The following is a 118,415-nucleotide window of genomic DNA, read 5'->3' as shown; positions in this document are numbered from 1 at the left end:
TAACTTTAGTCATTAGCCTGTTAGCGTGCATAAGGAGAGGGAGGGAAAGTGCAGAGGCCTTGACTTAACTGCTACTTCCACTTGATTTAACTACTACTTCCACTGTTAGACTGGACTGTACTTTGCATGAAACACAGCAGGCTTATCTGCTGTCATCTCAGACGAAGGGCTCAGACCTGTGCTAGGGAAGCGATGTGCTTTCCAAACCCAGCTGCATAAAGAAGACATTAAAACTGATGTACTGCATTCTCATTAGTATTTAGAGATGATGTTAGAACAACTTCTCAGTTCTCACTGACAATGATTGCAAACTTTAGCTTCAAAGCTCAAAAAAAAAAAAAAACAACGCAGTTCTGCAGTAGGAATTTACACACAAATAAAAAACACAGAGGTAATTTTGACTAAATATTTGGTTTTACTAAAGCAACCTCTTCATTAATATCTAACTACTCCTTAATGTTGCAGTTTTGTTCAGCTTTTGGAAAGCATATCCATTATTTACAGCCTGTTGGTAGGCTCTCTGAGCATTGATAAGCCCACACGTTCTGCTTAAGGGAATGCCTGGCATTGGACAAATATAGAGATTTAACTGAGGGTTGCATGCTAATGCTTTTCCAGAAAAGAAAGAAACAATATGCATTGCTGTAGCAGTATGTTAGAAAGCTACTCTTTTACACTTCAAGTCTAAAATCCTTGCCTCTGCTTTCACATCTGTGCTTATGGAAGAGGGCAAAGGCAACAAAACCAGCTCTAGAAAGCCCAATTTCAGCTAAGGTAAAATTTTGCTACATACAGCAGCATGCAAAATTGCCGTCAAATACTGGTTTCAATTTCTTTTGGGGCCGCATGCACAAAATACCAAGGTGACAGGTGGAAAGGAAAAAATTCAGATGAGGAAGCAGGGTTGTGATTTTGAACACCCACAGGAAACCAGACTCCGTAGATTGGAAGGACAGGGAAGGGAGAGAAGCCTTTTAAAGCCTCATCTATCCCATCTCTGGGTAAGTTCTTCTTGGCAGGAGACTGCAGAATCCCTTGCAATAACAAGAAAATATTTTGGCCCCATCGTTAAATTTCATATGGAAGGCTCCCTTCCCCTGCCTTTAGGAAGAATGTAAGTAATTGCTTCTTAGAGCAGCCACTCTGAGGCCACGGAAAGGGGCAGTGCCTTCCTCAGTTCTGGCAAAATGCACAAATCCAGCTCAGTCAAATATGTTGTTGGACACAATGGCACTTACTACCACGCAAGAAACTATAGGTTTATACATACAGGTTTATTATTATTATTATTATTATTATTATTTAAATTAATACTTGGATTAAAAATTGGGGGTGAAGGTATAATTTCAGATAAGATGACTGAAAATAAGTGAACTTTCAGCTTTATCATCCAAAGCGAATGCTCACTAAGATGCTGAGATATCACACACCGCCTAAGCTGAGTTAGGTTTGGCAGGAGTTTTATATGCACTTTATATGAAAACATAGAAATGCAAATAAATTTGCTTGAATGTTTGTCAAATTCAGACTTCATGCATCAGGCTACAGTGAATATATTTCATCTGGATGGAAAATCAAAGACAATTAGTTGAGTTTTATAGGTAATAATAGAAATTAGCAATATTATTTAACAAGGGGAGAAAAACCAACTTAGCTCCACTACTAGGGCTCAGCTATTGCAGTAAACAAGCCAGATTTTTTTGCATACAATACTTTCATTAACAATTAATTATTGTATTGTTAAGAACATGATGCAAAGCATAAGAGATAATATTTGTAGGTATGCTGGTATTGCTCCTCAGTTGTATCACTGCACAAGAAGCCTGTATTAGTAGTCTGTATCCATATGTTCTTAGTCAAAGCTGTAAAACTGTTATCCAAGTGAAATAATTATAATAAAACAATTATATTCGGCACAAGCTGTTGGTAGAGTATGCTTCAACCATAATTATTACAATTAAACATTTTTACTATGATAGTTATTGTCAACAGAACAAAATGTTCACCTCTCTAGGCAAGTGAGGAAGAAATGGGGGAAGGTTGTACTCCCTCATTCCTCACATTAAGGTCTGGGTGAAGTCAAACCAAGCATTTGCTTACAGCAACTCCCATCTTTCCAGGGGCCATGCAATGTCAAGCAGGAGAAGAATAGCTGTGTCTATAAGCACCCACACAGTGCAAACTGTGGCAGTAACAGGCTACTATGGCTAACAGTGCTCCACAGCAGACCTCAATGCAGCAAGACCTGTTCCAGTAGCTAAGCTAGTTCTTAGCATCTCTGAAAAAAAAAAAAACAACTACAAGTCTGCAAACAGTCTGTGACTCATCCAGCACAACACTTTTCATCTCTCTTATGTGCACCAATGGAATAAAAACAGGTCTCTTGTGTCCAGATCACTGGGTAAACCTGAAGCTGGAGAGTCTTCATGACTGCACAGTTTTACCAAACCTCAGGTCCGTGAATGGTCAGTTGACACCCATGGCTGCAGAGCCCTGAAGGAAAGGGAGCGTGAAACAAATTGTACTTGTTGCGTACAAGATTTTAATCAAGTTGTAATGCCTTATGGCACACACAGTTTATTACTTCCACATCTATGTTGATGTAAAGATTGACAGACAAGCCAAGCTTTGAAAGAAAAGATAAAATTTTTAATGTTTATTTTTCCATGAAAAAGCTTTACAAGGAGAAATAGGCTTCATAGGGGAGAAAATACATTCTTCAATCACTGTTTATTTGCTGAATTGAAATCTGAAGCTAGCATTTCTTCCACAGCGTATTTATTTGTTCTCATAATATTACAGGACATTTACCTTTTACTTAAAAAGGATCATAACCCATGAATATTGTTAAGAACTCTATTAGGTGATGCTGTGTATGAAGAATCTCCACAATCTACATCAGCTGCAGATGATGTGCTTTCAGTTCTAATTCTTCCCATACTTTGTAGTAACAAATATAAAACATGTCTTTTAAACGTTCAGATATTTGAAAGGCTTTGCATCACATGCAATGGAAAAAAAAAAAAGAGGTTTAGTATCTCAAAGAGCAGACAAAAATATTCCCATGTCCTTAAAGCAACACTGTAGTACTCAAAGAAGAAAAAAAAAAATCCCCATCTTTCCATCTAAACAATACAAGCCATGTACTAAGGTGTTAAATGCTCAACTGTGACTTTCTTCACTAGTGCTATACTGCAGGGATTTTAAAGCATCCCAACAGCAGAACCTAAATGAAGTTATATGGTTTCATCACAGTGAGAACCAGACCCTTCAGAGCTCCCTCTCCACACAGCTCTCTGCCATTTAAATAATATTTGCTCATAGAATAGAAGAAACAAATGAAAACAACAACAACAAAAGCAGACCAACTCCCTGTCCCTCAAATGTCAAGAAGAATCATCCTCGCCCTTCTAAATTAAAGTTTTAACCTCTGTCTCACTTGCATCCCAGCTTCTGCAAGACATTTGAAATCATCCTGCTAGGTTTGTTTTTAAGTGTACATAAGAGGTATGTTTGCAAGACAGAGAAAAAGCCTCTTGAAAGTAAAAGTACTTCACAGGAAGAGTAGCTTGAATAAAAAGCACTTTAATTTCAACTTAATTCTACAACGTAACAGTGAAAAAAACTTTACAGCTTCTGAATTAGTACAGAATTTTAAAAAACACAAAACTCACAAATCATGAAGGTCAAATAAATACCTTATTTCAATCAACACTCCAGCTTTTCTACAAAGACACACTTTCAAGTATTTTTATTCAAGGCACTGATTTCTTCCTTCAGTCATCATGATGTAATGAAAATGCAGAATTTCTGTCGCATTGGACTGAACTACTAAAGATACTTGCTGGTAACCTTGGAGAGCCTGAATGTCACCTAGTTGCAGTTTTTCAATTACCTTATTTTTCCTTATTAATATCTATATACAATCACACAAATCCATCATAATTTAACAGTACAATGATTTACATAAGAGAAAGCTTTAAGTGCACTAATTTTCTTTTAAAAGCAAGACTGGATATTTTTGAAGTTAAATACTGAAGATATAAAACATTTAGCATTTCTGTTACAGAATCACAGAACATCCCAGGTTGGAAGGGACCCACAAGGATCATTGAGTCCAACTCCTGGCTCCACACAGGACTACCACAAAATCAAACCCAATGTCTGAGAGGTTGCCCAAATGCTTCTTGAACTCCGGCAGGCTGTCCCAGAGAACAGAGCTCAGCGCCTGCCCCTCCGCCTCCCTCGTGAGGGAGCTGCAGGCCGCCATGAGGCCTCCCCTCAGCCTGCTCTGCTCTGGGCTGAACAAACCCAGGGACCTCAGCTGCTCCTCACACGTCTTGCTCTCTAGGCCCTTCACCATCTCTGTAACCCTCCTTCGGGCACTCTCTAACAGTTCTATGTCCTTTTTACACTGCTGTGCCCCAAAATGCACATAGTTCTTGAGGCGAGGCTGCTCCAGAGCAGAGCAGCAGGGGACAACGCCTGCCCTTGACCAGCTAGCAGCGTGGTGCTTGATGCCCAGCTGGCTCTTTGGGCTGCCAGGGCACACTCCTATTGACCCATTCAGCTTGCCATCAACCAGAACCCCCAGATCCCTTTCTGCAGGGCTGTTCTCCAGCCTCTCATTCCCCAGTCTGTTCGTATACCCAGGATTGCCCCTTCCCAGCTGCAGAATCCAGCACTTGCTCCTGTTGAACTTCACTCGGTGATTGCCCAGACCTTTAATTTGTTGTGAGCTCTCTCCTTGCAGGCCTCTCTTCCCTTGAGGGAATCGACAACTCCTCCTAACCTGCAAACTTAGTATGCATTTGAGTCCTGCATCCAGATCATTTAAAAAATCAAGAGAACCTGTCCTAAAATTGAGCCCTAGGAAGCCCAACTAGTGACAGGCCACCAGCCATTTACTGTAGTTCAACTTACTAAAACCCTTTGGGCCCGATCTGTCAGCTAATTGTTCACACATCGTGTTGTGTACTTGCCAAGCTGTATGCTGGACATTGGAGAGAAACAATACTGTAAACTTTGCTAAAATCTCCCCAAAATCACACCTACTGGCTTCCATTGGTCAACTAGATGAGTAACTTTGTTATGAAAGGAAATTAAATTAGTTAAGCAGGACTTTCCCCTCATGAACCCATGTTGGCTATGTTCCACCACTTAACTCTCAATTCCAAAAATTTAAAACCTGGAAGTCATCTGAAATAGCCAACTCTCAGCACACATTTCTTGAATGGATGGTTTAAAACCAGGTATTTCAGCTTCATCAAAAGCTTGAAGAACTAGCTCTTATTTACGTATTTATTTTAAACATAAAACCAAATTGGGAATAGTTATCTCACTTACTATGAAGTCTGACAATGTCCAGATGGGTTGAGTTTCTAAATACACCATCAAGAGGGGAAAAATATATTGTGGAATATTACTCTTCTGAGGCATGTTGAGTACAGAGCATTAAGTTAAGGTAGACTTATAAATAGATTTCTACAAGTGCGATTTCTTTAACTCAAAATTATCAACGTTACAAAGGAACTAAGCAAGGCTTGAAAAACACTTGTAATTCTTTTTCTTATCCCTAGAGCCTGCAGTTGGACAAAAAGTCCTCTCGTATACTTTGAAAGCATTGGACCAACAAGGCAGTACACTAAACAACAAGTAACTATAGCTGCACAAACACTCAACGTAAATCCAAGGTTTTAGTCTTTCAGCTGTATCAAAAGTACATTATCCTGTGATAATAATAAAGCACAATCTTCAACAACATAGCAAGCTGGGGTATCTTTCAAATCACCTAATATTCTTAAGTATTTAATCTGCAGTTTCCTGAAGCCAAGAGCCAAGAAAGTCCATGCATAGGCTACTCAAGTTTGAGATGCTTTAGGAGATCTAGAAACAACTTCAGAACTTAATTGAATAGGGCCAGAGATAAAGGTAAAAAAAAAAAAAAATGATAGTAGCTGCATCGTTGTAGAGTTTGATGAAGTTGACTTGAGGACATAATCTTACTTTAATGTTACCTAGAACTGTATGGAAGGGTTTAGACAGGTCCTGGATTTCAGTAACTATTAGCAGGTTATCTTAAAATAAAGAGCACTAAATAATCGATTAAATATTTTTTTCAGTGAGAGTAAGGGCAAAATTCTCACCCTCTGTATGGAGTAAAATTTTACAGGCCATAAAGAGGAGTAGACCTAGGAAGCAGGTAACTCCAGAATGCCAGTACACACTAGGTCTATGCATTCTGAGGATCAGTGCTGTGCAACTCATCTTGAAACCCTCACCTCATTTGCACCCATTTGGAGTGAGCTGCCAGGTAACATTGTCCTTGAATGGAAGAGCCCTATTGCACTTTCTTTTTACACCCCAGCCCTAAAGCAGGGGAGAGGCGAGGGGCTGGTGGAGGAAATTATCCTACTTGGATCCCTCTATGGTAATAAGATACTGGCCATATTTCAGTCCTGGGGAAGCTACAAGAGGAAAAGGTAGACACAGAAACCTGACCAACTCCTCTCCTCACCCTAAACCCCCTCCAATATTATGACAAAAATCAAAATAAACCCAGAAATTCAAGTCATAGTTGTGTTGAATCCTTAATAAGAATGAAAGCTAATCTTTAACAAGAGAAAGTGATTTTACATACAACAGTTCAACATCTACAAAACTATCAGAACAGCCGGGTCTGATGGAAGACAGTAATCAAGCTTGGTTATATGAACACAATAGAATGTAAAATATTATTAGAAATATTTCTGAATTAATGATCTGCTGCAGAATGCAAAGCCAGAAGTGATGGTTCAATTAAAAAACAAAACAAAAAGGTCTCACTTTTGCAGTGACTGTCTGCAACTAACTCTCACTATTCTTATATCTTCCTGACGAGGGACAGAGAAGCTCATGCAACCCCTGACAAACTTTTTTTCAGTGAAAATGATTATAATTAATTTTAAATACTACCTCTTTGCTAACATAAATAGGTTATCTTAGCTGATTATACAAACAACTGAGCTGGCAGATTTGAGTGTGCAGTTACCATCAGGAAGGGTAGGTAATAAACTGCTACCTATGGTAAATTCTTCTGTTAGAAGAAGTACAGCTTGGAGTACACACACACAACCTGTTACAGCACCTCTCACACATCATACAGTGAAGAAAACTTACTTTTGACTTGCAACACAGTTTATGAACACACACTTCTGTGGAAATTTAGCTGCAATATGTCTTTGAGGTAAGTGTTAAGGAGGAACAGTGATTTTCAAAAAATACGTAAATCTTTGCTATTGTCTGCTAAACTGTAAGCCATTTTAAACTAGATATATCATTGATAAACTCTACAAAGTCAAACATTTAAGGCTGTCATGTACATAGCAAACCTTGTTAGGAATCAAAAACTCAAGAGAACTTGAAACTGTGGTCAGTAATGCAACTCTCTTTGCTAGAGTAATTAGTCAATAATTAAAGGAGGAAAAGGACATGCCCCTGTACAAGAAGGGAAGTCACTTCGTTCTGATCATCTCCCTCCTCTAAGCAAGAGATAAGGAACAAGTTTTTCTTGATGCTCTCACAAAAGATACTTTTACTTTGAACTACAAGACTTGCCCATTGGAATAAAAAAGTGCATAAAGAATATATATAATATACTGAAAGCCATATGCATTTTTACTCTGGCTAAATAATTTCAAAAAAAAAAAAGTGCTGTTCCAGGAAAGGAAATACTAGAACTAAAAACTGCAAATGCCTCTGAATTTGTTTCCATTATACAAAGCAAGCATGACCAATATTCTTTAGAGATTTGCTATAGTAATTTATGACTTTATAGGTCTGATGCAAAACCTATTAAAGTCAGTGGGAAAGCATGATTTGAAAAGGCCTTGAATTACATACTGTTACTGTAAGATACAAATCTGGGAATGCTGAGCCATACCAATATGCTGGTAGTGGAATTTTTAGTTGATTTTTTTTTTTTCATATCAAGAAACACTATAAACTACATTACCATACAAATAGATATCAGCCGTCTAATTTATCAGTATTTAGAGACAGAAGTAAAATTTCCCATTTTTCTGAATTGTATTTTGAAGATGGTTTCTGGTAACTTAACTGAAACTTCTGTAGCTCGTAGAAGCCATTGTTTTTGCCTGTCTGGTTACACTTACGGCACTTCTTGCTTTAGTGTAACAGCATCTTCTAAACCCTGGAGAAAGCAATGGAAACAGCATCCCTTTTGTAGAGTAAAAGTAAACATCGTAAGCTTTTGAAAAGCATGTTATTCTAATTATAGAACATTCAAATGTCTGTATGCCACAACTGAAACATAAGGAGGGACTCAGTGATGTGTGTGCTACTCCTTGGACAAAAAAAAAAAAAACAGGCTATGTGATAAACACCAGTCATAGTGAACGCACAGACTGAGGATCAGAAGAACCCCAGTAACGTCATCAGGAAGAACCGGAGCACACTGAGAATCAGCTACATCTAAAAAGATGGAGAATGATTACAGCAGTGTCCTTGCATGAAACCCGCTAGGACAAGTCAGGGAAAGAAGCTCTCCCTTGTAAACTGAAGGGGTTATTGCATAGAATGGTTTAGAACTTACGGGATGCAGGGGGAAAAGCATTCCAGGACATTCACCTTTTTCAGGTCAAGTTTTTGAGATAGTCTCACACTTTCTGTCTCTTTTTTAGGGTAAAGCTAAAGTTCATATTCTAGAAATAGAATCATAGAATCATTTAGGTTGGAAAAGAACTCTAAGATCACCTGCTCCAAATTTTAACTTAGCTCTGCCAAGTTCACCATTAAACCCCCTGGTTAGTATACACCCCTCAGTTTATATAGGATTCAGTCAACTGCTGCAAGACATGGACTTAAGAGAAAGAAAAAAAAAGGTTCAAACACATTTTCCTACTCTCTGCTAGTAAAGCAGAAATTGTTTTCACTACTTAAAATACGGCTACAACTAAATCTTTAAAGGTCCTTTACAGTCTGATCCCAGACTTCAGCTTGATGCTTATGCAACAGTTTTCCTACTATCTACTATCACACCTTCCCAATAAGCTGCAGTAGTTCTGAATGCATTTACACACAGTAACTAGAAGTTGAATCTTGAAAACATAAAGGATATGACCCTTAAACATTTGTTTATATTTTTGATATAAATGTATGTATATGTCTACTACAGTGTATAGTGTTTAAATACAGTGTTGTTAAACAAAGTTAGGAATACATGGCCTTTCCCTACATTAATTAAAGCAATACTTCAATTAAAAAGTGTCATTAAGATAACAGATTTGTTGAGGCTTTTTTCTGTATGCCAAAATACAAGGTAGAATTTGATGGTCTTGTCCAATCAAAACAGACAAATATAATTTTAGTTGGAAATGAGAGGGGGAAAAAAAGACAACAACAACAACAAAAAACCTATCTGCTCAGTTGTATACTCAAGATAACTGTAAGAATTTAATTTGTTATTCTGAACTTCTGAAACTAATGCTTGCTTTTTACAGTAAGCAACAGAAAAATTGTGAGTTAGCTGGAAGCTTATCTAAGGTTTCCTGGCTACCACCCAAAGTTAAATAAACAACAACAAAAACTCTTAAAGATTTGTAATAAAGTGTGAGAAGTGATTAATGCCCTATAATCGGTTTCTTTACCTTCATCCTTTCAACAGCATTTGCAATCTGTGAACAAAGTAGCAAAGCTTTATCCTTCTTCAAAATGGTATGTGAGATTGAGAGGTTTACTCAAAGGAACTGAAACACTGAATTAGAAAAGTTGCTTAAAAAATAAACACAAGAAAATAATAGTTCAGTCCCTGCCTTGCTGACAGGTGAGATAACTACAATTTCTGGTACTGTAGAGAACTCACAGATATGCTGGCATTTCAATAGAAGGAAAAACCACACCAATCCACATGGTTCCCTTAAAACAAAAGCCTCTGGAGTTCATGACCAACATTTCAATCAGTTTTCAATTAGGAATGAGCAACAACAAATCATACCAGGGATTTACTGACAGGTGTCAGGAACAATGGTGACTGCTTTAGAAAACACAACATAACAATTCTTTCACTACTATACATCATACTATATGTAAAAATACCATCTTCAAATTTAAAACAAATTCATCTTCTCAGGACTGATCCTCATAATCAGAGCACCGGACCTAATCCAATTATACTTAAGCACTGTGGAAATCCTTCCAATTCAATAAGAAAATTGCACACCCTCCCGTATTCCTGCTACTTCCTATGGCAAATTCATCAACTTTTACTCACAAAACATTTAACCACCAAAGGCAGAGTTTGGGGAATACAGCTTCAAATCAAAGCACTTTACTCAAAGACTGAATCACCAGTTTTCTAGCAAAAGCTCAGAACCTTTAGACACGAATGCAACCATCCATTATTAAACGTACGGTTCTGATTCAGAGGCCACCATAACAAATGGGTGGACAAACAGCAACTTCAAAAGACTTTGAATCACACATTAGGAGTGTAGCATCATTCTTAATATTGTATGCTTCCAAGACAGAAGTCTTCAGACTGGGTTTTACATAGAAATCATAAAAGTGGAAAAGGAAAGTGATTCACCTGCTTGAAATGGTTGACATTTAATTTTTGCAGTTTAGATAATCAACCATTTTCTACCACTTACATAAAATGTAAATCAGTATATATCAGAAAGATTCCAGCATTTTCTTTTTCTTTACAAATATACACACACACTAGAGAGGCACATTCTTTGTTAGAAATCAGCATGATTTTTTTTTTTTGTAGGAACTCAAACATTTCCTTTCACAGAAATTTTTCCATGAAACCGTGCTCTTCATATAAGGCAGTCGTATCTAGTTAAACAAAACAATCAGTTTGCATAACATTAGAGCTGCACCTAGTTTAAGATGTATTTTCAAAATACATGTGTCATAAGTGCCACTACAGAGAAATAAGCAAGATGCTCCTTTTACAGCCTGGAGAAAAAAACTATTAGGTTTGACATTCTATTAAAATTTAAGGGCACAAAAGGAATCTCTAACTGTTAGTCTGAAATGATCTGATTATTCTAACAGCACATATAGTGCAAAGAATTTCTTACAGTGTAGTCACAAGGCAATACTAACTCTTTCAAAAGGATGTTAAAAATTTTTGCTCATTGCTTAGAATGGCGTATGTCCAACGTATTCACAACTGGCAATGAAGTCTGAAGTATTACAGTATCATTGTTTCTACTGTAATGAAAAGAAATCAGGTTGTGATTATAAATGTTCATGTTAAACTGTAAGGAATTCTATTGCATTTTACCAAGAATATTATTTCTTAGGTTTGTCATAAGCTCCAGGAAGATGGCCAATGGAGAAAAGTTATCTATCCATATTTTCTCCTACAGTGGAAAGCAAAATAAAGCACCACATTCGCTGGCTTTGGGTTAGTTAGTTAAAAATGTGTATGTTAGTTCAACTTGAGTCAAGCTGGCTTGGTTTTCACTTGCTATCTGTAAAGGCTGACTGAATGAGATTCCTTTCATCAAACAGGCACTGCTATCTTTGCTGCAATAGTAGAGGCACGCTTTGATAGCCAGGACAGCTTCAGCTGATAGACAGCTCCTTGGTAACTGAAAGGGAATGACAGTTTGACAGGAAACATCCTTAATTTCTCCAGACAGACTCTGTCCTTGAAGCAACCATGTATTATCTGCAAAAGAACAACAAATTTTATCATTAGGATATTTAATACCATGTCTGAAACCTATAGAAAACACTAATTTTGCTCATATGACAACATGACCTTTTTTCCATATAGAACATAAAGGAAATTTCCCTTCTGATTTTTTCATCATGGGAAAAAAAATTTAAAAATAAAAATAGTTTACAAGTGCTTCTTCAGTAGTCATTTAAAGGTAATCCACAGCTTTGCTTCAGAAGTGTGGGTGTATCTCCACAGTATACCTTAGCTAAATGCAATGAATCTGTAATTTGCCCTATACACACTTTTAAGAGGATATTAAAATTTCTTCTGATACTTAAAACTCCTGAAATTAATTGGTTGTTATATGTTTGTATTAGAGGCCTAATACTCTAGGCAAGACATCTGCCATAAATGCACAGAACTGCAGGTACTTTATCATGTTTCCAAACAGAAATGTTGGCTTTATAAACAGGTTGCTGTAATTTAGCTATGTTCAGTCTGACTATTATAACAAAATTTGAGTTTTACATTTATTTAAATATTTAAGAGTATGTGAACTGCAAAATAAACTGCACAATGTATGTACCTACTTCATTGCATTGCACTCTGTATTTTATTCTAAAATGAGATGGATGATGTGCTCTTTCTGGCATTTTTAAGAAAATACCTTAAATTTGGCTCTAGAAGTTATGAGCTTGAAATGTCTTGTTGAGTTTAAGTTACTTATCTTCTCCAGTTTTGCTAACCCTTGAAGATCTGACATGTATCTTCACCTCAACAATATTTGGAGATTTTTATAGGTCAAAAAGTGTGCTGGAAATAGTCTATTTGTACTCCGAAAGCATAAACTACAATAAGAAACTGCCTTAAATCATGAAGTGTATAACCAGATTGCAGGCCCTGTACAGTATTTGTTGATTGCTTTTAAAAACAACCCATTTAATTAAGCTACCACATGGATATATAGACACTTTGAAAGCTAGCCAAAAAAGTATGAGTCAGAAGATGAGATGTTTAGCTTCAGATCATTTTAACTGCATCTACAAGCAGTAATGACTATTAACATGTATTTATTATTGTAAAAGACAATATGGCATGTAAATTCAGGCTGAGAACAATTACTCAGAATTTTAGAATCCTGCAGCATTTCAAAAAAAATGAATGTTTTCCAATGCAGTATAGTAAATGAGCAGAAGTAATTGAAATAAAAATGTTTCGTCCATTGCTTCTAAAAATCTATTGAATGTCCAAGCGGTGAAATCTCAACATCAAACACATGAAAACAAAACTAAATAAAACTATATTCTAGGTTTTTTTGCTTGTTTGTGTGTTTTTTTGTTTTTTTTTTTTTTTTTGTTTTTTTTGGTGTGTTTGGCAAAGCTTTCCTCTGCTCTATAATTGCTTATTTTATTATTTTATTTGGTTCCTTTAAGAAGTAATAGATAGTTCTCTGTGCATCACCTACTTTTAGGGTGCATAAAGTCTGACAGCAAATGTGTTTACGATGTTCAGAAATTTCTCAGAGTCTGAATGAAAGGCATCCTCCCTTCACCCACAAAAGTCAAGTTCACAGTGACAGTCTTACTTAGGCACACAAGGTGAGGAATAGGATACTTTTTAGAAGCCTTGATTCCAGAGATGAGTAAATTATTCCTATAGCATGAGCATACTAGACTTAAAGCAAATGAGTCATACCTGAGTAACTCAATAACCAGACAAAACTGTTTTGACACAATGTGAAAAAAATAGGGGTTATTATGTATATCAGCTTCCATAGGGTACATCCATACCTAAGCCTCTTCTTTCAAATGGTACTTCCAAGGGCACTGACAGATACTCCCTTCTGAGCACAGCTGGAACACTGGAAAGCACTGTCTCCAAACACTTGCTAATGGTCACCCTGAGCAAGAAGGGGTTTCAGATAACCTTACTATTTTTGTACTGAAAAGAATTTTAAGGAACGCATTCACAGAGTTTATTCTACTGGTCATGCTTCGTGCATAGCAATATCTAGTGTAAGGATGGTAACGATGGCTAGAATTAAAGCACTCCAGTCACATGCTACGTGAACATGTTCCATGTGTTCTTTTAAAATACTTAAGAGTTGAAAGAGATTAATTAAGCCTCACGACGCTGCTCAACCATTAAATATTATTCCCACTTCACAGTAACCAAGGCATGCAGTGACTGTAAGTGTTGCCCAAGGCCAGAAAGGAAGAGCAAAAGTGGCCTGCAATAAATGTCAATTATTTCTGCTGCCTTGACATACCAAAATTTTCCTCCTATATTTGAAAGCATGCCTTGTTATAGAAATATTCAAGTGCAAATATATATATATGTATATATGAATTACAACAAAGTAGGTTCAAAGTGGTTAGCTAGAAATTTACTTCAAATAATTTTTTGAAGAGACAGAAGGAAAAATGGGAATCTTTCTGGAATATGCTTCAGCTTCACAGTGACCTTTCTCCCAGAAGCAGACAGTAGGGCTGGGCTAAGCCTTTCATGGAGACAGCGTGGTGAGAGCAAAAATCTAAGGAGGAAAAAGCTCAACTGCTCTGGGAACAGTTTCTCTGCAAGCCCTCACCGGCAACTTGTTTAAAGGAAGTTTTAAAAAAAAAAAATTAATGCAGCATGCATTAATTCAAGCAAGAAGCTACAATTACCAAGTTCCTTTTTTTTTTTTTTCTTTTTAATTCTTCCCACTCCAGCTGTTCAATGTATCAACACTAAATAACATTTACCACATCACAGTGTCGTACAGGAACAGACTGGGAGGGACATTTTGGTTCATCAGATTGAGATCCCTTGCATGGAAAACACATCCTGATATTATCTACTTTGTTTCTTATCTACTTCTGTTCAACTGATAAAACAACACAAGCACTTTACCTTCTGCTGTGATAAACCAGGCGTTGGGTGCTTCTTCATTCAGTGCTGAATCCGGAGGGAGGGTCAACTTCAATAAAAACTGAATTGTCTGGCCAGGAGCTACAGTCAGTGGATGAAGTTGAATGTTTGGTGCAGATTTAGGCAGTTTTGGAAGGTTTGCTCTTTTGTCCTTTTGCACAGGCAGATGATCTGGAACATCGCACATTTCTGGATTCAGGATAGGCAACTATCAGTAGAAAGCAAAGTATTAATTTTCATTTGTCCTGGTATAGCAAATAGACTTTCACAATACAATCACACTTTGATGGCTGACATGGACAAGGAAAACTAACACGTGACAATATGGTTGCTGTACTGAAACTTTCTGATGGAGAACAATAATACTGCAATGACACGAACACAAAGGAGATGACAAAATAACTTTTAAATGTAAGAGATAAAACTGATTGATACGGATAAAAATATTTACTATTAAAATCATAAAATCTAGAGCTACTTTACAAAATCTACTACTTCAAGTATCCTATAACTTCATTATTTAACATTTGCATTACATTTTTATTTTAAATAAAGTTTATAAGCATTTTCTCCCAATGGGGTGGTAATTGTATCCTTTGGCAATAAAATCCAAGATTCTAACCATGCAGATTATGCAGCAAAGTAAAGGACAATTTCCCAGAAAAGGCTCCAAGATATTACATGGCATGGAAATTTAAATATACATTAAGATTGCATACTATTAAATGCAAGAAGCTTAAAAGAATACAGTAAGATTATTATCTCATATACATACACATGAAAACACCAAGACATGGTATCATTATAAGATAGACAGTACAAATTTGTTTTGCTTTCATGTTTACCAGCAAATTGAGCACTGCTGTATTTGAAAGTGGTTCCAATTTGACAACTTGAATGCCCCAAATAAAGAATATATAAAATTCTGCATGGCACTCATTAAAAGTTAAACACCATTTAAATGGAAATTTTAAAGTTCAGCAAAGAGTTCAGCACCATAACAGTAAAACAAAGACATTGCTGTATCAACATTTTTGTCAAATTTAGAAGAATTTGGATTTAGAAACTTGGGTTTGGAACTATAAAAGAGTGATGACAGCGCTTCTGCTTTCCCCACAGAAGTCATATTAAATAAACTGTTGTTGACTTTTCTCTCTAGATCACTGTTACAAGCTAACTTCGTTGTATTTTATATTCTCAGTATTCTACATGGTTTTGGATATTTTTATGTGAAAAGTTTTACATGCAAAAGTTGCTTTTCCGTGAATAGGGCTATCAACAAGCATGCTAGCAGGCCATGCTTGTTTGCTAGATCATCATAAAACATTAGGCGAATATAACTACTGCCTCCAGAAAGTTTATTAGCTATATGATTTTTCTACCACTTACTGCAATAGTAATTTACAAAGAAACACCACTATCAGCCTGTTTAATAAATATTACTTGCCATGGAAAGAATTTTTGTTTCCAAATCCAGCACTTTAATCTGATGATTATTTGTGTCTGCAACATACATCAGGCGTCCATTCTCTTCAACGCACAAACCTCCTGGTTCATTAAAAGTTGACTGTGTAAAGCTGGAACCAATAACATTGCTTGCTTCCCCTGTGCCTGCCAGGGTAGCGCAGTTCTTCGTTTTGGGATCTACAACCTTAATCTAAAATAAAAACAAACAAACAAACAAACAACCTCTCTGAAAAAACTACCAGAATGTGGAAGTTCTGCGTTATCTTACATCCCGCATTTTCAGAAGCCAACATTAACTTTGATTATCTTAGGTAACAAGCATGTGTCCTGGAAGCTATGTTATCATACTTTATCAAAAGACATCTCCCAGCTTGCTTCCTGGTCTTCATTCAGTGTTGTCCTCCTAAGGCACCTACCTCTTTGGTATAAAAGTATGCTTGCTGATCAGCTTGGCTTTTTTTCCCCCCCCCCCTAATATTTGTTGCCTTCCTGAAAACATTTTCAAAATAGTAAGAGCATAATAAAACTGTCACGGTAACTTTTTTTTTTCCTAAAAATAGATTAATTTTTTCTTAACTTTTTTCTTAAGCTAATAGCAAAAATGTTGATAATGTTTTATACTTTAAACAAAATTTCATATGGACCACAGATTTTAACAAGTATTTAATGATATATATACCTTATTCTGTAAAACAAGACAAACTACTTATTTTTTAATATATTTAATCAACATACAGTTAGGAACCTTATAGACATTAAAGCTTGAGAACAGTAATACAGAACAACCTGTCTCATCTTTGAATTCCATGGGGGTAACCCACAATACTTCTTCTCGAAACACGAGTGTTTTTTTTTGAGGAAAGAACAAGTCCTCTTGCTCTCCTGGTTTTATCAAACCTGCAGTATTCCTGACTAACCATTCCTAGCTGTTTTGCCCCAGACCAGTTTCTTTGGAAAGATATAATAAAAGGGTCTTTAGTTGGATCTGTAAGTTGGTACAAATTCACCTTCCCCAAGGGGCTGTCATATCAACACAGCAGCATACAACACCAAAACAATGGGTAAAGAGAAGGACCCATAAGGGAAGGAAGGAAGGAAAAAGTACTCACAAAAGAATTCTTATCCTTTCTTTCTTCAGCTCAACCAAGTACAATCTTTGTATGCTCTGAAAATAAACTCTCATAGTAGTAAAAATTGTAAAGCCTGCATATGTCAAGCTACTATATATGCTTACCTTATGATTATAGGAATCTGCCACATACAGCAGTTTTCTTTTCTTGTCCCATGTTATTCCTAGGGGATGCTGCAGCTTCGCATTTATGCCTGCTCCATCCACATCACCAAAGGCAAACAAGTTCTGGAAAATAATATTATTAAATTAAAATATTTGATTAGTCAATGTTGACATGAATTTAAATGATTGTTATTAAATGGAAATTCACTGAGAAAAAAAAAAAAAACAAGACAACTTTATAACAAGGATACTGAGAACTAGGAAATACGGATGCTAGTGATGGAAATGGAAATTATCAGTATGAATGCAGCTGGCTTTAATAACACCACAGTATTGTTTCAGTTTGGCTATTTTATAAGTAGGTGAAGTAATTTTTTGTATCTGAGGAGCAACGCTCTGCACTACAACTTGAGCACCACGACTGGTACACATTTGCATTCCAAGCAGTGAAGTTAAGAAACTGATGGCCACGGAAACTAATTTACCCTCTCACCCCAACAGTGGTTCCTCCAGGTCAGGCTTGAGGAATATTAGTAGGGCAGTGTGGGGAAGTTTGAAGTGATTACCAATGGATCTCTCTCTCCTCCTACAAGGTGCTTCACTGCTCCGTCTTTCAGAGAGATTGTTCGCACGGTGCTGCTCTCACTGTCCGCTACAAAAAGGCAGTTCCACGGTTCCTCAGAAGCCAGAGAGAGACCTGAAGGTTGTGCAAAGCCTGCCTTATGAGGGTAGGTGTTGTTTCTGTTCTCTTCATTTCCACTCCCGGCAAATCGAAGACAGGTTCCTTTCTTTAAATCACTAAATGAAAATAATACTCATATTCAAGAACAAGTCTGAAATACTTGTGACATTATGCATGAACAGAAATCACGGGAAAAGCACTCGTGAATTATAAAACCAACTGTATTGCAGCACAAGAAATTATTCCATGCCTTTATGCTAACTTTTTTTCACCTTAGTTTATCATTTATCACTAGGTAATTCAGCAAGTGCAATGAAAAGTACCATTGAATTATATGATTGTACGTTACCAAGTCATAGCTTTATAGCTAAAGCAGAATATTTCATTTCATCTAACAGACGTGGGTAAAAGCAGGCAGGCTTTAAAGGACACAAGCCTTTTAAGTCTGAAGAGAAACAGCAAGCTTCAAGCTAAGTACAGGTTGAGAAAAATTACTTTTAGATTAATTGGATTATCTCTCACTGTGGGGTTTGAAGGCTGTTTATCCAGACAAACAGCAGTTTCACGTGTCTTGTATTAAAACCGCTTACCTTCCCTTTGGCAGTTTTCCACCTTCCAACATCAGTGCCCATATCTGATGCGTGCCTGCCATCGCTATCCATAAAACATCATCTTCTTGGGTCTCTGAAACTTTTAAAGAAATGGATGTATAAGAACAGATGAAAAAACCTCTTTGGGAATGCTTCATAAAACAAGTCAAGAAACCAACCCTGCCATCCCCCTAACTCCGGCTCACCATTTGCCACAGGGAAAAACAAACAAACAAGCCACTGAGCGAGAGAATGTCTTTCATTTCTGAAGAAACCCGTTACCGCTCTTTTATTCTCTTCCTAAGGATATTAAAAACACAATTTTTATATCTTTGCCTGGTAAAGACAATACTTCAAACAGAATTTGATCTTTGCAAGATTTTGCTATTGGCTCCACATTTCACCTGTTATTTTGGCATCATACTGGTCAACAAATATGTACATGTTTTTCCTAAGCTATGTTTTTGGGGTGTTCTTTTAAAAACAAACAAAAAACCACCACACTCTATGCTGGTGATAAAATTAGATGTTCCAAAACGCTAATAAGAACTGTTAACACATTTTAAGACAAATAACAATGGCAGTACCTTCCAGACCATACGCTCATGCTAGTTCCTGGTCATTTATCCTGCATATTCTGATGTTCTTACCATACCACACTAACAGTCCCACTGAAATCAGAGGTACTACTAATGACAGTAAAGAGAACGTATGTGATGTTTTTAAGATAACAGAATTGATGCTTGGGCATCATGGAGATTTACGCTCTGTAGAGCAACAACCACTGTTCAATCAGAGACCTGTGATGTGTGCAGTTACTGATTTTCTTCTGCACTACCTGTCTGGTTTCCAAGTAGTACTCCTTATTCACATGTGCTATCACAAATGAAAGATGCAGGTCCACGGAACAGCGACTTTCTCAAGAAGGTTTCAAGTGTGTATCAAGCATCTAATTTTTTCAACTCGAAGTATAACATCAATATTCACCAATCCAAATCTATAGAATTAAACAAAGCTTTTCTAGGTAACACTTCACAAATACAAATGAAAAGAGAAGAACATAAGTGCTCTACAGCTTAAAATGTAGCATATTACAGCATAAGAATGCATGGAGACAAATTGTGAAAGGATGTTAAAAAAAAAAATTATCCGTTTCTGAAAAAGCTAAGGAACAAGAAAGTTGACATCTAAAAACTTCATTAAAACGTGGCCAGTGTTACCTAACATTTTAGTAGTTCATAAACATTGGATAGCTCTCTCTAATCTGGTTAAAAACAATATTAAAATCTTTTCCTAAATGAATGTATTGGAATAGCTATTAGCTAGTCAACAGAAAAACACTTAAATTGCTCACAGAAGCTTTTTATTCACACGAACTTATAAAAATGTGCATCTCATACTTGTTCCTGCAAACAATCTCACGGTCCAGCCCCTGCCACCCTCCCCGTTCCTTATTGGGGGGTTCAGAATAAAAGCAGTTATATGTAAAATGCTCGCAAACATTTTAAATCTGTGAAGTTAGTGCAAATCAATCTTTCTAAAGTGAAATTGCCACTATCTCCCCAACTGAGATCCTGCCGCTTTTCTTTCAATCCTAAATCTTTCTCACATTACAACTGCAAGCAGAAAAAAAATAGTTTCCTATCTCCAGAATCAATTTCCTCATCCTGTGAGCCCTCCTCAGAGTACCATTGGTATGGTTTTAATGCAGTTTATCTTCTGCCTTTTCTGTTTCTTGGATCGAGATACAAGTTTCCAAGGCTGCGATCAAAGGAACTCGCTGACTCTCTCCTGCACTTCCACATGGCTCCATGTCTTTACACAAACTGGAGTTCCAAGAATAAAAGTCAGACTTCCAAAGCATGGAAAAGCTTTTTGTTGAGAGGGAAGGTTTTCAAAATGAGTTGGAAAACAAATGTTTTAAGTCTCCAGACACGCTTCCAAAGTATTGGTAATACCAAGACACACACCCCACTCACCCTAACAGAACCCCAAAAGACAGAATCCCCTTTGGTTAGAGCTTGTTTCTATAAGATTTAAACCAAGAAAATTGCTTAGGAAAACATTTCACTACTTTCCATACAGCACACAATCCGTTTCCAGGATTTTGCTTCCATACTGCAGAGCTTGCATTTTTCAGATGCTGCTACTCTGAGTACCCCAAAAGATCTACGGTAGAATCCCCGGTAAGCTCAGAAAGGGAGCTCTTCATCGTGCTATGTGGTGCCATCCATTCTGAGGGATGTCAGAAAGAGCTTTGTTGATTATTTAATATTCACTTCATCCAACAATGAAACGAAGGAGTAAGACTAGAGCCGAGCACTTCAGAAAAACCTATTCCATAAAATCCAATTTCTGTAATTCCGCCCACTCGCACTCCCCTGTGACAGCTCCATGGTGAAAACATGAAAAGGTGTCTCACTCTAATCCCGCACACCAAATGCCTCTTCGAATAGGAGGAAAATCTATCAATATTCATTCAAATTTTACAGAATATGCAAGATCAATAGTGACAAGGTCCTTTCTTCAACTAGAGCACACGACGGGAAAAGTAAGTAGGAACTCTGCAATTGCAAATTTTAACACAAATATTTTCTTCTGGCTAGCAATTAGAACAAAGGGAATGGGTAGAGGCATGGGAACAGTATGAGCAGACTGAATTGCGGAAAATATGTCAAGAGCTTTCATCAAAAAAATTATACAAAACCAGAAAAGTAAAAACAATTCATATGGCTGCAGAGATAAGGTATTTTATCACACAATGGTCCTGACACTACAGAATTTAATGTTTTATCTTCTGAAACAAAAGATAGAAAACTTCTTTGAGGATAAAACAATCTGGAGACATGCCACCATTGTCATCCTTGTACTGTGCTTGCAGGAGAAGGGGGACAGGGAGAACCAACATGTTAAAGTTAAGATAATGCCATCATTACCATAACTCCTTATCGTCCCTCAATGGAAAGAAATTATTTTTAAAGAATTTATTATAAAGCAACATAAAAGAACAAAGCATTTCTTTTACATTGATTCAATTAAGCGCCACATTCCAAACTATCTCGAGCTGTTTTAAAAATCCAGTTGAGTTTCTCCTTATTAGGGTATGGACTTTCTTATCTTTAGTGCTGCCTGTATCAAAGCAACGTATGGCTTACAAATACGATATACTTATGTTATAAAGATTCAATACTAATGAACTAGAGCTCTGAACGCTCTTGTGTGATGTAGGATGGTATTTCAGTGCTTTTCAAGTTCCTGAGCCCACCTCTGCTCTATATCCATGTTTTAAGAATTACCAGTCCTGTTTGTACACACACACAATTTTAAGCAGTTCAATAACGACCTTTTTTTATTTCTGAGTAAATCTGAGCACACAAAAAAGACTTTAACAGCGGGCAACAACACCTGTTTGGAGAGACCCCATTCCCAGGACTACTGCACACATCCAGCTCCCCAGTCTGGGGACTGCAGGCTAACTTCCAGACTGAGAATGCAAAGTCTGGGAATTAAAGTCACATTTGGTGGCTGGCACTACTGTTATTTTCTAAATAAACTGAAGTTTGAAAATATTATTCCTGTCTACTGCTTTTACCTTTTAAAGAAAGCAGTAACGAGGAAGAAGCCTGTTGCTACACTCATCCGCTGCAAAAACACAAGCAAAAAGGGCTGCTCAGCAGCCCCTCCTGCTCACAGACACATATGCTGCATACTTACGCATATGAATGCGAGTCTCGTCTTCACTTAAGTCAGTGGAAGTTTAGCAAATTAAATCCAAATCCAACTGACAAAACAACTAAAGAATCACTGGTCTTCAGTGAGACAGACGGCAAATCCCAAAAAGGAATGCTTTAGCACCAAGTCTGGACTGTTACACGTACACGTCATCCTTTTTGAAGGAGTAAAAATTCATTTTCTCCTTCTTCCTTTTTCCCTGTGCTACCCAGCACACTCTTTCACTTACTCTCGTATCATGCAAAAAGCACAACCCTTTACGAAACCAAACGTTTTTAGAATTTTCCTCCTTAGTCCTACAGTCTCATCAAGGGAAATCTCTTGGACGTGGATATCGAGGGGATGTCATACAATGGGAGATAAAAGGGAGCTAAAAATATCTTTCTATCCCAAGTTTTCTCATTCAGGTCTTCCAAATGCAATGGCAATATATGCTTAAATAAATAAATAGAAATCCAAATTGCAAGCAATGGCATTTTTTAACATGAAAGTGCTACTTTAGATTATGCGGTGTTGGGATACATTACTGTAACCAGTCTTCGCTTTCCTGTAGTTAGGTGTGTTATTCATTCCTGTTTCAGAGCAAGCACATACACCTGAGGGTACCTCAGCACTGCACTCCCCCCATCCCCAACAGACCTTGCACATTGGAAAGCACTTTCGGCATCGGATTAGACCAGTTCAGAAGCGTGTCGCATTCTGACCCTAGCACGCCCAACAAAGCCTCTTTAAGACTTGTCAAAGATGTTTATTTTCAGCAGCTCTTTATCTAGAACTTTACATTGAAAACAGTATCTAGTACCTAAAACAACGTTTAGGAATCTGATCAGTAGTTTTAACTCCTGTATCACAAATATATATCTAATTCATGAAACAAAACATTCAGATTGTGGAAAAAAACGAGTAAGAAACCATCATTCCAGGTACAAATCTCGTCGTTCTATACAGAGGGCACATAAAAGGCACAGACTTCCAAATGTTACTGACTTTGACATCTGTTAAGATGCTAACTTTGCTAATCCAAATGTTTCTTTTCCTGCAGAAAGCAATCATCATCATCATCTACTTTGTCAAGCTTTAGAGAAGCCCAATTTACTAGAAAATGAGCCTGTCAAACTAAATTGTGTGGGATTGCTGCTGGAAATTCAGTCAGAGCTCCCATCGCGTTCTTATGCTATGTATATGTCGAAGGCATGCTTATACTAAAATATTAATGCAAATATCTGATTTCTTGACCTACTTCTACAGGGAACATGTAAAAAATTAATAAAGCCTGTTGCTTTACAGCCTACTGCTGTAAATTCAGCAAATACCATCAACCCTTAATCTCTTTAGCTTGGTCTGGAATACAGGAATGGAGCATTCAGGCAACAGTTTAACCGGGTTACTGTACAGAAAGTTTGTTGGGGCGATCATATCAGCAGTTACTAGTTCTCTAAGTTTCTCTCGCCTCAATTCTCCTTCAAATACTTAAAGGTAAAAAAAGAAGAAAAAGGAAAAAGCCACACAAATGCCAGTTTAGGAGCAGGAATGAAAGCTGCTTAGGGATGACAGAAGCTGTGCATAGACTTAGGTGAAGTTTTCACATGTCCTAACTTAATGTATTTGTCCCTCTTTGGGATTCTGCCGGCAGTATGAAGCTGACTGACCCACTCGGACAAGGCATGTAAGAATACAGTGCGCTTCAAAAATCCTCCCCAAACATTCCTCTATAACCTTCTTCTTCTCTGCAGTCCTTTATTGCAACTACTTAATGTCACATTTCTCAAAAGATTTATTCTCCTCAAACAGTCATTACACGGGAATGAAACCCTATAACATCTTCCATTTTACTTTAGCCTTAACTTTAATGAAGCTTCTTTTTCTTTGAAATTTGTCATATTTTATAGAAAAAATAATGACCTTTTGCAAGTAGATTTAGAATCTAGTTCAAGAAGAGAAGACAAACAATGCTTTCTAATGTCAGTGATGTCTCTAACGTGGTTTTCTGTGCCATTAACTTTTATAAGGACAGATTCAGCCCAAAACTGGGCATGGGATCTCTGAGCTTCTACTTTTGCACTGGAAACTGCTGAGGAGATGAGAAAGCCTTTTGCATTTCTAGTTAGTCTACGCTGACACATCATGCAGTCATAGCACATATGCAACATACATTTAGAGCAATTCAAATTTTGAGTTGTCAAGAAAAATGGTTCCTAATTAAACCCTGATGATCTCAAAAGGAGCTCTTTTATTTTCAGCTCTAATCAAGGAAGATTCCTTTCATAAGGCAGTGAAGGCTAGAGCCTCAGAATGAGACCAGCCTAGAAGGGGAAAAAAAGTGACATGTAGAAAGCATGCTTTCAAGATTTAAAAAAAAAAAAAAAAAAAAAAAAATTCAAAAAAAAAAAAGAAAAAAGAAAAAAAAGAAGTATTTCCTCCGGAATGCAGTTGTACTAAACAATCCTCTAGCAGAAACACAAGAAAAAAATGTACGTGCTTTTGCCTTTTAAGGGCTATAAAGATTGCACCAGTGTGATAAGGTACAGTACTTTCATTGCAATAATATCTACGTAAAACCTGTATTGACGTAAACATTTCCAACTAATTTGCTGAACACATGGGCAATACTGTGCTTGGGAGTTTCTATAAATAAAATACAACCATGCAATTTCAGGCTGGATTTTGGAATGTGAACCACAGAGTTATGTCACCAAGCACAGGTCATCGTCCTGTTCCTTCCAGCAAGAATGCAGCTATCAAGAACATTTCACACTCAGATCAACTTTGCATTTAAGTATCACTTGCTTTCAACACCCACTGAGTAAAAATAGAAGAGGACAACATAGAAAGCTAAAAAAGCACACAGTAAGTTAATAATGTATTTTTAAGCTGCTGGCCTCCCCCCTGCATTGTGTATTTCCTACACAATCTATGTCAATGCAAATTTCAGCACCACCTTCAACAGCAGAATTTAATCCATCGAGTTCACTCAAGACTGTTAAAGGGGGAGGGTAAAACACAAGTTCAGTAGCCACAATTAAAGAAATTAAAAAGACGATAAAGGAGAATACTGTCTGCATGAATGCCAGCAGTTTTTTGTCTTAACTCCCCTATCTTAGAGAGACATTTATCAGCTTTCTATTAAATTGTATTTCAGTCATTTAACCTCATGGAAGGTGGCTGGAAGGGGGGCTGGAATTAGATGGTCTTTAAGGTCCCTTCCAACCCAAACCATTCTACGGTTTTATGACCCACTTTGCCTCAAACTTCAGCAAAAATGGGGAAACAGAAGCTTATCATCTTGCAGAAATCCTGTGAGGATGGTTAGAAGTATGACAGCAGTATCTGTTCTAAAGATTAACTTGTCTATGCCTAACTTTTCTCCTCAGTATTTTCATATTTGAAATATACAGAAAGCAAATTCCAATCACACAGAAGCCTCTATCAATGGGGATACAACTGTTCTTGTCAAAGATGGTATCATATCCTTTCAGGTCTTGGTTTTGCTTATCAGATTAAATTAAAACTTTATCTTTACAAATGCTGATTTCCAAAAATGTTTTCCAACGTGATCACAGTAAAAACAGATACCACAGTGCTGAACTGCACTGAAGTTAAGTCTGACTCTTAGCATACTGGAGGCAAACTAACACACACAAAAAAGTCATTCACTATTTCCTGCATTGTCAAGACAGATGTCAGCAACAGATTTGATAACTTCAGTGGGCTTTGAATCAGGCTTGATGTCATCTGGAATCCATGAAATACCAAAATGTTACAACTTAGCTTTGTATTTACTTCACACCTTTGACACCTTCTGCCTCAAAGTGATAATGACTTGTGAATACAGTGCTGGAGGATTACTGAGGGCTTTTCTTGGTTCTGTGAATGGCATCTTTCAGACGACGATTTGAATTAGTTTAACTTCACAATAAACAATACATTAAAAAATACAAGCAAACAATGAAGCCTTTTAACATATATTCCTGGCTCCCTGGGCACAATCTGTTTGGTTTTGTGCTTCATCTCGAGACAGTGTCTCAGTGAGCACCATTCGTTCATCTGCTCAAACCTCCTCTGATTCTTCCAGTTTCCTTGCAAACAGAGACTTAATTGCATCCTGCAGTTTTGGCCCCGTAAAAACACCCTTATTAGATTAGTGTTACTGGGCTCTGGGACATTCTCTTGTTAACATTCTACTCAATATAACCTTCTGTTTTGACATCTCTCTCTGGTCATATTTTTCTAACGAGATCTATGTAGATATTACACTCATTTACATATGGCAGACAACTACCTTACCGTGCCACACAAAACCATATCAAAACTCTAAAAACAAAAAAACAAAACAAAACAAAACAACCTGAAAGCAGCCCCCCATTTTATCTATCTGGCCCTTTACCCTCCCAAATAAGAAAATTAAATTGATTTGATCTCCTCTTAAGTGATGGGTTATAATATATTTTGTACAGATCTGAATAGCCAACTAACTGGTAGGATCTGATTGAGTAAGAAAAAAAAAAAGCATACTGGTCTGAAAACAGTACATCTAGAAAGTTTGATTTTCATATAAATACTGATATAAATTCAGCAATGTTAAATAGCTCAGATGACTAATCCTTCACAGGTGACTAATTCAGTGATTACTATATTCATGTTGATAACAATCATATAATTTAACATTTCATTTAACAATCAGAGCTCTCAAAAATGAAAGTATCAGTGGATACTGACAGAAGTAGAAGAAAGCATCATGAAAATGGTAAGCAAAATTAAAGGACATTTTGAATAGTTCTATTAGCCAGCTTAAATTTCTGATGCACTCGGGCAATACTTTCTGAGTTAGTGCTCCCCTCTGTTACTGATCTGCAAAACAGCTCTGTGACAACATCCCAAACTGGTGTGAAAACTACACCATCAAGTCCCACAGAAGTCTACTGGATCACAGAAGTGAAAACAGATTGGATAAAATTTATTAACAGCAACCTAGATTTGGTGAGATTCTTTTTCAAGTACTCCTATTAAGTAGAATTCCCTATTCCTTGACACCCTTAATTAGTAAGAATCATTGACAACCCTTTCAGTTTAGAGTGTTGTGTGTGTGTGTGTGTTGTCATGTTACTGAAAGTGTGAAATGTGAAATTGATGCCTGTGGCTTACTTTAGTAGCCAAGGCTTTTGGTAGTACACTGCCTAAACTGGCAATGTATTTCTGCCAGAAGACTTCCATACAATCAGCATTCATGAACTGGCTACATGTTTCCTTAAAGTAACTCTGAGTGTTTTTCCTTCCCTGATATAAGGGTTTAAAGCTACACTAAATCATTTTACTGTCGTTAAGAAACTTGCATTTGCAACCTTTAAATCATATTGAGATGGAAACCTAAGAAACATGGCAGTTACGTGATGTAAGTCTCAGGAGTGTGTTAAGTTGATCAGAAAAGAATACCATTTAAATCCTCAGAAGCTGATTCTTACATCCTATTACGCAAAGATTTTATTTTTATGCCCTGATGCTCGAAAGGTGTTTTCTGAGGTGTTCTTCTTCTATCTGTTTGCCCTCTATAACGGTCTTGAGTCTAATGATTTCACATCGTCTAAACAGGAATAAACACAAGTCACCAGATAAAATTATTTTTATTTCCTGAACTCAAATATTTACAAGTGGTAAGACATATCTGTATAGTCAAGGAAAAGAACTTTAGACAATGTTCCCTTCCTGTAAAATGCATCTGCTGCTTAAGCAATCCTGACATAAAGCACTGGCACACTAAAGGTAATCACAATTCCCTTCTGCATTTGGATCTAATAACTACGTATCTTGCTACAAAATAGTCATTCTTCAGGTCAGGTACCAGTTCACATTTTTTCAAGGACTTCAGAAACTTAGATGCAGCTGATAACTGCAGTGCAGTACTTGTACACAAGAAACCACTGTTTTTTAGACCCACTTGTAAAGTAAATATTTACTGAACTTCAAATTGTTACCAGAGCAGGAAAACATTTAACAAACACTTATGATGCATAAATGTGAGATGTTAAAAGTTCAACTGATACTATACCTGAATTACCAAAAACCACATCCCATGGAGAGCTGATAGGCTGCTCTTCTCCTTGTGCTCCACCTTCCTTGTCAACACCTTGTATCCCAATGCCTGCTACAGTAGTCACGATCTCTAAATCCAGGTCAATCTGCAAGAAGCAAAATGACGTACGCTAAATATACAACAGCACCTTGAGTTAATACAGAGGTAATACAGATAATCTGACCTAGCAATGTTTAAAATGGAGGATCTTTGCTTGCAACTAAAAACCAAATCCTAATACTCGTTTATGAAGGAGAATAATTATTTTTACCATAATGTTTGTTGCTGGTGGGGGACAGCAGGAAAAACAAGTGACTGAAATTTTCTTCCAGATGCACCAACAATGAACTGTCAAAATTTGGTCAGCAACTCTGGAAGAAAGTATCAACATTTTCTAGAGAAGTATTCAGATGGACAGTGGATATGGATGTTTCATTTTAGACTTCTTCTAAAGGAATATGCTGTAAAAAAAAATCAGATATTGTAGAAGTATTTCCTATCTCTACATAAAGTCATCTATACAAAAGATTTTTGCAATTAATTTCATGTGTTGGAAAAAAAAAAGTTTAATTTCTGCAGCCTAAATCCATTTATCTTTCCTTCCCCCTTTGTTTATAATCTGAGTTCCAATACTTCTCGTGAATTTATTGTAATGATTATATAAAAAAAGGAGTCTTTCACACGTGTAGCATGAAAACTAACTTTTGGAGCAGTTTGCAAGGCCTGTGTCCTGCACAAACATTTGAAAGGATGTCCTATAGCTGACAGATTATTTTAATTCTTGGATACCATGATGGCAAACTTAAATAAAAGGGAACAGCTACTTATCATGAGAGATGCTGAAGCAATATGACCCAGAACTTCAGCTGTTTCTGCACTCTGTTAACTGTAACACCTAATTATCTCTGGTCAACAGGCTAATATGGTGAGTATTATGAAGATGAAGGCCTTGGACCAACAGGGCCACTTGTTCCTTTCCAGATTAAAAGCGGTAGCCAATGACAACGAATACAGTGCAGAGGGCTTCTAGGCTAGTGATCTGATTGAAACACTGAATGAATGTGAACATACTGAACAGTAAAAAAAAGCTTTTCGAATTGAGTAAGCGTGTGCCTCTTCTGATCATGACTCAGACATCCTACTGGCTAGTAAATATGAGTAAATATCTTCTGAGATGCATAAAAACTTTTATTAATAAGGTAATATGATACTGCTTCAGCAAACTTCAGATTATTCCATATTTTGCCTAACTGGGTTTAAGATTCAACTCCTGTTTATACTGAACAACATTCCTATGCACTAAAAACTTCAAGTATTTAATTAAAAAAAAAAAATCAACACACAAATAATTCTGAAATTAAAGCAGGTATGCTTACAGGACCAAACAACTAGTTAACAAAAATTCAGATATCCACCAAACCATAAGAGTACAATAACCTTAGATAAGGATCTGAACTGTAAGTGAAATAGAAACAGCTTCTACTTCCAATACTAAGAATAGATGTTTCTCATAACAGGAAAGCAAGAGTCACAAGTTAAAAAAAAAAAAAAAAAAAAAAGAAAAAGAAAAAAAACGATCAGTTATGCTAGAACAAGAGGCACATTCTTCATTTCTAGATGATCTTAGAGGTCCTTTCCAACCTGAATGATTCTATGAACCGAAGTACAAAAGCATATGTAGCCCTTTAAAAATGGAAATGCAAAACAATATTTATATTAGTCCAAATTTCCTTCCTGATGTTGAAGATATTTGTAGAATAATTAATTTGGTATAAATTTTCACCTGTTTAAGTAGGGGAAGTACAAGAGGTTGTTTCCTTATGGAAAATTTACCTTTCTAATTAGATGATTTTCTGTATCAGCTACATAAATAACATTATTTTTTATAGCAATGCCTTGTGGTGAGTTAAAAGATGCTTCTGAAAATCTTCCATCTTTTCTTCCACTGTTTGGACCTATAAATGAAACAAAGCAAAACTCAAAACTCATTTCAGAAAAATAAAACTTAAAAAAAAGTGTATGTTTTTAAACCTGTAAGATAATTATATAGTCTAAAAGATGCTTTCATTGCACCTTGTATAGCCTTTTTTTTTTTATTCCTAATTAACAGCCAAACCATTACCAAAAGCAGCCAGCAAAGATTTAAAATTCCAAAACTCAATTACATTTCAATGATTTAGATTTTGCTGTAATTACACTGAAACTAATATTTGATTAGCAGCACTTTCTTATTAATAATACAAGCTGACAAAAAGATGACACGCAACTAATTACACGGAAGAACAGTGAGAATGATGGAGTGACAGCCTTCTGTACAGCACAAAGAGGAAAGAGAGGGAGGAACATGACCTGAATAAAACAGTGTGAAGGTAAGCATCGCATTTATAGGGAGTAACATTTAAAGTGCATTAGCACTGTGTGTCAGCAAAAGACATTTAGATACATGAGTTATTATGTGTGCATCATGATTTGTGATGCAAATATAGTAATTTCAACCTTTGTGCATGCCCACATTTATTACAGTATTATCAACTTCGTTACACTATTTTCTGCCCACAGAATCACTTAACTGAGTCACTGAAACATGCAAACTTTTACAACTTACTCTCAGAAGACAATTTAGACGTTAACAGACATGAAACATTGAGGTGCTGCTGTTTCAGTTTCCGATAATTCCTCTTGGAACTACATCAGGATGCCCATTCATAGGGAACAGCACAGAGTGCCAAAGGAAGCAGGGGTACCCATTCAGAGATAACAAGACTTCCCTCCAAGTTGCTATTTAATGAATATCCCAGAATACTAAAGGGTGTTTTGTTGGCAGAGACTTCATCTCACATACCAAACAGAAAACAAATTGTCTGACTCTTGTCATAAGAAACCTTGTTTGTACTTCCCATAGAAGGGTATTAAGGTCTTTATCAGGTTAGCTTGGATAATTAGCCTGTCTATTCAATGCCCTGTTCCATCAAATAATGAAATATTTCCTTCCTTTCTTAAAACAGTAGTGCCACTGGTATTTTTCTGAAGTTTGTGAATCCTATTGAGGGATGTTCTTCATTTAAAACAAACAAAGAAAAGCTCCCCCAAAACATACCATCAAAACCAAAATTCCATGTTTGTTTTTTCCTCTTGGAAAGGGAAGTATTTTTATCTCTTTTCCCTATCTTGATGCTGGATGTGAATGTATGTCACTGAAATCTAAACACATTTGAAACTCTTTCAGAAGATGGTTGGACCAGATGATCTTGGAGGTCTTTTTCAACCTTAATGATCCTATGACTCTACTCTTTTGTAATTCATATTGGTTATCACATGAAAAGACAAAACTTAGTCAATGAAATAACGACAACAAATAAGGGACACCTCAACCAGTTGCATTAACAGAGCCTCCCACTGATGGTACTACGCTATATTCCCTCACCTCCTGCAAAAGTGATTTTATAAGAAAAAAAATGTTATCAATGCTTATGAACTGCTAGGTCCTAGCAGCACCACCGAATATAGTCTACTCCTAAATAAAACTTATATAATCTTACCTCCAATAGTGTGCAGAATCTGCCCATTTTTCCGAGTAACCAAAATCCTGTGATGTCCAGTGTCTGCAATTACCAGCCTTTCTCCTGAATTATCTACTGTCACTTTGCCAGGAAACAGCAGGGGAGAAGGTGGGAGGGAGTCCCTGTATAGCTTTATTCCAATACTGTTGTCCTTGATTTGTCCTCTCTCCTTGTAGAATTTCAGTGCTACAGAAGTAAACAAAAACAGCTTCTCCTTGTGGCCTTCTCCAACAAGTGAAAAGAGCATGTTTCCACGAGGGCCAAGAATGACCAGAGTTGGCCAGCAGGACACTTCTAGCTCATGCCACAACGTTGCATCTGCATCGTTTACTACAGGGTGGACAATGTTGTATCTCAGAACTGCACTCTTGATGTTATCCAGGACTTTCTCATTCGGGAATTTCGCTGAGTGGACACCAATAATAACAAGGCCATCTGAAAGGAAAAATGAAGTATTGCACTGAAACATACCTGTAGTTCAATTAAAAAAACATGTAAGAAAGAAGCACAGTTATCCCACAACACTGCTAACTGCTTCCCAGAAAAGAGGAAAGGATTTGAACAAATAAAGAGCATAATATGTTATATATTGTTCTTACGCCCTGAATCTCTAAGGTAGAAAATTCTTTCAAAATGAACTGCTACAGCTCAGCCACGTTTAACTGATGCTTTGTTCTTTCAAGTGTTTAGGATACCTCTTTGACTTTTGCTTCCTTTACATAGCTATGTTGTTTACAGAAAACTAATTATTTTCCACTGTAAAGTAGTGATCACGAGTCCAGAGTTATCCTGGCATATCTCACTGTAGATCAAGTTAAAAAAACAAACAAAAAGAGGCACCTAAAATCAAAATAGTATCCTATATTTAAAATTAAAAAAAGAGAATTAATTATCATTTTTTCCCCTCCCCTTACAGTTTTTAACCTAATTTCTATATTTAGTTAATAAAGACAATGAAAAGTTCAGGTTTTCCCACAGAGGTAACTGCGCTTGAAATCCTAGTGTGAAGGTGCTGCACAAGCACCAAGTAATATAATTCAGCTTACATACACAGAATACATCGTATCGAGCCTAAAAATGATGAAAAAAGCACACAATTACCAGAGTCCTTGAATTGCTTTTTTTTCCTCAGTTTCATGAAATTCAAACAGAAACACAAATGTATGGCTCAGACTTCATTTGCTTTTCTCTGCGCGACAAAAAAGAAATATACATCCACCCCCTGCAGACACTTACGTAAGCAGCCCCAAAATTTCCATTCCCCCTACCTACTCAACAGAAAAAGAATGACGAGCCTTCCTTTTAGTTGAGTCACTTTTTGGTACGTCCTAGGAGCAAAAAAAGGACCCCTAACAAACACACACACACCACTACAGCCTTTTTCAGAGCCTTAAATTACGTTTTACCAGCATAACCAAACGCAATGAGCTACGCACATGACATCAACACCGTATTTCGTCTCACTTTGTACCAGAGAACACTTAGCAAAGAGCATGATCTTGTTAGTCAGAATAACTTGTCAGATCTGTGATGATTTGGGTTTGGGAGTATTTTTATTAAACTTCAGAGATCTGAGCAAAATAAACGAGACCGTCTGAACCATGACATTTGATTAAATTTCAGAACATTCCATTTCCAGAGTCTGTTGCTCACTGCCATCACGAGACATTTAGGATTTTTCCTCACTAAAGCAAGGAAGATAACAACAACCATGCAGTTGTAGGAAGATGCGATACAACAATTTTAAACCAGAACTGTTGATCTAATAGAAACCCCTACGTAGTAACCTTCCTATGCATCCACAAATCTTTTTCTTTCTGGATAGAGTGAGCTTTTTGTACCCACAGATAACAACAAGGACCCTTATACTACTTTGTCCAGTTTAAAGATTTGAAGTTTTATCTGATCATTTGTGTTATTTTGAGAAGGGTGAAATTAAGTGGGAAAGAAGAATATCCATAGAGCTGACACCCAGCTTGGTTCAATTCACTCCAGTATTAGAAAATATTTAGACAGCAACAACAAAAAAGTGCTTTCATCCTCCCCTCCAGTCAGGTCTAACCAAATAACAAGTATTTATAACACTTTTATTATTAACATTCAAGTATCTGCAGCATTTCCTTCCCTCCCCTAGTCATCCAATGTCTATAGGTGGATCCCTTGTAGCACCACAATTTTTTCAGTCATGCAAGTAATATGAAAAAGAAAAAAAAAAAAAAGACGACTTGGAGGCCCTACAGGGTGGCACGGAAAAAGAAGAGACATTATCCAACCTAATCCAATTCTCACGATGCTTATACTTTGAAATAAAATCAGTGCAGACCCCCAAAGAGCTTCATGAGGTTCTTAAATTACATTCACTTTGAATTACTGTGTTGTATCTTAAATTCATTTGTGCTCCTTCAAATATTCACTGCAATCAAAAATGTCGTATTGTACCACTACAGACAAAATAGATTTGGTTGAATAGCTATTAAGTTTATAAAAGCAGGATATAATTTGCAGTTTGAAAGGATAAAGGCTGACGTGCAAAGTCACTCAACTTCCGTCATTTGGAGTTGACTTGAATAATACGGTTGTTTTGTCCTAAACAAAATCCAATGGAAATAGCCATCCCCAAAGGTCTCTAATTTGGAAAAGACTAATTTTAGATAAATGTTTTCTCAGCAAAGTTGTAAGATTTCAGAGCACGAACTGTATTAGTTACTTGAAGCAGCAGTTACTTAGTTTTTCGAAGACGATTTTTGCCCTTATTCAAAAACAACCATTTGTTACAAGGGAATGAAGTCTTCATCAGTTTACCACAAATCTAATAGGAACAAAACCTAAATATTTTCAGTAACATTGCTGAAAAAATTATTTCTCATCTTCTAGATTCTCATAGGTTTCAGAACAATGCCTCTTTTCCCTCTCCTGTTTCTCTTTCCCTCTTCCATTTACAACTGCAAATATCAAGATCCAGAATCTTTAAGATGGGAAAAATTACAAAAGCAATAACTTTTGGAGCTTGCACGATAATGCATCTTTCTCCTTAACAAAGACATTCATTTTATTTAACAGCATTCTATCACTTTATTTTTTTAATTCACAGGAAATGTGTATTTTTCCACAATAACTCACACATCACATATTTTATTTACTTTACGATCAACTAATATGCCACAAGTCATTCTGAATTGGAAATGTGCATGTCAGATCATTCCTGTTATTTGGCATTTTCTATCCTATCCATTAAAACACCTCCCTAATAAAACTCTGGGCACGTACACAAAAGCAGAATGCTTTTGTACAGCCGTTCTCTGAAAGCAGTGCAGTTACAGCCAGGGGAGTTCAGCACTGCAAGAAGGGTAACACCAGCCCTCTGAGCAGAAAAGGGCCCAGAAGACACCTGTAAGCAACCACATGCAAGGAGAGAGGTTTGAACGGAAAGCAGTATTTGGTTTTAGGTTTTCCTCCTAGCTTTATGGTAGGGGTGGGGTCTGGCTAGCTGACGTATCTTTCTTCTGCCCCTGCTCTTCCCAGGCAGGAGCCAGAGAGCTCCACCACCATGCCTACACTGGCTGCTCTCAGTTACTTGACCATTTCTTTAAACCACTGTTCAGTTCTGTCATTTAACCAAATTTTGACCAGACTGGGCCTTAGATTTAAGCAAAATTTCAAATCCTGCTTTCAGCACTTAAAATCAGCCAACAGTCCCACATTATGCCAACACTGAATGTGACTAAGACTAAAAGTGAGGTTTTTCTTCTCAAATTCACAGTCCTTGACTTCACTGGCACATGAAGAATGCTTATTTTACACAAACCCATTCGAGTTCAGAAATCTTTGCTTTGCTTCCAGGTAGGGATTATATTCAGGCATTCGCTACGTTTCGCCATTGTTTTTTCCCAACAGCATTCCAAATTCCACAGGGCCTGACTGCCAGCACAGTAATCCATGCTGAATTGGTCTGAATTTAGGATTGCAGCCTCTTTCTTTAGGTTGCTCTTCTTCAGCCTACCTAAACATACAGCTGCAAATCTCTTCTTTCCCTGTTGCTCAGTGGATCTTTTTTTAAATTCAGTTTTTGTAAAAAACAAAAACAAACAAACAACATGAATAATAATGCCAAACCTTCTTCTCACACTCTTGAAGATTTCTACAATTTGGGTGATATTAAACCATGACATTCCCCTAAAGTTTTGCCATATGATCCTATCTAAACTCTCATCCCAACGGTTTCATTTCTAACACCATGTTTTCTACCCAGCCATTATAAACATTTGATGTGATAGGAAGATACGTCCAGCTTGTTCTGTTCTGCAATGCAAAAATCCAGATGCTGGCTTTGGAAAGCATTCCTGTCATGAAGAACTCTACACCAATTTGTTTCTAGTGCCTGCACTGTTTGCTGTTTTTTTGTTTTGTTTTTCATTTTGAAGCTTAAAGCAATATATAACACGGATTATTGAATAACTCTATATTACCACAAATGACTGGGGAAAAAAAAGCTTGTATTTTTTTTTAAAAAAAAAACATATTATAAACGTACAAAGCCAGAGCAGAAATAATCCCTTTCTTGAAAAAGGGAATAAGTGTTTCAGGATGCATTATGGTTGTCTGACACCTGCTGAAGGAAAGAAGTTTTCTACAGTAATGCACGCTGCATTGCTAGCATTTGATGAATTAGCTCTGTAAAAATGGAAGGCTGCCAGAGCAGCTATTGTTTTGGCAGCACAATCCGTATTTAATTTTTATTTCAAGTCAATTATTTTAATGGTTTTGTGGTAGAAATGCAGGAAAGGCAATTAGTTCGTATCTTAAGCAGTTGTATTATTGAGCTCAGAGGAGTTTAACTAATTTAATGTCAGATTGGCTTTTTATTTGGAAATTGAGAACTATTTTTCTATTTTGGCCCTTGTCCCCAACTGTAAAACAGTATTAATGGAGAAGAATAGCATCTGCAGGAATGGTAATATTTCAATATGAGAACATTGAACACAGTAAAATTCCGCACATTAATTGAATAAAAAACAAGTACACAGATAAATTAAAAAAAAAAATCACTGATACTGTCTTTGCCAATCTTTGCCAATCCTGCCTGCACAGTACACTGCTGTAAAACAGCTCAAACTGTAGTATCGTAAACTGTTGAGCTCTGAACAGCAAGTCAAACATTTTAACTACAATAGGATCAGCAGCAGTACATATAATTTGTCCATCAGAAGTATTGCTAGAGCTAGAAGGACAATGCTATACTGGACACCTGTATAGCACATATATGTTATAATATCCTCTCATGAAGAAAACTCGTGTGGAAACTGACAGATGCTACACTGTGATATAAAAACATGCACACCATTTAAAACACTTTATTTGAAGGATTATAGCAGAGCACAACACTGGACTTATGCCAAGCTATTTCTGAATATTAAAAAGTACTCCCTCTTATAGAAGTCATTTCTGGACTGCTGATAACATGAACTGAATACGCACTGGAGTTTAAAATAACTTTCTGAACGCCACTTGAAAAACAGAAATAGCTCCACTGAAGATAGCAATGAGAACGTATCAGATAAAGATGCTAGGCGACATTTAATCCTATGGAAAGCAGTCTTTATTTTGAGACAAATCTCCTTGAGTTCCAGACAATAGAACTGTGTGCGTATATACTAAGTCATTTAATGGCTTAGAAACATCTTAAAACTACAGATTCTCAGGTTCGGACATCTCACGTCTGATGATCACAGTGAAACTTCAGCAACGTATTCCACATACGCCAGTATTTGAACCATGTGAACAAGAAAAGAATAATCAGAATATCAAAAAATATCTACAGAAGGTACAATCAAAACCAGATACTGCTATTAATTATATCAGTATTAAGGTTTGTTCTCAGTTATGCAGAAAGATGGAGGCAACACTCCTTCAGCTGTTCAAACAACAGATTAAGATCCAAATGCACAGTGACATAAATGTTTTGTCAGAGTAAGATGCTTGTTTTCACTCTTACACTGTCTGTTAGATCAGGACCTTCTGTCACTACCACAGCACTGTAAATATGTAGATGAAACGTGTATATAAATGCTATGTTTACAAAGCTGAAGTTTAATAAAGTTACAATTTCACTACATATTTAATCTTTTTTTTTTTTTTTCCCCAGTTATGAGGAAACAGATTGGGGAACCAGCTGAGTGAAAGTGAACCTGCCCCCCATCCCCTGAAGAAAGAAGGAACTTCCATTAACTAAACATAACAGCAAATTAAAATGTAATGAAACTCCAGAATCAGGATGAATATCAAGATACCTGCATTAATATATCTTGATATTCTTACAGTATTTCTGGTACACCTGACATCCTTTCAACTTCAGTCTTATTCTTCCAATTTTTCTCAAATTTATCAAGCCAAACAACTTAACTTTCCAGAGCAGGATAACCATTTAAACCTACAATATATGAGTGAACAACTTAAAGTTGTAATTTCAAAGATGGTAATTTTTCTAGTGGGAGTAGGTAATGCATGAAAATAAATGCTGGCAAAATGAAAATCAAATCAGAAGAGCAAACAGAGAACCAGAAATGTAAACATTATAAGGCAAGGTTATTTTTATTATAGTATTTAATACAGGATTTTAAGGACCAAAAGTTAACACTGTTCATCTCATCATTTAGCCTACCAAAACAGCCAAGATAGCAGCTGATACATTCCTGGGTAAGACCACATCTTCTCTCTGACAAGTCATCAGGATGACAAGAGACTAAATTCTAAATAGCAGTTACCCTGCATTTTCATTCATTCAGAGAGAGATTGAGATTTTATCTCAGAAGTGAAATTAAAGGGATTAATTCCCTCTACAGAACAGAGGATTACTAACCGAAAATAAGGCAATGCAAATACCAAAAAGTAAACATTAAAAAATCCTAAACCATGTTTACGTATTTTGCTATTTCAGTTAGAAAGGGTGGAAAAAGGTCATTAAACTATATCCGTTCTACCATCTGTGTAACATTTTGCTCAGAGCTGGTTACTAAGTAAAAGTGTACATCTATCAACTTTGAGCCCGCATCTTACGTCCTCGCATTTTGCAAACCGCCCTATTCATGAGGATATAGGATTTGGGCTTCAAGCACATATCCCATTTCTTTAATTATAGAGACACAACAGATGCCATATTTAACCCCATCTAGAAATGTGATGAAAGCATAGCCGGTAACCTTTTTTTTTTTTTTTTTTTTCCAATACTTAAAATATTAGAAGACATTTTTAGGCACTCCTGAAATGTTGCCAGCTGTTTAGTAACCAACAAAGTGACTCAGCTACTCCACCTGCAACACTGCCAGGAAATTTTGTTCCAAGCAAGCCAAGGCTCTTTTACCTTTATCAGAGTACTGCTGCTCTAACTCGTGGAGATCAGGCAGCAGGTGCAAGCAATTGATACAGCAGTAAGTAAAGAAATCCAACACCACCACTTTTCCACAAAGGTCTTTGTGAAGAGAAATAGGACCTTCGGTGTTCAACCATTGTAGATCTGCAATTCAGAGAGCAGAGATACCCAGTTAGGGGAATAGTAGGGAAAGACACACCTAATTTGCATGACAACACACATTCCTAGTGTATTTCATTAAAGAAAAGTTACAACATAACTTTCTAGCAAGTACAAAAGCAAAACAGAAGTCTCATATTTATCAAACCCACCCTTGTATTACACAATTCTTCAAAATTAGTAAATGAGAATATTAACTAAATGTAATGTAACAATGAATGAGCTGTTTATATAGTTAAATTGTCACCTTTTAATCAAAAGAACATGCAAACCTCGGAACAATTCCCATACATTTTGAAAAATTATCTACATTATTCAACACCTAACAAAGTCATAGGTGTAATACCTATTTACTTAAACTTCAAATAAAAGCAAGTAAGTTGATAACCCATTAAACCCTTCATGATTTTGTAAGATTTTGTAAAGAGCTAGTTTCAGAAATGACAGCAACATTTTTGTACTTAGAGCTTTGATCTTGATTTTCAACAGTTTCAAATGACAGGTATGAAATAACACTGCCACCTGGGAATATAACCCCCTCACATATAGCCAGTAGTACTCCTGGACATTTATTTCAATTACTTGATGAGACATTAAGGCAATGTTTCCTCACTGGTAACTTCTTATGGGACCAATTCCTTTGGTCCCATAAGAAACTGGTATCAAGACATAAATGTCATAGATTACAGTCTGCCATTATTTCCATCCAACTCTTCTGAAAATAACGGGATCAAAACCAGATAGCTAAGTCCCATTGTAAAGTTGAACTAAATTTTCAAAGAATTATTATTTTTTTAATATATAGATTTACTCTGATTAATCTAAAAATACTCAAAACTTCCACCCTGTCAGTTTCAGCAAGCCAAGTTCTTACTGCCCCATGAGAAGTTACAGCTACTCAAGTCAGCAGGTTTGTTTCCTCCTTCAGTAAGCAGAAATTTGTTTCCTAGCTATATACTATATACATATATATTTAGAAGGATAAATGAATGCACAAATGTTCAGATTTGGTGACGCTAATTACAATAATTTATGCATTACTTCCGCTGTGTATGGACAAGACTTTCCACTTGGCTTTTTCAAAAGAAAAGAGCTGGTTATTTGTTTTATGATGTGTCTTCCTTCTTCAGTAGAATTGGGATATCTTTCCTAAAAATAAACTGGAAATAAATAACTTTGGCTACTATATGAGCTGATTTCTGGAGAAAATAAGCTTTGACAGAAGACAGAAACATAAATATTACTGATGACAAAAGTGAAAATTCAATTCAGAAGTCCAAATCCAGACAGAAAACGCATTCGCTTTGCTTCACTGGTTAAAAGTCAGAATTCACTCCTATGCTACGCATGTGGTTTTAATCCCACAGTTTATCTGCTTAGGCCTCCATCTTGCAACCTCCTTAATCTCTCAGAGTCCCAGAGAGCCTCACTTAGGTTACAAGGCCCCCGAGCAGGACTTGCAAGACCTTTATGTAACCCTCGATTCACACTTTTCACAAGAAGAGGTGGAGAAATGTGCGAAACACGAAGGGGGAACAGGCAGAGCCCTGAAGGAGGAGGATGTCTCCAGCACAGCAAGCCTTAGGGTGCAGGGATGGAAACTGATGAGCACGGGGAAGCCATGGCAAGAGAGCTGAGAGCGGGAGGAAGCTTCCTGCCAATACACTGGAGAAAAACGAAACGCTTTATTGGAGGGAAAACAAAAAGAAGAAGTTAGTGAAGCTAACAGAAGAAAGAGGATTTAAAGAACATGATTTTTGCAACCGGTACCAAGCGAGCATCCATAAGGGGCTTCCCTTATGTTGCCCTTTACCCCCCCGGGGGGGCTTTTGAAGACTCAGAGCCCCATAACCAGATAAAAACACCTTTAAAGAGAGCCGCTCCGGGCCTCATCGCCCAAGGCACCCCCTCAGGGTGAGCCCCTCAGGGCGAGCCCGGGGGGGCACCGGGGCCCATCGCGGGCCCCTCCACCCACCTCCACCGAGCTCGGGCACCGTCAGGTCCCGCTCCCGGCTGTCGGCTTTCTGCAGGTAGCCGTAGACCAAGGCCTCCTTGTCGCGGGGGCTGTCGGCGTCCAGCAGGCCGTACTCCAGCTGCGTCTGGGCGGGCCGCAGCCCGGGCAGCGCCCCCGCCGCCATGGCGCCTCCCGCCCGCCGCTGCCGCCCTGCCGTTTGGCCGCCGCAGATTCGACACGCGGGCGGCACGGTTGTAATTAAACAGGAATAATTAAAAATAATCGCCAAGCGCCGCGCGCGAGCACGCCGCAAACTCGACTGTGTTAAAGAGCGGAGCTGATAATTCCTCCCCGATTTTTTTACAGGGCTTTTGTTATCCGGAGGAGCATATTCGTCAGGAGAAGCCCCCAGCGCGCCAACGCCGGCTCGGCAGATTCCACACATCCTTTTATTTTCCCGCCTTTCTCCTTTTTTAAATAATAAAATAAAATACATTAACAGATGTGAAAAGCGGCGCAAATCAGATAATTAGGGCGGTGGGATATATATATATATTTTTTTTTTTTTGGGGGGGGGGGGGAATGCTGCGGGAACGGTGACGAAACTGCCGTGGAAAGCCTCGGCGGCCGGGGCCGCTGAGGGGCAATGGCGGCGGCCGGGGCTGAGGGGAGAGAGGGAGGCGGTGGCTGAATCCTGAGGGGCTGAGGGGCCACCGTGCTGATGTCCCCTCACGGGCTGCTGCTGGCTTTGGGGCCCGGGTTGGGGTCGTTAAGATGGAATCGGGGCGCTTGGCTGCCGGGCGGAGGGGAGAGAGGGCGCCTTAGGGGAAGGCAGGCTGGGTTTGTGAGGGGTCCCCTCAGGAGGGCAGGGAGGGGGGTTTGTGCGGGGCCATGTCTGAGGAGGCTCTGCTGGAGGAGGACATTTGGGAGTACAGGTCCGTCAGGAAGCGCAAGCGACAGAGCGCTTCGGAGAGGCCCTCGGCTCCTCTGCGGAAAGTAACCGAGGGCAGAGGCAGGCTGAAGAGGAGAAATGGAAATAAAAGAAAATCGGTGGGGAAAAATGGTGCTGTTCAGGAAAGCGAGCCAACATCACAGCCAAACGAGGATCCAGAGGCGAGTAAAGATGACAGCAGCCTGCTCTCCCAGGAGAGCGCGGGCAGCCAGGCAGAGCGCGGCACACAGAGCGCGAGGCCGGTGCACGACGGGCACTGTCCCAGCTGCCAGATGCCCTTCGCCTTGCTGCGAGTCCAGACGCCTCGGTGGCACGTTGCCGAGTGTTTGGACACCCCAGGAGCCACTGAAAAAGGTAGGAGTAGGGTAAGAGACAAGGTCTTCAGGAAGCAGCATTAAAGCTTTGGTTTTCATACGTGGTTCAAAACGTGAGATGGTAGTTGGTATGATTTTCAGAAAGTTGTTGCTGATCATCTATGACATTTTCTTATCAAATTTTCAGCTCTTCATGAAGAATGTGGAAATCTGATATGAAAATTTCAGAATCTAATCTCAAAATTTTGTGATAGAGATTCGTGATGGTTTAGCAAATCCCACTTTTCACTGGCTTGAAGAAATCGAAGGTGAATATTTACCAGCTTAAAATATTGGAATTCCTTTCAATCATTCAGTCAGTGTTCACCAAAAACCTCCTTCAGCTGAGACTTCTCTACTTGTAACACCGAATTTCCTGAAGTATAAATGCTGTTATCCTATATCCATGTTGGTATGGGTATCAACAATAAATGTGTGATTTGTGCGGTTCTCTGAGGACAGCTGTAATCAGAAATCAGTCTATTAGGTTAATTTGCTTGAAACATTAGCCCCGGGTCAAGTATGCTTTAGAAAATTTATCCAGAATTATACATGAATATTCCTGTATTACAAGGTAACACCGTTTGGTTCACAGTGCTGTTCAAGAGGAATAGAGATGGAACCATTCCCATGACTAGTTCCATGTGAGGAAATACAATGTTTATAAATAACTGCAACTTACCTTTTCATATCTTTTTTACTTTCCTTGAAGTTTCTTCAGAACAGTGAAATCTGAGCCCTTATTCCTGATGTTGGCAGCGGTTTTAACTTGAGGCAGATGTGTTAACACCTGATTTCCACCTCTTCCTCCCATAATTAATGGATGAAAAATACTGATTGATTTGCATCTGTCTTTAAATTCTTAAAAGTTAGGCTACCAAACTCAACAAAAATTGCTTTGGGAACAGCCATGTTGTTTTTTTTTGCTGGCAAATGGATCCTGAATACTTTTAGGACATAAGTAAATACATGACAATTTTCAAATTTAACACATAACCTAGCAAACCATTTTAAATGCAGTTTCAGTTTGATTCAGAACCTAGGCTTGGTTTGTTTTGAAACATGTCTTGGCCTTTTCTGGTGCTGTTACTCTGAGATCATTGCCTGCGCATGACACAATTCAAAACCAGAAGCCATGTAACTACGTTAGCACAGTACTGAAACAGGATGCTGTGCTCTTCTTGTTAGAAGGGTGAATGAATTCAGGCTTAATGCTGTGTTAGTGTCAGCCTTTCAGTTTTAGGTTGGAAACACTCTCATTCTGGCCTCGTCTCTGGAAGATGTGGCAGCTTGAAAATTACTTTTTACTTGTGCCTTCTCTCCTCCAGTAGCTGCATTTATAAGAAACAACTAAGTTGTATGCCATGTGTTTTTTATTTTAACGATTATGCCAATAATATATGCAAACATAGTAACAGAATTTCTCTTTAAACTGTTTTCATAGAGTGTCCTGATGGCTTACTCTGCACTTCTACCATTCCATCCCACTACAAGCGCTATAGTCATTTCCTACTTGCAGCGAGCAGGGCAGGAGAATATCTGGTAAGCTCTTCGGCACACGCTTTGGAGGGGAAGTCCACATGCTCTACTGCTGCAAAGTCTGGTTGTTTCCCAAGTCATTCAGAAGAAATTTCACAGAATGAGAAACAATCCAATAATGTAAAAAACATCCTAAAATATGAGTGTGCATCAACGGTACAGAGCTCACCACAAAAGAAGACTCTAAATATAACCAGTGAAAGTACTTCCTCTTTTGCACATGCTCAAAACTCTCAACAAACGTTTCAGTTCACACAAACCACAGATAATAGTTGTAAATTTGAATTTTATGACTTTGCGTCCTCTCAAGAAAGTGTTACAGGAGAGGATCTGAGTAGTCAAAAAGATACAAATCAGCCAAGTCTACTACAGTCGAAAGTGGACTTCAGTGACTGTGAAATTTCTTACTCTCCACTGAGTACTTGTGAGGAAAGTGAAGAGGAAACTGACGAAGAGGAGAAAAAAGCAAAAATATCACAAAACGAATTATTCAAAGGCCAGAACTTTGAAGATATAGAGTCTGATTCTGTGGAGGTCAAAAAATGCAATGGACTTCTTTTACAGCAGAAGCATCAGTACAAGCATATTGAACAGGGAAATTTTGTATTAAAAAACCAACACTGTGAGGAAGCAAATACATGGAACTGTCAACATTATAGCGGAATAGCTGCTTCTCAGAGTCACGTGAGCAGCAACTTCTGTAATTCAGCATGTGTAGGTAATCAGCATCATCAAGAGGCCCTAGTGACAGACTCCTCTTTTCCTTTTAGTTGTGAATTATTTGAGGAGGAGGTTCAACAGCCAGGATTGATTTCCTCAGCTGCTGATGCAGGTAACGCAGATTTGAAAGGTAGTGGTGCTCGTGCTTTGGATTCTGTGTGCGTGGGTCTTACAGGTACGCCACTGGTGTCAGTCGGGGAAGGTGCTGGCTCTCCTCTGTCACAAAAAAGTAAGGTTAGGAGGGACCCAAGTAACGGTTTAACCGATCCAGGTAAAATGGCTGCTAGTGCAATTGAAAAAGCTGCTCACCAGGAGAGTTCGCAGTCGGTAGTGAAGAAAGAAGAAAAGCTTAATGCAGCTGATGTATGCTTTCCTAGCCCCGTCTCTAAAATGGTGTCATCTCATCCTTTAGCAAGTGTGAATGCCAAATCCAGTTCTGCCAAAGAACTCAAACAAATGGACATTGGTGTTTTCTTTGGGTTAAAACCCAAAGTAAAAGAGGAAAGTAAGAGAGAGGTGTGTTTGAGTGAGGAAAAGCAGACACCAAGTTCAGGAACTCCCAATGGAAAGAGGCCCAGACAGCAAAAAAGGAAAGCTGAGAGAGAGGTGTGTTTGAGCGAGGAAAAGCAGACACCAAATTCAGGAACTCCCAATGGAAAGAGGCCCAGACAGCAAAAAAGGAAAGCTGAGGGATCTGTGGAGGACGTAGAAGGAGCTGAAGAAAGTTCAAATAAAAATGGAGAGCTGGCAGATGTAACTTCTGGTGGCCGCAGAAAGTGGAGAAAAAAATTTAGAGAATTACCTGCTACAGGTGAAGGAGCAAGAAAAAAACAGTGCCCTTTCTACAAGAAAATACCAGGTGAGAGATAATTACTTCTTTCTGTAGTGATTAACCAATTTGGGTTGGTGTATTGTGTTTTTCCCTAATGTAAGCTTGCAGCGTGTTCGCTCCCCATAGTCATTTAGTGTTGCAGTCTGTAACGAATTTTCCTTCTTCCATCCCAGTCAATGAAGTCTAGTTTGAGTGCAGATAACCAGAAGAAAGTGGTGGTAGAACCAGAGTCAGCAGTAGCCTCATCAGTAAAGCACACTGACATAGTCATCTCAGGAAAATGATTTCAGGGACAGACTTTTGCATGTGTTTGACAGAATAAGAAACATGAGGAGTATTTAAAGATTGATACACATTCTTATTTTTTTGGATATATCCCTTATTAATATGTACTTATTTTAATTCCCAAATTTAATCTTCTACGTTATTTCGTTTGCCAGTGAAAATAGGGCAGTCAATAACAATTATTTCCTTACAGTAAGTTAAAAAAAAAAATTCGTTTTGTATATGAAGCTCACAAATAGTAGAAATACGAAGTGCTACAAGTATAAAAGCAAAGAAATTAAAACCAAGCAAAAAAATTAGCTCAGAAAAACAGACAGGAGTCCCTCAGTCTTTTCAAGCTAAATACAGAATAATGCATCAGGAACTTTAAAAAACAAACAAACAAAACTTCACATACTCTCAGTTCTGTTTACCACCAAAGGATTTAGTCTTAATAAGATATCTGAGGAAGCCAAATAGAAATACATCAGTGATTCCGAGTGCCAAGTTGCTGCTTGAGGATTGATCTACAAGTGCGTGTGAGGTTACACCCGTATCTTGGGTTCTGTGGGCTGAGAGCATTTCCCATATGTAATAAATGTGAGAAGCAGAGTTCTGTGCTTACAGTGAAATTCTAAAGTTGCTTTGCTATTATCTATATTATTTGGTGTTCTCAATTTTATTACTATACTTCAAGTGTATTTGACTGTGTTTTATATGTTGCTAATGATACTTATCTATCCCCATGGCCTAATATAACTCAGCCTCCCTGATGTTTCGAGTGTGGTACCTCTCAAACAGGTTTTTGTTTGTTTGTATTGTATTGTTTTGGTTTGGTTTGGTTTCAATTAGCAGACCACTATATTTCTTTGGACTTGCAAACACTTGAGGTTTGATCCTCCAGTGAGTAGAAGTATTTCTAGCCCTACTGGAAGATCTGGGAAATTTGCATAACAGACAGTGAAAAATATTTGAGTGCCACCAAATACAGTTGTTCTGTGCAGTATTTGGTGGTTTTACAAAAGTGTAACCCAATGTGCAAGGACCATCTGTCATACATATACACTTAAAAAATTAGATTTGCAGAGAAGAGAGCTGTCTTTATGCAACACCTTTATGCAAACAATACTGAAAACATGGAATAGCTGCAAGTCGGTCAAGTTTCATCTCAACAAATTTTTTTGAAGACCCTGGATTGCTTACTTGGTAACTAGTAACTTGGTAGCATGTTTTAGGAGGAATATTAACCATAGAGTAATTGAAAAATTACAGTTTGATCACAAAATGCTTTTTTTTTTTTTTTTTTTTAAGCTGTCATTCTCCATTTTATCCTGTGTTAAGATGCTGGTATTAGATTTTAATTCACATGAACTTTCAAAAATAATAGCTGAATGCAGATAGATGTTTTCTGTTTGCTTTGCCATCTGTGTAGGATGGCAGCTGAACAACAGATATATGGAAGGCCTTTGAACATATTTGCACTTGGACGCTTTGCTAAATCTTTGTTTTAATGAGATAAAATCTTTTTTGTGACTGTTGACTCATACAAAACATGCTCATCCTTAAATCGTCCCTAAAACTTTATATAGAGTGTAACTGTTCTCCCTTTTCAATTTGGAAGAAATAAATAAAAGAGAATAACATTAAAAATCTAACTAGAAACTTGTTCTGAACTATGCATGTTTACTGACGAGGTTCTTCTGCCTTTTTCCTTCTGCTGTAGGAACTGGTTTTACAGTTGATGCTTTCCAGTATGGAGAAATTGAAGGCTGCACAGCCTACTTCCTCACTCATTTTCACTCTGATCACTATTGCGGGTTGACAAAAAACTTCATGTTTCCAATCTACTGTAACAAGGTAAGGGCTTTCAAGATTAGTGGATGTTATCCAACTATTTGCAACTCTATTTGCTTCTACAGTGGTGAAAATAAATAGAGGACCAGAAGTTCCATTGTTGGGGCAATTAGGCATGGTGGATATTTATAGGGGAACGTGGGATCCCCTTGCAAGAAAGCTTTGGGGTGACCTCATTGCAGCTTTTCAGTGCTTAAAGGGAGCTTATAAAAAAGATGGAGAGTGACTTTTTCAGTCAGATAATGACAGGACAAGGGGGAATGGTTTTAAGCTAAAAGATGGGAGATGTGAATTAGAGGTTAGGAGCAAATTCTTTGCTCAGAGAGATGTGAGGCACTGGCATGGGCTGCCCAAAGAAGCTGTGGAGGTGCTGGAGGCCAGGTTGGATGGGGCCTTGACCAACCTGATCTAGTGGGTGGCATCCCTGTCCGTGGCAGGGAGGTTGGAACTAGGTCATCTTTAAGGTCCCTTCCAACCCAAACCATTTTGTGATTCTTGACTAGTCAATCTGTAACAGATGTTTGCTGTGTTGTTCCTCCGTGTTGGCCTCCTCTTGGATTCCAACCCATAAAGTGCTGACAGGCTTTCAAAAGTTTATTTGTTTTTTTTTTTTTTAAGACAGCTTTTCTTCAGTTTGCTTTTTGAGAGGTGAAATGCTACTGAAAGGCTTGATCACATGCAGGATCTCATAGTTTCTCTCAAAGCCAGGCTGTCTGGCTTTGAGAGCTTTTGTTTCTAAAATAAACAAAGGCTTTTTTTAGATTCTGTTCCTATTCCACATTAAATCCTTTTCTTGTTACAGATAACTGGCAATCTGGTGAAGAGCAAACTTCGAGTCAAAGAGCAGTATGTCCATGTGCTGCCGATGGACACGGAATGTGTCGTGAATGGCATCAAAGTGGTGTTGCTCGATGCCAACCAGTATGTATCACTCCATTGGTTGGATAGAATATTAAAGATAGCTGTACAGAGGCAGTTTTTATTTCTGTAGTTCTTAGGTTTTAGTGCATCTGAAAAAACAAGGGTAGAAATTCTTCAGATACCTGATGTGACTTAGTAATGTGTATTTTCACTTCACAAGAGCATTAGGCATGTAGAAACCTAAATGTATAGCAAGTAGTTAGCTTTTGGAATAGGTGAGTTGTTTTTTAAAATCAAACATAGGCTTTTTTGATAACTCTACCTTATTTTTATTTTTGCTTGCAATAAGTCCATTAGTGTTAACCACACATAGCTCCTTAATTTTTACACTTCTGAGAGCTTGGGATTTTCCAGTGGTCTGGACACTTCAGTTTTTGTTATCTAGCTGGGAACATCCTAGAACTGGTTATCAGATCTGTTAGGTTTCAGCTGAAGATAGTGAGATCTTCAGCTAAAGAAAAATGTGTTCCTTTGGATCCTGAGAGAGACAAAACCTAGCCAACATTTTTAAAATTGAATGATAAAGAAAACCCTGTTGAAATCTGGAGGGGAAAAAAAATATCTACTGGATTTGGTGATAAAGGGTGAGATCTTTGCCCAGCATTGCACTGTCAGTGTGTGGTAATGCTGGATTTAGGGTTCAGTAGCTGCTGGATTCCAGCCTCGTGCTCTTGCCATTCTGTCTCTTGGTACCTTATTTGGCTATGGGCTCGAAGAGAAGTCCTTTTCCTAAACTATATATTGACACACAGCACTGTGTCACAGCTGGTTCGAATATTACTTATCTTAGGCTTTGTTTATAGTTGGAGAGATAAGATTCCATGAAGTCCTTTGAGAACCCTTTCTGGGAATGAAGGAAGCCTTGTTTCTTATGTAATTTGGACACTTTTCATTTTTCCTGTTTGCCTCCTTGATCCCCTGCCTTCAATTTAAAAGGCATGTAAACCTTAGGTACAAAGTTCAACTTCTTGGAGAGTTTACCAATTCTGTCATTTTAGCTCTGATTCATGCCAGTTTTCCTGGTTTCTGAGATTTCATTTACCCTTTACAGATGATTCATGTCCAAAATAGTCCCAGTCTGGTTTTCCAGTCTGCACTTGCCCTTCAGACAGCTTTGGTGAGGAACTGCAGAAGGCGCAGTGGATGCATTGTGGCCAACACAAGAGTTGTATTTGTAACCACTGAATTCTGGATGTTGGATGATGTTTAAAACCTGCAAATAGAGTTTAAAAGGAAATGCTTCAGTAAGTCCTACAGGAATGAAGATACATCTGAAATAATAATGTTTCCCCCAAATAAGAATGCTGCTGCTTTTTGGTGTGCTGTTTCTTCTTTAAATCAAGTCTAATAGAATCTCAGAAGTTGCAACTGAGGCAGCATCTTTGTTGTACCTAGAAGAAAGAACATCCCAAAAAGGAAATAATGCTTGATTACTTTATTTTTGGTAATTTTTCTTCTTTCTGTCTCAGCTGAGAACTCAAGGCTACTTTGAGGCAATAAGGATAGCTTTAGGATTCCTTATAAAACAAGAATTTCTAGCTAACTTAGTCAGCATAATAGCCGTGATTTTAAAATGCTGTTCTGCATCCTTTCATGACACTGATATACACTGATAAACAGTGGTTTATCTCTTGTCTTAAGGCACTATAACTATATAGAAACTAACATCGTTTGCATGGTGTTTTCTTGTTTTTTTTTTCCTTTCCAGTTGTCCAGGTGCAACAATGATCCTTTTTTGTCTGCCCAGTGGAACTGCTATCCTGCATACAGGAGACTTCAGGGCAGATCCTTCTATGCAGCGCTACCCTGCTTTGCTTGGTCAAAAAGTCCACACCCTTTACCTTGATACCACGTAAGCTGCATTTAACATACATTTTATATATTAATCCTCTTTTCAGTTTAGTAAAACTTTATGTGAACCACATAAATGTAAGTATAAATGACCTTACTGTTTTAACACTTGTTAGCTAGTGTTATACAGACTTCAGAAAAACATCTGATTTTATATATGTCTGCCTTGTTCATCTCCTATGCTGTTACGTGAGAGATTAAAAGTAGGTGTTGGAAAAGATAGTCAAGTATTTGTTGAGATGACCATCTTATTTATACATGGTATTAAGTTCTGGGTTGCAAAATTTGTACATTAAGTGTTTAACTCTAAAAGTAGAAGATTGTGCAACGTTGCTTTTATGAGTATTCAGCTATATTATGAAAGGGGTCGGGGGAAGAGAGAATTCAGAGAGTGAAAGAATACCAAATGGTTGTCACTTATCCAGGTTTTCATTAGACCTTTCTGTGACTCATGTATATAAAATTGTTTTTCTGTATATGATGACTAATGCCCAGCTGCAGTCTTTCATTTCTCTTCCATATGTTTCTGCGAATGAATAATGCTTTATGTTATGGTTTGTGTGCATGAGGAAAAATAGACATAAGGATGTAATTAGTACGTGCTGCAAATATCTAGCTTGAAAGAGCACTTGGTATTTATAGAGGAAAAAAAGCTACAGAATTGAGTGGCAGTGTCAGACAAGTGAATGGTTGTAGGGTTGTAGAGAGAAGACTGATATACTGAGTGTAAATTTTATTCCAATAATTTTATCTGAACACTTCAGTGGTTTCTAATAGATTTTAAGTAGACTGAAGTTATATTTCAGAATAACATCTTTGTCATTACTTTGTGTAAGTGTGCATGCAAGTTGGAGGTCCTTCTTGGTAAATTCAGATTTTTTCCATTTAGTGTAATGAACTGGTGTCTTGTTTCCATGCCCCAGGTACTGTAGTCCTGAATACACTTTCCCTTCTCAACAAGAAGTTATCCAGTTTGCTGTCAATACTGCCTTTGAGACAGTGACTTTAAACCCGCGTACTCTAGTTGTCTGTGGCACTTATTCCATTGGAAAAGAAAAAGTTTTTTTAGGTATGTAAAAAACCTGTAACTGATCAAATAACTAAATGTCTAAATCAGTGTTAATGACTTTTTCTTGAAAAACATAAATGGTCCCTTAGTCTTAATAATCAGATGTTGCATTAAGAAATCAAACAGATTTAATAATCCTACTGCTAGTTCTTTATTTTTCTCATCAGTAAGTTTAAACTTTTTGATAGAAGTATTTTTTTGCCATTTTCACAACCACCACCCCCCACACACATATGAGAATACACATTTGAATACCACATGAATGAACCCGTTCAATTGATTGTGGTGAGAAAAGGGCTAAAGACAACTTAAAAGCATAAATGACATTTTCAGTTTTAATAATTTTATTCTGTCAAGAGAGCATGGGGATGTAGTTATTCTTCAACTTCTATTATTGCTAACAGTTTTTCCTTCCAGGTTTACATTATGCATTTTCATGAATACGTATAGTAATCAGTTTTAATGAATTCTGTTTTAACACAGCATTCCCCAAACCAAAACACATCTTTTCTGTCTTAATGAAAATCTTGTATGCTATGCTTCACTCAGTTACAGTGTTAGAAAACAAAATGATTGCCCAGATGTATACCCTGGAGCAGGCAGCTGTGTACCATTTGTGATTTGAGTATATTTGAAGTCATCAATACAAGAATTTCACACTGAAATTTAGTTTATTTACATTGTTTGTAGCATATTCCAAAAACTAAGTGTTTCTGGCTTATTTGAAATAAATAACAATTCACCCCACTAACATTTTACCAAAGAAATATGACTTAGAACTTATCAAAGTGCTTCTATTCTCCTTCTCTTTCCAGTTGTCATACTAAATAATGGTACTGAAAAATGTTTTTCGTGTTTTTGTTTTTGTTTTTTTTTTTAAACAGCCATTACAGATCTTTCTTCTTAATTTTAGGATATGAAATACCATTCATCTTGTTGAATATGGATTTTTTTTCAATATTAAAAATAATTGTGGTATTGTAGAGTATCCCGAGTTTGAAGGGACCCACAAGGATCATCAGCTCCAACTCCTGGGTCTGCATGAGACCACCCAGAAAATCAGACCCTATGTCTGAGAGTGTTGTCCAAACACTGCTTGACCTCCATCCATCAATCTCAGTGCAATGCCCACTGCCCTGGGGAGCCTGTCCCAGTGCCCGAGCACCCTCTGGGTGCAGACCCTTTCCCTAAACCCCAGCCTGACCCTCCCCTGTCCCAGCTCCATGCCGTTCCCTCGGGTCCTGTCGCTGTCCCCAGAGAGCAGAGCTCAGCGCCTGCCCCTCCGCTCCCCTCGTGAGGGAGCTGCCATGAGGCATCCCCTCAGCCTGCTCTGCTCTGGGCTGGGCAAACCAAGGGACCTCAGCTGCTCTTCACACATCTTGCCCTTTACGCCCTTCTCCATCTCTGTAACCCTCCCTTGGGCACTCTCTTTATGTCCTTTCTATAATGTGGTGCCTAAACCTGCACACACCACTTGCAGTGATAATCCAGTACAGTAACTAGGAATGTCTCCAAAACAAGTAACAAAATACCTCTTACTTTATATTTTTTTCTGTGTGTTTGGTTGTTTACTTTTTTTTTTTTTTTCCCTATTAATCCTAAAGCAATTGCTGAAGTTCTGGGCTCGAAAGCAAGCATGTCCCGTGATAAATACAAAACGCTGCAGTGCTTGGAGTCAGCAGCTGTTAATTCCCTCATCAGTGTGGACTGGGCTGGTACTTTGCTTCACATTCTTCCCATGATGCAAATTACTTTTAAGGTAAGTTCTGAAAATATACTCTGTTAGTTAACTTGCTAGCTAATCTTACTGTTGGTTCCTCCCAGCCAGTGTTGTTTGGTGCTTTTTACCCTCTTGTCAGATCATATTCATTTAGTAGAGTTTTGACATACTGCAATACATTGAAAATGAAATGCAATTAAGCATTAATAAATGTCTCCAAACGTGATGCACGGGAAGTGTAACTTCAGTACAGTGCTTGTACAAGATAAGGTAAGGTTTGTTCAAAGGCTGGCTCTTTGCAGGCCTTTTTGAAGTAGGTTTATGTAATGACTGCAGGATCTATCCTATTAGCAATTAATATATTTTGACATTGAGTCCCTGTTTTGAGCCTGTCTTTTACTTTGTGTGATGTAGGAGAAGACCAGAAGGATTTTCTGGCTGAGACTTCCTCTGTTTTGAGGCAGCCCACGAGAATTTCCGAATTTCAGCCTAGGGTTCTCCATGTTCATCTCTCAGGTCAATTTCCTTGGATTTACAGTCATTCTTTCATCTGTTAAAAGAAAATGCTTTCTGCTCTGGTGCTGAAGAATGTGAATATGGATGCTTGGGGGTACACATGGGAATACAGATATTGGAAAATCAGCGAAAAGCCCTCCATAAACAAATGCACTCAGTAAATTAATTGAAGGACACTTCATACATACACGTGCTTTGGTTTTTCCACATGAAGGAATCTTCCTTTTATTTGTAGCAAAAGCAAGTAAAGCAGATTTTGTTTAAGACATTATTTCTTCTTAGATGACTTTAAATACACATTTCAGTCAAGAGATTTGAGACAGTAGGATTTTCTTGTTGAAAGTTTTTGTGGGGATTTCTTAGTTAGGAAAGGTGACAAATCCCTGGGGGGAAAAGGGGTTTCTAAGTAGACCACAAAATACAGAATGACAATAAGGCAAAGCAGCAGGCTCTACTTTAAAGGCAACCTGAAAGACAGAGAAACAGTGGTCACTTAGGCCTTACAAACTTGGATTTATTTTTCTGCTTTAGTGCAGGCCTGCTGTGCCATCCCAAGCAAATTCTTCAGAGCAAGATGGTATTTAGCTGCAGACCCAGTCAAGGTCAGAGTTGACCTAAAAAGGAGAAAAGGAGATGGTGTGATTTGGACAGGAGCTCCAGGAAAAAGAACTTAGTGTTTCAGTATTCTAAGTTCTATAATCTTTTTGGTGGTGAGACAGGAAATGAGTGATGGGAATATACATGGATATTTTTTTAACGTGTTGTCTTAATAAATAGTGCTATATGTTAGTTTCTTCTGCAGCTTTTTGGCTTGTTACACAATTCTGCTGCTGCATCCCAGTGTGTGCGGCATACTCACATAGTTGGACTTTTTTGGGCAGAGGGCGTGATTATACCACAAGGATGTCTTATGCAGCGTTACTTCTCAGGGTGAGGCAGTTGTATCGTGTGCAGGGGCTTATCTCTGAGTGGGGATTCTGGACAAATCGGCAGCGTGCCAGAAGCGATGCCTGGACCCTGCAAAGGGCCGGGAAGGGCTAAAGGCACAGAGGTTCAGAGGACAGAGATGGGGGGCCTGGGGTACCAGCTACGGTCCTCTGCACTGGGACTTTCGCTTCATTTGTGAAGTTGTTTGAATTTGGTCTCACCCTCTTGTTAATAAGTTTGTGTTCATGTGAAGAAGGCAGCCGAGTGGTCTTCCAGAGGCTAAGCTGATGAGGCCGGTAACTAGGTGTGAATGCCCTGGTGAAATGTAGTATCAATAAAATGTGAGAATGATAAGTGCTTAAAGATGAGTTCCCATCGCCTTTCATCTTATTTCTGTTCCAGTAGCATCAGTAAACATGAACTCAGTATTTTAAGGATAAATTAGCTGATCAAGTACTGCTGATTTCAGCAACACTAGATAACAGCCTGTCATGGCGATTGAAGGAGGCTGATTTAGCAGTAAAATGTATTTTCCATTTTAAAAGGATGAAGGTTTAGGATAGTGTTGGCCAAAGAAATAAAAGAAGAGATTGGAATGTGTATTTAAAGTGAATGTGTTATGAGCAAACACTGTAGTCATTTGTTTTGTGGAAAGAGGCTGTCTTTTCTACAGTGCTTGTGTGTTTCTCTTGAAACAAAAACAACATTTTATAAGGCAAAAGTTGGGACTTCTGCCACTTGAATATAGAGTGGAAGATTTCCAGAGGACTGGGGTCTTCAGGTCCATGCACCTCCTTCACGTTGCTTGGCTCCGTAATGTCATTCACTGAAAATTGAGGGGAGATGTTGAGAAGTATCTGTGATTGAAATGCACAAATTGTTTTTGATGGGATTGAAATTGCATCCTTAGTGTGAATGTAGCACACTTGATTTATAACAAAAATTGAGAACAAATTAGCACTGGTTACTATCATAATCGTTGTGTTTGAAGTACTGGATCTCAGTCAGGCAAGGGGAGGCAATACAGTTTTTGTGAATTGTTGCCTTAAGCCCTGTCAGTCTTCTTAAATGAAGTGTGAAGAAGCAGGCTGCTGCAGTTGTATTTGTAATCTAGTGAAGATTGGACTTCTGCAGTGCATTAAGAGCCGTGGAGGCTGGCCCTGATTCCTGCTGCAAGCGTGTTGTAGTAGGGTTTTTTGTAAGTCTTTCACGTGCCCAGATTGATGGGTTCTGTGTGTTGCTACTGGGCATGGTACTGAAGGTGCTGCTAAATGCAGCAGTGTCGCAGGCAGCTTTCCACTTCCCTCTGTAATGATTTTCAAGTGTCTGGCAGGGTGGTTAGTGGTTAGCGTTCTGTCACAGCCTCCCCATCTCCACCCCCCTCCCCTTTTTTATTCAGCAGTGTTTCTTTTTTGTATTCCTCTTCCTGCTGCTGCTGTGAAGTTTATGATTTTGAGTTCTAAAATCTCGTAAGTCTTTCAAATGAAGAATATGCCTTTAAGGTTTTATACAGGACACATGAAATTGATTTTCTGCTTTTGGTTTGAAATAATACTGACTTCACTTTATCCAGGAATAGGATTGTACATTCCTTATACTTCTCTCTCATCTTGTTCCTGATCCTAGCTTAAACAACATCGAAGGCTAACTTAGCCAACTTGGAAACTATTTAAATTTCAATTTATTTTATTTTATTTTTTTCTTAAGAGTGAAGAGATGAGAGCTAGTTTCCTTCCTACCATGACTGTAGACATGATAAAGCACAGTTAGTTGTCAGAGCAATACTCTACTTGTGCACTGGCTTGCTGTAATTTTTTGGGTAGTTTACTTAATCTTTGAGTGCTTCTGGAAACAAACAGATAGCAAGATGTCAGTGGTACTTTAAATTAACCAGATGATTTTGCACTGAAGCTGGCTTTTACTTTCTTTTATCAGAACTCAGCTGCAAGAGTGCTGACCTCCAGCTGAGCGAAGGAAATGAATAGCTTGGGGGCAAGATATACAAGATGTAATTATGCCTCATGTGTTCTGATTTGTAATGCGTAGCTATTAATATGCGCTTATTCAGATGAAGCAGTTGAGATCCTAACGTACAAGGTGTTCTGCAAATTTAAATATTTATCATTATTAATTTGAAGGCAGGTGGTATTTAAAAGAAAAAAGTTCTTATTCATGAAAAAATAAAATTTAGTCTGAGGTGTCTCCGTCATAAAATCTCCAATATTTAGACTAAAGAGGCGTTTAATGGGACTCGGTATGTGCTATATTCTTTTAACAGGGCTTGCAAGACCACTTAAATAAGTTTTCTGAGAATTTTGATCAAGTTCTGGCTTTCAAACCTACTGGATGGACCTACTCTGATTCATGCCTTTCTCTGCTGGATATCAAGCCTCAGACGAGAGGAAGGATCACCATTTATGGTATAAGTGTGGTAACGATTCAGTGCATCTGGTTGTGTGAATGATTTTCTTATTTTTTGTTCTGGAAACTCCAACTGTTCTTTGTAACTAATGTTTTCTTCTGATAAATTGTTGAGAAACTGAACAGATGGATCTCTCCAGGAGAAGAGTAATTGAGGACACTGTAAATGTAGATTTTTATGTACATTTTGCTCATGTCCTCCTCTTGCAAACAAAGGTTCTTATATGGTATTGCAGAAACTTCAAGGATGAAATCTTGGTCCTAGTGATGCTGGTGGCAGTGCAGTTCCAGAGCCAAGATTATTTCATCCCATACCATACCTCACTCCTACAGTGGGGAGACTGGGGATCTTCTTCTCCTTCTCATTTCTTATCAGTGGATGGAGTTGAATCTCTTAAAAACTTTAACGTTCATTTAATTGAATGTTAGATACAGCTCATTTTGCACAGGTGATTGATTTGGTAACATAATGCAAGGTAACTTTACCAGAAATTAAATCTGGATTTTCCTTTTACCTTAGCTATAAGATTTAGATCTCCAGTTTGATTTTGTATTTTATTTTATTTTTTTAATAATTCAATTTTTTCTGAGCTGAAAGTTTGCAAGAGTATTTTGGCAAGAAGTTAAGTGGACTGACAGATCTCTCTGATTTGCTTTATTTCAGGTATTCCTTATAGTGAACACAGCAGTTACCTGGAAATGAAGCATTTTGTTCAATGGTTGAAGCCACAGAAAATCATCCCCACTGTAAATGTTGGTGACTGGAGAGCCAGAAGCTTGATGGAAAAGCATTTTAGAGACTGGATGACTGAGGGCAGTGGACATAAATAACTATAAAGAACATATATGTACATCTCAAAAGAGGTAGGCTGAAGGGGAAACAGAGTTCCTGTGAAATGGTGTTTAACTTCTCCTTTTTCCTTGGAGCTCTGTTTGGGAAGCACTATGCTGCCATTCTTTAGAGAGGGATGGATTTGGAGTGGGGGGGAAAGAGCACCTTGTTTTCTGATGAAATATTAAGTTATGGGAAAATGAATTAGTAACTTGTTTGCAAATGCATGTTTCAGGTTATTCAAATTAACTTCTTTTTCCCATTCTTTTCCTCAGATTATGGAGATGCCTACATGTACGATGCTGGGAGTGAAACCACCTCCAGGTTCATAATTTTGGAAAATAATTTATTGTAATAAATACATACTTAGAAGAATGAATTTTATAAAAGATATTGCTACCTACATTCTACTCAAGACTTTCTATGTTTTTGCTTTTTTAAATAAAGAACCTCCATGAAGCCTGTGTGTTCTTTCTAAGAGCAAAGTACGTTTCTTTTCAGTACTGTAGTTGCTAATCTGAGAAAACCCTTTAATGCTTTCCATAAATGTTCCATATATGTTGCTTGTGTTGCCCTTGTAGTGCAAACTCTCAACACGTGGTCAAAGCACAGAAGTGCTTCCTCTTCCTGTAGTACAGAGCTTCTGGGTTTGCAGGGTTGTATGTACAGGTTTGTCACTTGAATTCTGGAAAAACAAGAAAGGCAAATAGCAGTGCTGCCAACAGAAAACTGAGTTTCACTTTGCGTTTTCCTCCTGATTCCTGACAGGTTCTTGGTGCTGCTTTTTCTGTATCTACTTAGTATTTTTTATACTGAAGTTGCATGCAGGCACACTAGTATAATTTAAAGCACTAATATAAAAATAATGCCAAAGTTTCAGGACTTAAGAATTTGGATGATGCATAAAGAACTATCCTTCAACTCCCTGGAATGGCTAATCTGGAATTTTCAATGCCTTTTTTTTTGTCAGGAAAATGTTTATTTAATGATCAGTGTAAGTATAAACAGATCCGTGTCTTTGAATGATGAGCTCTGTACTGTGATATCACTTTTTATCTTCTCGGAGAAATAACCATGCAAGACTGACAGAAAAACATTTTTACACTGATTCACAGTTCTGTCAGTACGTTCACTGAAATACGACATTGTTAAATGGTTCTGCTTAAATAAGGCAGTTAAAGGCATCTGAAGTTTTTATCCTACATAACGCATTATGCTTGCTCCCCTTATCACAAGAACCATTCACTGTCTTGGATTTGGCATACCCATTTCTACAATTCCACTCCCTCTTGGAGTAGGTGTGTTAAAAAATTATCTGTTAAAAATCTTGCAGCTACTGAGCCTGAATTACTGTCTTATGTGTACAAGTAGGAGCAAATTTGAAGGTACAGCTTGGCAGGTGAATGCTTATAACAGTTCAATCATTTAGGAATTGTTCATGGCTTGGGGCTCCTGTATCTTCTTCTTGACTTGTTTTGCACAAAGTATGAGGTGCTGGAGTAATCACGCTGAGGTCAAAATGGTAATTGCGTCTCTGACATCTTCTTGCTTCCATAATTGCATTTTCAGGAATGAATATCCCTACAGAGAATGAGTGTGTGCGTGGGCTCTGCCCATGCTGGTGCGGTTGCAGGTTTGCAGCTCAATTAGTGAGCCTTTATGCAAATAGTAGCAGGGAACCAAAATAAACCGGCTTTCACTGCAGATGGTAGGTGCGAGACACCTGTTGCCTCACGGTGGCTCTACCTCATGCTATCAGATTCTACGCTGTTATCTAGAGTAAAGGGTTGTGTGGGTGTGTTATTTTTTTGGGGGGGGGAGGGAGAAGCAGGGGGACTAAAGCAAACTTATTTCTGGAACTAACCACAAAAATATGTCTTGGAAGACGCTGACATCGACATCTACGAGATTGACTCAGTTAATATTGTTCTGATTTGGAACAGATGCTGATAGGCTCACAAAGCAAAAGCAGAAGAGGAATGGCTTTTGTACCAGATTCCTTTTTAGTCTGTATGTACTGGAGTCTGTTTTCAGTTGTCTGCTCTGCTGTAGGTATTGGTGCATCAGCCCTCTGATTGCTTTCATTCCTCCTTCTTTCTGGTTTGCATTTGTACTTCTACCAGCTGTTTTTCGAGGGTAGCCTTGAATTCTGCAGCATTTCATCCTCCTTCATGTTAGGCGTGCTCCATGTTACCATTTACTTGGCCTCCTTCATATGGAAAAAAGAAGTCTTCTCAGAATCCAAACTCAGGAAAGAAAGTGTGGTTTTTATTCTCCATATTGTAAAGGAAGAATATTAATAACAGGATTAGATTTCTTAGATTGCCAAGAAGAGTAGAACAACAGATGTGGAAAACCATTTAATTAAACAAGATTTTTGTGGGAAGATTTATTGCAGGGCCTTTTCTCTTTTCTTTCCTAGATTGTTCCTTGGGAATGCTCTCTGATCGCAGCTGATGAAGTCCTGTAGGGGGCACAGATCTATGATAAACCTTATTTCAGAGTTGGTGCTCAAGTGTAATTAAGTAGGACATGGGAAGTAGCTCCACTTTTCCTAATGATGAAGAAAATGTTTCCTGTCTTTTGGTAACGTTGACATTAGGGATATATGATTGGAGTGAAAAAAATATATATTATTTTGGTTACAAGTGTTCACTCTAACTGAGGATACCACTTTTTCAAAGTCAATAGGCTGGAGGTTATTTGGGCTTTGTTACAGCAAGACTTGACCCGAGTCCCCCGTGCAGGGGGTAGATGAGGCAGGCTCTGTACTTACCTCCACATCAAATGAGTGTCACATGTCAAATAACAGATTTTTCTAAAGTAAGATGGGCTTCTGAACACCCTGGATCTTCTTCTAATTTATTAAGTGCTGACAGACTTGGGGCAGAAGGCAAAGCAGGCAAAAGGGCAGCTGTAACCTCCTCAATCAGTGCCCACTCTAAAGAATCACTTTGTATTTCCCATCAGGACTCCCTGCTCTGATTACATATCACCCCAATAGGCAGATAAATGAGCTAAAAGCAACGCTGTTTGAAAAGGGCAGCAGGAGGGGAAAGGGGAGAGGAGGAGAGCAACGTGCTCAATGAGCTGAGTCAGGCAGTGGGGCTCAGATGGGCTGTGAGAAGCAAATATCACAGAGGAGGGCTGGGTGCTTTCCACGCACACCTTGCTGCCCATGGGCACGCTGCCTGCAGGCTTCCACACTTCAAAGGGGAGCCACCACCACCTACCTGTGTGAAGCCAAGAAGTCCCAAGGGCCCAGAGGAGGATTCCTCCAGCTGGTTTGTCTGCTCCGAGATCACCAGGGAACAGAAGCAGAGAAATGCTGAGGTTTGTATGTGAACAGGAGCTCATTGCATAAGTGAGCTTGGGACCAACTCACTGCATTCAGCACAGAGCGTGAGATGCTGGTAGGTTGAGAATGAGACCCTAAATCTCTGGCCAGCACAGCCACTGCGGGCTTGTGCTTGCTTTCAGGCAGAGGGGTGCTGCACAGGTGGACCAGTTCTGCTGCAGAAGCCTGGGAAGCCTTGTGTGGAGCTGCAGCCTGCAAAAGCAGAGCCCGCACTGCCTGGGTGCCTTTCCTGGTTCCACTTTCCCTGAACCCTTACCCACTGTTGTACAGTGGCACCTCGTTATCGAATCTCCAGCAAATACTTTGGCAGGGAAGGGTCTTTTCCACTCGGTCACATTTACATGTGCCATGGTATCTCCGGGCAGATAGCATCCTGTTTGTGCCAGTTTCCAGCAAGTGCTTATATAAAACAGTTTTTAAAAACCCTAAGTTTTCCCATTTTGCATTTGAATTTAACTTTATTCACCTTTCCTTCTGTACGCTGTATTGGTTGCTATGGATAGAAGTGGAGAAGGTGCACCATTTCAGGTGATAAAAGAGAAAAAAATACAAGTAGTGCATGTGAGGACAAGGTGACACGAGGACACAAATGCAAACAGGGTGACATCGGAGCTGAGTTCAGCAAGATCAGGGCTGGCGATGAGGTTCTGCTCGTGCTGCCTCCCGCCCCTCCTGGCTGCCCACCAGCCTTCGTGCAGGGAGACGCTGCTTTTGGTGAACCGTGTTGCGAGAAGCAAAACTTGTATTTTCTGGTTGGATCTGCTAACCAGGGAGCTGCACCTGAAATCCAGTCCTCTGTGCTGCTTCCCAGGCCGAGGGAGTGAGCTCTGGGGCACAACAAGAACATGGTTTGCCTCTAGCTCCTTCATGGTCACTCATGCAAGAGGTAGCGCCTCCCAGCAGGGCCCATGAGGCAGTGACTGACAGCCTGGGGAGGCTGAAATGAGGCCCTGAGTGGTGGGCAGGGACACTGGGGGCTGCTGGGGCCTCTGGAGAGACAAACGTCTCCAGCAGGGTGTAAATGTGCCTGGGTTTCTGCCGTGTAACAGTGAGCCCTCCGATTTTGACAGCAGAGACAAGAGGAGAGGGGTGAGGGTGGTACGGCAGTGGGGCACTGCCTGATGGCTCGTTAGGCAACGGCTAACTACCAAACTGCCCAAACAGAGGGACAGGGTGGGGGAACATGCCACGGCCTGATTTATATCCCTTCTGTCAAATGCCACCTGCATGGAGCTGTCGGTGATCCACTCACTCGTGAGTGAAACCAAAAGGTCCATGAAAGAGCCCAGTGAACCATCAGGCACAGCACGCTCACAAAACATCTTGCCCACCAAGCAACCAAAATCAAGTCATTTCCTTTCTGTTGACAACCCATTTATTTCTTCCTTTTTTCTCCCTCTCCTTTTTAACCCCTTGAGGAGTACTGGTTGCGTTTTCAGATGCTAGTGTGCAAGGCAGAGTGCAAGCCAGCAGCAGATACCACATAGAGAAGGAGCTCAGAGCACCACAGAAAGTTCAGGAAAGGCAGCGAAGGGATCTGGGTGTACCTGGAGCAAACAGGGCAGTGGTGAAGCTTGCCAGAGCAGCCGTGAAATGTGATGCCTAATCAACTGGGGAAATTTCAGGGATTTCACAGTGACAGAACTGAATGGTCAGTGACTTACTTTCCAGTCAATGCCAACAGACGTGGAGGCTCTCATTTCCTGGTTTGGTGCTTTCCAGTGCCCTCCGGGGATGTTTACTCAACGAAGCAGCCTGATTCCTATGCCCCCTGGGGACAGAAAATGCTTTACCTTTGGCTGCTATAAACTTGGCTGCAGCCCCAAGCTGCTGTTTAGGAAGCTTGGGAATGAGCACGAGGAGGTAAAGGCGCGCAGGAGCCGGCCAGGCAGGATGGCCACTCACTGAGATGAGGCTCAGATCATGCCCTCAGGTACACCTCCATCTGCTGTTTTTCTTTTCTTATTCTTTACAGATGTTACAATAGCTCCTCAGACCTGGGACAAAGCAGTTCCATGCCAGAAGCCCAGACACCGCGACCTACCAGAGGTGCACGTGCAGGAGACTTGCTCCAGCAGAAGCACACCATGGGCGGGGGACACTGCTTACTGGCCCAGGGATGAAGAGGAGATGCACTTCAGGGGCCTGGGGTGGTTGGTGTCCCAAACCTGCAAGGGGTCCTGCGAGCAGCCAGACCACTGAAGTGGCACTCAGGAGTTATCCCAGAGGTTCCTGGCCAGCTGGATGCCCAGTAGCCCCTGGACAAGACAATTGCTTTTTGACTCTGTTCTGCAGGGGTACGCCGTGTTACATTATCCTCCTGTCTTCTTGCTGCAGTGCCAGAATCTCTCCGCACTCTTCCTAGCCTCTTGATCTCCAGCATCAGCAGGACTTAAACAAGACAAGTACAAATGGATGGAAACTCTCAGGGTGCCAGGAGCTGTTGAATTTAGCAATGCTTCATCAGGCTGCCAGAGAGACCGGACACGTATTTACTGTGAGTTACTTTGATGCTTCAGCTGGCCTTGAAGAGCCGGAACTGCTGCTTGTCTGATGCTAGGGAATAACCTTAAACTGTTTTTGGTGTTTTGTATTTTTGTTCTTTTTTTTTTTTTTTTTTTTCAAATCACCAAATACAACAAAAATGTATTTACAGCAGAGCACTCCACTTTTACTGCCTTTGACTCAATTTTCTCCTACCCCTGTCCCTCTTTCTGTTTATAGTTACTCCTCATGACTCAGTTTTCCTTCCTCCATCTGCGTTCTCCCCCCAGCTACCCTTCCACTGCTGGGAATTTCTTAGAAATGTTACACTACCAGCATTCACCTTTGTTCTCAGAAAAAGGAGCACAAGAACATTGGCTTGGAAGCAGAATGACATCTCTGAGGAATGACACAGGCTTTGGACATCAAATAAAACTGAAGAGGGGCAAATCTGAGGGGAGAAGGCCCACAGGGCATCTAATCAGTCCAAGGGCATTTAGCATGTAAATGAGGTTGTTTTGGCAAAATATGCCCTGGTGAGGAATATGCCACTGATTAGTAGGGGCTGCAGAAGAGCAAGTGCTTAAAAATATGGGCTCCTCTTGGGTGCAAAAGCTGTGCCACCTTCACAGCTGGCAGTGGTGGTATCCTTCTAACAGCCCTTGGAGGGAAACAAATCATGATTTTGTGCTGGCTTTTGTAGACACTCACAGGAAGCAGGAACAGATATCATGGGAAAGCTTGCAGAGACAGCAGGAAAAAAAATGGATGTAGCTCTCCTGAAATCCACAGCCACGGCGGTGGTGCTCAGCTGGGCTTCAGGAGGATGTTCTGTGGTGTTTCAATGTCCTCTCAGCCTTGCAAAGCCCACAGCTTCCCTCCTCTGTGCTGCAGCTGGGAGTTTCAGGTCAGGTTCCCCAGCCAGGACTATTTGCACAGTCGCTTTGCTTTGCTGGCCGTCAGGGGTCTGCACAGACCGCCTCAGCAGCACAGGCACGGCGGGACGGGTGCTTCACAGAGCGCTGGAGCTGCACGCCGCACGGATTTGGGAAGCTCAAGTGCCCAGAAATCCTGGGCAAATGTACAAGATCCTTGCAGTCTGCCAGAACAACATTTCCAGGTGGAGAAGGACATGTCTGAGAAATGCGAACATGTGACGGACTCTTCCAAATGGGTTTCATGGCATACCACTCATAATTCAGTGCTTTTCGCAGAAACACAAAGGCAGACAAGGCACATGTCCTAGCTCTTTCAAGCTTTTTTTTTTTTTTTCCCTTTCTCATTTTTCTTCGGGGATTACAAGAGGTGGAGGTTTAGATTGATTTGTTTTTCTTTTCTGGAGCAAGTGTTTGGGGATTTCACTTTTCAGAGGAACTTCTGCTATGTGGAGAAAGGTCAGAATTTGTGTGTGTGTGTTGTTTTTCCAGTTCCCAGGGCCGCTGGAGACAGGCCTACACTGAGCTGTGGTGGCTCCAGAAAGATGCTGCCTAGAGCAGAGCTCCAGCAGAGGAGGGCTCCCAGGAAGGACATTTTCCTCCTCCCACTAACTGAACAATGTATACTTACAGCGACACTACTGGAAGAGACGGCAGCATCCCTAGTGCTCACGGCAGTGGCTGCTTCAGATTTTCGGGTAGATTTGATTAGAAAACTGTGTAGTTACCATACAGCACTGCCTAGGATTATGTTTGCTTAAAACTATGTTGGGCATAGTTTCCAACGTGCTGGTTGTTGGCACAGTCTGTGAGGACAGCCTCTGTCGCTGCCAGCCCCAAAGCTGGAGCATGCGGGCAGGTGGCTGTCCTGTGAGCTGGGGGTCACTTGCTGGACTGCGCCCTTTTCTTCCTTAACCTGCTTTGTGGACAGCATTTTGAAATGAAACGGGGTAAGGAACCAAACCAAGAAGGAGACTCTGGGGAACTTTGTGGGTGCAAGCTCTGCTCTGATGCAGATGTTTTGCTTGCTTTGGTTGAAGCTTTGGTTGACTGGGCTCTTCAGGGGAGAGACCACTGGGCTGGGAGCCTGGTTGTTGTAAAAATCAGTTTTTACTATGATGATAATAACAGACATGGCATTTTAAAACATGACGTTGCCACTGATAGCCATGGTCTTAGTGCTCCCACTGACTGCTGAACTTCACTCTCCACTGCTGGGTTACAAAAGAAACCAACTCTCAGGCACAGACCTGGACTCAGGTACCCGGTGTGGAAAATCCAACACGGCCAGGCACTTGCTGCTGTACATCCAGTCCTGCTGCCACCACAGTGGCTTTGCACCTGCTTTGCACCTGATCTAATATCAGGGAGGAGAGGCTGAGACTCTGTCAGGCACATTGCTGCTGGCTGCTGAGCATTCTCCCTGCTGAGCATCTTCAGTGCTGCGGGGCACAGAGACACAATTTCTCTTCAGGTGCTTTTGCTGAATGTAAGATTTGCATCAACCTTGGCTGGCCTCTTGCTTTCTTCAAATGATGCAATAAATTAGAAAGTGATAAGGGACCAAAGGGAACGTTTGAAATTCCAGTGGCATTTCTAGGAACAGCCCGAGACGCTCCAAGTTCCTCGTGGCGACCTGCTGGCCAGCCTGCGGGAGGGAAGGGGCTGGCTGCGAAGAGACACTTCTGTGGGAGGGCTGATCGTCCCTGGGAAGCACACCAAGAAAGCCCTCAGCGCATCTCAGATTACGTTGTCAGTTCCCCTGACCTGAAGGTCCTGTGGTTAAAGCTTTCTGCTGAGGATTCGGTGCCCCCGCTCTGACCCAAGGAGCCCCGGCAATGAAGTACCCTTATAAATATTAGCGTACCCCTTAACGGGACATGAAATACGAACTACCTAATGTGTCTGATTGAGAAGATTTCTGTTTGCGTGGTGCAGCTCTCCATAAGCAGCACACAACCAGGGTGAGCTCCCTGTGGGGAAGCAGGAGCATCGCCACATGTTCGCTCATGTCTGTGCTGTCTCATGTTCCTGTAGGGCACCAAGGGCGGCTTCTCCCTCAGCACTGATGGGCACATCAGCACCTCCAGAGGTGCTGATACAGGTAAGTACATGTATGTAAGAGATTGCATGATACAAATGTGTGTGAAATCACGTTTTGAATTTTACTGTGGGTGAAAGAAATGGTTCTCCCAAGGGCACCCAGAATGCTGGGGGCAAAACACCAACTACAGCCTGGTGTCCCCAGATCACCACTGACCTATTTTCTCTCCAGTGTACAAGGTACCATTGCTCTCCCTTATTGCAACTTCTTCTTCCACTTGCTGAAAGTGTAGCCATGCCAAAGCATGCCTGGCTGGGTACCCCAGGTCACAGGGACTCTAAATCACACCTAGCCCCATGGGCAGGTAGCACAGATCCCCTTCCCTGACTGGATTTGTTCTCCTGCAGGGCTTGGGCTCCCTCTTATCAATATTTGACTCCAACCCTGGTTCTCAGCAGTGTTGACCTGACGTAGAAGCACTGGGACTGTGTGTACTGCTTTGTGCTTGCTATACATATATATATTTTTTTAACTTCTGTGACATCACATCAGTCTGGGGACTTCTCTTCCCATTGATTTTAATCTGTTCCGGGACTTGCTTTTCTCCTGGACATTTGCCACTTTCCTGTTGTAGAAGGTACCAGAGAGGTAGAAAGTGCATGACTCATATTTGGGAATTCAGAGGGAAAATCAGCGGCCAATAATGAGTGAATGTAGCCATGAACTAACAGTCAGGGAAACAACCTAAAGGCACAGGAATGAAATACAGTTACTGCCGAGCACATTAATCTTTAGCTAATCATGTAATCTGTGTTGCAGTCTGTTGGTTTCTGTCTCTTGTAGACCCAGCTTGCAGGTGCAGAGTGATTCAACTGGCATGTGTTGCATCCAACACCAGCCCCTGCTTCCACACAGGTGGCTGTATGTGGTCAGTGGTGCAAGAAGACTTCAGGACTTGCAGCCTTCTTTCCACTGTTTTACACGCAGGTGCTAGTCTGTGGGTTCACTGAATTTCAGCTCATGTCAACTCAAACAGCTGTGTCAGGAGCCCTCCACAGACCAAAAGTTACCTGGGGACTGGCTAAGAAGATTTTTGATGCCACAGAGTGTACTGCAACAAGAAGTTACAATAGCACCTGTTACTTTAAGTGTCCACTTACATAGCACCTTTAAATGCCCACAGGTGATCTAAAAACTTAGCAGCTCCATGCCAGCTGCCATCGGATTAAAGACAGTGTCTTCTGGGGTGGCTGGGATTTAATGGGAGCACTGGGTACTGCTGTGCATTTCTAGAGGCAGCACAGAGATTTAGCAGAATTTGCTCATTTGAAGAAAAGTAAAATTTTCATATTGGCAACAAGTGTTACAAAAGCAGGTTGCTCTTGTTTTTTAAGAGTAGGTTAATTTTTATTTTTTTTAAAGGGCTATTTGGTGTCCCATCTACAGGCTACTGGAAAGTTAAAGGTGGTCTTTGGAGGATGAAGAGGGGCTGTATTAGGAGAAAGTGAGGTAGTCAGGGAACACAATATGTGATGTAAATTGATAATCCATTTATTGATCACATGTGCACAGACAACTTTACACATCCTACCAGAATTTACTATACTGATGTCACTTCCATGTTGTATATGTAGCAAGTGTTGTGAATCAGCCAATATGTAACATTAATTATCTGCATTTATCATACTGCAAACTGACAGGATTGATTAACGTAACACATCTGTAACTGTTTACAGAAGTAACCCCCCAGTTTTCTGAAATATTCTGGAATTGTCTCATGCTTGATATCTCTACCCAAATCCTGTTTTTTTCCAGAAGTAGCATCCTTCTATGGCTGAGAGGTGCAGCATACATTGCGCAATGTCAGCTTCAGCAGCAATGCCACGTGCAGGTTCTGTGGCCCTGGCTTTCCTCTCACCACTGCATACAGTCTAGAGCTTCTCTTTGTTCATCTCTTCTTGGAAATGTTTCTATACAAAGTTTCAGGAAATTGCTTTAAGACTGTCTGACTTCTTTGTTCACCCATAACTGGAAAAAGGAGGTATTTGTTTTGCAGGTCAGTGACACAGGAAAGGTTACATGAAATGTTTGGGAAAAAAATGTTGAAAGAGTGCAGGATATTTGGTCTAAAAAATGGAAGGAAGAACAGGCATAAAAAATATCTTCCAGAATAAAGACTTCTGTGGAAACAGCGGAGCAATTCCCCATGTCTGCTGAAAACACGCAAGAAAAATCCCAATTATACAGCCAGATGAGTCTTTGAACAAGACAGGAAGGCTTGGCCTTTTCTAAAGTTCAGAAGAATTTAGGCAAGCCTCAGTCAGGAAAGTCAAGGGACACGTCATCGGTGGGTGCTCTTGACCTAGATGATTCATGGTTTTAGGATCCCGGCCTAGAGGCCTGTTCGAGCAGGCCGACACGGTTACGGAGCTGGCAGTGCCCCGTACAGCGATGCCCTTGGCATCCTCACAGACTCCTTAGGCAGAAGGGGATTTGTTGGGCTCAGAGAGAGAGCCCAGAGCAAAGGAATCCCACAGCAACTTTGGAGGAAGGCTCCTAAGGAATTTCTTTTCTTCCATTTTCAGTCTCTGTTGTTCCGGAACCGGGGTTTCCCTCAGTCTTTATGCAGAATTCAGCACAAGTGGGCCTTTGAACACCACTGTAACAAATATTTGAAAGTGATCCTTTCCCATCCTGAGAAATAAGCATATCACAAACACTCTTATCTCCAAAACAGAAGAGAAAGGCTGTGTGAACAGTGTGAAAATTAATATTTTGAACAGGAGCTGAGTCTGAATTGTTTGTATAAATGTTTTTGTTTGTTTGAGTTACTGATACTGTTTTCATTTCTGGCTGAATACAATTTTATAAAGATTTTTTTTTCAGTCCAGGTTGGATTTTAAAGCAAGTATAGAAATGACCTTTGTCAAATTTACTACTGCAGTAAGTGGCAGAAACTCTGATTTTAATATGTGTAGTTTCTTGATTTGGCCTAATTCAACTGGAAGCTGGACAAATGTCTTCTCTGGGCCAAATCCACCTTAAATATGCTAATAACAGTAAATCTATGCCTGCTAAACACAGTTTAATTTATTTTGGCTATTTAGCAAAATAAAATGATCTGTACTCAAAAATGGTTATTTAGTTTGTTGTCACAGTGTTGTATATTAACACTATCTAACAGCTATATATATATGTCTGTAAATACATACACCTGTATGTACAAATGTATGCCTATCCATACAGAATAGGTATAAGCTCTGTGTACATTCTATATGCACGTTTGTGGCTGTAACGTGAGGGCCATAGCAAAGAGGAGGACCCCCAGTCTTCCTTCCAACATTATAGTTCTCAGCTCGCTTTTGCTGTTCTGAAACTGAGAGGAAGAAAGGGAAAAGGTGTCTTTGTTCCAGATGTAGGTTGTTCCCACATCCCTAAATGGTTCAGGAATTAGGGATAAGCCTATATAACTCAGTGTAAAGAGGCAAGCAGAGGCATGAACCACTACTTTCTACAGAACTGCAAAGTATATACAGTGCAGATGTTTTGTAAATGCTTTGACCTTCTTGCTCATGCAACTGAAATATATGATAACATGAAACAGAACTAAAACACAGCTATTCATGCCACCGAAACAAGTTATTAGGACATAAAATGAAACCTACATTCTCTGTTCATTGTACTTAGCAACAAAATCTGTCTGGCAGCTCCAAAAGGTACAGATCTCCATACACTATACATCACATTCTTCTCTTTGATCCTTTCCCTTGAACTTTGGCACTTACTTGGTTATTGTGGTCTTTTTTTCAGGAACATGAGCAGCCTTTAACATGGAAAGTATCTGAATGTGGAATCCTACATACAGTAAGTTTCACCTTAAAAGAAAAAGTGGGAGACACTGCTTTATAGATTGTTAAAACATTTGTGCTACTATCTGACTTGTGTTTTAACTAGCTAAATAAAAAATGCCCTGTTAAGAGAGGTGAATAGTTTTTCCTTATGGAGACTTGCTTTCTTTTCTTTAGAGGGCAACAGCATCTAACGATCTTAACTTTCTCAGCAAAATTAAAATGTGAAGGTGTTCGTGTATGGGTCAGAGAACCTGACTATTGAAATTGGGGCCCATCTGAGAGAAACGTGGGTATAAATGTGTAGCAGATTGTGGTGGCGTTAAGGTACCACTTAGAAATCTTCCACATACTTCATAAAAGTGATAATAGCTGGATAAGGAGGTAGGAGCCTACGGTTCTGCCCTCGATGCCCAAAACCACTATAAGCAAATCCATTGGAGACAATCATTTACTTCCCAAAGTTTTCAATGCACAGACCTCAACCAAAACATACCAAGTAACTTTAAATAAAAGTTTGAGTTGCTCAGACTCTTTGAGATCAATCCTCAAACACAGCAGTGCAGACCTTGCATTCCCCAAACAGCACAGGAGTAAGAAATGCTACATCGAGTGATGTTGAGGCACTACTTGGTACCGAGGTTATTCACACCACACTCAAAACAGAGTGAACTGGTTTGAATGAAGCCATCTGAAAGGCAAAAGCAAAGCGCTTTCTCATTTGGCTTCATTTACTTGACTATCATTTTCAGGTTGAACATACCTCCTTTCTAATGGACCTGCTGATGAACAAGGAGGCCTCCTCCAAGTTCTGAGGGTGCAGATCATTCACAGCCACTATACGGTCTCCGTGGTTAAATAAACATCCCAGGTGGCAAGGACCAGTCCACTGTGAGACACTAGGGTATTTGGAGGAGAAACAACAAAGGAATTGTGTCAAATATTGAATTACTGTTAACAGAATGGGAAAGAGTGAACAGAATTGCATTTACCACACTGCCCTCTGGAAATGACACGGGCTGAATGACTGCAGCCTCTTGATCTGGTTCTAGCTGAAACCCAGGTGCTTCACCCACACCTTGTAAAGTGTGTGTGATGCTGACATCCCAAGCCATTAATAAGTGAGATTGCTGCTAGAAACATCACCAGTGAAATCTGGGGATTCCAGTCTGAAAACTGTGGGCTAGATTTGGTGCAGGTACGTACATGTGTATTCATGTTGGAGTGAGATAATTTTCCCAAGACATCCCAAGAGGATGAAACTAAAATTTATTATAATGTGTTTTATCTTTGATATAATTGCAAGGATCAGAGATCTCTTGCTGTCCTGACTGGACCCTTATGGAAATTCCATTATCTCTTTCCTGCTGGTCTCCGATAGACTCTCTGTGATGACAAACTGTCTAGGATTAGCTAAGCTGGCAGTCAGACCTAGTGTTCTGTTCCTGCCCAGAACCAGCCCCAAATCCTTTCAATGTGAATTTCCACTGGGAAAGCTCTGTAAATTTAGGCACAGATCAAAAAAAAAAATTGGGGGGGTCCCATTTCTTGTCCCTTTTGCAGTGCTAATTTCTCTTGCTGATTGTGGCTGAAAAAAAGTGACCTGGTTAGTGTGAACAGAGAGCAGTGGCAAAAGGCAGTCTCAGTGTTGTGTGGCAGTGAAAGATCAACAGAAGCATGCAAAAAATAGATTTTTTTCTGTGTTGTCTTCCTTTTTCTAGTAATTGATATTAAAGTTCTAGGGAGAGCAGTAATTTCCAGTGGGACTACTAAGAGGATATATGTGCTAAAGCCTTAACACCTACGTTGAAAATCTCTGCCTAGCAGTGATTCCTAGCACTGAACAAGTGCTGGGATTAGTTTGGAGATTACTTTATGATGACATCAAATTGAAGTCATCTTAATTTATGTAACGTCTTTTAAATTTTCACTTACAGCTCACATATCTGTAGACAGTACTTTGCAGGTGTTATTACTTAAATTATAAGATGATGTGATGTAGGTCAGTAATATTTGGGCTAGTAGGTTAAAGGGAAAAAGATAAGAAAGGATTTGATGAAAGAGATCACTGAACATACTAGGTTTGGAAATGGCTTCTCCTGTGCTGGTGGGTTCCATGTTGTCATTCTTTCCACTGACAGGTTTATGGCTTTTCAAAAAATTGTCATCTTTTTCCACACATCCCCTTTTTCTTCATAGGACATAAACGGGACTTGAAGTCTATCCCTTGTATGTTCTTCCTAATTTTCATCTTTTTTTATTTTTTTTTTTGTCAATAACAAAGGGTTACAAATTATTAGCCACCAAACTCTGTAAGATTTTTGGCTGAAAGGCCCTATTTACACTGCCACAAGATAATGTCCCCTCACTGAGACATGCTTTCATTACGATTCACCAAATCAAAGACAAACCTGAGTAGCAGTAATTAGTTGATTTCACACCTATTAACATTAGAAGATTAGCTTTTGGGGTGGGACTCTGTCTTGAACTATTATACAGCAAGCTAAGGGATCTCAGTGCTACACAGCCCTTTTCAACAGCAGTTGAAATAGTACATGAAATACATGAAAAGTCAGAAAGCAGAAAGGAATTTCTGCAGCTTGAGCACACACTGACCCTGTGCTGTTCTGCACTGCTAAAACTGTGTATGGATCCCAACACCGGTTGTGTCACTCATTCACACCTGACCTGCACCATCACAAAGTATCCAGGACTTACCATATTTGTCCTACTGCTTCCGTAAGTTGTAGGTAACTGTTAATGTCAGCCAGGGGGATGAAAATATCCAACATCTGCAGCTGCGTCTCATCTGTAACTTGACTGTGAGAGAAAGCATCAGGGACCAGTGCCTGAAACCTGTGAACATATCTGTCTTCTCTGCAACGAAAAATGGAGAAGACGCTTACCTGAGCAGGATAGACAACTGAACCACTGAAAGTGGTGATGAACTGTGCCTTCCTTGGAGGGTGAACTGCTGTGTGGTGATGCTTTCTGGGAGTTTTGGGTCTCTGTTTGCCTCCAAGTCTCTTGGACATGTACTGCTTGCCCAGCGTTTGGGAGGAGTAGGGGGCCTATCACATCCACACGTGAGCTGGCAACTCTTATCCAGGAGCCTACTGAAGAAGAATGATGATAAAAACTGAACTGGTTTGGCCATTCCAGACACTCCTGCCAGATCAAATGGCTGTCAGTGAAGCAAAGAATAACAAGTTCTTGTAGAACAGTCAGTGGACAAAATTACAGCTAAGTAAAATAAACAGTCCTTCTAAAAATGGACCATAAATCCTAAAATAAACCTTTTCAGCGTTTAAAGACTATTTATTAAGCCTGAAAAAATTCCAGCTTACAACGTGCTTTTACAAAGAAATGAGTACAGATTGTTGTCCTTGGCTTTACTGGATTTTGTCAGGATGTAATGCTGTCCCCTGGGGGATACAGTAACTCAGAAATGCTTTAATACTTTTCAGGTTATTTGACAAGCCATATAATGCCTGGAGTCAACTCCCTTCTGTGCCTCAAACAACATTTGGGTTTGTAGCAAAAACTGCTCTTGCTGCATATATGAACTCAGATTGCGTAGGCTTGTGAGATTTTTATAGTGAATCACTCCATAAAGACTCCCAAAGACACTCGAATAACTCTATTGTAATAAACTGGTTTGTGGGTCTGCATTTCTGATTGCCTCCCACTATGTGAAATAAGACCTGACTGTCTGTAGGTGGCAGGCCATAGCCAGCAGCTATCTACCACTCTGTGCCTCAGGACTGGTGTTACCATGTAGGCAGACGTCCCTTCAGCTATGTTGTGCTGGTTGTGAAGTTTCCTGGTGGCACTGCAACTGTGAAACAAAGTTCAGGTCCTTCTCTGTGTCATACCATACACTGTACCCCCAACGTACACAGCATCAGACCCCTACTTCCAATGGGAAAATGGAAGGAAGGAGACGACCTACTGGGAACCATGTTAACTCCTTACTGGAAAAGCTGGGAGCTGTTGCTGCAATTCTTCATTCCTCTTTTACCCACTAGGTAACCACTCTGGGGTGGACGTGTCTGAATCGCTGCTGAAACTTGGCTGTGGTGTCTGAGGACAGTGGTGGGCTGGTATGTTGTGAGAACCTGGCTAAACTATCAGTCACCAAAACGTTCTGTGTCCTGTAATCAGAGCCTGTCTAAATGCATGAGTTGCAATGTGAGCTTAAATTCCACTTTGATGAGTCTGAATTTCACTCTGGGTGAAACTCACTCCATGAGTTTTGAACTTTCTGAACCAAGACTGAAGAATTCATTCAAACAAGATGCAGCCTTTAGATACCGCAAAGCAAATCTTGCAAGCGACAGCTCTAGCTATATCACTACGTCACTTGTTATTTGCAGAACTTTAGTGGAGGTGTTACTTACAGTGATTCCATCGACACATAGACATTCTCCTTTACTGGCTTCCTCTCCCATGTTTTCTTTGGCACAGGGACATGGGATTCAGCTGTAGGCTCAGGTTTAGATACTTCAGTATTGCACTGTTAGAAACAGTTAACAACATAAAACATAGATATTCTTGCTCTTCCAACAGAAAAAAATCTTAATTCTCCTGTTCGGTACTCGTGCTGTTTAAGAACATTGGTTAATACAGCTTGGTTTTCCTCAAATAACTCACTTCCCAGAACTGTGAGCTAGAAATGTGGTTGAAAATCAGAGGTTCGTGTTATCTGGTATTACTGACACTACCATTTGCTTTCCTTTTAGGTTGGAATATAACCTATTCCAATATTTGTTAGTACCACCACATAAAATTTGTTACATTTTAATTCAGAAAACCAGATTGAAAAGAGTCTCATCTTTTGTATGTGCTTAACTTAAAGTACTTACATTCTATGATAAAAGATATGTTAATGATGTTCAGTTAGCTGTACAGTCTTTGGAGAAAGGCTGTGTCTTCTGCAGAAGTCTGGCTTAACTAGCTTCTCATGGCCACTGACTACATGGGAAGCCTAGAGAAATCAGCCTCCCAAATTAGGCACCCAAATTTGTTTAAAATTACCAGTGTGATTCTTCCTGCTCCCTTATTTCACACTGAAATGCACACACCCTAATGTGTCACAGCATTTTTAAGTTACAGCATGGTTTTATGCCACTTACTAATACTTCAACAGAATTACATTTTAAAATCTATAATGTACAGCTATATTTTCTAAATGAAATTTTCATTTTTGATAAAAATAAATGGATACAATTGGCAAAAGCCATTTACAATGAAACTGTCATGTTGGGGAATTTCAACAAAATTGAAACAAAACAAAATACTTCTTTTTAGCAGAAAGATCCTTTGAATCAAGCATTTCTCCTTGTATGCATTTAAACTATTACCTACTGCTCTATCTACATATTTCTTTGGCAAGGTAGTATTGGTTCCTCATACCAGTTCCTCTTTGGTTCATTAAATATCTCCATCTCCTTGGAGCTGTTAACAAAACAAACCACAACAGATAAATTACCTTTGCTAAAAGATTGCTGGGAATTTCGTAATAAGCTTCCTCTTCCTTTTTGATGTCTTCATCTGAATCCGATGACAGCGAATTTTCGTCACTCTTTCTTAGAGTTTTACCCTGTTAAAAGTATGTTTTTATATTTAATAGGTTCAGTTATATGGATCGTTTAACATGTATTTGCCAATTACTAATAGTAACAGAATCAGCAACTATCCACAGGAAAGATGGGAAGATGCGTTTCTCCTTGAAGAGTCTGTTCAGGTTGTTTTAGGAACAGGCTTCTGTAGTTCTGCTCCTACTTGAATTTTTGAAATCATGCACATGCAATTGGCTGCTAGTATTAATATTTCTCATAGATGGATCTTTGGTAACCAGGCAGCTGCAATTGACTGCTTGTTCAAAAACTGTTATTTTGTTTAAAAATTAGGTGGGCTAAACACTTCACGTATGGTTCTGCATGCATTTCCATGCTTGTATGCAAAAGATTCTTTATTTGCATTCAGTCTTAAAGTTCTTACACTAGGAAAAAAAACTGTAGGAAATCTAGAAGTGGATTGGGAGGTATTTATCATTTTTAAGTATCTTTTAACTGCTCTAAAGTAAAGAATGTATTTGGGACTTCCCTTACTGATGAGAAGTCTATAAACTCATACTTCTCCATGAGCTAGAACATAGGCCAAGGGGCTGGAAATCCTATATTGGGTCCTTTGTGTCCTGAATTATATCCTCCCAGGTTCATAAATACCTGAAATATTAAATTTGTGGCCATTTGGTAAATCAAGTAGAAAATAATCACTTCGCCGAATTTACCTTTCTAAGTCACAATGGCAAATTATTTATTTTTGTTTCCTTTCTGACTTCACTGCAGTGAAGAATATAGTAATTAGTATTTTGCTGCCTCCCAATGCAATTCTCCATGCCATGTTTGTGATACAACCATTTTTTATCTCTCCACTTACATCCTTGGTTTCTATGGTGATCATTTTAGTAACTGCTAAATATGTCACAGAATATAATACTGTTTTCCAGGTAAAGTAAATTCAACTAATTACTCTCATACATGTAAAGAGAAGATACTGGCATTGAATTGAAATTAGAGATGATGAATGTATTTTTGTTCCTTGTTGCTATAAATGACATAAAAAGGAGCCCATGCTGCAGTAGCGAGAACAAGCCTACAAATGGTCCTTCAAGAAGTGCATAACAAAACTCTTTCAGGAACAAGACTGACTCTGTGGTCGTGATCTAAAGTCAAGAATGAATTTCCTACTGATATTCTAGGGGCTTTGGATCGATCAAAGAAGTTAACATCTGGGGAAAAAGGGAAAAGGAGGTGATTTTATTAAGTCTTGAGATGCTCCAACTCCTCCAAAATCTCAAGAGAGTACACAGCACTCATCAGCTTCCCAAACTGAGCCTGCAGTCAGACAGTGGCCACATTTTGCCAAATGCACATGCTGTTTCTCCTTGGCACCATCACAGATTATGGGGACAATAGGAAGGTGAAGGTTAAACAGCAGCACCATGGTGTTTTCCTGAAGGAGTTTGCTGACATCTCTGTTCCTCCGAGTGCTTTACAACCAGAGAATTGCAGTTAACTTCAGAGTAAAATTATTCTCAGCTGTACAGCTAAACGAGTTCTTTAAGGCTGTGGGGAACCATGGCTGGATTTACATTAGAGAGAAAAAATGGGTTATGGAGGAAATTGGCTGTAGCAGAAAATGAAAATGAAAGTTGGAAAGCAATTGAGTAATTGTTAGTTTTAAGCTCTTTAGGGAAAGGGTCAAAATTTACATGCTGCCCTTGGACAGAGGAATTTCTCTTTCAAAAAAATCACGTGTGTCTAACATGTTGAAGCCAGACTCTTGACTAGTATGCCTAGGTACCTGCAGCACAGTAATGAGCACCATGATACAAGCCTGTGCTCTTTATTTTGATGCATTTTACATATTGAGTGCTGCGTGTGGCAATAGCTGATACTCAGCTCCTGAGTCAGGTGTGGTTTGGTAGCGCCAAAATGTGGGTTGAAGTGGAGCCAGGTTCTCAAAGCCCTTGAAGGTGGCTGGGTCCCGGCCTGTTTGCATGAGCAATGGCTACTGAGCAAACAGTTTTCAAGATCAGGGCCTGGATGAGGGAACGGCCAATAAATAAGTAAAGCTAATCAGATACTAGAAATATGGAGTCATACTGCTAACAGGAAGTAAATACAAGGGCTTAATATGGGAGTCAGCTGTCCAGACATCACTGAGCAAAGAATAGATCTGGAGATGTTAGCAGATGCTAATCTTATGAGGCAAATGAAGTATTTTTATCAAATGAAGGCACATTTTTGCTCCTTGTTAGCTGCATGGCAAGGTTATTCATTTTCACACAGGCTGAAACAGATTTATGAGCTTCCTGCCACTCCCTTTGCTTCAGGCTAAGGAGAACAGGTAAAATCCAAATTTCTTATCTAGGAATTTTAGTGCTGCTTGTCAGTCTGTCCTACTCTGACAAGCTGCATAAATACATACCCTCTGAGTCACTGTAAGTATGAGAAGGATTAATGTATGAGACAGAAGCGGCAAGTGTAGGAAAGGGGCAGAAAGACAGCCTTGGTAGCAGCACCAGCTAAAGTCAAACTAAGGGCTGACCCAGTGCATTTCAGAGCTAAGACTCATAACTGAATGACTGCACCTCCATAAATTACAGTGCATCGGCTGAACTGTGGCAATAACCCATGGCATTGCAATGTAATTTCAGCTCTTTTCACTTCAGTCCACTAAATCAAACTGTATTATATCATACCCACCGCCAGCCTGTGCACACGGATGGTGACTGCAACATGTGATTCACTACCCTGTGATAGCAGCAGAGATTCTTCCCCTGCATCTCACCTACTCCAGATCATAGTTCAACGCTTAAACTGCAATTAAACATAGGTTTATCCTCAGCTGCCAAACTGCATGCTGCGTGGTGGAGCCTTGGTTGTGCCTTCTGCTCTGTTGACTGCTGCAAAGGCAGTCAGAGGGTGGGTGACAAGCATCTGAAAGTGCTGCATGTCTCCTTGTTCGGGGAACATAGGTCAGAACACTCAGCTGATAAAAAATGATAACACTAATTATTGTATCCTTTTAATCAACTCCTGCAAGATAGGGAAGCTAAATTACTTGAAGTTACAGTTAGGCTAATAGAAGGTCAGACTTGAGGTGTGCCTCAATTTAAAGGCTACTTGCAAAGGCTGCAGAAAGAAGCCATTTACAAAGAGTGTGGCACAGCTGGGAAATATGACAGGAGGGACAAATCCTCAGGCAGTGCAACTTCAGAGTTTTCTTCACCAAGCTTGCAAGAGCTGCCACAAGTTGCAATCACTGCACAGAAATTCTGAGGATCTGCCCCCAAGAAACAAAGTAAATAAAGGGTATTTCAAGCATTTCAAGCAAGTTCTTGGAAGGTTATTTTCAATGCTTTACACGACAACCGACTAGCTATATTTAGGAAATCCTCATAATGAAATCCAGCTCAGTGTGCTGGGGAAGTAGGTGAATAATCTATAGTTACAGACAGCCAGGTGAGATAAGAGCCCATAGTCACTTCTGCATACCGAACAAGTCAAAAGCAGTTTTATTTGTTCTGCTCACCAGGTTTGGAAAATCTCTCAGTGAGTCATTCTGGGGCTGATGAGGGCCAGGATCTGAATTGGGCCTGTTCTTGTCTTCTGAGGGACCATCACTCTGCATTCAAAAGAAGAAAATGTTGACTCCTCCTGGAGATGCGCTCTAAGTGCTTTTCCTGCATTCAGCTTCCTTCATCAGGGCCATTTGCAGCCCTGATGTCACCTTGTGACTGCAGAAAGCCAACACTTTGGCAGCTATTCAGTCTGTCACCAAAGGACAGGCTGTAGTTGCTCTAGGAATTCAGTGATGCTTCCCTTTCTATTTAAATACTGATGGGAGAGATCTGAAAGGCACAGAGAGCAAGGATTGCAGGCTCCAGTGGACAGCACTGGACCAAATTCCCCTAGGCTTGAGAGTCTGAACAGAGAGAGACAAAGACAAGCATAATCATAGAACAGGAAGAATGGCAAGCAGCTGTTGAAACAATCATCCCATGGCTTTTCCAAGGCATGTCTAAGCTAATCTGCAGCTATTTTCTTCCCACCAACCTTTGCTGGTCATTTGAGGTGGCCTATGAATATCAGTGCTCATTGTCATCATCACCTGTCTTTACTGACATGCAGACTCCTAAACTAACACGCCAGTACCGGCCCTTTGTGGGGACTCTGCAATGATGCTATCATCCTGCTCTTACTCAGGAACCCCAGTACAGACCAGAACAAACCACCTGGGCACCCATTGCATGAGCTCTAAAGAACTTTCTATTGAAACAATCCATGATACAAATCAAATTTCACAGACATCCCTGGCAACAAACCCATTGTTAAAGATGGCTGATCCACTTACCTCCAGGTAGCTTTGCCTTTCCAGGGAACTGGTCACATCTACAGAATCCAAGAATAATGGCAAAGACAAGGGCCGGCTTTTGACTTCTGGATTTGCAAGATTTTGGTTCTACAAATAAGATAACAGCTGTGTAAGACAGGCACCCGAATGGCATGAGCTACAATGTACCAGCACTTCACACAACAGTGTGATTTTACTCCTAATGGCTCAGGGAGGTTGTCTAGGTGGCATTTTGCAGGCAGATGCAAATTTGTGCTTCTAGCACTTTGAGCAGACTGGAAGCTGATGGGGTGTAAGAGGCTTAGCACTGGCTCTGAACTAGGTGGCCTAGCTGGCTGACATGGTGCAGAAATTTGGGCTGGGCCTGGAAATAACAGGGCTTCCAGCTTGCTCATAGCATTGACAGACTAGATGTGGATCGCTTTGTAAAACAGCGTGTAGATATATCCAAAAAGTACACGGTAAGAATTACACATGCATTTTCATTCTGACACATCAAAGGTGCAATTTGTTGTAGCACAGTGTCAATCACCTCCTCATTTCCATGTGTTTTACTCTTCAAAGAGATTCTTTCAATGTGAAAACAATCCCTGCACAAACAGCCTGTGCAGTGCCTGCTTAGTGCATAAGCCCAGGGTACAGCATTTGTATGGAAAATTAATTTCTGATTAACCAAATCAAGAGACAACTTGCGAAACCAGGACAAGACAATTCCTTGCCTTTGCACAGGTTTCTAATGAGATTACAAGTTTATTTCTTTCTAAAATCAAGTATAGAAACGTCACCTGAGGGCAGTGTCCATCTATTTTGGCCTTCATGACTGAAGATATCGCAGTGACCCAGTCCTCTATTTCCAGGCTGTAGGTTGGAACAACAGAAATGAACACCTACTAACATGTAAAACACAAGGAAAACCCACTTGCTCACCCACTTCCTCCCATGGACCCAAAACAATGCTTCTTGAAATCAACAGGGAAAATCTGCACCTTCCTTTCAAGAGCCAGATAAGAGCCAGATGGCAAAGTCTGGCCTCAGAGAGGTGCAGCGCAGGGCCAGGAGCTACAAGGCACAAAGAGGCTTTTGTAGGAGAGGTGCCACGGTGCTTTCTGCTTCATTCTCGGTGTGTAATGCTGCTCTAGTGGGGCTTTGGAGCTTGGGAATGCAGGGTGAGAAACTTCTCCTGAAAGCACCCCTGAAGCCCTGTTTTTTGTGAGTGGATTTCGTTGGATTAATTCTGCAGCTCTTCCCAGGGAGGGCTGGCTGTGAGAGCAGTGCCCAGGGGGAAGGCGTGGGGTGGCATGCTCAAGTAGCACACAGGTATGTGTTTTCCTTCTGTGCTTATCAGCATTTCACACATCAGCTGCTCTTCTGCAGCAAGGCAGAACCCCCCTGACATGCCTGGGACTGGGAAGGCAAAGAAGAGAGGAAGGGAAGCAGCAGCAGAGGAGCACTGTGCCAAACCCTGGCCTCAACAAGCTTTGAGGCTCACCTGTGTGGCAGTGATTTCTGCCCTTGCTGCAGTCCAGCCCTGAGTCACTCCCCTCGAGACCTGCTCTCTCTCTTGGGAATCCTCCCCTTCAATCGGCTTCCCTTGATTACTGATCTACTTTCCAGAGCATGACTATTAACTGCAAAAGCTGTCTTGGCTCCCAGGAGCTGCTGGGTGAGGAGGCAAAGCCCTCTGCTCCTCCTCGACCCTAGTGGGTACTGGCTGACGTGGCACTGCCACACTGCCACTGCCTTTGTGCTCCTACTCCTTTCACGTGTTGGACTTGTACCAGTGTGGCTGCAGGGGAGCTTAGTCCAGTGGCCCAAAACAGCAAGGAATTAGCCTGGCTGCGGGGGATAAAACAGCACACAAGAGAGCAGTTTTCCCTGGGATCAGCCAGCTGAAACCTTGTGTTGCACACTCAGTTGCACAGACACGGGCAGGGGCTGGCCAGAGCTGCAGGGAAGGAGCAGAACCATTCCTTGGTCTTGGTCTTACATGAGCTTAACTGCAATGTTACATTGCATTTACACATCTTCCTCTGCCTACCTGCTCTTCCCAATGAGGTAGTAACATCTGTTTCCAGTAGTGATGGACATCACCTCTTCAAGAAAGCATCTGAACATCTTCTTCACCGTTGCCATGATTTCGGAACTACTTATTCCAATTTCAACTTTTACAATCCTGTGTAGATAATGATACGAAACATCCTACATAACTGTACATGCTTACAAACATACATACAGACACACATATGTTTATACCTCTCTGTAGGGGTGCATTTTAATTTAAGCACAGCGTGACATGAGGAGATCTACATGGAAAAAGGTAAACATTTTTCAACAGAAAAAATTCTCAGGAGAATAAGTGCCCACATTAAAAACATCTGGACTTTCACAGTGAAGAACATTTCCAAACAAAAAAATAAAATCAACTTTTACAAAGATTCATGTCTAGATTTTGGAACACCATTTCTGAAAATGGGGCTGTTGTTCTAATACAGAAATGATAGTAAGAAAAATTCATGGCAGATGTTTTTGATCCATGATAGAACAGTATATTTGGTTTGAAACTAATTGTATATTAACAGTATTTTAATGGAGTAGCTCTGGAATAGAAAAGATGTACTCTTAATGCATTCGGAAATGGAAGCACTACTTTCAGTAACTTACAAGAAGTTAAATCAGTACAAATAATAACAACAATAATGATAATGATGGTAATAATGCCACCACATATTGCTGAGCAAGCTGGAAATTTTTCAGAACTTCATAATAAAAATTCTTTTAATGGGAGAAGCACAACACCAATGAGTCCAGTGAACTCCTAGCAGCTCCACAAGCTTTTGGCTCAAGCTCCAAGTCTGGCTGGTAAAATCTTTACATTTCTTTGCCAGAACTGTTTTCCTTCGATGTGTCTTACACCATAGCTGACATAGTAAGGCTGCTAGCACAAAGCCAATGACACCCAGACTTGCTGAAGCCTGTGGTGGATGCTGTGCCATGAGGATGAAATGACCAACCCAAATGAGCCAAGCAGAGCAATTTATTGGCAGGGTAAGAGGCAGGGGCAACCAGCATCAGCCCAAAGGGCTATGTGAAAGCTGGGAGACCTCTGCACAACTTACAAAGCACTTTGTAAAGCTGTAAGGTGGGAAAGCTGGTGAGGGGCCAGGAGAACAAGTCCTACGAGGAGCGGCTGAGGGAGCTGGGCTTGTTCAGCCTGGAGAAGAGGAGGCTCAGGGGCGACCTTATCGCTCTCTATGGGTACCTCAAGGGAGGCTGTAGCGAGGTGGGGGTTGGCCTGTTCTCCCACGTGCCTGGTGACAGGACGAGGGGGAATGGGCTTAAGTTGAGCCAGGGGAGTTTTAGGTTAGATGTTAGGAAGAACTTCTTCACTGAAAGGGTTGTGAGGCACTGGAACAGGCTGCCCAGGGAAGTGGTGGAGTCACCATCCCTGGAAGTCTTCAAAAGACGTTTAGATGTAGAGCTTAGGGAAATGGTTTAGTGGGGACTGCTAGCGTTAGGTCAGAGGTTGGACTCGATGATCTTGAGGTCTCTTCCAACCTAGAAAATTCTGTGATTCTGTGATTCTGTGTGAAAGGTTGTGTGCCTACACAGTTACGAGTGCCGTAGCCCATCCTTACTCTTGTGTGAGTGAATGCATAGCACTGTCTTCACAGAACACAAAATGTCTTCTACTGCAGTAATACTGCCTTTGGGATCATGGAGCCACCCTGTCTGCTTTGCAGGTTCCACATCACCACAATTGCTCACGTAAATGTATCAAATTCCATCAAAATCATTTAGAATTTTTACTCCTACAAAGAATATACACTCTAAGTTGCACCCAGACCTTACAAGAGCCCAAAGAACTCTTTTTCTGTCTTCAGTAGGATTTGGATGAAGAACCTCAATCAGGAACAAGTATCTGTACAATCAGTGGCCAATTAGGAGGGTTGATACATGATTTAGGAGGGTTGATACATGATTTAAAATAAAAAAGTGATGCATCTGGGTTACATACTCATCAACAGGTATGGAGCCTTTCACGCTCTGGCCTTTTAGATACTTCAGGACGTAATTGCCCTTGCTGGATTTGGACAGGATGAAAAAACGCCTTTTCCAGGATTTCTGCCGAAGAGAAAGTAATTTGTCTCTCATTAAAACTCAGGATAGCAGAAAGAGCAGATATTTGTTGAAGGATTGCTGGAACATGACTAATCTGTGTTTGTATACCTGTGAGTTGAAAAGTTGAAGAGGTGGTGACTTGATGAGGAATCCATGCTGGCAGATTCCACCTTCAGAGCAAAACGTCTTTTGAGCTCCCACTAATCAAAGAGAAACAAATGGCACCATTACTCGTTGCCAATTAATCTCCTCCAGGGACCTCCTTGAATTGGAAAATGAAGCTGAGCACTGGGTTTCTGTGCTTAAATGGCCATAAAGCACATTCAATTAGAGAAGACAGACAGAAATCAAAGCTATAAAACATAGAGCCAGGCCATGCTTCCTTGATGTCCCCGTTACTGCTGACAACTGGCCAAAACTGTAAACAAGTGACAGTGGCAATGTCCTGCATTGAGGGAGGTGGCTCGGAAGATATCAGAAAGCTCTGTCTTATTTAACTGATCTGACTTAAGTTCTGGGGTCTGGTCTTACTTAACTTCTTCATTAGCGATCTGAAAGACAGTAAACAGCACCCTAATGAAATTTGTAAATGGCATTCAGTATGGACAGGCTGCAAACACCACGAAGGAGAAATCGTCTTACTGTGCAGATCATGATGGAGCAACAGGAAGAAGTCTTACAAGAAAAATATAAGCTAAAAGACTAGGGGTAAAAATACCTGAATGCATTTCTTCATGACCCTGCGTACTCCGTGCTCAACTACAGTTTAAGATTCATGGTTTTTTTCTAACCACTGATGGATTTCTGATCAAAATCTTAGAGCACTTGAACACCCAGTGAAAGGAGTGACAATCTTATTCTATTTTTAAGCTGTAAGCAGTGTATGGGAAATTAAGACTTTTAAAGAACCCAATGAATGACTGAAGAACGCAGTCAACCTCCAGCAGCCTGGGACATGCCTAAGTTCTGGGAAAGGTGGCAATAAAAAAACACCCAGCTTTGTGGTGACTTCATCATCAGCTACTGACAGTCCAGCCTCTGTCAGGGGCAAGAAGGATTCTGCTCTAGAGGGAAATGCTGCGTTTAAGACAGATTCTTTAATGAAGGAAGCAAAGGAGCATAATTAACACACAATGTAAGTCCAGCTGAGCTCTCTGAAACTTTCAACATACTGTTTTCCCCTGTTTTTCACCCATTGTTTATGACAAACTCCTTGGCAGTTGGAGGTGAAAGAGACAAGTATTAAATATCGAAAACAATAGTTTGAAACCTCATTCTACCTTACTACTGGTAAATCTTAGTAAATGACATTTTGTACCTGCAGAGTATTTCTTGCTTCCTGAAGCCATCCTGATTGTGTTGTTTTGTTTTGTTTTGTTTTGTTTTCTTCTGAGAACAAAAGAAAGAGAACAGCAAACTTGAAGCTAATTCCTTTCACTCTGTTTCTTGCCGAGCAACGTTTCACTGCATGGATGGTTGCTTGAGAAAATATAAGAGGTGTTTATTTTTTTGTGGTGGTTAAACTATATGAAATTAAACATAGAAAAAAATCCATAAGAAACTACAGAAACAATCATAAAAATTATTAAATATATTTCTATACTTAATAAGATTATATATTATAAGTTACATATATGCTATAGTACTGTATTCTTATATTGTAAATTTGAAATGATGCATAATAAATTTCTATAAGTCAAAGGAATGATTTTGGATGTGAGGAGAGCTGCCAACAGAAGCATATTTTGCCCCTTCCTTTGCAGGAGATACAAAACTGTAACTGAGGAATGCTGCATCCCACCTGTTCCTGGCACTGCCTTGGCAGTGTGGTCAGCCCCGCGTTCAGGAGGCATCACATGCCCTGCAGAGTTTAACATCTGAAGGTATTTTGAAAACCTGTTCAGAGTGCTATAGATAATAATCTAGTCTGTACTAATTTTAATACAGTGCTCTCCCAACAATTTATAAACAGCGATGGATGTGGATTAGTATCATGGTTTTTCACAGTATCTGTTTTTGTTTATGTCAACCGGTTTTCACAGTGTCTCCTCCAATATTAACCAGGAAACAGTAATCTTCCTGTGAGCCTGAGAAGTTGCATTACCTGCTCATGGCACAGCCAGGCTGAGGCAGAGATGGAAGCAGGGGCTAGGAGGGAGGCAGAAGGCACTGATGCATTGCCATGGATTTCGCCAGCATTTTGTTAAATTACCCCACAACGAAACATACGAGCAACAACCTGTGGGACTTGGACCATTTAGATGGTAAAAGGTGGCTCTGGTTACTGACTTCCACAGGCATTTTCAGCTCATTTGCCTTTCAGTAATTTCCCTGTCAGCTACAAGGTGATACAGTCCCCAATGTGCATGCCACACGAACCTGCAGAGCCTCGTTAGGAAAATATGGTGACTGCAAGTGCTATCCTCAAGTTTTTTTGCTGCACTCCCTGGCTGCACTGAGAGATTTAAGGTGGTTCCTTTGTGTTTATTTCTTCACTGATTTATATCCTGGTGCTAGAAGTAAACATGGAACAGCCAGGAGTGGTGAGCACTGGCCGTCACCTGACACAGAGGAGGTTACATACACAGTTTTACCTCCACAGTTTTACAAATCAAGCTGTGAGCTTCCATACCCAGTTCCAGGCAAAGCTGTAGATGAGAACAAACCACTGCAAACTCAGGTTTGCTGGACAACTCTGTAGAGCATTTCTGCTTGTACTTTTTTTTTTTTTTTTTTTTTTTTTTTTTTTTTTTTTTTTTTAGGGAAACCATTACAATTTTGCCTTTTGGGGAGAAAGATTGGTTGTATGAATGCTGTGACAGACTATTATAAAATTTACTGCCTAGTCTTTTCATCTATTGCCTACCAAAAAAAGGACAAAAAAGCTATTTCCAGAACTAAAAGTGACTGCACACAGTCAAACTCTTAATGTCAGCAGTGGGGGAACAAGTCTGGGGTTGCAATGAAGTGCAGTGTAATATTCCTCTCAGTGTGACTGACAAAGGCACCACGACAGGCAAGCAGCATTCCAAGAACCTATAACATGATAGAAGCCTCCTCCAAGTTTCAATAAAAGTCAAGGTTTGCAGGTAGAAAGATGAAAACCCATGAGATTACAGTAGGCTTTTCACCATTTGTGCTATCTCACTCTGCATTTTGAAAAAAAAAAAAAAGTTTTTAAGTGTTGTACTTATTTTTTTTCACTTCAACGGAAAGCAAGCTTTTAAATGCATTATGTCTAATTCAGAATAAACAGTGCCGACTCCAGGATTATACCCTTCAGATTTTTTTATACCTGACATTAAGAGATTTGATTGATTTCAACCTGTGGAAATGCAACAAGGCACTTCAGTCAAAATGTAAATAAAATGCTGCAAATGACCGAGATGTTGGCTATTACAAACCTTCACAAATATAATACCAAGATAAGGAAAACAAATGGTGTTAGTACTTACAGGCAGATGTCTTTATAGCGTAGAAAGTCTTCAAGAAATACACCTTGAAGTATTTCAAGATTCCTTGTATTGCTTTCTGCAGCCAAGCATGGTGTCCTCACCCTGCCTTGTCACTGCCTTCTTATAGCCAGGGTATAAATGCAGGTGAAATATGACCCACGAGGAAATTCCCGTTTCTGCCCGGGGAAGTAAATTAAAGACTTTTCTGAAAGGGGAAACCCAGATTAATATTCACATACAAACAAATAAAAAATACACACATTTGAGGCAGCCATAAATGTCTCCCATGCAGGAAAACACACAAACAAACAACAAAACCCACAACTCTTTTTTAGCTTCAGCTTATTAACCAGTCCCTTTTTTTCCCCCAGAACTGTGTCTGAGAGATCGTATCCACCCACTACTGGAAGATAAAGCAACATTAACAACCATAAAAGACCATAAAGTGCCATAAAATGTAACCGAGTTTTGATTTAAAGAGCTGTACTGACTAACACACGAGGTGGAGCAGGCTCTCTTACGCTACCTACGTAATGAGAGTGCACTTTCATTCTTGGGTCAATGTCCATCTTGGTTATAGGCTACTATCTGGGTTCTCTCCAGAGACATCCAGCGTAATTAATGACACTGATTTTATGCAGTAAACCATTTGGCTAATCCTGCAAAAGGCAATGGAAGTGCTTTTAGACAGAAAACAGTTTTAAATTTGAATGGGAAATAGGCTAAAATGTCCTACAGCTTATAAGTCACTACTCAGCTATCTGGCCTTGCTTGAGCCAAAGGGTCAGGCTTCCTTACTCTGAACGGATTCCTGCAGACTGCATAATATTAATGCTTTTTGGATGTGATCTAAAGCAATGCTCCATCTAGCAGAGACACTGGCCCCTGCACAATGAACTATATTTTTATCTCTTTCTTTCAGTGTTGTCTTTCCAAGTTGCTTTCCTCTCTGGCAGCGTCTTCAGATATTTGATGCTTGATCTTTGTATACTTCACATACCGGACAAGCCTGAAGGTTGTTTAAGATTCAGCCTTAATTTCTTCCTTTCATTGTAAGTCAGTACATAGAATTGCTGTGCTCCTTTGTGCGTTTTCCAGGAAAACTTTGGTCTACCAGGAGAGATCTCTTGCAAATTAGAGAACTGAAGAGCTTCAAATAACACTACTATTTTGCCTTTTTTCTTAGACAGACAGCAACCATTTCAGCTATTAGTTGGAAATTCCCAAGCGGTCCTTATTTAGTATCCATTAAAATAAAAGTACCACGAAGTCTAGTAAAGACCCCCTCTGTCCACTTGTTTGTTCTTTAGGACATCATGTCAAATAAGGCAAGAAGCTTTTCCTACTCTTGGAATAAACTCATAAATATTAACTCCTCTGTTTCCTTACCAGTCACAGGGAACCTCACCAGTCACTGACTGAACCATCTGCATTCGTGGCTGAGATAACTTTTGGGAAGTATTTTGGTGGGTTTTCACTTTGCCAGATTAAATGACAAATAGGCAGATATTCATAAGAAATTAAAAAACAAAACAGGTCTTTATTGATGTCACACTCAAGACTTCCACAAAACAGTAATTCATTTTATTCAAACAATTGTAAATTTGACTTATGAAAAAATATGCCTCATTATGCCACAATTCTTGTAAGAAAATTAACTTAATAATTTGGTAATTTGGCCCTAGTAACATGTAACTATTTTCTTAGAAGATTTATAAAATAAAATAAAATAAAAAAGTATAGAATGCATTTGCTGGGAAAAGGGTGAATAACTTATCATTTAGCAGTCTAACTAAATCATAAAACTTACTTTTCTGAACTAGCTACCAAATTTAAACAGAATATAAAAAGTAGGAATATGATCATCATTGACATATCTCCAAAATACAAGATCAAGAGAATACAGTAACTAAAAAGGCACTTCTGGTTTCTGATTCAAGTAAGTATTTCCAGTCTTGGCAAAATTCCTCACAGACATAAGTAAAATCTAAACATCCACTTGTAAACATTCACATAATTCTATCATTTCAATATTAAACCTTTTTTTATTTTTTATAACAAAGCCTAGACATTAACTTTCTGTGGATTCAAAACTTCTGAATCAACAATCAGATATTTTTATTTCTGCAGGCAAACAAATTGCAATACCACTGTTTCAGGCCGTTCTAACAGTTAATTGTCATTTGCAAAGCAAAAGTCTCCAAAGTGGCAATTTAATAAGGCATCATCCAATTACAATTTGCCCAATTTTAGAATAAAATAAAATTAAAATGTTTGTCACATTTCCATACTATTCAACTGAATCACCTACAAATAAAACCACCTTTTGCTAGAACGATAACTAAGTAAATTGACTTCCATATTAAGCACAGAGCAACCATTAATCATCATTAATAATGCTCATAAAAAAGAAAATGAATAAATTAGACTATGAACCACCCTTTTAAAGAGCTACAAGATTAGTTTTATCTCTGGACATTCCCATAGTATGACAGTCTTCAGAAATTTCCAAGGAATTTACAGTTCTTTGAGCTAGTAGTGAGAGAAAAGATGGAGTCTCATTGATGCTTTTTAAAATAAATTTTACAATCTGTTTTCTGGAATAAACCTTTATGGATCAGGTAGGTAACTCTCAGAACATCTTCAATATCCATAAATCAAGACAGCCCCACTAAGGAAAATCAAAATAATTTGTATTAGCTGTAGGGTTGGTCCAGAGCATTTATTTTTTTTAAATCTTGTATATTGTCCATCCATCAGATACTCCAGCTTATGCGATTTATAAATCTAGTGTAATTGAATTATATAAAATAGTGTTATTTCAATTTATAACCCAATCTCCACCCAAAAACATATCCTGATCTCACATCATTGGTTGCATTAAAATCTGCTTTCAGAAGTAAAGTTCCTTAGTGAGCATAGACACTACGCAAGGAATCTGCTTCTTCTCACTGAAGCGTGGATCATCAGATTGTGATTCAAAATTTGTGGCAACCACATAGTTGACCCGTGTGAGGATCTGCATGATCTCAAGTTGTTTTCCATGTTCATTTAGCACAGAGCACAGAGACTGCACAAACCAGGAGCCTCTTCCAGGATTCCTCCATGAATAATAACCTTGCAGGAAAGACAAATAAAAAAAATACATTATTTTTCCTTTTGTCTTATTGTCTTGCAGTGAAGAACGGAATATCAGAGATTTACTAGTTTCTGTGAAAGATTCTGTATTTACAGTAACTGCACACACAAAGTTAAATTCTTACTAGTTGTATCACCTATCCTGCTTTATTAATGTGGAGAATTAACATCAGCTCCCCAATCCGTACGATACCATTCTATATTTACAGTACCATTCTATATTTTCCCATAGAACCTTATTTTTGTATTAGCTTCATGCCATAAACTATCCTCTTTCTGCATTCAACTCAAATTCAACATAGTCACTAAAACGGGCAGTATCCCCTTCCTTTGCCATCTGTAATGTCTGTGCCTTCTTACCTGCCAAATCTGGGCTTTCTTCTGTCTTAGCGGTAGCTAGCATAAAAGGTGCAGATACAATAAATTGGCCCAACATACGCTGGGTCTTAGCTTTTTGCCCATCAGTGTACACCAGCTTATCAATGAGGATCTACAATGCTAGGGCTAGTACTGCAGCAGCTGTGATGGATGCATTAGGGGCACAGACACAAGTTCTGTAGAAATACATGTTTTATCAGAGTAACTACTACACTATGGAGAACTGAAGATAGGACTTCCAACTTCTTCTGGCTATATTAGCAATTCGAATCAAAGATTAATTCTCTGCCTACAAACTTTGTCTATGCTGTAATAAAGGAGTTCAGATCATGTTTCTTTATCAAGCAATTTTAAAAACATATTTAATATAACTTATTTCTGTTCTGCATGATTATAGCCTCATAATCAGATTCACACTCTCTATTTTAATTATGTACCTCCTACAAAGTCAGTGCTACTGTGACATGCATGCTATACTTTTAGCTCCATAGCACTACAGTAGGAGTATGTCCTTTAAAATCTAGCTTCTTGTTAAAAAAAAAAGGTTGTTAACCATAGTAAATTAAAATTCTGAATGTTAGTGAAAGTCAACATATACAGCACATCTATTTGCACTTCTGAAAATAAAAATGTTACAGTTGCTGAAGACAAAAAACAAAATTAAAATTCTGAAGACAGAAAACAGAATTAAAAAAAAAAATCTAACGGAATACAACTGTTTCTTTTTTATTCACTTACACATACCCAGTTACTGAAATTTAAATGTAAAAATGCATATCTAGTTTACAAATAGTGTGTAATTAATTCATATGAGTGATAAGTTGTCAGGCTTCTTTCCTCCCACACTTTTTTTTTTTTTTTTTTTTTACCTGGCACTGTGGAATATGCAAACAGAAAATCTGCTTCGACTGGAATTTTGTATCTAGGATTGGCATCTGTTTCCAGAGTGTCATTTGCAGGTCCAGAGTCAGTTTGTATACCTTCATCAAATTCAGAGCCTCGGCATGCCTGAAATAGCCGTGAAGATGACAAGACCAGACACATGACAAAACACGTCTTCTCTGCTGCTGCAGTAGGGTATTATGTTTACCTTAGGGCTATTACCTGAATGAAAAATAATTTGGGTTTCCCTATAAGGCTTTTACATTTGTCTCCTCTGAAGAGTGCAGTCAGATGTTTGATAGCCATAGGTCCATCGGTGCCATAGATGAGGCCTTCCTCCCCGTGGCTTAGAAGGATACAGGCAAAGCACGCAGCATCACTGTGATTCTCTTCAGCAGCTACAAGTCAAATACTTTTTAACCAAAAGGAAGTAAAACTTTAAATGAAAACTTCCTGAGACTAAATGTACAGTGGGCCTCTGTTGGAAGGCATAAGAAGTGGATAAAGATGACACAACCCACTTTTTAACAATGTACCTTGAATAAATGAATGCAGGGTCTAGTCCACTGGAGTAAGCAGGCCAAACTCTTCACTAAATGACAACAGTCTTCATTTACTATGACAATAAAACTGTATTTCTGAATTGACTTTGGAAGAGGTGGGGAATTAAAGCTAATCTGTTCAGAAACCCAGTCCTCCTACACAGAAAACTTCATTTAGAGGGGCCTAAGCAATCTGTTCTAATCTGACCTGCTCTGTGCTGTGCATAACTTGGGTGACCTCCAGAGGTCCTTTCCACAATTATTCTATGATTGTAAATTTTTACCTTGCTTCAGTAGTTTTTTCATATCATCACAGCTTCGGTCATTGTATATGTGAACCTCAAAACCTAAGTTTCTAAAACTCTTAGTTAGATCTCCAGCATCTTTATCAGTGCCGTTGCGTGTACCCATTCCTGTCAGAAAAGAAACAATACAGTTGATTGTACATTAGACAATTCAGAATAATTTACATATTGAAAGGTGACAAATTTAAAACAATCCTCTAACATTTTCAGCATTTAGAACAGTTGTGAGGTTCTTTTTAATGTAAAATAATGCAAAGTTCAATGTTAACATGTATCTTATCCTGAAAAATGGTGGCTAACTCCAGAATCTTGGAACACGGAACCTCTGTGGAGCATTCTATCTCCTTTTGGTTATGCAGACTAACACATGCATAAAGCACCCCAAGGAATTATTGTTGAAAAAGAGTCCCTATGATATCCACATAAAAGACACTGATGTAAATTCTTTGGAATAAGCTCTTCATTCAACGTGTTTGCCTAGTTTGTAGGGAAAAAAAAACACAACTATAAAGTTGACTATAACACAAATATCATCTGCTTCAAAACTGTACACAGTCTAGAAAGTTAAATGCATCTACCACAGAGAAGTGAGCAGAGCATAGCTACAGATACTAGCTTTTGTAGCATGGCTACAGCTATTAAGTTATTGTTCAGGGATGGGAAAGTTATAATACAGGCTGCAGATACCAAAGTTCAAATTTTAACAACACACCCTTAAAGTCTGGGACAAAGGTTTCGTTTGAAGTTGGCAGAGCAAGGTGATGTGCTTTTTGAAATATCTACTGCAAAGGAACTGTAAAGAGGTGCTCCAATGTAAGTATTAGATACCAGAAAAAAACTGTAGGAACAACTATTTCTCAAATAAGGTAAGTATAGTAATTAAATTCAATACTCTGAAAATAATAGGTTTATTGATAAATGAAAGAGTAAAAAATCTGAAATCTGTAATGAATGTCATCAAAGGAATCACAGAACAGTTTAGGTTGGAAAGGACCTCTGGAGGTCATGTGGTCCAACCTCCCCTCTCAAGCACGCAAAGAACATTACCTGTTTTGTCTTCAAAATTTTTGTTGTTTATAATAATGCATTTGCCAACTTTCTTGTAGTCCATATTATACTGGAATGTGGGCGTAACAATTCGGTACTGATTACTGAGAGAGGACTTTGGCTGCTCTTCTTCTCCATTCTTCTTTTTTCTATGTGAACCAAACGAAAATACTGTTAGTGGCCAGTCACATGCAACGTGCCTATTTATCTTGACTCAGACTATTGCAGCAGCCCGAACTCGTGTTTTTATTTCTCTTGTATCTGTTTTCTTCCTTCGTATTTCAGACAGAGATGTAGAGATATTAACTCATTGCTTAAGTCTTGTCGTTTCCATGCAACGATTACTGTACACTATTGGATTTTGATGATGGTAAAGTCACACTTGACTGAGCTGTGGTACAAGCAGACCCTGACCCAAATACCACGGATAAAACAAAACAAGTTGGGCTTTTGCAAACTATGGTTCAGGACATAAGTACTGTTTTACTTTTACTACAATTAATTAATGGAACTACATTAATTAATGGATCTTCCTTACTAACTATTCCACACATGACAAGAAGATACACAGTATACCCCATGGCATGATAGGATTTGTTTATTGAATCATTACCATCCCCAGATTTTATGAAGATTGATAGTTTCTACCGAGAAAGGTTATAGATATGAACAGGTCATGTGTTAACTTGGTCTGTCAATCAATGGTTTGAACCTAAGCAAAATGTAAGTAAATTTTAAGTGTAATCTCATCAGAATCTGAACCTCACATTAAAAAAAAAAAATCCCCTATATTCTCCATTCATACAGCTGTTCACTGACCTTTCTGCTTTGTGAGAGAGCCATAGAGTGAATGACAAAGAGCTGCTGAGAGATAGCACGGACCTTACCCACCAATTTACTCTAAATGAAGAATTATAGAACAAACTGGAGTACAGTCACGAGGGATTCAGCAGTACTTGATTTTAGAGGTGGACTTTTTGGTCCAGCCAGGTGCCTTTTTTTGAGATCTCCACAAGCAGAACTGAAGCCAGTGAGAACCTTTAAAGCGTCTGATGATGCCTCAGAAACAAAACCAAGCTCTGAAATGGCACAGTTAGAAACAACGCTCAAAAAAGGGCAGAAGAACGTATCAACAAATCTCTTACTGATTTAGTCCGGCATCCTGCTTCCAATAGTACTTACTGCTGAAGTATGGAGGAAAACATAACCTGTTTTCTTAGCACAATTAACTGCACTTTACAGTTTGTTTTAACCCCATGAGATTTTTCCCATAATTTAAGCTCCTCATTCTGACATCTTTCTAGAGAATTACCAAGCTATTTGCTTCAATAACAGCCTGTAGACATGAGATTGCTGCAAATTGATTAAATGTTGTTTAGGAAACGTGCTTTCTTACCTACCTGATCTAACAATTGTTTTGGCTCCAAGTGTCCTCTTTTTTATGACTAAAGGACGGGCCTAACTGGAAACCGTAACAAACCATCTCTGGATGATTCATCATGTTTATATACTACTGCAGTTAGATTTTAAAACTGTTTCTTCTTATCTTTGAGTGTTGTTATAAAGGACCAAATCAAATAGCTGCACCTAGCCAGTGTTGTGTCTGTATTGTTTTTACACATAACCCTCGTAATGTCATCTCCTCTCTTAGAGTTCTTTTAGAGACTACAAAACAAGGTTTTGAATTGTGCCTACTTGAGGACTGTATTTGATACTCTGAAAGTACAGTGGTTTTTTTCTGGCAAATCACAAGTATTGGTATTCTCACTACATACTACTTCTTGAGGGCCCTGGGAGCAATAATTAAATATGCTTTGCCTCAAAGAAAAAGAAAAAAAAAAGATTTTAACCATTTTAAAGAATTATTCACAGTTGTATGGTGTTAGTATCACATTTGAGATTCAAAGAGATCTTGCATTCTTCTTTTGGCCTAGAATTCCCCCCTATCCCATATCACTAGACTACTCTCTAGGAAAAAGAAAAAAAAAAGAGAGAGAGAGAAAAAAGTTTCAAAACAAATAAGCACCCAGATCAATGAAGAGGCTAATTTCCTCAATCCACGCTGGATTCAAGTACTACAGATTTCCCTGGCTTCACCAGCTTCCTGACAATGCTGTATGACTAGCAGTGGCTGTTACAAATAATAGGATGTTTACAAGGGTGTTGTACACAAATTCCTTTTTTATGTAGCCCATGAACACTTATGACAGATCTACAGAAGTGGTGCAGCGTTGTGCTTGCACTGACTGCTCTCCTAAAATGCTGGAAGTGATCTAACTGTAGACCAGAAGTCAGGCAGTCACGTAACCCCACAGAGAAGCTCTCTGAGAACAGCAGCTGGGTGAATTGGCCCCGGAATGTAGCCCCACAACTTCTGCTCTGAACAACAACTTCTTCACTTCCGAGTTCAGGAGTTTGCACTCATTCATGCAGAAAGCATCGGGTCTGTATGGGATGCAGCTACTGCTGGCATTCCCAAAAGCAAGCCAGAAGCTCTAGGCTGTTCAATGTCAGAATGTCACAGACGAGCCTTGCCAGCATGGCAGTCCACATGAACCCTTTATTTAATTTCCCCATTCCTTTACAAAAGATAGTATGGCTTTGTTCTAACCATTCTTTCCATCCTGAACAGGATAATCAGATAATAAGCAACCACGGCGTATCTTGCAGGGTTCCGCCTATCATTTCTTTACTGGCAGAACAACAAAACAGTTCCAGAAATCTTTTGGTATCTGTCCAAGCTGAATGAATAAGGTTGTGCTATATACTTATCCCTGCTCTGCAGTCCAGTGAGAACTCTTTTTTTTTATTTTTATTTTTGTCCGTGCCAAAACAGTGCAATATGGGAATTGCCTGAGTGACCTAAGCTGATAGTATAAAATCCCACTCTTCAGTTTAAACAAGCTAAATAATTGCAATAATGATTAATAATGTAATAAATATGTACTTATCAGCCCTTAAGGGAAATTCCTTGTTAGTGAGAAGCTGGCTTATGACTAAAAGGATAAAGCTTTCCAGAGAATTTTTTTATTTTATAAGCGTTGAACTGGACACATGTTAATAAAAATGTTGACTTGTTCTCTAGGCATCCTAATCACAGCAGATTCTGAAAGGGTTTCCACGGGTTAATTATGTGCTGTTATAAACTGTTTTCATCTATCTGCCGTCAGCTTTATTTCCTTCTGCTTCTCTGACATCCAGTGTCATCCCTTTTTTTGAATTCAAACTTGCCCAGACTAAATAGAAGCTTGAATTTTATGACTCTTTCCTCTTTCTTTAGCCTTTAATTACAGCCATGCCTTAATTCCTCACTCCACTAGTGGTCAATGTGATCTTTCCCTTGGACAGAAATAGTCCTTCAATCAGTGCTCTCACATATTTCATGTTCTCTCCTTTTGGTCAAGAGTTCAGGAAGATCGAAACTCCACTATAGCACCCTCATATAGCTTGCATGTTTTCATCCTTACCGTGTCTCTAAATCGAGGGCTTAGGCTTGACAATGGTCTGTCTGGGAATGGGACTTCATCAAGTCTATACTCAATTGGTGTCAACAGTGGAAAAATCATTATTGTCAACTTCTTACATTTCAAATATAAAATTAAAGTTTCCCATACCACTTATCATTCTCTTTCTTGAGTTTTAAATAGCAAAGGCCAAACTTCCCATCCCTATTAGTGGCCAAAATTCTGTCAAAGTCAATGGAGATAAATTCATTTGCACCAGTAGTAACTTTGATCTTGACCGTACAAAGGAATGCTAATTATCACAACAAACTTTCCTTTCTGTTACACTTTGGGTAAACTATGGTGTCACTATGTAAAGATATCAGGATTTAAGGATAAAAATACCACTGTTAATGTTTAAATATACTTAAAGATTATTTTCAATAAAAAAATAAAATCTTGTCAGTTATACTGAAAGCAGTGTCTCTTAGCAGTCACAATTGCTTTTACTTTGGCTTTTTTTCTACTAGCGTCACTCCTGCACTATCTTTGCTACCAGTATGCTGGTATGACAAAGCAGAATCTAAAATTATTTAGAAGAATAAAAACAAATTGCAGGTCCTGCACCTAGGTCATGGCAATCCCAAGCATGAATACAGTGGGCAATAGATTGAGAGCAGCCCTGAGGAGAAAAACCTGGGGGTGGTGGTTGACGAGAAGCTCAACATGAGCCAGCGATGTGCACTTGCAGCCCAAAAAGCCAACCATACCCTGGGCTGCACCAAAAACAATGTGGCCAGCAGAAAAGCTGGGGAGGGGGCATAGTGATAGGACAAGGTGTGTTGGGTACTCTTCAGTTGGTACCCTCTACTGAAAGGGGGTAGATTTAGATTAGATATTTGGGAGAAATTCCTAAAAAATTAGGAAAAAATGTCCCATCCCTGGAAGTGCTCAAGGCCAGGCTGGTTGGAGCTTTGGGTAACCTGGTCTGGTGGGAGGGGGGTGGGAGCTGGGTCATCTTTACGGCCCCTTCCAACCCAAACCATGCTATGATTCTGTGATCATCACTTCCTACTCAGAGGATGGGAGGGGATCCCTGTTTCACAGAATGTGAATCGCATTTGTTTATTTTTACATTTTTTTCTTTTCTAAGAGGAATTATGGTGTTAATTAAAAATTAATTCTAACAATGATATTACAGGGCATACCTGGGCTTTGAAAACAGCCGTATTCCTTTTTACTCCACAGAAAGTCAGGGACTTTTGGTGCTATACTAAAAGATGTAAGTAGATTTAAAAACAAACAAACAAACAAAAAAAAAAACACCAGACAAACCAACAATTAAGATATTATTCAATTTAAGGAAGTTTCCATTCATAGGAGAGTGGAAAAGGTTAAATTGATTCCATGTATTTCTATCCGAAGTACACATACACACAAAAGAGAGAACTCTGTCTTTTGTTCTATGAAGTTCAGCAAATTTAAGTTTTATTTGATTAGGACTGTCTCAGAATATTGTGATAGCTTTTTTTTTTTTTTTTTTTAGTCTGGCATGTTTCTTTAATCTGATGTGCAGCCATATATCAATTTTGAATGACTGGTAACAGGTTTCTATTAAAAAGAAAAATTGTTTGTCTAAAAAAAGCATGCTTATTTTACACAATACTTCATCTCAGGGTTGCTTCTGGAGTCCCTATACCTTTTGCCATTGGAGAATACATTTACTGTTGTTTCAGGTTGCCAACCTTTCTGTTGAGTCCAGACAAAAAAATGACAGTAGTAGTACAGTGACAAAGTCCACAGTACAAATCTCTGTTAATCCATCAACATCCAACAGAACCTTGATGCACTTAATGTTGTGTGATGGAAGGCATCTTAAAACTGCAGTGCTCTTTATTTATTCTATTACTAACCACTAGGGTGTCTCTCGCATTACTTCTATATTTGTTGATATCTTAAAATACTGCATTTCAATAAATTCCCCACTGAATGGAGTGGGTAAGCATGAAGGACAATATTTTACTTTTAAGACTTCCACAGAAACTTTTGTAACCTATACTGCTGATTTTCCTTATATGCACTTTGTGTGGTTCTATGCTGCTTTATCTCTTAAAACCCCCACTTCTTCCACTATTGCATGCATGGTGTTTGCACAAAAAACAGGGTGTTTGCAACTACTTATCACAAGTACTATGTTTGCGCTCCTGGGGAAAACCTCCCGCAGTGGATTTTCATTTTTCTTTTTAGTAAGCAGTTAAAGGACAGATGGGAAATGCTGAAAATGCAAGAACGATTTTGTCTGAATTCACAAGACATCATCAAATTCTGTGTAGTAAAGCTGAGTGTGGTGGAGACCAATTCAGTTATTCTTCTGAAGAAGTGACCAGGAAACAAAATTCATAAATTAGACAAATCAAGCTTCAAAATTTGGTTTCCCGATTCTACTCCAGTCTCTTCTCTCAGTTAGTGGTCTCTTCATGTCTGTTGCTTTCTGATCATGCATGGATATGTCTTATTCCTATACAACCAAACTGCCAGCTTTAATACTTTTAGCCTGTTTCAATATTTTTATCCAGTCTTATTTCACCATATTTAGTACACCTTTAATTGCTGTACACTTTTCCCTCTTTGATTTTTTTTTCTCTTGGAACCTATTGGTAATAACAAGCACAAGACACTTGTTAAACCTGACTAGAGCTTTTTAGATCTTAAGTACTTTAAGGCAGACTCTTTGTTCTTTGTCAGATCCATTTTGGTAAAATGTCATGCAGACTTAAAGCTGCATGCAAATAATAGATTATCCTGTTGCCTTTTCCCATTAATATTGCATCAGGTTGGCAAAGCAGCAACATTTCTGGACAAGATGAATGTGTCACTATTTGAAACTTCCTTTATAAAATGAATATTCTTTTACTGTTAATAACCAGCAAGCATAAATTATATGGGATTAACTAAGCATAACCCAGAAAGACTAGTCCAAATACTACATCAGTCTTACACTGCATTTGATTATATGATTCTGGGTCACACACTAGCAAGGCTGCATGCTGGAATATGAAATACAATCTACTTTAAATACTAATTGGAGCCACTGCATAAGAGATTGGCTTTTGGGAGATCTCCATTCTGTTTGCAATCTGTCTGTGACACACAATTGGCTCTCAAACCTTTTCTCCTGAATATACCCCAGCAGCAGATGAGATTTCCACTTCTCTCTTTTTCAGACAGGTAATGCCTTGCCAACGACTCTCCTGAAAGAGCTTAAATATAATTGTAAACCAAGAAAGAAAAAAAATAATATGCTTTACAATCTATTACTTTAAAGGTTTCCCAAGCTTCCAAATTATGTGCCAGTTGGTAAACTGAAAAACGGCTTAATAGTTGAACTATCTCCTGAGGAAAAAGGAGGAATATTTAATAACATAGGAAGAAGTTCAAGTAAATATTGCTTACTTTCCTTACAGAAAGCTATTAACAAATGACTGCTGACTTTGATGAACCAGCACCAACAAAACAAGCAATCCTTAGAAAGCCATTTTTAAATATGCTCCAGAGAAATATTAAAAGAGTTAAAGAGATTTCTAATATTGAAGTCAGAATCTTTTAAACAAAATAGAAACTCTTCATTTAGAAGAGAATTGGGTCCTACAAAACTGAACATAGAAGTTCCCCTAAAAGCATCTACACGTAATTGCATCTGTATTTCTGTGGCAAGGAGATTGGACAAAAGGCATGAAAACTGACAGTGTCAATTTAGAAAACAATAGCAAACATAAAAAGCACAATACAAAGAAGCATTTAAACAGAAAACAAACAAACAAACAGTCCTATACTTCTGTTCCCTCTAACACAATAGCCTTGTTTTCTATGCTAAAGAAATTTTAAATGGTGGTGAAGCAGATCAATTTGATAACTCTGGAGTGTAAGGTTCGTATTTATCAATGACATAAAAAGTTTGGCCAGTGCTTTCTTCTTCATATACCACTCTGCTGAAGTGCCTAAACCACAAAAGTCATTTTTAGGAAGTGGTAGAATGCCAGGAAGTGGCAAGTGTGTTTACTCAAACACCACACCCCCTAATGAGCACATCCCACAGACCTACTAAAAGTAAGAGGACCAGACAGGCCATAAAATAAAGTCTGCTTCTAACTGTTCACAAGATCAGGGCCATAGTAAATATTTAGTCCTCAGCCGCCTTTTAAACTGACGTTCATGACTTCTTTGGAACAGGATTGTCAGCTGACCAAACAAAGATCATTTAAAATCACCAGAGGAAAAGGCTTTTCCTTGAACAGACCTGATACGAGGAAGCTGATGAAGAGCGTCCCTTGTTTCTTAGGAAAAAACATGTCCTGAGTCCTTCTTCTAACTATAAACACACTAATCTCAGGATTCATTTTGAAAGGGAAATATTCTTGTATCAGTCCTGAAAGAAAGGAGTTAAGTGAACAGTGCAATTACTTCCTTGAACTTGTGAAGATATCAGTAGGGCTGGGAAAGACCTGAGCTTTCATTAACAATTTCTTTGCCCAAGGCAAGACCGGTTTCCAGGCCAGTAAAACAGTTTCATATTAAAATCTGACTTTTGGTATTGCTATGAAACATGTAGCACTATTGTTACAGGTATTGCAGAAAATCTGCAAAATAAAATGCTTCAATTTTTTAAAGAAATCTTGGCATTTGCCTAAGTTTCTTGTAGCATTCTGTACCACCTCCAACAGTAAAACACAAGCCATAAAAGTATTTATTAAGATAACATGCTAGCTATGCTTTGCTGAGTTAACTTGATGAAAAGTATTAAACAAACCCAAAATGCTTGACTGGTTCCAGGGGGAAGATACCCACATTCAGAGCCATTACCCACACTGAGAGCCATATAGCTGTGCTCAGGATGAAGAACTAAGTTCAAATTTTGCTTCTGCTGTTGAATAACTGTGAGGAACTAATTCCACATCATTGGGCCTTCATTTTTTTTCATTACGAATGTAGCCTGAACAAACCTATTTCAAGCAATTACAATCTCATGAAGCAATTACAGATCTCATGGCTTCTGTACAGGATGGTATCAATGTGCAGTAACCCAGAGAACGAATTTAAAATCCCCTGTTTTGCCCTTAGCAAACACACATTTGCACAATCTTTAGGTCCAGAGTAGGTGAGGTAGCTTACTGGCACGTGCCTGGTGGAAAAAAATGCTGCACTGTGGAGGTCTACAGGGGATTTTAGTCCAGAAACCACTCCCTAGCTTTGGTTACTGCTCATTAGCTTCCCTGAATAGTAAATAATCATGTGTAGGCATTAACAGTTTTACGTTAACTGCAAAATACACAAACGGTTGCAGTGCACAGAATATGGCATTCCCCTAAAGGCCCCCGGCACCTTAATGGCCAATCTGCCATGGTTTATTGGGTTGCAGCTACTCAGCACACCTGCAGCAGTGGTTGTGTGCATGTTCAACATCCTTTGAAGCCACAATCTGAATTGTATTAGCTTCAGCCCCGGTACAGCCTTACCTACCACAAAACTTCGCAAGTGCAACAGTCGCAGAGGCGAGCAAAATCCACCGGTGACCTGCAGCATGCTCACTGCAGTAGCTGACTCTCTTGTGTGTGAGCATGAGCATGCTTTTTCTTTGATCTCTTGCAAAACAAACCACACAACCTCATTCAGTAGTTTCTACAAACCTGCAGCTTGTTTTATCTGAAGCATGTTTTTCAGATTCATACCCAAACTTTTTCAAAGATTTGCTGTGCCTAAATAAAAATCCAGTGTTTAAATGCCCTCACTATTAAATATCTGCTTGGCTGAATTTATCTTGTATCCCTCTGTTGGATCTACTTCTGAATTGCTTTTTTGCAAAAAGTGCCTCCTATCTCCTAATACTATATCCCACATATACGTATAAAGTATAAACAAATTATCTTTCAACTTTAGAGAAACTAAACAGAATACATTTTAAATCCCTCATTGTATGACATTTTTTTCAAAACCTGAACTACCCTTGTAGCTTTTGTAGTGCCATTTTAGCTTCAGACCCCTCTCCAATCAGGAGGGAAAGTTTTCTAAGAAACTAAGTTTTCTAAGTTTTCTAATAAACTTGGAAAACATAGAAACCTAGTTAAGGACAACTGGAACTCACTGTGTAATGAAAGGAGTTATTTCAAAGAACAAACCTCAGACTACAACATTTAACATACTTTGTACAATCCAGCTATTTCTGGAGTGCTAGTTGTTGTACCTAAATCTATCATAAAATCACAGAATCACCTGGGTTGGCAAAGACCAACCAAGGTGGATCCTAAAGGATCCCATCAAGCTGACCTACCAAGTCCCATCACTAAAACATGACCCTCAGGCAAGTATCTCACTGTCCTAATTTCGTGTTAGTGATGGCTTTAACATAACTCAAAATCAAAACCATGGCTACATTTTTATTTGTTAAATACAAATGAAGCAGATGGAGTACACTGGTTCTAAGCAAGTCCCACGTAGTAAAAAAAAAAAAAAAGTTTCAACAGTCTTTTATGTCTTATATTGCCCACATTTCACGACAGTTAAAAAAAGACAGGATAAAATAAGATAAAATAAAAACAAACAGCAGGTAGCAGTATCCAAGTCTTTGGGCGCCTAATATTGTATGGACATTTTACAGCCTACACGAAAATTTGGAGGTGTAACACCCACGGTTGACCAAAACAGAGCAAATTCTAAACTCTCAACCATCAATTTGTAATTCACCTTCAGCTTCCTAAATAACTTCCTACATGGTACCTGCTGTGCAGGTCTCACAATATTATATGCAACATAATATTCAAAAGGTAAAATTTTACCAAATTGCTTTACCATATTGCTTGCTGAAAGGCTTTCTACTCATTTCTGGAAAACCTGAGCGTATTCACCTTCCATGGGGGTTCTGAAAATTGAAATCTTGCACATAATATCCCAAGTAGTATAAAGAATATAGGCAACTCCCAATTATGAAATAAAAAGATACAGTCTCTTTTATCTGTCATAGGATCTAGGACTACTAAGAAGTTTATAGAGGCTGCTTGAAAAATGACTCAAAATAAAGCAAAGCCCCCAAATACTACTTCTAAAAAAATACATTCTAGCTAGGATTACCTATTGGAAAACACCAGTAAAATTATTATTAGCTTGATATAAGCACCACAACTAAACTCTTTCAGGGTGCACATCCATGAGATTTCCAAACAGGTGGCGGAGAAAGAAGGAGACAAATAACTTTCTACAGTACCTTGGCTCATCATCAAATGGCACTCCACACTGCATCTGAAAATAGCTTCAGCTTGTGCTCAAGAGCAAGTCTAATCTTCTTTGCTAATGCTAGGAGCCCACCATGCTCAGGGCTACATTGGAGAGTGAAACAGGTTGTGTTCTGTGCTCAGGCCCAAAGATTCGCCTGTGTCAGCAGTGGGTCACGCTGGACTTTTCTATGGGGCTATTCAAACCCTCACAACTATCGCCCTGCGAGCTGAGGTCATGCAGGCCTGACCTACCTTTGCTGACAAGCGGAAAACACGCTCCCATCACTCTGATTCTATCACTGCTCCTATGCAAGAGTGTAGGAAAACAGAGCAGATCTTGAGATGCAGGTGGGACAGCAAGCTTTGCTTTTTAACACATCTTCCTTCCTTCTCTAAGAAGCTGATTCGCCATCACTACAATATTTACACAGTGAATGCTCCTAAGAAAATAATGCAAAACAGCACACACAGTTTACAAAACCTCTTTTGTATTCTAATTCACTGAACTATTTCCCACGTTTACTCTTACACAGTTTTTGTTTATTTTAAATTTGGATCATCGTTGGTTGCTTTACAAGGTTAAAAATGAAAATATACAACAGCTTTCCTCCAAATGTTAACTGCTGACAAGCAGAGTTTATTGTAAGGAAGGAAATAAATTACTACAATAAAAAGGAATTAGGCTACTTAGCTCACTGTTGTGATTGCTACAGATATAATTCAAGAATAACCCCACATTTGCTGTGCTGCACATGAGAAAGTCTCCAAGGAGACTGGAAGCAAATACTGACTATGAATTAATGACTTCTTATACTTTAGGATAGATGCTATTTCAAGACACTTAGGTATTTCCTATATGGCACATTTATTAAGTGTCCAAGGGAAAGCATTGTCCACAATTGTAACTCGTTGTTAGATGTTCCTGCCGTGTACTCTAGAAGTTGAATTCTAGATCTAACAAAAAGTGCAGTAACAAAAAATAACAAACAACTCCAGCTTAAGGGAGAGCAATGAAAAAGGAACATCTCTGTTGCACTATGTTAGAATCTCTTATTGTCTATGTAGGAATTAATATTAGCAGGCTAGAGATGCCAAAAGCTATTACTTCTGAAATTATATGTTCAGTGCTTTGGGGGACATACTCTGGTATTTAGCCTGTGAAAGCAGAACCCACAAACATCAAACAAATTAAAATGACAGCCTTTACAGGATGCTGAAAGGAAAGATCATCACCCATTTACAGGAAAAACTAAGGCACACGGTGATTTGCTTGGAGACATAGAGGAAACCTGAGGCTGAACCAAGTGTTCAGTTCAGATCTCTTCATTCCAGCCCAGAGCATAAATTCAAATAATGATTCATTGGCTCTTATTTCTTTTAAGGTAACTTGCTATTTTTATTACACCTAATTTAAGGATAAAAGAGGCACTTAGCAATATTTGGGTTTGAAAGGTCTGTAATATTCTGTGGCTGGAAAACTTGTAACAGAACTTAATCTTTTACCTTAAAACTGTGAAAGTTATGGTAAAAAAAGACGAGGTATCATTAAAGCATCATTTGGATTTAAACACATTAATTTCAACACAGAAACAGCTGATCTGGAGGCCAATACAGTTGCTTCACAACCATACAATGATACCAGCAGCACTTTTTCAGTAAATAAAGTAATTAATGAATTAGATCAAGCACAGTGTTCCCCAGTGTCTCCCCAGTTCTGGCCCCCCAAAAACCAAAATGGGCAACTCCGGAAAACATGCAGATGTGAGAAGGAATAAAGAAATACACAATGTGAAACTATTCTTCACCAAGTGCTACCTGCAAAACATCTTATAAACCAAACAAAAAGAAACTGTTGGTAACCAAAAGTGAATGGAAAATATCTCCTGAAAAGGTAGAAGAGCAATAAAAGAGCAAGGCCAAAACAAAGACAATTTTCTATTCTCATTGCAGCTCCAAGGCTGTGGCTGAATCTCAAAAATGAGTATTCTTCAAAAGATAGGATTATTTATTTTGAGAAATGTGACTATGCTAATATATGAGGCGTGAAGTTAAAACAGCTTTAGTAACATCCATGGTTCCTCACTTTGATGCCATGTAGCCCAAATAAACACCATACAAATGAAATGAAAAACATCCCTATATATCTGTGAACCTTGAATATTTAATTGGTGGATATCATAACTCTTGAACTACAGAAGTAAGATATGCACTGATGTTTCTTGCAAACTTTCAAATTAATTAAAATAAAGAGTCTCAAACTTTACAGTAGCCTGGCTTGGTAGAAATAAATAACATACAAATATTTTGTTGTTTTACACTGTTAAACAGCTGAAGTACTCTTGGTGAGTCTATGTCAATGTACCCTACAAGACTCTCAATCTCCTTATGGGTATTTTGTTAAAATATATTTGAGGTATTTAGCCTTCCAATACCTAAAAGGAGCTACAGGAAAACTGGGGAGGGACTCTTTGACAGGGAATGTAGTGATAGGACAAAGAGTGATGGCTTTAAGCTAAAAGAGGGTAGGTTTAGATTAGATGTTAGGAAGAAATTCTTCACTCAGAGGGTGGTGAGGCACTGGCACAGGCTGCCCAGAGAAGCTGTGGATGCCCCATCCCTGGAGGTGTTCAAGGCCAGGTTGGATGGGGCTTTGGGTAACCTGATCTGGTGGAAGGTGTCCCTGCCATGGCAGGGAAGTTGGAATTGGATGGTCTTTAAGGTCGCTTCCAACCCTAAACCATTCTATGATTCAGTTTTTTGCATTAATGATACTACAGTATCATAGAGTTTCAATGGTAACTCAGTATTTGTAATTTTTACATATATATTCAAATGATGTCTTCTGTTTCCAGACAGCAGAGCTGCAGTGGATAAAAGTAACTAGCAGACAAAGGTTTCTATGTAATTAAATTAGTATAAACCTGGTATCTAGATACTACTAACAACTACCCTCTTCTGCATGATGCTTCTTCACTGAAGCCAACTGTCATGATTATTAACAGAGCTAGTGCTAGTCTATTAAATATTGGGCATTTTAAGATGTAACTTTAAAAAATATAATAATATATTAGGAGTACGAGAAATCCTAGCTCCATATAATACCATGGAACACAAATTCTACTCTATTTCTTGAAAAAATTGTTACCTGGATGCTAATCTAGGTTTTACTACTCTGTTTCTCAATCTCCCTAACAGAGTTCCCTAATAAAAGACTCCAAATGAAGATATTAAATCATCCTTTGGAGAAGTAGAGACTATTTTTAAAGTCTCAAAAAGCATAACATGAACACACGCAAGAAAGAAGACAAAAAAAATACAGGAAAAGTTATATTAGTTTTTAATTATAACAATTTAAAAATGTGTTTCAAATCCTCAGCTCAATATTTGTTTATCAATGTCTTCTAACATTTTGTTTGGCTCAGGCTTGCCAGAGTGCACCCTGATGTCTCTGCTTTCTGAAACACAACTTTTTTGTTCAACTGCAAGTCTGTAATTTTTGTCTACGTTGTGTTTTGTAGTAAACAAAAGTGAAACCCGTCTGCCATCTAGTGGCTAAAAAGACTCAACACTCCTAAAACAAACCCAAACACTTTCTTCACCCAAATTATCTAAGTAATAGCATTTTTTCCCAGAAAAGGAAATATGTAGTAGAGAATTCCCCTAAATTGTGGCACACACAAGCCACTCTGTGCCTTTTTCTGAGCTTTGTTACCTCCTTGGTAAACCAGGGTCACAGACTTCGTGGAGAGAAATGTGCCGTATCGAAGATTTTCACCTATTTACTGCTCTTGCTACATAAACCTCCAGTCACAGCCAAAGGAAGGCAAATTGAAGCTGTGAAGCTACTGGAATAAGTTGGTCTTTCTACATGGCTTTGAATACAATTTCTCATTGTTTTGTTCTCTTCCACATTAGAATTAACATGCGGATCTACCAAGTTAGTTGTTTTCCTACTGAGATTATGTATATTAAGCACTAATAATTGAAACAGAATGCTGAATTTCCTTGAAAGTACTGCACAGTTGGTAAAAATTTGGTTGCTAAAACAATACAACAGACCATATAATTGCAGTCAATCTAAAGCTTTCTAGACACCTTTTTTTTTTCAGGTATTAACTTTCTGTTGCCAAAGTGGAGTCTTGGCAATCAAGAACCAATTTGGTTCTACCTAAAAGTACATATAACTAGTATCTGGTACTGACAAGTAATGAGAGTTAAGAGAACAAATAAAAAAATGTAGTATGGAATATTCTCAGAGAAAACTCATTTAGGGACATCTTGTACCAAATATTTTAACATCAATATTCCCACCAGCCTTTTCTTCCATGTATTCATCTATTTTCTTCTGAATTCAAGTAAAGTATTTACATCTGCATATCCTGTGACATTTTACAACTTCATTGTACAACTGCACTATGAGCTATGTTGAAAATACATCTGATTCTTTTAAACTGACTGTATAAACTTTTCATCGGATGCCCCCTAGTTGTTTTGTGAGGCACCATGACCAGTCACTCTCTATTCACTTTCTCCTACATCACAGTCACTATTTTAGATCATACCCCATCTTTCTTTATGCTCTCACATTCTTTTCCTATCTTCCTCCAGGCCAAAGAGTTGTAGTTTCTGTAAGACAAAGACTTTATCAGTGTACTTGGATTTTTAAGACCTTCTTGGTAGAAGAGCAGCTTATCACTCTCTAAACTATCATCAGCTTCTTCAAGGAGCTTTGACAGATTTCTTGGGCTTTATTTTTTTTTTCTATAAAATCTACGTTGAATCTTCTCAAGTACCTCTTATTTTTTTTTTTTCTGTGTTTATTTTATCTGAGTGATTTTTTATTTCTAAAGAAAAACGTTTCAAATTGTATCTTCAAGGAGTTGCCAAAAGATGAATGCCTCAAACTGATGAATAGCCAAATTACTTGAAAAATTTCTTATAAAAAAACAAAAGTGATAGAAATGCTGATTCTTGCCTTTCCTTCAGGAATGATTAACTTTGAGTTGCGTAATTTAATAACAATATTAGCATATCACCTCTTATAAAGAAGACCAATCGTGTATTAAAAGACACATTTAATAAATTTTAAAAGAAACCTTTGAAAAGTATTTGCAAGATTTAGAAATAAACGTTACATTGTCTATTTTGTATTATGTGAGTTTGTGAAAATTAATAATATGCATATACATCATATAAAACACTTGAGGAATGAGAAAATGAGAGACAGCAAAAGTAGAGTGATTTGCTTAACAGCACATCAAAAGTCTTCTAAGACTAAGGCAGCTTCAGTTCTCTCACAGATTTGCTATACCCGTTAGCCTCTCATAATAAGCTGCAAAAATAAAATTAACTGGTACATATACTTTCTCTGAATTATACTCTTCACTTGAATGTGCATGTCCAATAAAAAAAAAAAAATCAAAACCTCTCTGTAAATGCAATAGTCTCAGTAATAAACACCTGTAATAAAATACAAGAAGTTCACAATGTGAAGTAGTCTTTTTCTGACACTTAACAGTATTTGTAAATTTTACATGTTCATTTTTGTCTTTTTCATTTTCAATCACATTTATCTAGTGTTTTCAGGAGTACAGACAGCAGTACATAGTTCTTGCAGCCTGTACATTTAATGAAAGTGAGATTATGCTTCAGTGAGACTACTAGGCTTTAAAATGAAATGCTTTTAATTTCCTCTGTAAGGGGTTACATCTCTAGACTCAGTGAGGCTTCTTTGTGCTACAGCCTAGATGGCACATCCAGGCTTCAAACTAACTTAAATAGTCAGCAGGGGATTCCAGTGATGTAGGAGATTAGCTGAGCTGAATGCAGTAAAATAGATAATTAATGGCATATTTAATTCCCAGCTCTACGAAAGGGCAATGTTTAAGACGAGGGGCTACAATTGATGCTAAACGAACTTAGTGGTCTCTTGACTACCAAATAAGCTGATGAGAGATACTATAGGTCTGTGTAAATCAGAGCAGCTTGAGGGCTGTTCAGATTTAGGGTACTGATTAGATACGTTAGACCTTACACAACATACAGCTTCTCTCTATCAGACCCTCTTTGACACTGTGGGCACAGCAAACTGAATACTAGAATCCCATTAGAAGAGTAGTATCATAGCTGATAGAAAAATAATAGAAATAAAAGTAGCAACTTACCTTGAAAAAATTGACAGTCTACTACTTCTGTCTGGCTTTGCGTCAACTACATCATCTTGACCTTCCTCACTTCTCTCTTCAGTAGAACTATCAACGTGGTGAGCTCCTGACATCTACAAATAGAAGTACAAGAACGTAAGTGTCCCTCAATGAACACTATTATTTCAGAAATTCTTATACAAACCGAAACATTAAACCAGATACATGTGGGATTGCTGGTCTCATATGATACTTAATCAAGGAAGAGTGGCTATAGATTTTTGACACCGCATTCATGTGACCCTGCACATGCTCAGCCACCTCTGTACTTACTGTCTTGTGGTTGTTACCAGCAAGTGAGTTGTCTAACAGCACTCAGAACTGCAGATAAGGACAGAAATAGAAATCATTCTATGATCTAAGATCATTCTATGATCTAAGATCTTACGACTAATTCCCTGAAAATTTTCATGGTTTGGGAAGAGGTGTGTTTAGAACAAAGCAAAGACAATTAACTAAAACTGCAGTCCCACCTGGTACAGAAACACCCAGAAATCTCCTGAGTTTTCATTTACATAAGCAAATGAGCATAAGAGAAAACTCAGTGTTATCTTCCATGGATGGAATCTTAATTTTTAATTTCTCTGTATCAACCGTTAATACCAATTTTATATTCTTTTAATGACTAATTAATACATGTGTACAGTCGTTAGGAAAAAACATGAGTGTTTCTTGGAAATTAAAAGACTTTTCATGACGTAAACTAGCCTCTTATGCAAATTGCTGTATTTCAGTCAATTTTTTGGTACTCTGCTGTAAGCTTGGAACATCTTCAGCCATCTCAAAAGGGACAGTAGGTACCATAAGGCTGAGTTGGTCTAGTGGCTTTTCTTTTTTTTTTTTTTTTTAAATGAAAAAAAAAAAGGTCTTTCTTCTGTGTACTGAGTTGACCACTCGCTAAGTTTACTTAGATTGTTAAACTAGCAGAAAACTGTAAGGAGTCATTTTTTGATAGTGCTGCACCCTGCATCAGTGCAGCGTGGGATGAGAAGAGCAGCGGAGAAGCAAAAGCAGGACCCCACACCTTTGCTACCAGTGGGATTTGCTGAGCCGTTTGTCCAGCTCTGGCCTCAGATTTTCAGGAGGAAAATCCAGCAGCTTTTCCTGCCCCATCCCCATGTGTAGGCAGATTAAAGTTGCTTTTGCAACGAGTTTACTCAGAAGCATACAGCTCTGTATCAAGCTCGGGCAGCCCGCAGCAGGACCAGGCTGGCTGCGTGACCCCCCAACACCATCCAGCAGGCTTTTAAGCTCCCCGAGAGCAACAGCAGACCCCATTCGACAAATAAGCTATTTTTTAGCCACGCTTATAACAGGCAAGAAAGGAAAAAGCGAGCAGTCGGAGGAGGCCGAGGAGAAGCCGCCCCAGGGCAGCTGCCCCACACAGGTGGGGCAAGCACCAGCGGCCATGCCCGGAATCGCCCGCTCGCCTCCAGGAAATGGCCGTGCGGCCACCCGGCGGGACGGCCCCTCCACAGGGGGAAAGGCCGGCGAGAAGGAAAGGACCGGCAGGGAGGGGACTGGGGGGGCCGGGGGAGGAGAAGCGGAGCCGGGGGAGGAGAAGCGGGGCCAGGGGGGAGCGGGCAGCGGGACGGCGGCGGGGCTGGGGAAAGGGGGGGGGGCGCGGAGCGTCAGCCTTGGGAGGAGCGGGGAGGGCGGCCGGGGGGCAGCGAAGCGGATCCGGGGCTTGCCTTGGCGCTGGGCTCCGGCGAGGCAGAAGCGAAAGCGAAAACGAAACCGCGAAAGGGACGGCCCCGGCCCGGCCCAGCTCCGCCCGGTGCCCCAAGGGTGCCCCCGGCTCGTCTCCCCCCCCCCCCCCCCCCGGGGCAGGGGGCTCGGTGCTGCCCCGTGGTCGTCCCCGCCTGCCCGTAGCCACAGGCTGGTCGCAGCCAAGAGAAAATTAGGAAATTGCCGGGTTTAATAGCGGCGCTCCCTCACACCCCCCTCAAAAGGAGAGCCTTAAGTTTCATGGTGATACGAGGTTGTCTAGATCTAAGGAATTTTTTTTCCCGTTTATAAACTTCTGTGGCATTTCCGTATCTTTCCAATTATTCACAGTGTTGCATCTCTGCTAATTACGATGTCCCACTGTGTAGCCTCTGCATCAGGCCCAGCAGTCCAGTACACGGGCTGGAGATTGGCACAGTCTTACTAATTACTCCTGGATGCGGGCTCCAATCCTGCAAAATCATACACCTACCCAGCGGTGCGTGGTGTTTAACATTCACTACCTGAAGAGATTTACATCAAAGCGACATCTTTCACTGTAACTGCTTCATAATTGGCACAAAACACAGGCGCCGTAACAAACAGCCTTTTGCTTCCCGACAGGTCACCGCTTCGATGTGAGCGAGCAGCCTCTGAACTGCGCCGTGGTTCTCGCCGTGCCTCCATGTGCTGCTGCCGGGCCTGGCCTCGGCTTTGTGGGATGACGCCTGTAGCTCCTGGTTGGACGTGTAGCCAAAGTTTGCACCTGAGAATCAGACTCTGACATAATCCCATGGCTCCCTGCTTGCCATCTGTTAGCTGCTGTTTTTCAAGAAGCCAACGCCATTTCTAAATCTGTGGTAGAGCATTACGGGCAACAGAGAAACTGGGAATGTGTAGGTCTTTGAGTAAACGTGTGCAGAGGAGAGGTGGTGGTGGACTATGCCATAACCAGCTATGAGTGACACTGGCTCCTGAGCTTTAGAACATCCACATATGCTTTCCTGACGATGTGTGGAGGTTATCCAGGAAATCCAGAAGCTGTATGCTGACTGTCTTTCTATGTCTTGACAGCTAAGTTTGTCCATTGCCACCCAGCCCTCACAGCCAAATCAGTAGATCTAGAAATGTCTCTGTTCCCAAAGTCATTGTAATGCTATTGCAAAAGTAGTATGGTATTTGATAACACTTCTCAGTTTTGAAGAGATCACTAATAGATTTCTATGTGGGAAATTTACGACTGAAACTGTTGATGAAACCTCTCTTTGTCATTTTCATGTTAGTTGCTGACATTCACAAAGTGAAGGGTTGATTCCTCAGTGTGCTGCGATGCCTTTCTTAACTACCTGTTGGATTAACTGATTTTAATGCAGAGTAAAGTGCTAGATTTTTCAGAAAATCTTACTGGTTTCCAGTGCTGAGTAAGGGAGAAATTAGAAAATACAGAAGTAGAAGGAAATACCTTGCTTCAGGGCATAGAGTGATTGCTACCTGGGGAAGGGTCAGGAAGGAAAATTTTTCTCACATATAATATTGCACAGCTGGCCACGTGTGTTATTGGGCAGAGGGAAGAGCCAGCAATGGGATGCATCAGCATTCCTTTTCTTATCCTCAGAGACTCACTGCAGTCTCTAAAAACATTAATAATGAAGCCTTTGAGTGGATATTTGCATTGTAGAAAAGAAGTGTTTAACTACCATGTAAGCAGTTGTAGGATGACAATGGAGCATACCTTTGGGAAATAGAAAGGTAGATGACGGGTACATACTAGAAGACTTGAGGCAACTAAGTAGTACCTGTCAGGAATAATAACTTTGTGCTGTGTTCTGCACAACAGCTGTGAAAACAAGGGTGAGTCATTGCTGTGACCTGGGAGGCAGAGGTGGGGATACTTCTAGGACGGAGAGCTTGAATGACTCTCAAGATATTCCCTCCTAAATTATGGTTGTTAGGATTTTATATATTTTGCAAGAAAAGGTGGATGGTTTGGTACACTGTTGGGAATATTGGAGGTGTATGATATGATACACCCCCAATGATGTATGATACACAAAAGCTTTATGAAACTCAGTAGAGTAATGCATTTCAGTCATCTTGGCATATGTGTTTGGGTGGGATTTATCTGGAATTAGGCAGGGGTGATCTGTTGCACTTACCATGTTTTACTAGTTTTAAATGTGTGGCATTTTTAGGTTATGATACATGATAAATGGGAATATTTGGACAATGGAGGTGTTTGCAAAATCCCCTCACTCTCAAGTTTTCCAGACACTGTCAACAAAGGGAACGTGTAAGCACAAGTCGTGAAATGTAAACAGTTGCTGGTTGGTTTCCAAAACAGCAAAAATGTAAGAAGCTACTGTACAGATTTGGAAGGCAGCCCCATAGTAGTTTTTCTTCAAGACTTGGGAGGTCCTGGCGCTGATAAATATTTGCCAACTTTCTTATGATGTTTTTGCAAGCTGGGTTTGCTACTATGCTAAATTTGATTAGCATGAACAGACTGTATGAGCCCACGTACCTAATTAGCTGCATGGTTCAGAGAAGGTTACGATGAGGTTGGGCTGGTGTTTGAACTTCTTCAGGCAGCTTTTTAACAGGATAACACCACCCCCAGTTTGTGTGGTGAAACACATCCTTTTTTTTTAAAAAAAAATAAAAAAAAAATATATGTTTATGGTTGCCATGAATTCATGAATTGTGGTGCCTGGCTTCCCGCTATTCATGTGGCTGGAAGGGCACAGCTGCTGTTCAGGCATGACAGAGAAGGCGGCCCTGACTTGAATGTCTGTTAAGAGGTTACTTTGTGTAACTGGAGTGTGCTTTTAGATTCAGATTCATGATTCAGACATGCTCTAAGTTTTCTATGCAGTTAATTCAATGAGTGTAAGGTGGTTGGAGGGGTAACAATGTTTCTTCCTACTAATTTGCACTTTCAAGGTACTGTCTCCTTGTACTTTATACATAACTGCAGTACTTTTAAACTGCATTGATTAAGGTTCTACTGTTAAGTAAAGCCTTTTAAGATTTTCATTGATATCAAAAAGCCTTTATGGGGCCTTACTAAAGGAGGAAAAAAGCCACAATGAGCTTTTAACTGAAGAGAAAATGTCTTGCTAAGATTTGTCAAGATAACAAACTTGCACTGGTTTTGTGATTTAATTCCTTGCATGATCAAAATGGAGTGTATGCTTTGTAATGACACCAGACAATGCTTGTTTTTTCAATAAACTCTTTCATTCTGTTAGCAACTCTGATTTTATTCCAGAGTGGTGAAGAACAGACCATGCAACAAGACAGTTTTGAGGTGCTCAGAAATGGGAAAAACCTTCAATAGACTCCAGCAGAACCGCTGCACAATGGATGTGAGGGAAATAGCAAGGCTCAGAAAGAAAGTAACTGTATGGGACGTTGTTGCTTACCGTGCTTGTTTTTTTGGAACATGCTGTAACCTCGGAGAAGCAGGAGAACTTGGAAAATCTTTGCTGACTTTCAGCCAAGGTGGTAATCTGTGTTTCTGCGAAAAGAAACAAACATGCTCTGTGTATCTTGAATAGGTTCTCTCTGTACAATAAAGAACTTTTAGTTGTCTGACAAGGCTTTTGGGAGGAACACGTGGTGCACCGCGCATCCTGGAGTCCTGTCCAGATCTTCAGCCTTCAAGGGGCTCCTGGATCAATGATTTGTTTCATGGTTATCAAGTCTGCCTGTTGAGGGATCTATTATTTTCAGTACCTCCCAGTACTTGTTTCAGGAGTGCCTTAAGCAATGTATTTTCCGTGCTGGGACAAAAGCCTTTTTTCTTGCCACAGTGTTAGAAGAGGGCTGTAACATGGATGCAGAAAGGATCAAGACAACTTAGACTACTTAGAAAATAAATGATATGTTGACACTTGCAGTAGATGAACACAAAGAGGCTGCAGCTGGTAGTATGCCCAACGCTAAGTAAGGAGAGGACAGCCTGGCAACCCTGACCATGGGTCACTTGTATAAACATAATGGCTGTTTGGGACAACATGAAAAGCTATGTGAGAAGGGAACTGGAAGAACACCAAATTATTTTGGTTCACAGGTGTGAGCATGATAAATATCATTGTGATGTAACTTAGTCAACATAAACTTGCTCCAGATCCCAAAAGGAACAGCATGAGGTAACTCCACAGTAATTTTAATACAAGAATTTGTGTTCTGTGACTGTATTTTTTAAAGAAAATACAACTGTTTGTATATTCCTATTAATCACCTATTTTAAGTTGCTGTAAACATTTGCAGGATTTTGTGCTGAACCCAATGCTCTTCAGATTAGAGACGCTATTTTCAGCACACCAGTTGCTGATGGTGCGTTGTGCCAGTACATTGTCAGCATTCAGTAAAAGGAGTTAGAAGGGAAGCAGAACTGAGTCTCTCCATCTCTTGAATAGGAGGCTCTCTAAACACACTGAGAAGCTTTGGGTAGAAGTGATTGTGATAATTGTTTGTGGTCTATGCAGAAGGAAGGTCCTTAGCAATATGCTGCGGATACGGGAAGTGGTGTGGATGCATGGACAACTGAGTAAACTTTTATTTAGGTAGGGAGCACTCTTAGCTATGTCCCAGGTTTGTTGAGCCCTGTAGCTGGAGGTGTTATGATTAGGTGAGATGTAAATCTCAAATCCTGACCATTTGTAGTGAGTAAAATTCAATAACTTCTTTTGTTTGGAGCAGACTTGACAACTGTAATAACTTGGTTGAGCCCTAACATCAAGAAGAATGATTCTCGAATAGTGTTATTTGGCTAAGGAACTTTCATATTCTGATCCATGCCAGCCTACTCCTTGCAAACACTCTTGAATAGCTGCTTTGTTCATTCTTTAAAACAAAAAAGAAGTTAATTTCTGATGACTTTTCCATGGGGGATAGATGTTTGGATTTTCACCCCCCAAATTTAGAGCTCTTTGAGATGCCCGTGTCACTGCGTGTCCTACGGCTGGACACGGAGTGGTAGGTTGATGAGATGGAGAATTGAGGAATGGGTGCATCTCTGCTGGGTGTAGCAAAGGGCCAGGATGCTCCAAACCCATCCCTGGCCTGCTCCTATGGTGGTACCTCCTCATCCAATGCTGTTCCTAAACACAGAGCAGTCCTACGTGGAGCCATTTGCTGTGTATCAGGTGAGGAACTACTGAT

The 118,415-nt window shown here is 39.4% G+C and overlaps 4 protein-coding genes and 2 long non-coding RNA genes across 14 annotated transcripts; 3 read left to right on the top strand and 3 right to left on the bottom strand.

Annotated features, from left to right (window-relative positions):
* Nucleotides 1-2,627: 2,627 nt before the first annotated feature.
* NHLRC2 (NHL repeat containing 2) lies at nucleotides 2,628-41,609 on the bottom strand. Its single transcript, XM_084526533.1, has 11 exons — nucleotides 41,420-41,609; nucleotides 39,277-39,429; nucleotides 31,899-32,354; nucleotides 30,193-30,314; nucleotides 28,336-28,465; nucleotides 18,561-18,660; nucleotides 17,855-18,086; nucleotides 17,289-17,411; nucleotides 16,035-16,244; nucleotides 14,570-14,795; nucleotides 2,628-11,683 (listed from the first exon to the last, which is right to left on the bottom strand). The coding sequence occupies exons 1-11, from the start codon at nucleotides 41,580-41,582 to the stop codon at nucleotides 11,418-11,420; spliced, it is 2,181 nt and encodes a 726-aa protein (XP_084382659.1). The 5' UTR covers nucleotides 41,583-41,609; the 3' UTR covers nucleotides 2,628-11,417.
* Nucleotides 41,610-42,028: 419 nt separating this feature from the next.
* Nucleotides 42,029-58,628, top strand: DCLRE1A (DNA cross-link repair 1A). Of its 3 annotated transcripts, none has more exons than XM_084525837.1 (10): nucleotides 42,029-42,704; nucleotides 44,148-45,074; nucleotides 47,782-47,915; nucleotides 48,715-48,833; nucleotides 50,542-50,685; nucleotides 51,608-51,753; nucleotides 53,358-53,512; nucleotides 57,195-57,336; nucleotides 58,002-58,201; nucleotides 58,445-58,628. In XM_084525837.1, the coding sequence occupies exons 1-9, from the start codon at nucleotides 42,290-42,292 to the stop codon at nucleotides 58,166-58,168; spliced, it is 2,349 nt and encodes a 782-aa protein (XP_084381963.1). In that variant the 5' UTR covers nucleotides 42,029-42,289; the 3' UTR covers nucleotides 58,169-58,201; nucleotides 58,445-58,628. The 3 variants fall into 3 exon arrangements, with proteins under 3 accessions (XP_084381963.1, XP_084381961.1, XP_084381962.1); XM_084525835.1 differs by having other exon boundaries at nucleotides 44,148-45,821; XM_084525836.1 differs by lacking the exons at nucleotides 57,195-57,336; nucleotides 58,002-58,201; nucleotides 58,445-58,628 and adding an exon at nucleotides 53,888-57,177 and having other exon boundaries at nucleotides 44,148-45,821.
* Nucleotides 58,629-68,518: 9,890 nt separating this feature from the next.
* Nucleotides 68,519-89,737, bottom strand: PLEKHS1 (pleckstrin homology domain containing S1). 6 transcript variants are annotated; one of them, XM_084524916.1, is made up of 15 exons: nucleotides 88,340-89,737; nucleotides 86,203-86,273; nucleotides 84,993-85,084; nucleotides 84,781-84,887; nucleotides 82,804-82,938; nucleotides 81,551-81,623; nucleotides 80,766-80,873; nucleotides 79,944-80,036; nucleotides 76,330-76,440; nucleotides 75,239-75,354; nucleotides 73,745-73,951; nucleotides 73,557-73,658; nucleotides 71,602-71,737; nucleotides 70,776-70,865; nucleotides 68,519-69,684 (listed from the first exon to the last, which is right to left on the bottom strand). In XM_084524916.1, the coding sequence occupies exons 2-14, from the start codon at nucleotides 86,231-86,233 to the stop codon at nucleotides 70,797-70,799; spliced, it is 1,380 nt and encodes a 459-aa protein (XP_084381042.1). In that variant the 5' UTR covers nucleotides 86,234-86,273; nucleotides 88,340-89,737; the 3' UTR covers nucleotides 68,519-69,684; nucleotides 70,776-70,796. The 6 variants fall into 6 exon arrangements, with proteins under 6 accessions (XP_084381042.1, XP_084381043.1, XP_084381040.1 ...); XM_084524917.1 differs by having other exon boundaries at nucleotides 68,519-69,649; XM_084524914.1 differs by lacking the exon at nucleotides 88,340-89,737 and having other exon boundaries at nucleotides 73,745-73,954; nucleotides 86,203-86,407.
* Nucleotides 86,270-90,293, top strand: LOC311439352. The gene is made up of 2 exons (XR_014694669.1): nucleotides 86,270-86,401; nucleotides 88,333-90,293. It is a non-coding gene; the product is annotated as an uncharacterized lncRNA (long non-coding RNA).
* CASP7 (caspase 7) lies at nucleotides 89,849-113,280 on the bottom strand. 2 transcript variants are annotated; one of them, XM_084524920.1, is made up of 7 exons: nucleotides 113,234-113,280; nucleotides 111,504-111,616; nucleotides 94,632-94,780; nucleotides 93,564-93,692; nucleotides 92,960-93,135; nucleotides 92,725-92,863; nucleotides 89,849-91,456 (listed from the first exon to the last, which is right to left on the bottom strand). In XM_084524920.1, the coding sequence occupies exons 2-7, from the start codon at nucleotides 111,614-111,616 to the stop codon at nucleotides 91,233-91,235; spliced, it is 930 nt and encodes a 309-aa protein (XP_084381046.1). In that variant the 5' UTR covers nucleotides 113,234-113,280; the 3' UTR covers nucleotides 89,849-91,232. The 2 variants fall into 2 exon arrangements, with proteins under 2 accessions (XP_084381046.1, XP_084381047.1); XM_084524921.1 differs by lacking the exon at nucleotides 113,234-113,280 and adding an exon at nucleotides 112,567-113,029.
* A 134-nt stretch (nucleotides 113,281-113,414) lies between these two features.
* On the top strand, nucleotides 113,415-116,496 carry LOC311439349. The gene is made up of 2 exons (XR_014694668.1): nucleotides 113,415-113,748; nucleotides 113,874-116,496. It is a non-coding gene; the product is annotated as an uncharacterized lncRNA (long non-coding RNA).
* The last annotated feature ends 1,919 nt before the right edge of the window (nucleotides 116,497-118,415 follow it).

Source organism: Aythya ferina, assembly GCF_964211825.1.
Source record: "Aythya ferina genome assembly, chromosome: 7".
Taxonomy (NCBI): domain Eukaryota; kingdom Metazoa; phylum Chordata; class Aves; order Anseriformes; family Anatidae; genus Aythya; species Aythya ferina.
Note: the sequence above shows the minus strand (reverse complement) of the source record. Positions and strands in the feature narration are given on the sequence as shown.

Coding starts and splice junctions, on each gene's coding strand:
- CASP7 (XM_084524920.1), bottom strand. CDS start 111,616: ATGTCAGGAGCTCACCACGTTGATAGTTCTACTGAAGAGAGAAGTGAG. Junction 93,136..93,563: donor GAAAAAACTACTGAAGCAAG/GTAAAAATTTAC, acceptor TTTGACTTGTAG/CTGCTGAAGAGAATCACAGT. Junction 91,457..92,724: donor TGCATATTCCACAGTGCCAG/GTAAAAAAAAAA, acceptor CTTTCCTGCAAG/GTTATTATTCATGGAGGAAT.
- NHLRC2 (XM_084526533.1), bottom strand. CDS start 41,582: ATGGCGGCGGGGGCGCTGCCCGGGCTGCGGCCCGCCCAGACGCAGCTG. Junction 30,315..31,898: donor GATTCTGCACACTATTGGAG/GTAAGATTATAT, acceptor TTTCATTTATAG/GTCCAAACAGTGGAAGAAAA. Junction 14,796..16,034: donor AAACAAAAATTCTTTCCATG/GCAAGTAATATT, acceptor TTCTACTGATAG/TTGCCTATCCTGAATCCAGA.
- DCLRE1A (XM_084525835.1), top strand. CDS start 42,290: ATGTCTGAGGAGGCTCTGCTGGAGGAGGACATTTGGGAGTACAGGTCC. Junction 42,705..44,147: donor CCCAGGAGCCACTGAAAAAG/GTAGGAGTAGGG, acceptor CTGTTTTCATAG/AGTGTCCTGATGGCTTACTC. Junction 45,822..47,781: donor TTTCTACAAGAAAATACCAG/GTGAGAGATAAT, acceptor CTTCTGCTGTAG/GAACTGGTTTTACAGTTGAT.
- PLEKHS1 (XM_084524914.1), bottom strand. CDS start 86,233: ATGGCTTCAGGAAGCAAGAAATACTCTGCAG. Junction 75,355..76,329: donor CCAGCAATCTTTTAGCAAAG/GTAATTTATCTG, acceptor TGTTTCTAACAG/TGCAATACTGAAGTATCTAA. Junction 71,738..73,556: donor GAAGCAGTAGGACAAATATG/GTAAGTCCTGGA, acceptor CAAATACCCTAG/TGTCTCACAGTGGACTGGTC.